The sequence below is a fragment of the Cynocephalus volans genome, chromosome 2 (genome assembly GCF_027409185.1).
Source record: "Cynocephalus volans isolate mCynVol1 chromosome 2, mCynVol1.pri, whole genome shotgun sequence".
NCBI lineage: Eukaryota > Metazoa > Chordata > Mammalia > Dermoptera > Cynocephalidae > Cynocephalus > Cynocephalus volans.
Genome location: NC_084461.1, coordinates 154,134,617 through 154,278,795, shown reverse-complemented (window position 1 = coordinate 154,278,795; position 144,179 = coordinate 154,134,617). Strand labels below are relative to the sequence as shown.

General features: G+C 44.5%; 2 protein-coding genes and 1 pseudogene across 4 annotated transcripts; 2 read left to right on the top strand and 1 right to left on the bottom strand.

Moving 5' to 3' along the window:
• The first annotated feature begins 39,463 nt into the window (after nucleotides 1-39,463).
• BOD1 (biorientation of chromosomes in cell division 1) lies at nucleotides 39,464-82,108 on the top strand. Of its 3 annotated transcripts, XR_010022592.1 has the most exons (5): nucleotides 39,464-39,949; nucleotides 43,815-43,939; nucleotides 47,906-48,102; nucleotides 81,301-81,354; nucleotides 81,724-82,108. XR_010022592.1 is itself a non-coding variant. In XM_063085284.1 (4 exons), exons 1-3 carry the CDS (start codon nucleotides 39,707-39,709, stop codon nucleotides 48,099-48,101), a joined length of 564 nt encoding a protein of 187 aa, XP_062941354.1. In that variant the 5' UTR covers nucleotides 39,464-39,706; the 3' UTR covers nucleotide 48,102; nucleotides 49,125-50,052. The 3 variants fall into 3 exon arrangements, 1 of the variants encoding a protein (XP_062941354.1); XR_010022593.1 differs by lacking the exons at nucleotides 81,301-81,354; nucleotides 81,724-82,108 and adding an exon at nucleotides 49,125-50,052 and having other exon boundaries at nucleotides 47,906-48,174; XM_063085284.1 differs by lacking the exons at nucleotides 81,301-81,354; nucleotides 81,724-82,108 and adding an exon at nucleotides 49,125-50,052.
• Nucleotides 82,109-92,946: 10,838 nt separating this feature from the next.
• Nucleotides 92,947-93,556, bottom strand: LOC134370641 (large ribosomal subunit protein eL15-like; annotated as a pseudogene).
• A 47,923-nt stretch (nucleotides 93,557-141,479) lies between these two features.
• On the top strand, nucleotides 141,480-142,319 carry LOC134370878 (glycine cleavage system H protein, mitochondrial-like). Its single transcript, XM_063087804.1, has one exon. It carries the CDS (start codon nucleotides 141,515-141,517, stop codon nucleotides 142,034-142,036), a length of 522 nt encoding a protein of 173 aa, XP_062943874.1. The 5' UTR covers nucleotides 141,480-141,514; the 3' UTR covers nucleotides 142,037-142,319.
• Nucleotides 142,320-144,179: the final 1,860 nt, after the last annotated feature.

Sequence of the window (144,179 nt, the reverse complement as noted above, 5' to 3'; positions counted from 1 at the left end):
ATTCAGGCAACAAATATTTATTGAGTGTCTACTATGTACCAGGTGCTATTCTGAGCTTGGGGTAAAGCTCAGGATAAGTGAAGGGTCAATTGCTGTCACAGTAAATTTACAACCCAAACATTAATACTAGGAATAACCGCAAAAACTCATGAAATCCTTTCTCTGTGCCAAGCTTGGCACACCTTCTGCTTGATCCTCCTCAAAACCTGAGTAGCAGACACTGTTCTCATTCCCATTTGCATAGGTGAGGAAACTGAGGCTCAGGGCGGCTCTGGCACTTGCCAAGGTCACAGACTGAGTTTTTCTGAACTTGGGAGGCCATGAGGTGTTTTCACCCATCTGCCACATCTCTGCCCCCACACTTGATGGAGTGACTGAGCTCAGGGCGGAGAGAGCTCGGGCATCTTAACCCACCAGAGGTAGATCCCTGGGAGCTCAGAGAGAGGAGAAGTGGGAAAAGAGTACTGGAGCACAGGACCCCTCAGTAGCAGACCCCATTGCCACAGGAGATCACTCAGGTCATGAAAAGTATAGTGAGACACAGGTCCTGCTCTGTAGTCAGAAAGGTCTAGGTTCAAAGGCAAGTCACTTGACAGCTCTGAGCCTCAGTCTTCCTGTCTGTACAATGGGAACAATAAGGTGTGAGACTTAGAGAACTAATGCCTGTGAAGGTATCCGGTCCTGTGCTGACTCAGAGTAAATGCTCACTAAACAGAAGCTTGAGGACATTAGTGTGAAAGGGCACAAAGTTCTGGGAAGGGCCTGCTCCACATATTTTTCCTATTCTGGCTAGTTGGTGTGTCCTATAACACACCCTCTTCCTTCTCCTGAAAAAGCAGAGGAAGCTGACTACTGCCCAGGGATCAAACACAGCTCTTGCTTGGTTTCCACTGGCCGGGGCCAGGACTTAATGAAATGTAAGCAATGACCGTAGCACTTAGTCCCAAGCTGAGAGGATGCAAACACTGTGGGCTTTCCAGGTTGATTCACTGGGAGTAGTGATAGTGACCCCTCACTCCAGTACATGCCGTCATCATATGTGTTCATTCATTCTCTCAGAACCTGAGTTTTAGAGCTGAAAGATGCCCAAGAGGACAAAGAATCATCTAATCCAGTGGTTGCCAAGCCTGGGTGCTTGCCAGATTCACCTGGGAAGTTTTTAGACACTAACTTGAGGATGATTTGCTTTTGCATGCACACCGTAGAATTTTCCAACTGTCCCAAAGGGCATTCAATAAAGAGTCCCCCAGTGTCTCTTCCCCAGAAGCAACCACTGTTTCTTATGTACCTACCAGAGGGCAATCCATGTGTGTGCAGATGAATGCATTCTACACAAATATGGGCGCCCACTCTACATGCCATTCTGTTCTCTGTTCTCATTTCTCAGTGTATCTTGGATGTATACATCAATATATCAGGACAAGAAGATCCAACTTGTTCTTTTAAGCTGCATAGTATTCCATCTTTTGGTATCGCTCCCTTATCGATGAACATGTACAAACATTTCAACTATGTGCTAAGTTAAACAAGGCAGCAATAAATTTCCTAGTACCTACCTTCCTTTACAGATAAATCTTTGCATAACTTTGTGTGTGCTAAAGGATATCAGGGAGGCTTAAACTGACAAATTCCTGGGCCCTCTCCAAGATATTTTAATTCTATTGGCCTAGGGTGATGACCAGGAATCTGAATTTTGAAAAGCATGCACATATTTCAGATGGGTTTCCACGTTTGGAATCTTTTGGTTCATCTCATATAAGAGAAATATGCTGTACTGCGAAGCTGATCAGCCTGCACCAGGCCCCCGACTGCTGAGTCCAGTCGGTCCATTGCAGCACCCAGGAGAGAACCTCTCTGTGGCCACAACCTGCACCCCTGTACTCATGTCTGGCCCTCTCCAAGAGGCAGTGATCATCTGTCAAGTGTACAAGGAGCCTGGCCAATCCTGACGAGTCCCAAGTTCATGTGATTTTATTGTTTTTAATCCGAAGAACACACAAGAGGGTGGTCACAGTGGCTGACTCTGAGGGGAAGAACTGGGCATGTGGCAGTCAAAGTAAGGAGGAAAAAGGAGACTTTTTGGTGATTAACAGAGGCGTTTTTGCCTTTAAAAATCTGCTGAGTGAAAAATATAAATACAGATGGACTATCTGGGTCTAGTACATTCCCTAATCATGTGATTTTGAGCAGCCACTTACCCGCTCTGAGCCCCACTCAGGTACTGCTGCAACATCAGAGGGCCCAGGAAATGGTAAATGAGACACTTGAGGGATGTGAGACACTTGAAGGAGCTCTAAAAAGCCACACAAGCAGCAGCATGAGGCAGAGAGAAGCAAGCAAGGCCTTTATCATTCTGCAAAAGGGCAGAAGAGCCCAGAAAAATGAAGGCCAGGACCTTGAGGCTGGCCATAGAGCAAGGACAGGGATGAAGCCTCTCCCAGCACCTCTGCAGTTGCTATAGGCCTAGCCCAGTCCTCTTGGGAAAGTCTCCACCCTGGGCACTGGACCCAGTAAATGAAGTCATTCAATGGGTTATTTTCTGCTCTTTGGTCACTGCCTGCGATGGTGTCACGGGGCCCCTTGTGGGCAGAGAGCGTTGACTCCCTTCCAGACTGTGTCAGGGACCTGGTGCCTGCCTAGGGGGCCAAGCTCCAGGTGGGATTGCAACCCGGTGCATCTGTCTGTGCCAGCCAGGCCTGGGAAAAGAGGAGCTGCCTGCCTCTCAACACAGACTCTCCCTGACCCTCCTCGCCTGGGAAGCAGCAGCATTTCCCAGCATGATGAGAGCTTAGAAAAGCAAAAGCCAGTTGTGAGGCTGAATGTGGGCCTGGAATTCCCAGCGAATTTTATTAACTATGGGGAAAAAAAATAGAACATTTTGAAATCCTTTCTGGAGCTCATAGTGAAAAGCAAATTGCTTTTTTTTCTACCAGAACAAAGGCAGTGGGTATGTTTCCCATTTTATAGCCCTAAACTGGGATAGTTCTCTTGAAAGTCAAAAACTGGATTCCGTGGGCCAGAGCTTGTACACAGATATCTTCACCATGTCCCCTCCTCCCAACTCAAACCAGGGACTTTGAATACTTAGAGCTTTTGAAATATTGAAGGATCTGGTGACCTGGAGCCAACACGTAGCAATAGGCACACCCTTCATAGTGGCTGCCTCATCTAGATGGGACAAGCTCTCTCCTGTTTGCCACAGTCCCCACCACCCCCCACTGTATTACATGCAGCCTACATTTCTCACCCTCATGCTACTTACTGTTCCAGCTCCTGCCTTAGGTGCTCAATTCCAGCTATAGAGCCCTCAAGACTCAATACCAAATCCAGCACTGGCTTTGAAATGCATTTCTGTGATTTTGCCAAATGGTTTGCCTTCCTATTAACTACTGGCAAACTTAGTTTCCTTGAGCATATCCTGGCTATAAGTCTGAAGCTCTTTTGTTTAAGGACTGTGTGATTTGAGGAAAACTACCTAACACCTAACATCTCTGAGCCTCTGTTTCCATAGGACTGATACAAGACTGACATTTTGTTATAATTATTGTTATTATTGATTATTATGTTTCATGACTTTGTAGGCTGACTGGTTTGCATTACATGGTGCCAGCAGAGGCCCTGGGATGGCTGGAACATCCAAAATGGTTGTCTTGTCTGGCTGGCATTTGGCTCTGGCTTCCAGCTGGATACTAAGCTGGAGCTTTCCCAGGAACCTTAGTTCTCCTCTCCACGTGGCTGCTTGCACTTCCTCACAGCATGGCACTGACAGGCATTCCAAGAGGCAAAGACAAAAGCTGCATCTCTCCTAAGGCCTAGCCCTAGAAGTTGCCCAGCATCACCTCTGTCACACTCTATTGGTCATCATAGGTGTGAGTGTCAGCCCCAAGAATTAAGGAGGAGGAAAAACAGACTCTACCTCCCGATATGGACATAGCAAAGTTCCTCACAAAAAAACATATGAGGTAGGGGATATTTTTGCAACCACTATGGAAACACAGTTTTCCACAAATGGACTTCCACAGTGCCCAATACACAGAAGACCCTCAACCATGTCAGTTTCATTCATTCATTGCACACACCTTTATTAAACCCCTATTCTGTGCCAGGCCTTAAATTAGGTACAAGGAAGATGGAGTTGGTTGCAACCATCACGGAATTCACAGCTTTGGGTGGGAAACAGCCAAGTGAAGCAGGAATTACAGGACAATGTGGTAACTGCTTTGCAAGAGGAATGCATGGGATTGGCAATTAGACCCAGTCTAGGCCAGTGAGAATTAGCCTGGGAGATTTGCTGGCTCTACTGGGAAAGAAAAGTTCTTTTTCACAGAGGTGTTAGGCTGGCAGTAGGATTCCTGGAACTGCCGGAGGCAGGCTTGCCACCACACAGATCTGCCAGTGCTTGTCTTGCTGTATCTGGGAGGGCTCACCTGCAAATTAAGCTAGCCTGGAGAGCAGAGCCACGAGGTGGAGCTGAGACTCCTGATGTCACATTTGGGGACCCTAAGTCCAACTGTGCCTAGACTTTGGCTTTGGACTTATTAGTTCTATGTGCCAAGCAAGTTTTCCCTTTTTGGCTAGAGTAATTTGGGTTAGGGTTTCCCTTTCTTTTTACTAAAATGTATCCTGACAAACACTCTGTTCTTGAGGCACTCATAGACAAGCGGAGGGGACCCACATACAAGCAAGTAATTATGTTTCAATGCTGTAAGGGAGTGTAAGACAGAGATGTGCACGGGGTATGATGGAGGGAGGGGTTGGGTTAATTTTCTTGGAGGCAGGTAAAGAAATTCTGGAATGTTTCCCCATACATCTGCCACAGAGCCAGTCATATTAACAGGTGCTCTGTGTGCAGGAGTGAAAGAAGTGGCAGTGCCTTACACAGAATTGGTAGAGACCAGGCGGTCCCACTTTACATCTTATTGCTTCCTAACTTTCTAAACTCAAGAGTTTTAGAATTGGCCACTCTGGCATCTGAGTGACAGAAAGAGAATCTCCTCAGCAAAAGCAGTCTTTTAATGGAACTTCAGAGGTTAATGGGCCTGACATATCTTTGACATTTATTGGATTTTACGAGCTAGTGGATCTGACTCAGAAAGCTGATCAGATGGTCCAAATCGATGGCCCCTTTGGGGTGCTGTCTACCCACAAAGCCATAATGAGGTGACCTTGGATGCTTCAGTCTGGAAAGAACAGAGAGAGGATGTCAGAATGGTAGGAATTGCTAAACTGATCAAGGCCTACACAGTGCCCTCAGGGTCCCTCCTGGTCCTGAGATGCTTTACCCATAGATTCTATAATTGCATAGTCCTTATACCTCACCCTGCCTGACAGTTACAAGCATTAATATCTTTTTTAAAAATATCCCTTCACTCGTTCAACAAATGTGTGGAAAAGCTTGGTTATAATATCACTTAATAAATGAACATTTCCTGGGGCTCAGAGAAGATTGTGACATGTTCCTTATCCTCTAGCAGCTTAAAGTCTTGTAGAGGCAACTTCCACATACCCAAATCCCGTTACTGCCCTATGATGAGGCTGGCAGAGAGGACCACAGAGAGAGCAAGGGCAGTCGGGATGAAGGCAGACTGACTCCCGGGGGCATTAGGAAACATCCCCAAGCAGAGGGTATTTTAGTTGGGTTCTAAAAGCCAAGTAGGAGCTGACCAGACAAGGGAGAAGAAGGACATCAGGTGGGCACAGGGTATACAGCATGTACGAAAGTGCAGAAATACAGACACTGTTATTGGGGGATACAGATTAAGCACAGAAAATAGAAAAACGTAAGGGCTGGGAGAATGGGAAAAAGATAGTCTCATGCATTGCTGCTAGGAATGGGAATTACTATGAAGCCTTTTGGAAAGTAATTTGGCCATATGTATTCAAATTTAAAATACACATGACATTTGACCCAGAAATTTCACCTTTGTGACTCAGGCCTATGGGTATTAGGACAAAAACACTATAGTCAAAAGCTATATTTACACTGATATTTATTGCAGCATTTTTCATTGTGGGGGGATAAAAGTAACCACCTTATCTACTGAAAAGGAACCAATTAAATAAAATGCAGCATATCCATATCGTGGAATTCCATGGAGCTATTAAAAGGCAGAGAGAGGTCTCTCTAGCCACTGACCTATAAGAATAAGTTGGGTATACCACAGAAGCCCTTTCTCCAACATAATAGAGAGAAGATTTAGTCAATTAAAAGTCATTTAAAAAGATAGATTTCTTTAATATTTTTAAGCTTTAGACCTCTGAATGTACAGTCATTTGTCTATCTTTGGATATAAGGCCTAGGTCTTTTCACTGAGCATTATCTGCTAAGTGGAATTCTATGTTACTTTTCTTGCACAAACCATTTCTATAATACGTCATCTATAATTTACAGTTCTCTCTTTAAAGTAGTGTGAGGTTTTAAAGGCAATTGTAAAGCAATCTGAGTATAGAACACTTCTAGATTTTCATGATTTCCTCCTTTGCATTAAATTTCAAAATATTTCCACAACTTCCTCCCATCCTAGTATGCACATTCCTTTGTGATGTGACCTTGCTGCTCCTTTTGTCAAGAGGTGAAGTCCACTTCCCCACCCCTTGAAGGTGGGATGACCATGTGACATGCTTTGGCCAACAGAATACAACAGAAGTGAGGTTAGGCTAGGCTTTAAGAGGCCTTGCAGCTTTCTGGCTTTTGGCCCTCTTGGAACGCTGCCCTGAGGCCACCATGTGAGGAAGCTGATCCAGCCCAGGGAGGGTAAAAGGCAGTGGAGAGTGGAACTGAGACATTCCTGCTGAGAGCCAACACCCACCAGCAGACAGCTGAGCAAGGCCGTCTTGGACTTTCTAGCCCAGTCGACTCTCCAGCTGAACACAGCTCTGTGAGAGAGCCCAGGCAAAGCCAGCAACCCATGAAATCATGAGAAATAACAGATCATTATTGTTCCATGACACTATGTTTTGAGGTGGTTTGTTAAAAAGCAAAAGATAACTGATATACTCCACATCTTTACCATTGTCTTGATAGCAAATGATTTTAGAAAGCTACATTTACTAAATCTTTTTCTAAGCATTTAACTTAGTTTTCATAGAAACAAGATGCTATTCCTTTTATATTCTAATGGCATTGATTTATAAAGTATTTCATGAAATTACAGAATTACAGTTACAAGTACAATGGTATAAACGGGTTTAAGGACCAACACAACCTGGCTCTTGTAAGCCCAGAAGTCAACTGAAGGGAGCAGAAGGGTTCAAACATACTAGAAAGTCCTTACCAGCCAAGAGCACGTCAGTACACTGTGGGCATCCAGAGCACATTTACCAGAGCAAAGGAGAGCACTGGTGAATAGACACTCGTAAAGAGAGTTTTTACCCTATTGCTAAATATGAAAAATAGCAGTAGAGAAATTTATATGGTGTGACCTAATTGTAGAAAAACAAAACCAACATATTTGTACCTGTTAGTGTAAGCACAAAGAAAGATCTGGAAGAGTACACACCAGACTGTTATCACTTTTACCTCAGGGGATAAAAGTGGAATCAAAGGGGGAAAGAAAAAGTGGGAAAAAAAGCTCTAGCAAGATGGAAAATGTACATGGTATTAAGTAAAAATGAATATATACGGCTCATAAATATAAACCCATCTATAGCACTTCTATCAATATGCAAAACTTGAATATGAACATTGAAGAGAAAATGGACAAATGAAAGTTGATAAGACAATGAACAGTTCAGCTTGACTTTTCTGTATTTAGTAGAGTTTTTATAATAAAGAGAAAAACGAAGCTATAATCTCAGATACATGCCATAGTACCTTGTGATTGTTATACCAACAACATATTATCATAAGCCACTAGAAGTACTTCTTCTCTGTTCTATATTTTCAGATTCATTTGTGTGTGTATTTTCTATAATATGCACCACTTTTTAGCTGGCTTTATTTGCATACATCTTTCTGTTTTGTGACTTGAGTGCAAAGTGCTTGAGTTGTCTTACATGACCGGGTATCTCCAAAGTGTCTTGTTCATAATAGGTGATCAATAAATGCCTATTAGATGAAAGGGGAGAAAAGACTCCCTCAGATGGCAATTGACTGGAAGAGAGATTCAAGAGATAGGGGGATTCGATCTTCTGAATAGCCCGGAGTGAGTGCAGCAGATGACAGCAAGCCAGGCTCCGACCGGCTTTAACAATGAGGATATATATTCTCTCACATAACTGGATCTCCAGGCATCTCATCCAGACTCAGAATGCCCCAAAGAAAATGAGAAACGGTTTCTTTCTGTGTTGCTTTCTTAGAAATAAGAAAAGCTTTCCCAGAAGCCCCTGTCAGACTTGCCCTCATGTGTCATTGGCCAGATTTGGGTCACATATCCAAGCCTAAACCCATCATTGGTAAGTGGAAAAGAATTAGTGTGATTGACCTAGACCATCCATGGTCCTATTTACACGTGATTAGCTTGCACGGGTCTTACCAGGTAATTTTGGCAGCCTCTAAAGTGGTCTATACCCTGCTCACCAAAAGGATTCCACTACTCATGTGTTTGGATGCCAAGGCAAGGTCAAATTGCTGTAAAAGTTTCTAAACACTCTCCATTTCTGTCCTTTAATCTCATTACACATGAGTAGCAGATAGCACTGTTCAATGAACCACACTTTGAGTAATGTTGGCTTAGACTACTTAGAATCTCCTCCTAGATCTAGGATGGGGTCAGCTCCCCTGACGCATGTAAGTTGGGATGGAGAACTTAGAAAATCAGAGATATGTTAGCAAAGCACAAAGGCAGAAAGGAAGTTGGGAAGGGAAGCCACAGTGTGCACATGCCACACTTCAACAGTTGCTGCTGGGTGTGAGCAGCTGGGAGCAGGCCACATTCCACACACGACTTGGAGCACAACTCCACACACCGAGATGGCATCCTCACTGCAGGCAGCTGCCTTTTCCTTCTCTGGGGCAGAATGAGGTAACACCCCCATTCCCAAGGAGTATCCAACACTAGAAGCAAAGAGTCTGGCCGCAGGTGGCATGGGAGGAAGATTGTTTGGGTACCTGGGCTGCATCTGTTAAGTTAGGCTAGGTTATGCTGCCGTAACAAATAACTCAAAATTCTCAGCAGCTTACGACAACAATGATTAATTTCTCAGTCACGCTAATGTCCTCTGTGAGTCGGCTGTGGCTCTGCTCCACATCTGCCTCAGTCAGGGACCCAGGATGATGCAGTGGCCATTATGTGGAACAGCGCTAATTTTCTAGCAAAGGGAAAAAGCATACGGGGAACCACAAGTTGATTCTTAAAACTTCTCCCTGGTAGTAACACTCTTTGCTCCTCTCTTAATTCATTTGCCAGAACAAGTCACATGGCTAAGCCTAAAGTTACTGGGGCAGAGAAGTATAATCCTCCCCCAGGAGGACCAGGGAACATTTCTGAACAATAATGCAATCTCTCATGACCCCACCTTCCTGAACCTGAGTGCCATTTCCATGAAAAGTGTTTTTTTCCCCACATCATCCAGATTGGAAAGTCGTTTCTGACTTTGAACTCCATTGATGTTTTGATGTGACTCCTGTCAAAGAATAAATGTCCTGAGGTGACTCCTTCCAGCTAAATAAATACAGAGGTGGGAAATGGTGGGAGGGGGGAGGCAAGAGGTACTGACTACTTACTACATTCTAGATACCATGCTAGGTTCCTTCCACACATTTTTAAAACATTCTTATAATAACCCTCCAAGAGCAGGCATAACTTTACAGCAGAGGAAATTGGGGCTTAGAGGATAACTTGCCCTAACGCCTGAAGCTAGTAAAGGTAAAGATTCTTCGTACTATTGTCAGTGCAGTGGATTGAATTGTGTCCCCACAAAGTTCATATATTAGAAGCTTAATTCCAGGGCCGGCCCGTGGCTCACTTGGGAGAGTGTGGTGCTGATAACACCAAGCCCATGGGTTAGGATCCCTATTTAGGGCTGGTCAGTTGGCTCACTTGGGGAAGCGTCGTGCTGACAATACCAGGTCAAGGGTTAAGATCCCCTTACCAGTCATCTTTTTTAAAAAAAAAAAAAAAAGTTAATTCCCACTGTGACTTTGGAAAATGGGAAAACTTATTATAGTAATTGAAAGGTGGGGCCTTGAAGAGGTGATTAGATCATAGGACCATGCGGTAGTTACTGGATTAATATCGGTGATCAGGGGCATGGTTCTGAGGGCTTTAAAAGGAAAGCACGTGAGAGTCTCTCTCTCTCTCTGCTCCACCATTTTCTGCATGTGAGACCCCTGTATTGTTGTAAAGCCACCACCAAGGAAGACCCTTACCAGATGTGTTCCCTGGACTTTGTATTTCCCAGCATCTGAAACTGTAAGCAATAAATTTCATTTTCTTATAAATCACCCAGTTCCATGAATTTTGTTAAAAGCAACAGAAATAGGCTAAGACAATCAGTGTTATTAAAATGTCTGCCTTTTATTGACAGCTGCTCTGTGCTCTGTATTGTTATATACTTTACCTGAATAATCTCATTTAAATTTCACAAAAATCCTATGACAGAAATACTACCATTTTGTTTATTCAATAGGTCAAGAAACCAAGGCGTAGGTAAAGAAAGGTGCCCAACTTGCAAATAAGGGGCAGAGTCCAAAGCAGAACCCAGATCTGCCAAAGTTCAAAGCTCTTCCTCCTGAGCACATGATCTCTCAATGACTCAGAAACCTCATGAGGGCATCAAAGCCTTTCCCATACCATCTAGGAAGGAATGCGGAAAGGCCTCCCCTGCCAGCTAGAGAGTAGAGAAAAGGGAATGACTGCTGGAAGGAGTGCAAAGACTAGCTAAGGGCTGTTTGCATTCTAGTTCCTTCCACAGGAGTTCACTCTACGTCTTCTCTAATGTGTTCTTTTAGTTTCTTAATCTCTTGGCCACAGGATATCCCAGCAACATATTTGGTGACCATGTGTTGTTTTTCTTGCTTAGATGTCATTCTTTTGGGAACAGCACCCCATTGTCCTTTGGGGAACAGCTCTTCCCACTTGGGTCCGTGTGGATCACATGGTCACACTTGGAGGAGGTCTCTGTATTTTGCACATAGTCATTTGTGGTTCATCTTAGTTATAGGAATGCCAGGCAAGTAAATACTTTGGGAGGAAAAGAGAAATATGATTTATTTGGGGGCCAATGGCTGTCTCTCTTCAAATCCCATGGTAAATAGAGGTCAGAGGGCACGGGGGAGGCAAATTTGAAGCCCTGATGGTCATTGGTCATTTGTCTGGGCTGCCCATGTCGAGAGAATTCTCCACCTTGTAAGTCTGCATGGTGTACAGAGACCACCTTCCACTACAAAAGTTGAAATTCACTTCCCAGCCTCTCTGCAGCATGTGAGCTAGGCCTCTCCAATCAGACACGCTCCTCTCAGGACCTCAGCATGGGCACTAATAATGACACAGAGAAGCAGAAACTGTATGGAATCTATTCTGGCAAGGATGGTGGCCATGAGCTGAACCAGGCTTCCAGAGGTAGTGTCAGCCCCCAGATCCAGGGTCCAGCCTTGGTATTACTGGTGCAGGTTGCAGTGTCTTTGAAAAGCAGAGAGGCAGTGGTGTCTTCACAGGCCTGGTTCCAAGTGTGGTTTGGGAAGTTGTTCCTGCCTGGCTGACCTCTAAGCCTGGGTCTCTGGTCCCCACAAAGACTCTGGAAGCTACCCAATAAAAACCTTTAAGAAATTCTTTTCTGCTTCACCGGGCCAGGTTTGGCTCCTGTCACATGTGAGAGGATCTTGACCAAGGACAAAGAATGCAGAGGTGGCCATGAGCAAAACGGTCTGAGACTGATAAGGCTCTCCAGAGCTCACGTCACCTGTCTCTGGCCGCAGCCTGACTGCTGGGGACTGAGAAAGAACTTGTTTCTCGCACAATTCTAAAGGAGGCCGGGATGGGGCCAGGAGCAAAATGCAGAACATTCTGCTAAGTTAGGCAACTGGGGGCTTCGGTGCATGTGTACAAGAGACAAGTGACCTCTTCTGTGCACCACACTGGGGGGAAGTCACACCGGTTGCCCTTCAGTACTGTAACAAGTGCATCTTCAGAGGTGAAATTCAAGCACGTGTGGTTAGCTGGAGGAGAGGGAAGATGTGAGAATTCAAGACGGCGAAGCTCCCGTGGCACTAAGACAAAGATAAATTGATCTCTGACTCCACCCACCGGTCCTCGGGCTCAGTGACTTTCTCAAGGATGAACTGGCCATATGGGTAAACTGGCCATGGGCCCTTCGTGAAGGGGAGGGCAGAGAGGCCTTGGGATTCAAAGATCCCCCGCTGCCCCCTGGCTGCAGCCCCTTCTGTGCCAGCACATGCCACAAAGTCAAGCTTCCATAAAGCCTCGGGCTTTAAACACGCAGGGTCTGGTGAATTCCAGACATTCTGAGTGGCCACATGGTCAGCATGCCCCGTGTTCCAACTAGGAAAGCCCCCTGAAGGCTCTCCTGGAATTCAAATTATTTGTCTGTAGGTTGTTTTGAGATTTTCAGTGGAGAATTGGTGTCTTAATTCAGAGCAGCCAAGCGTATACATTTAAAATGCCAATAAGCAAAAAGCTCATTATTGATATGCCAAGAGAGAGGCAGGCCTCCCACACACAAGTCTTCAGCGCTGCATTTACAACTGCAGCCAACTTCTGAACTTCAGGTCCTCCTACAAAGCTGAGGTGGGGGCCCCAGCTACAGGAATAAGGTTGTTGGGTGGTTTTGTTTTGTGAAAAATGTGTCCTAAAATTGATTATTCTGTTTGCACGATTCTGAACAGACTAAAAGCCTTTCACACACATACACTCTGAAAGTGCGAGTTGTATGGTTTGTGAAGGATCTATCCATAAAGCTGTGACCACGTTACATACAAGGCGCATGGGGAACACAGAGTAGGCTTTAAATTTCAGCTTTTCCACTCACTAGCTGTGAGACTTGGTCAAGTTGCTTAGCCTGGCTGAGCCTTGGTTCCTCAATCTCAGAAGCAATCAAATGGGATCATATCATAGCTGTGTCATGGAATCCATATAAAGGGAAAATGAGAGCCCATGTGTGACACTGCCTGACCTATGGAACATACTTAGTAAATGCGTGTGCCTTAACAAGTCCCTGTTATGTGGCAGACATTGGGGACCAGGGACAAATCAGATTTTCCTCCTTCCTTCAGGGAGGAAGCAGTTTAGCGTTGGAGACAGGCAGTGATATTGTGGTGTAATCAGAGCTGTGACTCAGGGACCTGAATATGAAGGTGAGGAGGACCAGAGGGCCCGGGGAGGACAGATGCTACTCCCTGGACCCAGCTTCCCTGACCACCCAGTCCCCACCACCCCATTACTGTCCAGCTCATCACTCTCCTTTGTTCTCTGTGTGGCTCTGTCTGAATGTGTTCTCATTCACTTAGCTGGGAACTTCCTTAATGTCTGTGTCCCTCCAACCTAGACTGGCAGCTCCGTGAGAGCAGGGACCTTGTCTGTCTTGGTCACTGCTATGTTCCTGGTAGCCAGAACAGCATCCTGTGCTTAGTAGATAATCAATAAGTATTTGTTGAATGAAAGAAGGTGTCAAGAAGAGGATTGGAGCATAGGTAGGAATTAGCCAAGTGAAGAAGCCAGAAAAAGCAGTGCAGGCTGAGAGCATGGCAGACAAGCCACCAACAATTGAGCCAGCATGGCCTAAGGAGAGGAGACAGGAGAGGAAGTGGCAGGGGATGAAGACAGAGACTCAGGTAGGGCCAGCCCAAAACAAGACGTGGCTCTCATTCTGGGGCTTTCATCACTACAGAGTTTCCCTTCTCTATTGGCTCCAGTCTATGAAAAACCTCCACAGATCCCAGTAGGCATGCTCAGTGCAGCTGGTGTGTTTCTATAACAACCGTCACCATGACACCAGAGGCCTAGATCCAACTTCCAGCTCTGCTGAGGCCCTGAGCTACTGTCCCCCACCCCCAGCCCCAGCATCCTTCATCCCACAAGGTAGAAAATCTACATGGCTGGGCATCCACACAGAGGGCATGGCTGCAAGAAGGACTGTGGCCAGGGTGCAGGGCACAGGGTGACAGGATTAAACATCACATGTGTCACAACAGATGCACCTGCAAAAGGTGGACACAAACTGAACATTCACTAGTGATTTTGATTTGCATTGCTTTGATCAGCTAGGGGATGGGGGTGGGAGATTGGTTTGAATATGCTGCAAGCACTAGAGCAGACAGGCCTCCATGCAGGCTGGCAGGGAGTGGCACAGAATGCCAGACAGGAGGCCCGGAATAAAACCTAGGTCCTGTGGCTCCCAGACTTGTAGCCTGTCTGGGCCTCATTTTCCTATTCTGTAAAATGGAAAGGGTAAACAATGATGCTATCAACCCATTTCAGATATCAGAGAAACAAGCACACTGCCTTGCACCTGGTAGTTCCTTGATAAATATTTAGTAAATGAACTAACAAACAATATTAAAAAGTAATGTCACCTCTCAGTCAACAAAGCAACCAGTCCCAGCCCCCTTCTTTCCTCCTGTTCCACATTCTGTTCAAACCCAATTCTGTTGTGTCAGCTTCGGGTGCATCTCCTCTTGTCTACCAGGCCCTGGCCTCACCCCTTGGGGTCTACAGTTACAGACCTGAGTTTTATTCTAGCTGCTGTGATTTGCTGGCCTTGTGACCCTAGGCAACTTGAGTCACCTCTCTGAGCTCCAGTTGCACAACTGCCTGCTTCTATTGAGATCCTTTTGGTTATAAGGCTCAGAAACCCAACCAGGCTGGCTTAAGGCCAAAGGAGGAGTGAGGTGAGGGTTGTCAAATTTAGCAAACAAAAATACAGGATGCACCCAGTTAAGTTTGAATTTCAGATAAACAACTAATAATTTTTTAGTATAGGTATTTCCCAAATATTGTATGGGGCATACTTGTACTAAGAAGTATTCACTGTTTATCAAATTCAACTGGGCAACCTGTTTTCTCTGGCACCCCCAGCTGGGTGGATTCTTACTAACCCATGAAACAAGCTGGATGCAGCAGCTCAAGTAACATCACGAGGATTCTCTCTCTCCTCTACTCTCATCATGGCAGTCTTATGGGAGCTCACTCCTTGTGGGGGCAAAAATAGCCATCAGCTGCTCCATCCCTCCTTTCTGCCCTCCTCACCTCCCTCCCTCTCTCTCCCCCATCCTGTTGCTCCTCCGTGGCCTCCTTAGGACTTTGACGTCCATCAGGGCCTGGCACCTCTTCTGCTTTGTATCTCAGCACGACCCACCTCTGCCCATTCTCAGAGCTCTTCAAAGGCTGCCTCTGATCTGGGCATCCAGAGAATCTATCCACACGTGATCTACACTTTGGCTCTTGACTTTAGTTTCCCAATCTATGGGGTGATGGGACTGGAACAGCCAGGAGTTGCGAACTCAAAAGACACTAGGGTTTGGACTAGGACTTTAAATGAATGGGGTCCTGGAGGCAGCAGCCCCATGTAAAGGGAGCAGATTCAACTCAGCCCTTATCCTTTGCTGTCAAGTAGGAAAGCAGGCCCAGGATTGCTGATGCTTCATATTTTCCAAAAGAATTAGAAATCTGGACATTTATGGGAAAAGCTCTCAATTTTGAATGGTGGTCTCCCATTTGTGACCTACGGACTGATAGCTCAGAACTGCAATCTAGAGCAGGGCTTCTCAAAGATATTCCTGGGAACCACCTGCAGGGGAACATCTGAGGGGCTATTTAAAATACAGATTCTCTGACCCCACCCAGAATCTGCATTTTAGCAGGCACCCTCAGGTAATGCTTATGCTCACTAACGTGAAAACTACAAATCCTGTATTTTCCATTTTAATATGTCTCACCCTTCATTTGCATCCATTACAACAGGAACAGGAGCATTCTCCCACTTAGCATTTTCTCCCCAACCATCCCATCTCACATCCCACTGCAATCTCAGAGCTTAGCAGGTAAAGGAACCAAATCTTTGTGGAACAGGAGCACCTGCCACCTGCCCAACTCTTTGCCAGCTGTGTCTGCACAACCTGGAGGGCAGAGATTGTGGTCCCATTTCACAGATGAGAAACCTGAGGTTCCAAGAGGGGAGGTGACTTGTCCAAAGTCACAAAGCAATCAGTAGAGGAGCAGGGGTTCAAACCCCAATCCATGTGATATCAGAGTCCCCTAGGGAGATTTTCACAAAGCCAAACTATCTCTATCAAAATGGAAACAGAAGAAAGGTAATCATCATGTGGAGAGAAGACTCTTGGCTCAGAGCTCCTCTTTCCTCCTGAGATCAGTGACTAACACTACTAGCACAGAGCTGCTGATATCAGTGATGGAGGAAGGGAATGAAGCAGGGTCCTGAGAAGGGGAGGGGCAGGTGGGTGACTTTGATAAGAACAGATGGCTCCTGAGGATAGTGTCCCTTGATTCTATTCTTCACCACCCAGTCCCCATACCCACCTCCCATCAAGTTCAGTTTCAGTTGTGTGTTGTAACTGCAAAGTCTTAAATCACAGGAAGCCCATGCAATCGGCAGCTGGGGGTTCCATGGTACTTTGCTGCAGTTTCCATTGCTCTGGCTACAGTGAGCTCAAGCAGTGCACATGCCCATCATCTGGACCTGGTTTAGTGAGATGCAGATTCAGAGTGAACATTCACTGATTACCTACTGTATGCTCTGCCCTGTGCTGGGCACAAACAACTGGAATTCAGTGTGCATTGTTCTCATAGAACAGAAAAGGTATACTGTCCCCAAAGTACTATGTGAATAGAGCCGGGAGAGGTTACCGTCACCTAGGGTGGATTCAGGGCAAACTTTGTGAAGGAGATGACCCTGAGCTGGGATGGGAAGGGTGAGTTAGATTCGAGCCACACAGATATGGGAAGTCTAGGGCATTCTCCGTGGCATAAACTATGAGGCAAAGGAATGGAGCAGGTTCCAGTCCCATCAATTCTGCCTCTTTAACACTTCCTGTCTGTCCCTTAAACCCAGCACTTCCCATCCTCAGTCATTCACTTAACCTCTCCCCTGGCATTTGTCACATTCACATACAACTTGTGCCCTTGTTTATTTCACATTTTAAGTCAACTCACTGATTCTTATTTTGTAAAATTTATGTGAAGAGGAATCTTTCTTTCACAACAGTAGTTGGAAAATAGGTTGTGCTGGCTATAAATAGATGGTTACCATAAAAATGAGAAAGCAAAATAATGCTACTGAAATCCAGCCAGGTCCTGCTGTCCCAGGGAGATGCTGAGACTGCAGCCTGCTCTCTCTTCATCAAAAAGAATCACGAGTGTTAGAGAGGTGTTACAGATACCCCAGCACCAACTTGAGACATTCTCCTTGCTATAATCAGAAGGACTGAGAGAGGACTGAAACAAGAGGAATATTTCTTTAATGCTTTATCTGTGTCCCCACTAAAGAAACCCTAGATACTACTAGCATTCACCCCCACTTTGGGAAACTGAGTCCCAGCCAAAACCTGAGCCAAACCCTAACTACCTGTGTGCCTCTGTGGTTTCCTCCACTCTGTTGGTTTACAATTGTGCTCTTGGAGAATTTCAGCTCCATGGCAGTATCTAGGAACTGCCCTGGTGGATGAGCACTTTGCCCAATAGTAATAACAACACCCACTACAACAGCGGCAGCAACCACCTCAATAGCTAACATTTACAGCATTCTTACTATACGCCACGCACTGTTTCAAGCATTTACCCATATCAAATATTTAATGCTCACAAAAATATCTATCATGATGGTGCCATTATTATTCCCATTTTACAGAGGAGAAAACTGAGGCACAGATGGTTAAATATCTGCCCAAGAAGCAATTCTATCCTTTGTACATACATGACCTCATTTATTTATCCATTCCTTCATGCAAACGTTCATTCAGATGTGCATTAAGTGCCCTCCATTTCCTGTGATTTCATTCAAAATAATACTTATTTCATTTTAAAAAGAAACTTGAAGTCCCTGCTGTTTCCAGCTTCCTGTGTGATTTGACTGGTGCCCCTTCACTACCTGACTCTTCACATGGCTTCCAATTGCCCTCCGTGGTGCACTGTCCAGACGCCCGCTGAGAACCCAAGAAGCCATTCCTCCTGCTTCCAGAGTGTTGGCTGCCAATGGCTCTCACTGGGTCCTTCTCTGAGATTTGCAATAGGCTATAAAGAACTGTGCAGCCTTAGGTTTTAGCCCCTCTTCAGGGGGCAGCTGGCAACCAGGACTGATCATTGTGGGGGAACAAATTGAGACCCTTTGCTTCCATCCAAGACAACTGTACGAGGCCGCCCCAGCTCCTGAGCTCCCCAGGGGATCAGCGAAGGCCTCTGTCAAAGCCCAACTTCTCCCTCTGCCCAGCCCTCCCCACCTCACCCCCCTCACAAGTGTGTTTCCCAAGCCCACTCCCCAAAACACCATCTGTCTCAGAGTCTGCTTCTTGAGAAACTCACCCTCAGACACCTTACAAAGTCTTTTGTTAACCGCCAGAGCTATACCCAGCTGCATCTTCCCTGAAATCCTTTCCCTACTGAGACCCACGTGCAGGGAGTCTGGGTGCATCAGATATTCACGAAGCACCTTGGTGGTTCAAAAGCCCCACAAACCCTGAAAGCCTGGAAGGTTGTTTGGCTTCTTTATTTATGTGTTTTACTATATTAGCTAATTAGCTTTTTTTTTCCCCAGGCCCCATTACTGTTTCCTCAAGTATATCGTGGCCTTGGCTCTAATGACAGGCAGCCACTCAGCCCAGCCTGGGGGAAATGTTCTCTTTCAGGCCCTCAGGGATCGGTCTGGGAAGTTAGAGAGGAAGGAGAGAGGAGATTGGATTACGGGGTGTCAGGGAAGGGTCACTGCTCCCCAACCTCTTTCTGTCTCTGAGTAAAAAGAGCAAAATCAGCATTTCCCCTCTTGCAGGAGGCATCTTTCTAGAGCTAGGCAGAAGAAGGCAAGACTGGCAAGTTGTCCACCTTTGCTCTATTCTTAAATGCTCATCTTTAAATATAGCCTACATCTGCCCCAGACTTGACCCCTCAGATTTCTTAAATTTAATCGCATATTACTGTCTCAGCAATTCCGTAGCTTCCCAATCTGGCCTAAACCCAGCAATAAAGGCAGAAAGCAAATGGAATTAGAACCTGAAGTCTGCAGAAGCAATTTGGGATGTGAACATGAGGGCTCACTAGTAATCCTACCTGTGAGCTTGAAGGAGCTTCAAAGTCATCAAGCCCAACCCCTGCTTAGAGTCATAGGAGAAGACCAGGAAGTGTAGACACTGTCTTTTGAATAACAGAGAAACAAAGTGACATCGGGACTAGCAGCCTGGCCTGTCATTATCCCAAACACCTGAACGCCACACCTTTTTAGTGAGAACCTATTATGTGCCACACCACGAGCTAGACCAGTGGTTCTCAAGATCTTTGGTCTCAAGACCTTTTATCACTTAAAAAAATTGAGGACCCCAAACAGCTTTTGCTTCTGTTTATCATGTAAGAAATTACAACTGAAGAATTACACAAATATTTATTCATTCATTTAAAAATAACAATAATAGGGCCGAACCCGTGGCTCACTCGGGTGAGTGTGGTGCTGGGAGGCTGCAGGTTCAGATCCTATATAGGGATGGCTGGTGCGCTCACTGGCTGAGCACGGTGCAGGCGACACTGAGCCAAGGGTTCCGATCCCCTTACCGGTCACAAAAAAAATTTTTTTAATTAAAAAATAACAATAATAAATCCATTACATGTTAACATATTTTTATGAAAATATACTATCTTTTACAGAATAAAGACATTTAATGAGAAGCATGGCTTTTTTTCATATTTACAAATCTCTTTAATGCTAGGCTGAATTGAAGATAGCTGGATTCTCATATCTGTTTCTGCATTCAATCTGATGCGATATCTTGTTTTGGATAATATGAGTAAAGAAAATCTGGTCTTACGCAGATACGTAGTCGGAAATAGGGGAAATATTTTAATACTCTTCAGATAATTATAGACATTTTTCTTTGGTATTACACCAAAACTTGACAAGTGGTTAAGGGTTGTTGCAACGTGAAACCTGAAACCGTGTTAATGAGGTTTTCTACTCCTTGACATTAAAATCCACTGGTCTGTCTTGCACTTTGAACGGGCTCCTGTACAATTTGATCACATCATGTGTTGTTCATTTGGAAACTATTGCTTCACTTGCTCATGCAGATCTTCCAAATATTGACACATTTCATTATACAGTATCAAAAAATCGTGTGTCAGTATCACAGCAGATCTCATCAGAGAAGTGTAATGGGAAGTTGTCAAGCTCAAGCAGATAAAGTTTTCCAAACTTCTAATTTTTACTTAGCTTGAATCTTATCATTGGCAACAAACAACTATCAGTTGCTTTCCTTGGTGTGACAAGCTCACTTCAACAATTTTTGAGAAAACATCTGCCAAGTACCCAAATCTGAATAACCGTGGTTTGTCAGTTGTTCTTTCTGGTAAAAATGGTGTTCCATGAAAAAGTCAGCTGGTTCCGCTCACATTCAATCACACACGTGCATTCCCTGGACGTTACCCGCAACCGCTGTGCTTTGTTATGCAGCAGACGTGCTCTACGTGTATTTCCCACTTTTCATACAATTTATTAAAAAGACATACTCAATGGTCAAGATTTTTAAAAATTAATAATTTTACTGCCTCATTAAGGACATTCTTAAGTGTAACTGGCATGTACTTTAATGCAAGAGTGATGGCTGAAGGATACAATGACTACGTGGTCATCTTGGTGCCACTCCCTTGATTTATACTGTGCTGCCAGCAGTTGTGCCCACTACCAGTGCAAATGACAACACAAGTAAATGGGCAAATAACATCCCAGGGTTATTATGAAAATAGTTGTGAACTCGAGGACCCCCTGAAAGGGTCTGGGAGTCTCCCAGGGTTCTGAAGGCCACACTTGGAGAACTGCTAACCTCGGGGCCTCTGTGCTTTCAGAAACTCCCAATCTAGCTGAGAAAATAGATCATAAACTGACACAATTACCATATGATGTAATGAGGGCTGGGATGGAGGCATGGCAAAGAGAGTGACTCACTTCATACTGGGAAAACTGGCAAAAATTTCAGTGTAGAAAACTTTTGAAATGGGTCTTAAAAGTTGAGTAGCAGTTCATCCAGAAAGAGATGGTATATCTTTATATTTCTAGTTTCAGAAGGATGAGTCCTAGGAAGGCAAGGCTTTTAGAAATAGATACAGAAAAATGAAAATAAACAAGAGAGTTTATATTATTAATAAATTATAATATTGGCCACTATCACAGAGCACCTACTATATACCTCATGCTTTACATACATTATCACATTTAATTATCTCCAAAAACCTATGAGTGCATGTAATTTTTCTCTTTGTTCAGAGAAGGTGGGTAACTTCTTCAAGGAAACAGAGCAAATCCATGAGGAAAATTAAGATAAAAATCAGAATTTCCTGACTCCAAAGCCTGCTTTTGTTGTTTCTACTTCCTTCCCTAAGTCAAGAGGAAGACCAACATTCTGGGCCACCACTGCTCCAAACTTCAATTGTTGTTTCCTACTGTTGACTAAATAAAATCCAGTCCCCATGACTCGGCATTCAAGGCTTCTCAACATTGCCCTGCCTCCCCTTTCTAGCCTGCCGGCTATGAATCCCCAGTCTAGCAACATCAGATTTGCTTCTATGCCTTTGCCTGAGCAGTGACCTCCACCCGGAGTCCCTTCCCCCTTTCTCCTTCCATCTTGACATACATTGGAATCCTACCGATATTTTCAGGCTCAGATACCCACTCCTTTCAATCCTCTCCCCACTGTCTCTCTCCCCTGCATCACTTATTCATGTTGACGTCATGCACCACGGTCTGCCTATAGCTGGTGATTAGCTCATTTATCCATTCCCCAACCTAATGACCCCATCACCTGACTGTGGGCTCTTTGATGGCTGGGACCACATGGATATGAGAATATCACCTCCTGGTTCTTGCTCGTGCCCTTTCAGCCTCAGTTTTCCCCTCTGTAAAATGGGGATACCAGCACCCTACCTCATAGGGTTGTGGTGATGATTAAATACCTTAAAGTACGTGCTTAGAAAAGGGCTTGGTACATAGTAAGCACTCAATGTGTAAGCTCACAGTATGAGCTGCTTTTGTTGTTATAATAATAATTATTATTATTGCTGTTAAATATCATCAGGGGTAGGGAGAGCATATTTCTCCCCCGAACTGGTTTCACAAAACGCACTTTCTCATAATAGGGAAGACTCTGTTAGCACCACCCATAAGCCTGTCAAGAAGCATGAACATATGTCCAGATATGTGTTCTTTTTGTTTTCCTGCAAGCAGTTCTGTCCCTGGGTCCTTATTCCACTTGGGTCCCTCTGATCTGTCCCTCGTGCCTGCAAAAGCTTCTTGGACATGAGAAATGTAGAAATACCCAAACCAGGTCTTACTGCCAAGTCTTGGGAGACTCAGAGCACTTACAGCCCTGATTAAAAATGTAGTGGTGTTGGGCCGGCACAAGGCTCACTCAGGAGAGCGTGGTGCTGACAACACCAAGTCAAGGGTTAAGATCCCCTTACCGGTCATATTTAAAAAAAAAAAAATGTAGTGGTGTTGCCACCACATCAGCTGAGTCATTTTCCTTTTTCAGCTTCACACAGCCACCCTCCGTGGGCTCCTTGGATGAGGTAGCCCATTCAATCCTGCTGGGCACCTGAAAACAGAAAGATAATCAGTGCATTTAATGTTTATCTCCACTGCTGTCACTCTAATATGCAGGCAAGGAGAGCTCCCCTGTCTTCTGGCTCTGACCTGCCTGAAGCAGACTGATGGGTTGTCAACATGCTGGCTTTTCTTTTAAGGTTAGTAAAAAAGTACCCCAGAATGCCAGCTGCCTGGGTTTGACTACTCTGTTCTTGATATGTAATGAGCTCTTGACATTGTGTGAATTCTAGGGAAGACAGGACATGATGTGTGGGCTCCATGGGGCAACTCAAGAAAATCAGTCGTGTTGGGGCTCTCATGTCCTGCTTCCAAACACACTTCCTGCCTGCAGATACCTTTGTTCATGCTGGCGAACTCCGTGCAAAGACTTGTTAGAGACGATTTATCATTTCCAACTTGTTTCATCATCGTTCTAAGGTTGGTCCAAAGGTCTTGCCAGATGCCACCAAGAGGTATGATATCTGTGGCCTTAACTCATCCTGGCTCACCACTGGGTTCAACACTTCATGTACACTGTCTAGTTTCACACTGAGCACAGCCTTGGCAGTGGGCAGAAGTGCAGGGGGGTGGTGGATTCTGGATATCTCTGTCTTACAGATGAGGAGACTGCAGCTCAGAAAGGACAAGTCTCTTGTCCTAAGACAACTCTTTTGAACTCAGGAACAAGGTGCCAAGCCCAGCGTGATCAGATTTCACCCCGTAAACATGTTCATATTCTGCCTCCCTGGATGGTTTTTTTGCCATCATGCTTGGGTGTGATGATCTGGGGAAAAGTTAGAATTAACATTTTCAGGGCATCTCCACCAGCGCCAGACCATTTACCCATTCATTATCTTATTTAATCCTGAAAGCAGCCCTGTGAGGTACTGTCATCACCCCCAATATACAAGAGAGGACTTGGACACTTAATTTGTGAAGTGACTTGCCAAAGTCTGCAAGTCTTGAGCCAGAGCCAGCGCCCAGACTCAGTTCAGCATGATGTCAGCATCTATGGCCTTTCTGTCGTGTGCATCATTTGCTGTTGTGCCTAGGACATTTGGTTCTCCTGGTAGTGCCAAGGGAGACTTCCTGTACGGCGAGCAAGGTTGACAGAGCTGGTCAGTTTCCATGAGAGAAAAGAGGAGAAGAAAGGTCTGATACTAAAAACTTTTGGGGGTAGAGGGCTGCAATGAAAGAGAAAGGGGCAGGAAACAAAAAGGCTGGAACAGGGCATTTGGGGAGGGACAGTTGGGTGCTATGTACACACCTATTCTCCATTTATCAGAATCAGGAGTGCCTAGCCCTCCATTCCAGATCTTTCTGAACATCTGGGCTTCATTCAAGCCCCACGTTGCCTACAGAGCCTTCCTCCAGCCCAAGATGAGCCTGATCTCTGCTGGCATTTCGAGCCCATGCTCTCAGTTATGCAGAGTTGCATGCTGTGGTCGATCTCAAGTGTCTTGACATAGAAAGTTCTCCTTAGATAGGAGGTTTCCACTGAGATAGGAGTTGCTAAGAGGAAGGATATTGTTCTATTTATTCTTTGTTGTTCCTCACAGAACCCAGAAGAGTGGTGAAAATAAATACATGCTGCGATAAATTCCTGTGGTATTGAGTTGTTCCCACTTTATAGAGAAAAGCAGAGGCAATGGGAATTCCTGTAAATTAGGGTCAACAGCTCCAGGGTTATCTGATTTTCCTTTAACATTAAACTCCCTGATCACTTCTGCATCCCCAATAAAAAGCCAAATAAATGTGGATTGATTTAAGAAGCAGGAGAAGAAGGAGAGGAAAGACATAGAGAAAGGGGTAGGGGAGAGGAGGGAGGAACTGAGGAGTGAGAGGAGAAGGGGAGGGAGGTTTTGCTCTGCAATGGGACACAGCTCAGAACCAAAATGGGTACAAAATCAGATTGGAGACAGAGATAGCACTCTTTTCTCAGACATGAATTCTACGTTTCCTGATCTAAAGGGAGATTGTTCTGCCATGCCAATCTCCTCTTCTGTGCCTGCTTCACTGAGATGTAGGCATAATCGACTTCATCAAGTGTGAACTTGCTGTACATTCGAAAGTCTGTCAGGTTAATCTGGACAGAAATCTGGTGACAAGGTCAAATCATGAAGCAAAACAAAATAGACAAGCCAGGAATTTGCAGCCCGGCCATCCCTCACCGGGCATGGTGCGGGCAGTGTCTGTGAGGGGCTGCCAGCATGCAGGTGGGAGCGCTTCACCTCTGGGTAACAGTTAACCTCAGGGGTGCTCATCCCTGGATCCCTGGGGCCTACCATAGCACTTGACACAGAAGATGCTCCACACACACGTCATCCATTCTCATCTTGCTGTTTACAAACGCAGTCGACACATCATTAAATTTAAACTTTCCCTAACATCAGGATTCTCCAGCTAATCTCTCCACTAGCTGGATTTCAGACTTTCTCTATGACACAGTTTTCATATTTATTTACTTTGGCATGTGTTATTTATAATGAAATTCATATGTGATACCATTGGGTTAGGTTTGACCACACCTGGACCTGTCACATATGCTGCATGCCATTGTTCTTGTCTTTTCTGTCACTTGTGGTTCAGAATTATGTATTTGTAGGTTTATTTGTTTAGTGTTTGTTCACCCCCTTAAACTTGATGTCCATGAGGACTGGGACCATTTCTATTTCATTCACCACATAATGCCCCATATTTAGTATATAACCTAGCACTAATATAATGCATGGCACATAGTAGGTGTTTAACAAACATTTATTAAGTGAATGAATGAATGAGGCTGGATTAAATGCCTCTTAGCTTCTTAGCTCCCTTTCAACAGGAAGTCTCAGGCTCCATGTCTCAGAGAGCCCTTGGCTGCCTGACCCCAAGGGGGCAGCACATTGCAAATTGGCTGGTCCTACCAACATAGTCTTGGAACCCCAGATACCACCCCCAGAGTGACTGCAGGGCCTTTGTTTGGCACAGCTTGGACCAGGGGAGGCTGGGTCGTGGGGGTGAGCTCAGCCTGGGGACTGGAGGATGAGCTCACCCTGGAGCTCACCTGAACACTGCCCCCATCTGGCCCAGCCTAGGAAGGGCATTTCTGACTCCAGCAGAGCCTGGCAGCAGCACCAGCATGTGCTCCACACTTTCAGGGAGGGCAGCAGGAGAGCCTGTCCCTCTGCACAGGTGTGGCCCTGACATGGGGGAGACATGCACTTTTGAGAAGGTTGGCCACATAATAATGCTGAATCTGGTAGAGCTACATCACTCTCCTGAAAGACCTGCCCTCTCATGCAGGGTAACAACAGCAGGTGCAGGGCAAAGGCGGGGCCAGAACCAGCCTCTGGAGAAGCATTGGCTCCAGACCCAGACCCATCCTCTGGGAAGGCTTCCTGCCTTTCCTAATCCAACACTGTGAAATGACTTTTCCGGTGGCTTCCCAGAGCCCTTAGAATACAGCCTCAACTCCTGCAAGGCCTCCCCTCTGACCTCATCTGCCGCCCCTGTCCCGCTGCTCCATTGACTGTGGCCACACTGGCTCCCTGTCTGCCCCTGGGTCAGACCAGGCTTGTTCCCACCTCCAAGTCTTTGTGCTATTGTGTCCTCTCTTGGGACCCTCCTTCCGCAGGCCGGAGTGTGGCCAGCTCTTTCTTATTACTAGCTCTCAGCTCAAATGCCAACTTTCAAGAGAGGCCTTCTCTGACCACATACTTATCTGCACCCAAAATGATTTTGATCTTGATTTTGTGTATTCACTTCTTTGTTTGTTGCTTGCTCACTTGTAAGCTCGAAGTATTGAGACTGTGCTACCTTTTACTTATTCTTATATATACAGGATCTAGCATAGGGTAGCACATAGAAGGCACCGGATAAATATTTGTATGAATGAATGAGTGAGTGAATGCACATGCTCAGTTAAACAGAAGGGCCAACACAGCTTCCCAGGCTCCATTCAATACCGGGCCTGTCTAGCGATGAGATGAAGTCCAAGATCATGGGGCACTGAGCACTATCTGACAAGGTCTTTCCATGCAACACTGTTTAATCTGCCAATCATCCTCTGAGTTGTCACCATGGTGATTCCCATTTTGCAGATAAGGAGGCAGGCTCAGGAAGGTGAAGCAACTTGTTCAAGGTCTCTTGGCTAGGAAGTCATGAAGCTGAGGCTCCAACCTCATTCTACCCGCCCCTGGTAACTGAGGGCTCAGACGCCCCACCTCCTGCTTCTCCTGCACATATCACCATATCAGTCTGTAAGTCTGTGCCCAGATGGGGCAAAGGCAGGTAAAAGAGCTCTCTGAATGCAGTTGTTCCTGTGCCTTTACCTGACCAGCTTCTGCCAGCCCCTTGCTCTGAGTGGTTAGCAAGGCTACGGCCTGTAACCCCAGGGCCAGGGCCCAGGACCCACACAGAGAGCAACAAGGCTGAGCTCCCCTTCCTGCAACTCAGGGACCTATGTCACAGTGAGCCCCACCACAATGGTCTTTTAGAAAGATTTTTCTTAATTAAGGGTAATTAAAATTCCTTGGGTTTTGAGGATTTCTTAAAATTCCTTGGGGGAGGGGATAATGTCTGCATTCAAGGGAAACACTGGAGGTTGGGGGGAAAGCTTGGCCAGACAGCAATCTGGCTAGGTGGGCTGGTCTCCCAGGGCTTGCCACAGTTTGGAGCCATTTCCTCCCCTAAATTGTGACTCTCCAGTCATACAGCTCCGAGCTCTGGACCCAGGCCAAGGGTCAGAGGGCACTGGTTTGGGGAAATGTGCCTGCTCAGCATTTTGTAGCAGATCTTGGAGTAAAGGCACCAGGGCATCTGCTGAGACACCAGAATTTTTCAGTTTGAAGCCCAAACTTTGCTCTTTCTTTCTTTTTTTCATTCCTGGCAAACCACACCTTCTGTCCTCCTCCTACTGCGAATCCCATTGTCATTCCGGTGACATTTCGGCCCACTGCAGGAGAAACGGAGGCTCCTCTTCCAGATTTCTCCACCGAATTGCTGGCAAGGACAAAGTCGTTAGGAGCAAGATTCAGTAACTAGCTTTTTAATTTCATGGCTGGAGGTTGTCAGGACAGTACAGAGAAAATTGCCAACGATTCGGAGAGCAGCGCATGAATCTGGGGCAGAGCAGGCGAGAACAAGGGAGCACTTCAGCTGGGGATGGGGTGTTGGCAGCCACTTGGATGAGAAAGTTCTCTTCTTCCAAATTTCTTTGGCTCAGATCCGTGTTAAATTAAAAAGATCGAATCAGCAATTTTTCACCCTTCCTTATTAAAGTACTTTAGATGGCTGAGAAAGAAAAGGAGAAGGGGCCCTCTAGGGATCTTTCTCTAGGAGGGAATGAGGATCAGTTGGCCACAGGTTGTTATGAAGTGGGGGTCATTAATCTTAGGGAGAGTCGTTCTATTTCCAGCTCATTTTTACAAACTTGGGTTACAGCACCACTCTACCTCCAGGTGACAGCCTGATATCACGATGAAAAGAGTTACATCCCAACCCACATCTCAGCCACAGACTTGCTGTGTGTGGCTGTAGGAATAAAATGGTCCCGCCTCTATGTTCCTTTGCTTTTACCAAGCCCACCCGGAGTCTTTTCATTATCTCAAGGCTGGGGTCTCTGGTCTCTTGAGCAGAAGTTCAGATAGGTCTGAATTGAGAGAAATAATCTGTGACCCTCAAGGAGGAGAGTTATAGAACAGTGTTAGGAAGGATCTCAGGATGTCTGCAGTTTCCACATTACCTTGTTAATACCAACCAAGATTCCCTAGCTGGATATACTTGTGCAAGCTAACACTTAAAATAATAATGTGGTAAACTTGTGCCTGGGGTTTTGTTTTATGATTCCTAGAACTCTCTCAAGTACATTCTCTGTCAAACAGATTACTCAAATCCACCCTATAAGTGAGATCCTATTAGTCACCCCATTTTACAAATAAGGAAAGTGAAGTTCACATGCCCAAAGGCAGACAAAGTCTGAACAGGAGAGCCCTGCCCAACACCCTTTGGCTTGAACTCAGCTGAGACAAACGAGGTTGCTCCTGGAGAAGCAAGCTCAAAAGGGAAGGGAAGTTAGCCATATTTTGTCAGTTCCTTTCCTCCTTTGCAGGCCCACATCAGCCTCTAATTGGCTGTATGGGTCCAAGGCTCTCAGTTGCAAGCATCGTAAATGGACTCTGGGTGATTTAAGCTGAAAGGGATGTATTGAAAGGGTACTGGGTAGCTCACAGAATAGGCAGGAAGGCTGGAGAACTAGGCTGAGGAAGTAAGCAAGAAAAAGGGGAGTTCCACACAGCCAGAATCACAGCCAAAGCTCTTGCAGCAGAGCCAGCCCAGCACTGTCACCACTGCAGCTGCTACAGACACAGAGCCCTGGCACTGCAGCTGTAGCACCATCTCTGCGGACCTCAGTGTGTACCCAGGCTGCAAAGGAGGATGGGAAAGTGGGTAGCTGGCATTTTCAGCTTCTATAGAGAAGCTCTGCCTCCCAACGAGTCTCAGAGGGTGATGAATTCCTCCAAAATAGGAAGGGTGTTGAGATGCCAGTCAACCAAATCAGTGGCAAATGTGCACATATCAATCAGGTTAGGCTAGGTCATGCTGCGGTAACAGAAAAAAAAAGAAATCTTAAATCTGAGTGGTGTCAAGGTACCCAAGAGTTACTTCCAGTTCAAGCTACGTGTTCATCAATGGTCAGCTGAGGGCTTTGTTCCATGTCATCGTTAACTCAGACCTCAGGCTGATGGAGCATCCCCCATCTCAAATATTGCCCACTATCACCATGGCAGAGGGAAGGAGAGAATTGCAGCAGCAGTGAAAGGCTCCAGGCCGGAAGTGACACATGTCACTTTCATGTGCGGCCCATTGACCAGAACGGCCCATTGACCAGAACTCGCCACATGGCCCTGCCTTGGGGCCAGCAAGTACAATCCAGCCTGGGGTCTAGAGGGCATAGAGCTAGAATATCTGCTGAGTAGTAGTAATGATGCCCACAGTCCCCAGCATGGAGCCTGCCAGTCAAAGCCCACCTAGAGAGGGAGTAGAAGAAAGATGCACTGAGATGGAGGCCAGAGAGCTGAGTTTCATTTCTGGTTGAGCCACTGAGAACTGTTCATTCCTCTAGCAGCCCCTAAAGGCTGAAGGAAACCCCTACTTTGGGGTGTGGCCGTGAAAGTCACCCTGCTGAAACTGCAAGTGGCAGTAGCAGATGTCAAAGCATCACCCACCAATGAAGCACTGGAGGCGCCAGGAGTAATCAGAGCCAGGAGCTGAGCCCAGTCTCCTGGAGCTGGGGCAGGCTGCCAAGTTCTTGCCCATGGGCTCCTTAGCCACCACACTGTCTCCCAGGAAAGATAAGCACTCCTCTGTAGCCCATGGCTCCCTGTCGAAGCAAACCCTCTGCTTGCAACCTCTTGACAGGCAGCAGGAGCTGGGATGTCAAAAGCATTCACAGGCCTCTTGGGCCCAGACTCCATTTCATCTGCAGAGAGGTGACAAGACAGAGTGAGTCTCAGCAAAGATGCAGAAAAGCCAGGCACTGTGAGCGAGGGTCTGTCTGCCCTCTGAGGGGCTTCACGTCCCCAGGGCCTGCCTGTCCCTACAGCCCTTCCTAAAGGTTTGATGTTGGCACTTTTAAAAGGAGTGAGTACAGTTATTGCTACGATCTTGCCCAGTGATCAACAGACTACATGCTTAAGCTTCCCTCAACACCCAATCCAGACAAGAGTTCACTTGTAACTTCCAAGATAAGAGGGTTTCATAGATAGAACACAGATCACAAGTTTCCTCCAAATCTACACTGGCCACTTCTTCCTTAATAGTATGAACAATTTTTAACTGGAGGCTGTACCAAAAAGCTCAGAGACTATATTTCCCAGCCTGCCTTGCAGCCCCCTTGGCCAGGACACTCAGGCAGCCATCTTGGATCATGAGGCAGCACATCAGGATGCAGAGGAACAGAGAGCAGGCCTGAGGGTCATGGAGCTGCCCTGTCAGCCCAGGACTGCCTTCCTCCAGACTTTTACATGAGAAACACTCACCTATATCTTGTGGAATAGATACTTTTTATTACTGTTACTTTGCAGTTTGCAGGTACTGGCTGTGAAATGCAACTGTTAACAGCTATGATAAAGGCAGAAAAATAATTGTTAACCCCTTCTGTCTTCGTAGGAGGGTGGGACTTGTTAAAGGATGATTCTTGTCCTTTGCGTTTGAATGGCTCCTTGATGGAGAATGCCTCTGGAGCTGCAAAAGTGGGCCTGGAGCTGAATTTGGAAGAAGGAACTCCAAAGAGCTGACTTGCTGTGCATTGCATTATGAGAATTTGACATCCCACTGGCAAACCACGAGGACATGGGGAAGGGGAGAGGAGAGAGGAGATAAGTTGTTGGATGGAGGCTGGGACACTCATGAGGAGAAATAGCTGACCATGAAATCCCTCAGGATGTGAAAGCACCTCTAAGAACAAGGAGGTTGAAAGTGCAATTTGAAGTTTGCTTGTTTGTTTTTTAATGTTGCTGAAATGCCAGTCCCTCCTCCGATACCTTCAGAACTTCAATCAGTACCAAAGAATCAGGGAGTTGAGTTTCACATGGAAATCCATAAATTAAAATGAATACAGCAGAGGCAGGAGTTCCAAAGCAGAAGTGACTGCAAAGAATTTGTAAAAATCATGGAAGGCATCAGGCTAGGCCTTATGCAGGGCCTCAGATGGCAGTAGGGAGGGGTAGGTTGAGGAGTGGGTAAGCAGTCTCAGCTATGTCTCAAGGAGCAGGGATGTCCTAGCCAGCACCTGCCCCATGAGATCATCCCTAAAGCCACCTCCCTGGTCTCCCTATCGCCCAGTTTAATCACAGTTCTGTGCTGTCCCAGGGAAATCTTTGTGACTTTTGCATCTGATGTTCCTCTGCCCTATTTAAAATTCATTGTCTCAAGGTCAAGTTCAACCTCTGAAATGGTAGTCTCTGAGGTCTTAGCTTACTTCATCAAGCTCATCTATTGCTGTTCCCCACCCTACCCCAAATACATGCTCTGCCACCCCACACAGCTCATGGCACTTGCCACCCTTTTCAGAATACATCCATGCTCTTCAAGCCTCTCAGCTTTTGCTCAAATTGTGTCTTCTGCCTGGGACCCTGAGCCATTCCCTTCTCTACCTACTTACTCAGGCAAGGTCTCAGTCCCAACAGGAATTAATTCTGGCTCCTTTAAGCAGTAAAGGTATGTAGGATGGGATATAGGGTGGCTCCCAGGATCTCTGGGAGGGCCAGAGATCCAGACTTGTAAACCTCAAGAGCCATGCCCCAGTGACACCACTGGACATCCCATGGAGATGTCACTGCCCCAGTGGTGAGACAGACACAGCATCAAGTGCTTCCGATGCTGCCCATGGAGATATTACACACCCAAGGGACTCCACCGAGGCCCCTCTGAAGGCTGGATCCTGCTGCACCCCTGGCATGAGGCTTGCCTCTGATGGCCAGAGTCAAGGCTACATGTCTAGGAAGCTGGGAAATCTAGTCTCTGGGCTCCAAGATAGAAGGGTCTCCACCCCCTGCCATGACTCATAAGGCTGGAGACTGCCCAAATGCAGGAAGCTGTCCAAAGGCACTTCCTACAAAAAAAAAGAAAGGACACCTGCCCATGGCATTTATTATTATCCTCCTCAATTGTCACCTTCTTTGCAAAGTCCCCAAGGCTTCCTCAAGCTGCACCCCTGTGCCCTTTATAGCCACCTCCATCCTCAGATAGTTCTATCGTGGATGACCTCCCCCTAGGATTTGAACTCCTCCAGGTTAAGGGCCAAGGCAAAGTCAATATAGGTATCTCACCTCTCCTCCCTGCATCCCTCTATACATAGGACAGAATACACATACCATTCTTTTCAGGTGAACAAGCAAGTAGTTTAGGTTCATTATCGAGGATATAGACTGGAATAAGGTGATGTTTGTGAATGGGGGAGGGAGGTTGTTACCAATGGGAAACAGAAAATGATTTGTTGAGCACTTACTATGTACTGATTTCTGTGCTAGGTATTTTATGAACAATATTTTATTAATTCACAGAAAGTCCAGGAAATATGTACTATTTTGATCCTCTCTATTTTTCAGGTAAGGAAAGTGAGGCCTGTTAGAGATGTTAAATAACTTGCCCAAGGCATTCAGCTAGCATTGCTGGCATTGAAACCCAGGCAGTCCGTCTCCTGGGCCTGGGATCTAAACTGAAAGGCTACATAATAGGTTTGGCCAGAATAGGCAATGGAAGGAAGTCAGGGGGCAGACCCAGTACTCACTTCCTGTGTAAGTCCATGAACATGTTCCAGAGCCTTCCTGCCTCAGTTGCCTCAGGGTGGGGAGCTCCCAGTTGCTCCCTATATTCCCTTGTCCTTGACCCAGAGGATATAAATGTCCCATATGGAATGCCCAGCAGAGCAGCCACCAGGGCAGGGGGAGGGGCAAGCGCAGCAGGTTGTCACGGAACTAGACAGAGCAGCTGGACCACTTAGCGACCACATTAAACTACAGCCACCTGTGCCCTGAGAAGTTTCCTGATCTCAGGAGCAATAAAACCAACGTGCACATAACTCTTCACTCCTGCATAGCCCCTTCCCTGTTCAGCAAATCACCACAACTGAGCTCATCTTCTCTAGAATAATCATAGCACAGATCTAGGGTTTAGCACATGCCAGGCATTATCTCACATAATCCTCACAGCCTCCCCATGATGTGGGTTCTGTTATGATATGCATGTCACACATGAGGAAACTGAGGCTGCAAGGAGAGAGAGATGGCCCACTAACTCACAGCTAGATAGTGGTGGGGGCAGAGGGGACCACGATTCCACCCAGGGCCTGTCTCCAAAGGCCACAGTCCTCCCAATACATTACAGAAGAGGAGCCCAAGCTTTAGGCATCAGTCAGGCCTGGTTTGGACTCTGGCTCTGACACCAAGCTAGTGACTTTCCCTCCCAGTACTTCAGTCTGCTCCTCTGTAAAATGGGAATAACATCTGTCCACTTTGCAGAGCCGTTGTCCCAACTAGAGGTAATGACCTGGGTCAGGTATGCAGTAGGTGCTTGATCAGTATTACTCCCCTTCCCCTGGCCGACACCACCTGCTGTCTGCCTCTCCTCCTCCCCCAGTCTCTAAGATTTCAGCTGCATTTAAGGGACTCTCCTCAGCTCAGATACCTCTGCTTGCCCCTGATAGGGCCTGGCTACACAAAGATGGTACCTGCCACACCCAATCACACCTGAGCTTCATGGTCCAGAGTCCTCAAATCTAAATATTCTCTCCAAATAAGGCCAAACATACAGTTGCAGAGAAACATTGGTAGAAACAAAGAAGGCATCCATCCGCTGCTTTAAACTTTGTCCCGTCATTACACCACAGGGCATGCAGCACACTTGTAAATTCATATACATACTATGTATTAATTCTTGTATTATCTTAGAAATAGGCATTACACTGTGTTTTGTGTAAAAGTTGTTAGACTGTTAAATGTTGATGCCTCTCACAGTCTGCTCTTGTGGTCACCCTGTTTCAACTCTCTTCTTTTTACAGACAAGAGATGCAAAGGCCAGAGAAGAGACATCGCTAGCAAAGGCCCTACCTCTGGCCCTTTGTGTTCAAGAGAATCTTTGCTAAAGGTAGTCACTTTTAGGTAAAAGTGGCCAGCTGAGAACAAGCATGGAGGGTAGAGTAGGAGTTGAGGAGAAAATGAGAAAAGCTGAAAAACCCACATGCTTAAAATAATCACCCTTTCCAGACTGTTGATGCATTCTAAAATTTCTACGCAGAAAAGCAACTGTTCCCAACCTTGGCCCATTGTGTAAACCACCTAGAAAATTTGTTTTAAAATGCAGATGGCCAGGATCCACCTCGAGAGATCGATTCTGTAGGTCTGGGGGATGAAAGAACGTCTGTTTTTAATGAGGTCCTTAGGAAATTTTGATGAACACCAAAGTTGGAGAAGGACTGATCTGAGCTGTCTAAAAGAGACATATAGTAAACTAGGTTGACTTATTGTCATTTCTAGAAATGATCTGAAGGGATGGGGCCCAAGAGAAAGAGTTTGATTAATTCATGCATTCAATACATTCACTCATTAACTTTTGCATTGTTGTTTCACAAATGATGGATTTACTGGAGGTATGCATTCAGGGTTATATCAGTCAGGATAGGCTAGGTTATGCTGCAGTAACAAACAACTCCAAAATCTCAGTAGCTTAAAACAAAAGGTTCATTTCTCACACTACATGTCCATGATGGCTCAGCTGGGGCTTCCGCTCCATGTCTTCTCATTTTTATGCCCAGGATGATAGGTCAGCTACTCTCTGAAATTTTCCTGGTTACCATGGTAGATGGAAAGAGAACTCTGGAGAGGCTCATGTTGGTATGTAAATGTCCTGGCCCAGAAGTGACACAAGACACTTCTACTCACACTCTGTAGCCAGAACTAGTTACATGGTCTCAACTAGCCCTTAGGGTATTGATCATGACTGGTGTACCTCCATGCAAGAGAAGAAGAGAGGCTATAGCAGGAAGGGGTGGTGCTTCTATCAGCAAGGCAAACCTTTCCCAGAAACCCTCAGCTACATCTCCTTAACTAGAAATGGGACCTGCAGTCACCCCTACCAGCAAGGGAATCTACAAAAGCATGTACTTCAGCAGGGCACACTGCAGCTCCAAACAAAACTGGGTACTGTTTATAAAGAAGGGGAAATGGATATTGAGTAGGCAACTAGAAATAACTAAGAGCAGAGGGAGTGCCACTGGAAAATGAGAGACAGTGTTGAAAGCATAAAGACAAAGGTAGAGGACAGACCCAGACCCTAGCAGAAATAGCATGCAGGACTTGGCTATGAACTTGGCTTAGCTGAGTCCGCCAATTGAGAGACTAGCTGAGAGGTTCCCTATGTCATCACAAGATTAAAACTATCAAAGTAATATATTGATTAGTGTTAACTCCAGATACATGTTAGCCAAGATGTCTGCCCAATAGCAGACTATGACTGAATACAGACTAGATGTACTACAACTAAATACAATGTTATAGCAAGGGCATATTGTTAGCTATTAGCTATTGAGGGCCTACTGTGTGCCAGGTTCTGCATATATATAATCTCTAATTTTCATTACAACCCTGCAAGGTAGGTATTACTATCCTCATTTTACAGATGAGCAGGCCAACACAGATTGGTTAATGGACTGCCATAGGTAACACAGTCAATAAGAAGAGATGCTGAATCCAAACCCAAACCACATTCCAAACTTCTCACTCTGCTCTCTATTTTATATTAGGGTGCCTTTTTCACTACACATCTTTTAGTAATAATAATTTTAAATGAAATGTGCTAAAGACAGTGCAACCTGAAATCTTGTCCAAGATGAATGTTTGGTAGGTGAGGAGGTAACAGTGGTGATTGACACTGAACACTTCTGTTTATATAAAGTCTTGTTTTCTTAGTGTCCAATCTGTCAATAGAGATGCTGGAAAACATCATAAAGAAACAAGCAAGAAACAAGGAAATGCAGAAGCAGCAGAGATCAGATGGCGCAGATGTAGCCAGTACACTACAGATAGGCAATCTCAAGACACTCTGGATGCTGTTAAGAGACGGACAGCTGTGCAGCCTAAGAATTGGCAATATATTGGATGAATATATGGAGGCAAGAAGAAAAAGATCCACCCCATGAACATGAATATGGACCAGCAATTAGTCTTCCCCAAGTGGATGTGGGATCTAAATGTAGCTGGGTTCAGTCTTAGAGCTCTGGAATTCTCTTGCTTAAGGACTAGATTAGATTAGTTGGTTGGGAGATTACCAAGGCAACCCACAGACCAACTTCTAACTTTTGGGCCTGCTCCCAGTCCCAGCTATGTAGTCCAGTTGAGTCACATATTATGGACAGATCACTAAATTGTACCTGATGCCTTTGAATATTGAATGTATTCCGACATTTAGTCCAGGACAGTATCAAAAGTCTTAAATATCTTTATCCTATACTAAGAAGAGAAAATTTCCCATTCACTCCCTCATTTTTGTTTTTATCTTTCATCCATCACATACTTACAGAGACTTTTATGTACCAGGCACTGCTCTACAATGCAACAGACAGTCCATGCCTTTGTGAAATTTAGAGGTTAGTAGGGGAGATGGAAGTTAATCAAATAACCTCCTATCCCAAATGTAAATTTGTGATGACATATGTTATTAAACCTTTGCTAAGCACCAGGAATGGTGCTAAAATGGATTGCCAAGATGGTGCTTAACCCTCTCCACTGTCCTGGGGAAACTAAGGCTCAGAGAAGTGAGGCAAATTTCCCAATCATGCCACCTGCAAAGAGACAGCGCTGGGATTCCAATCCAGCACCATCTGATGTGAAAAGCCCATGCACTTGGCTACTTGTTTATATCTCCCTTAAACTATTGATCTCATTTTCCAGTTTCTGCAAAGTCTGGAGTTGGGCTTGTAAAGGTTTGAACTTCTCATGTAGTCTTTGACACAAAATATTCCAGCACCAAATTCGTGTAATTCATCGGGCTTGGGCAACTTGTTACAGATAAGTTTTAACACAGAGAATCAACAATAATTGGTTACCTACAAGATACCTGAAAAAGATATTACTTCCTAGGCCAAAGTTAAAACAATATTCACAGATATTGCCAAATGTTCCAGATGATTAATATAGCAATGGCGCTCCCTGATGACCATTGTTGTGTATTACAACAATCTCAGTCTCTTGACTGAGAAGGGGGGGGGGGTTGGGTGTAGTGGAGGCTTCCTATTCCAAGGTTTGGATGAATAATTAGCCTCCCTTAGTCTTGATCAACTTCGCTCCTCATTCCCCCCATGCCACCCCATTTACATCAACCCCAGAGGCAAAGTCATGGATTCAGAATGCAGCATCTTTTCATGGTTCAGAGTTCCAGTCACCAGGACACAAGGTACCCATGACAGACAGTGAGATTTCCACAGTGTGAACCATCTGCTGCCAATCTCCAGGATCACTTAACCCATTAGGTAATGATAAATGAATCCATCATCTCCTACTACAATACTTCTTTCTTTTCTGAAGATTGTGGCTACAAATGACCCTACCCACACACTCTCTGACCCTATGCCACAGCTATACAAAAAAGCAACTTTGCATTCACTTTGAGCTAGGTATTGTGCTAAGGGCTGGAGACACAGTGATGAACAAGTCGTGATCCCTGCTCAAAAGCTTACATTCTAGAAGGGGAAACAGGTGGCCAATCAGCCTATAAATTACTCACTTTCAATTACAATGATTATTGCAAGAATGAGGCTCTGAGAATCTGTATCAGGGAGACTAGAATAGATCAGGCCTGGATGTCAGAAAAGTTTTCCCTGAGGAAAGAGAGCAAGGTGTGCTGTGCCATAAATGAAGAGACGCTGGTCAGAGTGATCAAGGAGCTTGGATGAGAATGAACAAGGGGCCAAGGCAGCCTGAATGGGGCTCCTCCTGAGACTAAAGGTGAGTGATCAGTGTGGGGTCAACTAGTAGGAACAGACATTAAGTAATCTCAAGGATGGTGAGAATGTTTGTCATCAATTTAACCATCAAAAATGACGGAGCTGATGTTAAAGGATGAGTATAACCTAACACCTGAATATTTATTTTCAGCGTTAAACTCTCTTGAGTAGTTAATGTTGGAGTGGAGAGTATCTTAGATCTCTGCCTATTCTGCATTTTCCCAGGAGCTAAGGATATTACAAAATTTATTGTTTACATCCCCTTCATTACTTATGTAAGATGAGGAAATAACAAGAGCAGACATTTTGCAGGAGTTGAGATAATAATGGACAAAAGGATGAAACAAAGAGAAGATAGTGGTAGCAGCTATGGAATTTCAGTGGTGAATTGTGGCTATAAAACAATCAGAATACAAAGCTTTACCTATTGTATGATACCAGATAGCTCTCAGGATGTAGTACAGGTTAAAAATGTAAGATTTGGATTCAAGAAACCTAGGTTCAAATCCTACTCCTCCACCTTTAGTTATGTGATCAGGGTAACTAAGTCTCTTACGCCCCCATCTCTGCATCATTTCTACTTTTAGCACCAGCTTTTTAGATTGTTACAAAGCAGTGTACGTAAAGTGCATAGCATCACGTCTGGCATATTCCAATTACTCAATATTAGTTTATCATTATTGTTATTAACAATATTTAATATTTGGAAGGAAATTTACATTCATGTAAGACAGACTTGAGGGAGACGTTTCTTTTCACACGTTTCTGTTATTTTTTTCAACTTTCTAAAATGAGTATGAATTACTATTAAAATCAGAAGGGGGTAAAACACCACAAATCTTTGAACAATGGAAATTTAATGAGACCCGTTTCCCAAATTTCCCGGATCATATTGTTTAAGGAGGACGTGGTAGTACATGTGAAAAGCACAGATTCCCAGGCCCCTACCCAGAAATACTGAATCACAATCCTTAAAGGATAAACCTGATAATCTATACCGTATCTCTAATCAGCTCCGTAGGTGATTCTTAAAATCAAGCACTGCTGTGAAGTGCTTATTTAGTGGAACATCTGCAGTGAGTGGGTGGGGAAGGCCAGCCAGGCAATCACCGGGGCCTGAGCCTACAATTCCCATACTGCCCCGCGAACCCGCAACGAAAGATCCCGATGACTGCCGGGAGTTGTAGTTTCAGTCGGCCAGATCTCTGCCTATAAGAAAGCCGGAGATGGCTGCAGAAAACCTCCTGCCCCACAATGCAAAGGGAAACGGCGACGCCATGTAGAACGCGCCAGAAATTGAGCGTGCGGTTTGGGCCGCCTCTGCCACCTCCTCCGCTGCCTCAGGGACTGCCTCTCTCCCCGCCACCGCCACCGCCACCGCCACCGCCACCGCCTCCGCCACCGCCTCCGCCTCCGCCTCCGCCTCTTTGGGGCCCTCCTCCTTCCCCTCCTCCTCCCCCACCTCTACACGACCCAGGCCTTCTGTCCCGGAGAAGAAGCCGTATTCGGTCTTTCTCGGGGGTCGGTGGCGCAGCCATGGCGGATGGCGGCGGCGGCGGCGGCGGGGGAACGGGCGCGGTGGGCGGCGGCGGAGCAGGCCAGGCCTCGGCTGGTTCAGCTACGGGTGCGACCGGGGCGGGCGGGAGCGGTGGCCCCATCAACCCAGCCTCGTTGCCTCCCGGCGACCCGCAGCTCATCGCTGTCATCGTGGAGCAGCTCAAGAGCCGGGGCCTGTTTGACAGCTTCCGCCGGGACTGCCTGGCCGACGTGGACACCAAGGTAGCTGAGGCCGCCTGGGTCGAGGGGATCCGGGCTGGGCGTGAGGCCGCCACGGTTGTAGCTTTGATTTCCCAAAGCCAAGAGCGAACCAAAGATCGTTCAGAAATCTCAGCAAATGAGGTTTTATACCGCTTGGGGCAGTACAGAGAGCTTTCTGAGTGATGCACACGTGGGTTCCACTCCCAGCCCAGTCGCTTCTCTGAACGTGGGGATTCGATACGGATTTTAGAGCCTAGACCCTATCTTTGCCAAGATGGAACCCCTTTAAGCCCCTCAGTAACAAACAAGCCTCAACATGTTAAGGGCAATGGAGAAAGCCAGGTAGATAGCAAGAATGCTTTAGAATTTCCACCCCTTTTCTGTTCACCACTAAGGAGCCGACATTAAACACAGAATGGTTTGAATTACACAGTCATTAGCATAATATAGCTTTTTACTCCTTTCTTTTCTCTAGCTCGGTGATTTACAGACTTTAGTACGCAGTTGAATTAAGATAACTTGTAGAAACCGCACCCTTATTTTGTACTTCACTGTTGATTAAAGGGAATTTGGTGCCTATTTTAGATCCTAATGCCATAGGCCTATTCCCCTAGTAAAATGCTGTTTCACTTCACCTACTTGCCAAGGTGATCTGGATTCAATTATGTTATGTGTGTGTCAGAGTCAGACATACAGTAGTGGCTGGGATGTTCATTTTCTCCCTTTCCAAAACTTCTCTAAGGAGACTGTGGTTTTAGGGTCAGGAAGCTCTGTTACTGGCAGCTCCTCCGGGGTAGTGATTTCTCCTCTCAGAACCTATCATGGAAATCTGTTGCCTATCTCACAGCAAGATTATGAGCTTGAAGGTAGACCTTAAAGATAAGAAAAGACCTATTCATTGAACATTTATTGGCTTATAATGTGCTGGGCTATGTGGATACAGGAACAAGTGAGTCACTACCCTATCCTCAAAGCTTTTACATTAGGATAGAAAACTCATATTTAAACCAGACATTTAAACAATTACTATATACATAGTAATTGTTTTATACCATTGTACTCCTCCAAGATGAAAAACCCAAGTAGAAGTGCTGTGTCTGAAACAAACTATCTAATTTTCTTTATTTAAGGCTCACAGATAGCATTTGACAGAGTTTTCAGTTTTCTCAGGACTTGGTGTTCTCAATTCTATCACGAGTTCCCCACTCATATTTCTTATGTTCCATCAGGTTTTGTGTGGCTGAATCAATCTGTGCATGTGATTAAAAACAACCACAGAGAGTATCGAGAAGCTGTTGGGGAAGAGCAGGCTGGAGTTTTTCACACTAAGACTTCTTAGCTATTCCTTCTGGTAGTTACCAGGTTGTTTTTAATTCTTGAAGATAGTGTTTTCAGACAGATGAGATTTTTGTTGCTTTAGCCTACTGGTTCTCAAAGTGTCCTTGGACTAGTAGCATCAGCATTACCTGGGAACTTGTTAAAAATGCACATTCTTGGGCCCAGCCCCAGACTGCTAAAGTATTTAGGGGAATGCATACTGATAATGTCAGTAATTTACTTTGCAGTGCATCCAAAATATAGACAAATAGAATAAACGGATAGGTGAATAGAGGGAGAGAGAGATAATACAGTCAGCCTCTGTATCCGAAGGTTCTGCATTCATGGATTCAACTAACTGAATATGGAAAATATTTTTAAAAAATAAAAAATACAGGTAAAAATGATACAATATAACAACTTGTACGTAACATTTAATTGTATTAGGTATAAGTAGTCTAGAGATGATTTAAAGTATACAGGAGGATGTGCGTGGGTTATATGCAAATACTTTGCTGTTTTATATTAGAGACTTGAGCATCCACAGATTTTGATATCCATGGGGGTCCTGGAACCAATCTTCCAAGGATACAAAGGGATGATTGTACAGTAAAATGTTAATGGCAGGCACATTAAGTCCTTTCACTTCATGAACTAAAGGGATTGTTCTGTATTGTCCAGGTCAGTTAAGATTTGGTGGTGACATTCACTGTCCTTCCTTTTTCAGTAAACAGTTTCTATCATCTCAGACCAGGTGAGTTCTTTTGAGTAGAAGGTATATTATCAAGATTCATGGTTTCAAGTGATAAATCTAATTTTAACTTCTTTAAGCAAAGGGGACAATCTGTCATCTCATGAAATCCAAGAAAGGATTGAATGAACAAACTGTGCCAGAAGGGTAGGGATGCATTTGGAACCAGGGATTCTCCACTGGTGCTGTGTCTTTCATCTGTCACTGCAGAGTGGAGTCATCTATTTGGTTACTAGTTTCTCTTGATTCCATGTTACAGCTTCTTCCTCTAGAAAGAGACTCTTAGCTCCAGTTCAGAAAATCCCAGGGAATGTCAGCATTGTCTTGGAGTGGATCAGGCACTCACCCCTGTGGCAGGAGAACATGGCACCTACTGCCCTACCCTTATGAGGAGGGGAGGACAGTTACCAAGAAGGAGGAGTTGCTAGGCCGATAGTGCGTATCTGTGAATTTTACTCCTCACTCATCTCCCCTCCTTCCTCTTTCCAGGTTTAGTGGAGAGTGTCTGAAAGTCTGCTCTCTTGGCCTTTTGGAAGAGTCCACTCAGGGAATTAAGGCCTACTAGTTCCTTTGTCAATTTTATTGCTCTGAGTATTAGGAAACTTTGGCACAATAATGCTGCATAACAAAACCAAATCTCAGTGGCTTATGCCAAGCATTTGTTCTCATGCTGATAGCACTGCAAGTCAACCAATGTTCAGCTGATCTAGATGGGCTTCAGCTGGCAGGCTTGGCTGTGGGCTGCAGGTTGTCCTTGGGTCCAGGCTGGGGGTTGGGGTTAGGCCTGCTGCACATGTGCCCATCTTATGCCCCAGGCCGTAGGGGTAGGGGCTACTCATGACATGCCCTCAGATGGTCACTGGAGCACGAGAGTCAAGCTAGGTAGCACAACCACATTTAAGCCTCTTGTCACTAACACTCCAGCAGCCAGAGCAAATCACATTGCTGCATTCAGTGTCACCTGGGTGAAGAAGTGTTCTCTGTCATGGGGGGGGGGGGGGGGAGTGAAGTGCTGCGGCAGTCCACACTACCACACCTGGTTTGGAGAAGAGCACCTGGCAGCGCCAGAAGGCCTTGGAGGCTCAAGACATCCATTCCTGTGTTCGCTGAATTACTTTCTAACTTTGTTCTCCTGTTTACATTTGAGACCAAAGTTGTTCTCAAGCTCTTTTTTGAACTTATGTGTTTCTTCCCCATACCTTTCATAGTGTTCATAGGCTTTGACTTCGGTGTACATTCCTGAGTCATGCCGAGGTGTGCATGGCCCTTTGTTTTTATGCAGGGGTTTTTCTGAGCCCTTGTTTGTTGCTGAGAACACCTCCGTGAGGCAAGTGGGACAGTAATGTTTCAGTTTTATAGATGGAAATAGCTGAGACTCAGGGGCCAGGAGACTTGTTGAAAGTCAGATTACCAGTAAGCAGTGGAGCTAGGGCTAGAACCAATATTCTTTGATTGGCAAATAGCTTTGCCACATTTTAACCATGTGGGCACGTTGTTTATTTTTTCCGAGCCTAAAATTCTTATCTCTAAAATGGGGGGCAAGGAGAATGCTAATAGGTACTCCCACATAGAGTTACTTGAACAGTAAATGGGATAATAAAAGTAAAGCACCTGGCAGTGTGTCCACCCACCACAAAGTGGGCGCTCATGTTAGCCATTAATTCATGACTGCTGTGCTGCGTTGAAATCTACATAGTCATGATGGAAGTGTATTTAGACTTGAAAATACATGTTTCTGAGAAAAGCAATGTTCTGAATGACTGAGTTCCAAATGGTGCATATAACTCCTGACTTTGCCTCCTCTTTTTAATATTTTAGCCAGCTTACCAAAACCTGAGGCAGAAAGTGGATAATTTTGTGTCAACACATCTGGACAAGCAGGAATGGAATCCTACAATGAACAAAAACCAATTGCGAAATGGTCTGAGGCAGAGTGTGGTACAGTAAGTAAGCAGAATTTAGAGCTTTTGAAAAGGCAGTAATCACAAGTATGATGCACAAGAAGGATGATCCAAGTCACTGTTTAGTCAGGGTTGATAGTCCTTTATATCAAATATCTTATAGGATTTGTACCTGTCCGCTACTTTATTAAAATTAATGTTAAAGTAAGTAGAACAGTCAAATGAAATTCTTGCTGTTTATTCAGCCTGTGTAAGCCTCCTGCGTGTGCTTCTCTACTGGGTGCATCAAAAGATATGCCAAATTGTGAGACACACTTTCTGCTCTTCGAAGTTTTCAGTGTAGTGTGACCATACATGTGAGTTCTACACTAAGATACCAGTGTTTGGAACTTGGGCAAGAGGAGCTGGGTCTTTATTCTCACAAGTGAATGTGAGTTATATAAATTCTTTAAGTCCACCATGGCCACATGTAAAGTATAGTGGCAGCTTTCAGGAAGACATAAAGTCTTATTCAAGTATTGTCCTTCATGATGACAAACTCAACCTTAGCTAATAAAGGCACTATGATAGCTCATCCAAGTGACTTTTCAGTGTCACTGGGCACAAAAGTGGAGGTGTGTCATGGAATCTGGTTAAGCTTTTTCTAATCTATTCAGTCTTTTTTTGCTACTAATACCAATGCTTATGTTCAGGCCTCCTTGATCTACTAAACTCACCTGGAATATCTAAAAGCTTGTAAAGCCTGCCTCTTCAAAAATAGAAATATCAGGGAATTATGCTGACTGAAAAAAGCCAATATTGAGAGGATACATGGTACGTGATTCCATTTATAACACCCGTCAGCTAACTTATAGAGATGCAGAACAGATTAGTGATTGCCAGGGGTTAGGTATGGAAGGAGCATGACTTGAAAGTGGTAGCACAAGGGGAGAGGATCTTGTCATGGTGCAGACAAGCATCTTAATGGTGGTGCTTACATGAAACAGCTCACGTGAGAAAAGTTGCATGTAGCCACACACACACGCACACAAATGAGTGCCGCTATATGTTCTGAATTGCAACACTGTCGTTTTGCTGGTTTTGGTAATGTGCTGTAGTTAAAAGGTGCTAACATGAGGAATAGCTAGGTGAAGGGTGTGGACCTCCCTGTACATTTCTTTGCAACTTCCTGTGAGTTTAGTTTATTTCAAAATTAGACGTTTAAAAAAATTTCTAGACCAATTTTTACTAACCAATTAGCACTTTCAGTATGGCTTATGGCTGCTGAAATCTGAATCTTTTTAAACAAAGAAAGCTAAAATTTGTACAAGCTCTCTGAGTGTTAGGGAAGAAGTATGATATCAAAAGATACCCAATGCCTTTCCTTTCTAGAGAACAGACTGGTGGTACAGGGATCTTTCAGAAAGAATGGGACAGTAGCTGCCTCTTATTGGGCAACTATTTATTATATATCTTGCACAGGTCCTTACACATGTTACTGCTAATCCTCAGAAAAAGCCTATTTTACAGCTGAAGTAACCAGTTAGATAAACTTGTGTTTACCCTACCTTCTAAAGAATCAGCCTAGCATATTAAAAGAGTAAATCAAAACACTGAATATTTTGAAATATTTGGAAAGCCACCATAATGGTACAAAGACTGTCAACACTGCTTTTGATTTCCATAGTGCATATTGATGCCATTCTCCAGGTGTGCACATGGCACTTCTTTTTACATTCCTTTAAGAGGGAATGTAACACAGAAAAGTACAGAATAATAAAAAATTAGACCATCCCTGAAATCGCCACACAGGCTGAGAAACAACATTATCAGTACCCTCCAAAACGCCTTGGCCCCAGGCATTACCTTCCTCTTCTTAGAAGTTTACTATATTCCTACCTTTATGGTAATCATTTCCTTGCTTTTCTTTATAGTTTTACCATCTGTGTACATTTTTTCCTATTTTTTGATTTGTTTTAGAATGTATTTAACCTGAAAACATGAATTTGGCTCTAATACTGCTGGGATATTTCTCTGTGATTCTTAACATTTTGAATTTGAGGCAAACTCTAATGGAGTTTTGAAGTGAACACTTGGTACTTGCCCCTAGAGCGCCCTTGCCAGATGAGACCCTGAAGAGCATTTCACTGCCCTGGCTGTTCAGACCCAGATGCTGTAACCCATTTCTACAGGAAAGGGGGCTTAACAGGAAGCTAGGCTCTACTGGTGAACAGAATTATGACTAACAAGGCTATTTAATTTTTGATTACATGGTATTTGTTCATTTCATCTTCTATTTTAGGCTCCTGGCAAGATTCCATGTTTTCCCCAAATGTTTTTAAAAGTGAACTACACTCTGGCTGCTTTGTTTTCTTGGTGTCTTGCTCAGCTGGGGCTTCTTTAACCAAGTGCCATAGGCTAGGTGGCTTTATAAACAACAGACATTTACTTCTCATGGTTCTGGAGGCTAGAAGTCTGAGGCCATGGTGCCAGCATGGCCACTTGATGAAGTGAGGTGAGGGCCCTCTTCCAGGCTGCAAACTGCCAACTTCTAGTTCTCACATGGTGGAAAGAGAGCTAGCTAGTTTTTTGGAGTCCACTAATCCCATAAATGAGTGCCCTACCTTCATGACCTAATCACCCAAAGGCCTCCAACTCCAAATAACATCACATTGGGGATTAGATTTCAACATGAATTTTGGGGGGACAAACAGTCCATACCATTAGGCTCATATATCCATTAAAGACCTCTGAATCTGACTCAGGAAGCAGTTTGAAGTTGGATAGATATTGGCTTGTGACTAAGGAAAACTGGCTTTGCTTCATAGCTGACCTCACCATGTTTCTCAGTGCTCGTCTTTAAGGGCAGAGATGCTGTCTAATGCATGGTCTACCTGAAAGTGTACTTTTCAGTGTTGTAATGGCAGTGTGTTTACACTGAGGCTTCCTGTCCATAAGCTCTTAGTTACTGTTGAACCCGGGAAGCACTTACCACGTTAATCAGCTTCCCCAGTTCAGGGCCTGTTTCTTGTCTCTCTTGTCACTCTACATTCACTCATTGGTTTCCTTTGCTGTCTCTAACAGGCCATTTGCCCAGTTACTGCAGGACCTATTTTCACCCAAGTAAGGGCTTGAATGGCCAGAAAACTCCCAAGTCTGAAGGAAAATAAGTAAAACTTGCCCACATGCTTGTGATCGTATTTGAACAGTTTAATCCTTTGAGAGGAACATTTCAGTTTGACTATGTATGGTTTCTTCTCCAGACTGTTCGGAAGTGATTTGTTTCCTGTCACCATAATTTTGCTCAGTACCCTACCCCAAGTGTTTGAATACAGACAATGGTAAATTTTGACCAATTTTTGCCCTACTTAAAAGAGGATTTGGGGGCTGTATTTTAGCCCTGTAGGAGCTTAGAATCAATTTGTTTCTTTTCTGTTTGCTTGTTTGCTTCCAAGTTGTCTGAGATGTGTTATCAGTACCATTCACAGCTGAAGGCCACGTTGAATTGCTGGTGATGTAAACACTCCCAGCCCTGACTGATTAGTGTAAGGTTTGAGGTTTAGTAACCAGGTTGCTGCTAGAAGCTACTTCTGCTTTGACTATTAAGAGAATAAACGTTGAAGGAAATGGAGTCAAATCTGAGGCTTGCTGGCTTTGACAGTACAATTAAGATTTTCATCTCTACACATGTAATCGAGTGCTTTCCTGCCATGTTGTCACTTGTTTTTAGTCTTTAAGGCAGTCTGCTTAGTTTTATTTGGTTCTTTTGTACAAGGTTGAGGTGGTAGTGGATGAGATTGTGAATTAGGAATACTAGGTAGCTGCAAGTTGTGAATTGCCCTTCAAAAGTGAATATGTAATGGCTTGAACTCTATGTGGTAAGTGGATTGTCCTTTGAAAGAACTCCGTAGAAGGGCTGTAGCTCTAACCAGGTGAATATTTACTGGGCTCTCTCACATGATACTTGTTGGGGCTAAAGATGAATCTCAAAGGAACAAAATAACAAAATGATCTGTTTGTCTCCACAAGGTCAGGGATGTTGGAAGCTGGAGTAGACAGGATTATTTCCCAGGTGGTGGATCCAAAACTAAACCACATCTTCAGGCCACAGATAGAACGAGCAATTCACGAGTTCCTGGCAGCCCAGAAAAAAGAAGCTGTGCCAGCGCCCCCTCCAGAGCCTGAGAGTCAAGATCCTCCAGCTCCATCCCAGGATGCTTCCTAAGGTCCAGTATCCCATCTTTTGTCCAGGAGCATTCATCTCTGGCTTATAGATATATAAAATGGATAGAAAAGGGGTAAGCCATAATATCGGGTATCATATTTCATATCTATTCAGAAAAGTGTTTACTGCAGATGGACTTCACCTACTGTTACGAGTCATTTTTTACTCAGAACTAATTAGAAGCATTTTCCTGTGTCAGTGAGTGTATGATTTTCTGTGCCATCAGAGCTAAACATTTAAAGTGTGAATAGATGCTTCATTGGAAACCAACTGGGATAATTGGTGTGCACAAGGGAAATTCAAATGAAAATCTTGTTTTCTAAAGTTGTTTAAATGAGTCTCTCCCCTAGACATGAGTTAACTTTGGTTTGCAATTTTAATATAAAATCAAGCAGTGCATTCTAAAGTGTTGTCCTAAATGGGATTCAGTCTGCTTTGCGCTCTGCTGGATTTCCATGTATTTAGTAGGAATTTGTTTACCACTGTCAATTATCATGGGAGTCTTCTGTTATGAGCACTCCCTTTTTTATTAAATTTGGGATTAAATTTAATTTTAAAAATCAGCTGTAGATGCACAGAAGAATGCTTTCTGCAGGTTTTGGGAGACGTTAGTAAATATGAGCAGTGATCAAGTAAACAGTGGACTCATACTTAGCCATCGTTAGAGACTGTTGGAGTGTGCCTTATCCCCTCATTCTGCTATTGGCATTCTCTTTTTAAGATTCTTTAAGATGTCTGTTATTCTTAATAAATCAGGTCAATGAGGTGAATAGACTGGGGCATTTTGAGACTCACTGAGAGAACACTGCAAGAGCATCAGGTTTACGTGGGGCCTTCTCTTAGGAGACGGATTCTTTTTGTGCCTCTGTTGGGAGAAGACGTTGGGTTCATTATGGAGTGTAAAACGTTCTTTTTCAGTTTTTTTTCTAGTTTAATTTTAAATTCCTTTAGGAGCATAAAATTAAATGAATATAGTCTCTTATGAAAAAGTAGCATTTTAATATGATTATCTTTTCTTTTTAGAACTTACCTGACATCTTTTGAAAGCTCCATTTAATTAATGGTGATGAAATGGATTCAGTTACATATGAGTACAGCTGCAGAATGAAGATTAGGTCAAGGCCGTCACTGATTTCAAGATTTTAACTTTGACTGTGGGGCAGTGTCCAGATTGAACAGGGAGCAAGTTTAGCAATGGGAAAGTTGACGGTGTGTGTCCCCTGCATTGTACTGCCATTTTACCACTACAGTCCAAGGATGTGACTCCCAGTAGACACTACAGAGATCTAAAGAAACACTACAGCAACCTTGGGTTGTCCTGAAACAAACTTTTATACTTGAACATGGAGACTGCACATGGATGTTAGGGTGGTACTCTGGAATAAACAGTAGCTACAATGAAAGAACATAACCAGTCCCAAAGATAATCCAAAGAATAATGACAGTAAAGGTTAACTCACAGTAGCTATTTGATATTGTTTCTCAGAGTTGAAACTAGAATGTACAGCCATTAGCATCAGATAACTTTAATGTCATTGTGACCTTCTTTTTTTTTTTTGTCTTCTTTGTGACCGGCCGCACCGCGCTCAGCCAGTGAGCGCACCAGCCATCCCTATATAGGATCCGAACCCGTGGCGGGAGCGCTACTGCACTCCCAGCGCCGCACTCTCCCGAGTGTGCCACGGGCTCAGCCCCATTGTGACCTTCTTGTACATGAATCTTCTAACCTATTTCCTTTCCTCGTAATAGGTGACAAAACATGAAACCCTAGAATGTGTGTGGAAGCTCAGACATTAGGTATAAGGAAAAACATTTGCAGGCTCTCTGTCCAGAGCTTCTTTCTATCCTGCAAGGGCTAGTGAATCTCAGGTGTGTTTATTTTATTCATGTTTGTGTTTTTTAGAAAAGTGAATGGCTTAAGTTTTATATTAAAATCATTTGATACTCTTTACTCTGAAGCTCCAACTGAATTTTAGACCCAGGGTCTATAAAGGGTGATCTTTTTCCTCTGCCTGTATGCCATTTCTGTGCACAACACATGATTTAACAGCAGTGAAGGATTGGTAGATAAATTGGAATTCTTCTTTCCTTGAAGCTAGTTGGAACTCTTCTTTCTTTGACGCTAATAGATATAGCTAGAAGGGGCCAGGTACTTTCTTTCTTTCCCTGAACCATTGCTGACACTGGTCTTCAGTTGAGGGCAGTATATTATGTCAGTGTTTCCCAGGCTTGGATGTGCAGAAATATCACTTGGGGATCTTGGAAAAATGTATATTTTGATTCAGAAATTCTGGGGTGGACCTGAGAATTTGTTTCTGACAAGCTCCCAAGAAATGCTAATGCCGCTTGGTCTCAGAACTCACTTTGTATAGTGAGCTTTGGATAATGTAAAGGTTACTTTAAGAGTCTTTGGTTCTTGGTTGAGCCTGTTACTGGATATTGCTAATCTGAAATTTTAACCGATTCAGTTGGTTCACTACTAAAATGAACCACTTTGACCTTTACTATAAATACCCCTAAATTAGGACTGTACTGTCATATTCAGCAAGATGTTTTGGCAGCATGTGCCCTCATTTTAAAGCAAGCTGGCCATACATTTAGGGCAGGTAGCAGTCATAATCTGTTTCCCATCTGTGGGCACAATTCCATTTCCACATGAAACAGGTTGCTGACCTTTTCAGACACACGACTCAACAACCAAAGCCTTGAAAAAAGGCCCAAAGAAGGGGCCCTCCAGTCATCTCTGCTCTACTGATGGGTAAGCATGGAGTGGCCAGTCTTACCAGTCCTTGTTTGCAGAGAAGCTTCTCAGACTAACTGGGGTATCTTCTTTTTAAAGACCACAAACCTTTAATGGGAAACTCCTTCCGTGTGAGGCATCTGTCCAGGAAGATCTCTATGCACAGCTACTTTCTGTTGAGCCTCCCAACATCTGCCTATCCAACTCTGACCTCAACTCAGCAACAAAGAGGGCAAGATCAAACAGCCAGAGAAAGCTTCATCCTTTCTACCCCCAAATGCTCGGTTGACTACATTTTGTATGTTTTTGATAGGCAGTTTTTGGTCCATCTCAGTTATCTTACTTTGCTTTTTCCTTTACTAGAGAAGGCTGGACTTGTTGATGAGAAACACCCTAATTTTCAAAATGTTAAATATGCTAAGATACCAAAAAGTTTCTATTCTTATTAATCATTTTGTTATATCCACTGAGAGGCACTTAGACGAGAGGTGATTTCTTTTGAAAAAATGGAGCCGAACATTATCAGATTACGAAAGTAACTGTAGACACATCACTACTATTGGGACAGAAAGGTGACTTTTTGTCTCTTAGGTAAGTCACATGGACAGAAGGGCCCGTATTTCCTCAGATACAGTCAAATTGGCAGGCTCGGGAGGGTGAGTTAAGACAAACAGCATTAGAAGGGTTGGGTAGAAGAAAGCCAGCCTCTTTACTTTCTCCTAAGGAAATGGTCACCAGCTAATCCTGTTTGCATCCTCAGCTGAGTTCTCATGCTTTGAGTATTGGGTTAGTCATGCAGAACCTAGTAAAAAAGTTCTGTGTGTCCCGAGACAAAAGTTCCTACCTGAGGAAGACTAGGCCACCAAAAATACTTGGCCGCTCAAGCACTCTTGCTGTAATCATTCCTAAACAAGAAGTTGGTTGTCACTGACCTCATACCAGTTAGGCTTCTCTCCCTGTTGTATTTGGAAAAACCACCACTTGGCAAAAGCCCAGTGAAGCACAGAGCTAACCTCTCTTAGACATGAAGAGATATTACCAACGTTTAAAAACCCTCAAAGCATTAGCATTACAGTCATGAGGATCTTGATTTAAGAACCTGAGTGACTGGGAGAAACATACAGTCTTTCCTCTGCTTTCACAACACAGAAGACCAACTTCTGTGACCAAATTTCTCTCCAATGGCAAGCAAGCCAACAATTCAGCAGACACCAGCACGGTGTCTTCCAATTCAATTCCAGCCCTACCTGGAGATAGCATCAGATTGCACAAGGTGAGGGCTCAGTTCCCAAGGCTGCCCCCTACTTAAGATTCCAGTCACAAGTCCAGGTCTCTGGAATTTCTGATCAACCAGCTATAAATCAGTTCCCACAACCTCTTCCTTGGGTTTGGTTAGTTTGCTGGAGCAGCTCACAGGACTCAGAAAAACATGTACTTAGTTTACTGGTTTATTATAAAGGATATTACAAAGGATACAGATGAAGAGATACATAGGGTAAGGTGGAAGGCTCTCCCCAAGAGTGCCACCCTCCAGGAACCTCCATGTGTGTAGTTATCCGGAAGTTTTTCCCAGGTCTCTTGGGTTTTATGGAAGCTTCATTACATAGGCATGATTGACTAAATTGTTGGCCATTCACAATCAAATTAACTCCAGTCCCTCTCCCATCCCTGGAGGTTGGTGGGGGGACTGCCTTGGTCTTTCCTGTGACCAGCCCCCATCCTGAAGTTACCTAGGAGCTGCCAGCCATTAGCTCATTAGCATACAGAAAGACTCACCACTTTGGAGATTCTAAGGATTTTAGGCATTGTATGCCAGGAGATTGGCCACACTTGCCCTGTAATCTCACAGGGGAACAATCAACTAAAGCTAAGTAGCAGCTAGTTTACCTTAGACAATATGTGGGACATGCAAATGCCACTGGCTGGCATCACTTATTTCCATCACCCTGCTGGCCCATGTGGTCATTTGAATTACTTGCCCTAGAGTATCATTGTCCTGTGATTATTTACAATTATTCAAAAATGTCTCTTTAGCTATAGGACCAGATCTTGTAGACTTTGATTTCCATAAACATAGAGACTAGGTTTTCAGCTACATGAGTTGGGTTCTAAAATGTTCAAGATAGGAATGAAGTTGAAGTTCTCCCTCTAACATTTCCACCTGGGTGTCCAGATTGAATTCTTCCCACAATAACTGAAAGTAGCAGGATGTAGACAGTATGTAGAGGTGAGTCAGACTGATAAAACCAACACACGGTGTTCTCAGAAGTTCAGATTCACCCCAAGTGGCAGTCTCTTCCAGGGCCAAAGCCAGAATAGGGCTTGGCAGTGTAGGCTGATCAATGTATGTAGCTTAAAATTTTTTAAATGACAGCAATAGGTTGGGGATGGTAGAAGTTAGACAGTGGTCAGAGAGGCTGAATGTGGCATTTTATCCAGTATTCTTAAGGAAGCAGCATTTAGGTATCTATAGAGATAATTGTAGGGGAGCAGGAGGAGTTTGTCAGGTTCAGCATGACCAGGGATCTTAACCTGATGGCCGTCCTCACAACAATCCTGCTAACTCCTGGAATATGCTGGCTAAAGAGTCTTGACTCTGCCACTGCTCTGGGCTGTGTGAGTCACGATAGATTTATGCTGCAGTAAGTGATCAAAGAAACACCAAAATCTCAGTGGCCTAACAGAACAAGAGTTCCTCATGGATATAAGGTGGCCATGATCAGGCAACACTCGAGGGCAACTGTTCTTCATGCAGCTACTTCGTATACTGTCTGCTTCAATCTTTTAGCTCCATCCTCTTAATCCAAGACCTCTTCCACAAGAGCTCAGCAGGGGAAGAGAACATTGAAAGGTCTCAGAGGAATCAAATGATATGGCCTGTGAGTGATACATGGCACTTTCATTCACAGTCCGTTGGCCAGAACTAGTCCATATGGCCTCACCCAACTGCAAGACAACAGACAGGTATAATCCACTTGTGCCCAGAAGGAGAGGAGAACTAAATATGGGTGAGCCCTAGCAGTCTACCTCAGTATGTCTTTCTGACCACTAAATAAATGGCATATCTTTCCCACAAAGATAATAAGCCTGCTTCACAGAAGATGATCCAAAAGTGCCGTCTAGTCACTGCATCAAACTCGAAGTTTGGGATGTCTCTAGGAATTAATTAGGCAGCTCTTCTTTTATTAGACCTAAGAGCTAAAAAGGCAAATTGGCTGCCTAATATCCCACCTAACATGCAACAGAGGAATAATTGGAGAGGGGTAGAATGGAAAATATTGCAGTTCCTGGGATTCCAAAATCCCACAGGGCAGCTGTTTTGAGGCAACTTAACCTAGGCATGGCAGATGTTCCTTGTTTAGGACTGGGTGGAGCCTTTTTGTTCCATTGTTCTTGCGGCCTCTGGCTTCACCCTCTGCCAAATTCCTTCATTTCCATTATCCTTCTATTCCATCCTCCTCTTTGCCACACCTGAATGTGTGGAGAATCTGTTCTCCTTAGAAGTCATGCAGCTTTCTTAATCCACATTCAGCCTCTAGGAGACTAGAGACCCAAAGTTTAAGTTTTGAACAGACTTGAAACCTGGGCTTATGGGTTTGTTGTTGTTGTTTGTGCTTTGGTTTTGTTTTGTTTGGTCAGAGTGAATCCCAAAAATGTAGTAGGAGTTCTACCTAATCGATTCCAATCAGCAGCACTGGCAGAATCCATACTCACACTTCTTTTTTGTGACTTGGTTCTCAAGTCTGTTGTATTTCTTTGGTTCTGTACACTTATACCCTCTCTAGATTTAAACCTTGAGTCTGTGTGGCTTCTGTGAAAAAAAAAAAAAGTACACTTTTTTCCCTGAGCCATTCTGTCTAGCTAAAAAGTTTGCAGGGTTACCACATCCTTATCACTGCACTCAGGCCTTTGTCACATAGGCATTCTCTACATTTGTTTCTTGCTGTTTAGGTCCCAAAGTCAGTTAACTTATCCAACATAAGTCCTCAAATATTTGGATTATCACTCTTCTCTTTAATTTCTGCTTACAAACTGGAAAACTTCTTTGAGAGCCTGTGTAAACATTGATGTTTACCTGGTTTCCCCAACTGTAACATTTTGCAAAACAGTAGTATAATATCACAACCAGGACAGCTTAATTTAAAAACTGATGACCTCTGCCTTTATTTCTGGTTATTTGCACATCAAGATGTCTTTTGCGAGTTTGTCAGTGCTATTATTGAGCTTACTTTTAAGGGTGGTCAATAAGTTTCGTTTTGATTTCGTTTTTTTTGTTGTTTAATGGTTTGTTCATTACGTGTGTGTGTGTAGGTGTGTAGCACTAACAAGCATGCCAGGCAATGAGCTTTGCTGTGGGACTATAGCAGTGTCCAAGATAGATGTGGCCCTTCCCTTCCCCTAATCATGGTTACATTTCACTGGTTTCCCTGAAGCTGAGAGTAATGGTGTTTCAAATATCAAAATGCTACAGAGAAGACAGGGAGATATAGAGGGAGACTTTTGCTAAATTTATCGACAAGGACAGAGCAGTTTGAATGGAGAGGTGAGGACTAATGCAAGATGTCAGCAGACAGAAGAATGTGAAACAGGAGAAAATAGAGGCTCCCTCTTTGGTAATTTGATCTGTCTGTCTACCTATCTATCTGTGTATTTAAATGGATAATGCTTCTATGTGGGAACACATTTAAAGGATGCAGATGGGTTTAACAGTAAGAAGTTTCCCACCAGTATCCCTCCAGTCTCTCAGAATTGCTCCCCAGAAGCAATTACTATTACTAGTTCCATACTTTTCTCTGTAGAGACAATCGGTGCATGTATGAGCATGTAAGTTTTTCTATCTGCTTTTAGCTGGGACATGTTCCACCTCTCTACCTGTCCCCAGAGGAAGTACACAGAGAGGAGAAGATAGCAAGCTCTGGAGCTTTGAGTGGCCAACAGGTCTTGGGGCGGGAAGAGGGGAGCTGGGGAAAATGATAGCACCCTGGCAGAGTTGTGGGGTCAGTGATGAGGAAGGATAAGAAGAGGAGTTAACCCGTTTTCAGTGTTTACCACGTGCTGACCGTTACAGCCATTTGTCCTCACCAACAAAGAAAGAAGCAAGCACTTGCCTGAGATTATTCAGTGACAAGTATCAGAACTGAGAGTCCAAGCCAAGATTCACTCCAGAGCCTAGCTTTTTTTCCCCCAATTTTTACAAAAATTGAGGTAAAATGCACATAACATAAAAGTTAGCATCTTAACCATTTTTAATTGTAGTTTGTACAACCAACACTATCATCCATCTCCAGAACTTTTCATTTTCCCAAATTGCGACTATGTACGCGTTAAACTGTAACGGCCTGTTCCTCCTCTCCCCCGGCTCCTGGCAACCACCGTTTTATTTTCTGTTTCTGAATTTGACTGATCTAGGTACCTCATGTAAGTGGAATTATACAGTATATGTCCTTTATGATTGCCTTATTTCACTTAAAACATTCTCTAGGTTGTAGCATATGTCAGAATTTCCTTCCTTTTTAAGGCTGAATAAAATTCCATTGTATGTACAAGAGTACTTCAAAAAGTTTGTGGAAAAATAGAATTAAAAGATAATACAAATCTTCCTATGAGCCTTTTGAAGTACCCCCATATCCTTGTATATACCACAGTTTGAAAAGCCTGGCTTTTAATCATACCCTGAACTAAGATGCCCAAATCTTAATAGATAATTTTTTATTTTTTGGCAGCTGGCAAGTACAGAGATCCGAACCTGTGACCTTGGTGTTAAAAGGCTGTGTTCTAACCAAATGAGCTAACTGGCCAGCACAACCTTTTAAAAACTTTTTTTCTTTTTCCTTTGAAATAATTTCAAACTTACAGAAAAGTTGTAAAGTTAGTACAAATACCCTTTCCTGAGGTTCCCTGAGGCATCCTGAGCTGGTGTCCAGTGTCCCGTTTGCTTGGTCTCCTCAGCAGCCATGAGGCAGAGAGAGACCAGGATAAGGAGGCCTGTGGCATGTGGCTGGACATGGCAGTGCTGAAGAAGCGGAAAGTGCAGGTGGCTACAACCTGCTGAACAAAATCAATTGAGGACTGTTAAAATAAAAAACATGTTACGACAACTAAAGTCATTTTTTTTTTTTTCTTTTTTGTGACTGGTAAGGGGAACGCAACCCTGGGCTTGGTGTCATCCGCACCACGCTCAGCCAGTGAGTGCACCGGCCATCCCTATATACGATCCGAACCCACAGCGGGAGCGCCGCTGCACTCCCAGCGCCGCACTGTCCCGAGTGAGCCATGGGGTCAGCCCCTAAAGTTATTTTTTGAGACATGAAAATGACTTCCAGCTAAGATGGCCAACTAGATGGTCCCCAGTGTCACTCCCACAAATCAACTAATTTACAACTATTAAAAAGCACAACAGCCAAGCTGGGGCTACTAGTGCTCAGGGGAAGAGGAGGAGAGACCTACAGAGCATGAAGGCAGGAGAAGCCATGATGAGAGAAAGAAAAAAACCACTCTAACCATTCCGAACCCTGGCCATTTCCAGGCTGGAGCTGCTGAGTGTGCAGAGCAGGAGCCAACAAAAGCCACTGCTGTGCCCTTTGGATGAAGTTGCTTCAAGGTGGCAGGGGAGAAGAGGGACTTGGTGGCCCACAGGCCAGCAATACCACTAATAGACCCACATAGGACTGAGGAGTCACAACAAATGAAAAAAAAGGAACCACTCAGAGGCTGGTGAATCATTGCAAGGGACCAGAGCACAGCCTGTTCCATGGGAAGTGTTTCTGGCACAGGCAGGGGCAGGAGACAGGCCCACTGTTGGAACACTGGGACACAGCAAGGACAGCTGATCTGTCTCCCAGTCAGCATAGGACCACTCAGAGGAGACTGGTTAGGAATATAGAATTGCATAGGGTGCAGTTTAATGAAAAGATTCAGACCCAGACCAATGTTTCTACACAACCCAGGTGCACTGGATTTCACTAGAACCAGAAGTACCCATAACGTCAACCATTAAAACCTGAGCTGCACAAAAAGCCTTCCCCAGGGAATCAGCAGCAAAGCAGCAATTTACTTAAAGCACAGAGCTCAAGTCCTAGTCCCCACAGGAAGTTCTCCCATTTTAGAAGTAAGCAAAGGACAACAAATTAGTTCCAGCACAGAATTTAAGTGGTGGGAACAACAAATAATCCAACACAGAACTGAAAGAAAAAACAGAGTACCCATTGGGGTCTGCCTGGGGTCCTGAGGTATGGGGCTTGGGACAGGACCTTCCTCCCACAAGCAGGCACACCACCAGTGCCAAGGGGCCCACCCAGGGTCCTAAGGTTTGGAGTCAGGACCAGACCCTCCCACAACCAGGCACACTGCCAGTGCCACAGGGCCTCCCTGGGGTCCTGAAGCATGGATCTGGGGACCAGACCCTCCTCCCACAACCAGGCACACTGCCAAAACCATGGGGCCCACCCGGGTTCCTGAGGTCTGGTGCCAGGAGCCACCAACAACTAGGTAGGGAGCATGCCAAAAACATCACCTCCATGTGGGTGGCCTACTACAGCCACCACAATAACCACAGGTGCCATGAAACTGGCTAGATGCCACAATCATCATGCAGATGGTCCACCAGCCACTGGAATGCATTGACATAAGGAGAGTCACCAGCAGAGACCAAAGATAAGAGGAGGATGTCTCTCTCCACAAAGCCCATTCCAGAGAGACAGAAGCAGCATCTGCTCTATGTTAATACTGGGGGACCTGAACATACCTCTCAGCATTGGACAGATCATTTAGGCAACGAATCAACAGAATAACCATTAATCTTTCAGAAGGAGAGAAAAAATCTAGGATTATCAGAGGTGGGGGGGGGTGGAGAGGGGAATGGGGAGAAATTGGACAAGGGACAGAATAACTGATTTGTAATAATATGTATGCTAGTAATATTGATTTGATCAACATGTCAATGTTGAACCCCCAAAATATGTATAATCAATTATGATTCAATAACAATTTTTTAAAAAAGAAAATGATCACCTTTAAAAAAAATAAAATAACTTTCCTGAACCATTTGAGAGCAGTTGCTGACCCAATGCCCCATCACCCACAAGTACTTAAGCATATAATTTATCTAATCCTCAGACCCTATTGAAGTTTTGCTAGTTGTCCCAATTACATCCTTTGTAGTAAAAGGAATCAGTTCAGAATCACATGTTGCATTTAGCTGTCACTCTCTTTTGTCTCCTATCTGGAATAGTTCATGGGGAACTTTTTAAGATGCCAGGCCAGATCTTTTGTAGAATATCCCTCAAGTTGGGCCTGTCTGAGGATTCCTCATGATTCGATTCAGATTCTTCACCTTGGTAGGAATATCACAGAGGTGACACTGTGCTCTTCTCATTGCATCCTGTCAGGTGCATAACGTTTCTTGGCTGGATGCAGTATCACCGTGACGGTGGCTAAATGGTAATTTTGTAATTCCATTGTTCCTTCTGCATTTACTAGTTGGCACCCTACTGTAAGAAAAAGCTTTCTCTTGTCCCCATTTATAATATTCACTTGTTTATTTCTGTCTGTATGGACTCACAGATTACTATTTTATCCAATGGTTTCTAACATCTTGTGTTATCATTTTTCTTTTGATGCCCAAATTGTCCCAGATTTGGCCAGGGGGTGGCCCTGCCTTCTGGCTGGCTTTTGTGTTGTTTCACATTTCTCCATCTCTCTTTGAGAGCTTCCTTTCTTTCTGGCACAAGGTGCTCCAGGCTCATCTCATTCTTTTCTTGCCCCAGTCCTGGAGTCTGTCATTTCTCCAAGGAGACTTGATTCCTCCGACTGGTATTTAAAATGCAAATTTGGGTGCTGGATGTGCTGCTGTTCCCAGGCCCTCTCAGGGTTCATTCTAGTGGCTTTTCTTCCTTTGACTGTCTTTTTCTAACAGTCTCGCATTATCGTCAATACATTGACATTGGATCAGTCACCTCTGTACAGAACCAATCTCCCATCACTGCCACCATCCCAAAGCCACAGAGATGTCCTCTCACCCTGTTCTGGCTCTGACCCCCCACCCTGGTTCACTGCTGCCCACCCCCACATCTCTGTGGACACCTACCTTGCTCAACCCCACCTAGTGGCTCAATAGCTATCAGTAAACCTTTGATCCAACCCCTACTTTAAGGCCATGAGACTTGTCAGCCTTAAACTGACAAGTCCTTCCTGAGAAGGAGCTGGCCCAGGGATGGTGACAGTAAACAGATGAAACAGCTGCAGCTGTGAAGCAACACCATGTGACAGCCCTCTGCCAGCTGGAGCAGGTAGCTCAGCCAATTTGAAGCTTGGCTACAAGAGGGAACAGTAGCGCCACCTCCTGGACAGTGTGGTAGAAAGAGCAGGTGTTGAAGGCAGACTAGCCTTCTGTTTGTTCTTTTTTCATTCTATCTTATAGTCTCCACCCCGCCCCTGTCTGCTTGTTGTGCCCTCTGTTGTGGCTTAGTGTCAGATCTGGTGGAAACCTGCACATCTCTCCAATGCCTGCCCAGGGCCTATTCCTCATGCTTCAACTTAGACCATCTCGACCATACCGTCCAAATTTGATGAAAGTTCATGCAGCCATTTTCATGAGCTGTGGAAATCAACAGAAACTTAGTTATATTCCAGAAGTTATTAATAAGCTAAGATTTTACTGGTTTCTGTTCCAAGCACAAATTTCTCCATAAATGTGCAGGGGGCTGGTGGGGGGGCGGGGGGATGAAAACACAGAGAACCTTATTGGATGAAGTCCCCATAAAAGGAGTATTATAGTATGTCATTCCACTTTTCCTCATTAAGTCTCTGCTGGGAACGTCTTGTGGTTTGCAGTTGTTAAATGGGTCCCATCTGACCTGGAGACCCAGGACCACTTCTGTCCTGCCTTGGCCCAGCCGCCTGCCTCCCTTCAAGTACCCAGGGAAGATGTTTGCACAGTTGATGCTGGTAAAGTGGTCCTTTATTATCAGTGTAGGATTTGGCCCCAAACCCTGACCGAGGATTCCAGGGAGACAAGCTGGATCACACAGGGTGCTGTGTTTGCCCAAGCCAGTTCTGGGATGACATGGCCTGAACCAAAGCCTGCTTTAAGAAGGCCAGCACTGTCTGTTTCCCCTGTGCTTAAACCCAAGTCTTGGAACTCAACACTCTGGCAAGATGCAAGGCCTCTCCCACCTGGAGCAGAGGCAGACTCAGTCCTGGAGCATATCAGGCTAGAGGAAGCCCTAAGCTAGACAGCCGTGAGAGAGGAGGGAAAAAACAAGACATGGGGAAGGTTTTTCCAGGGCTAGAAGGGCCAGGCCTGCTTCTCTTCACTTGCCTCTTACATAGGAAGGAGAGAGGAAGAAGGTGCCGGGGCCTTTCCTGTGGGAATGGAGCCAGCTCTTGTGCCCACTCTAATCTCATGAGATGGTCAGACAAAGGGGCTAACCAAGGACGCTGGACCTGTGAACGGAAGCCGCTAGCCCTGTGGCCCAACCAGGGCCCTGAGACTTGATGAGTCCCACCAGGGCTCATTCCTCCCTGCAAGTGGGGATCTCCTAGTGGGGAGCCAAGGGTAGTTGGAGGGGCCAAGGGAGGTAGGAGTGGTCCTTCCACAAACCTGTCAGGGGTTGTTAAGAGAACTGGAAGGAGGAGGTGCACGGTTCCCAGCGGTTGCCTTCTTGGTTTTAGGTGCCCTCATGGGACTCACCAGGAGTAGTGTGGCTCATCCACTTGGGAGGGGTGACACAGCCACATGTTGGAGGGGAGGGGTCACCTCCCTCGAACTCTCCTTCTCTATCCTGCAGCTTTTCTTGTTCCAGGCTTGACGCTCCTTTCATGACCAGGCTCCTGGGAATAGAAGAGGAATAGAATAAGAGAATAGGAGAATAATGAATAGAAAAGAACAGAATAGTAGAGGGAACAGCTGATAAAAAGAGCCTCAGAAACTCCAGCATCACCTGGCTCACCTCTTTCCACCATTTATCAAATTAAAAGTTATATGCCAAGCACTGGCAAGCACAGGGCACATATTGAGTGCTCGCGCATTAAATATTATTGCTCAGTAGCAGCAGGAGTAATAGGAGTTGCTGTTGTCAATGATTCATTTGGCCATCACAGCACCCCAGAATGCAGAATAGCCATTACCACCCCATTTTACAGATGGCAAAACTGAAGCCCAGAACTGTGAAGTTACCTGGTAAAAGATGCCCAGACAGCCTGAAGGAAGCAGAACCAGAGCAAGGGCTTGTCCCCTGCAGGAGGTCACAAGAGCCCAGCTCAGGGGATGGAGTTTCTCCTCCAGGGAACTAGACAAGACCCAAAAGATGCGGGAAAAGAGAAATGGAAAATGCAGGGCATACGAGGAAGAAGAGGCAGAAGAGCTGAGGGAAAAGGAGGTCAAAGCCAGGCCCACTGCTGGAGAGAGTGAACCTGACATAGCAGATGGCATGGAGAGGCCCCTCAGCAATTGGGAAGGTCTGCAGGAGGCAGGGGGGCAGCAGCTACCTGTCTGAGCTCTGGGGTGAAACCCACCTGGCTTATATCCCAGGTGGGCCTCAGTGGGCAGGTCCTTTTGACTCTCTGAGTCTCTGTTTCCTAATCTGTAAAAGGGGGGAATGATCGTGCCTGCATCACAGGGCTGCTGTGGGAATGAGTGAGACAATGTCAGTCAAATGCACAGCTCAGGGTCATCAATCAACCCACAGTGGCAGTTGTCATGGAGCCAAAGAGAGACAGCTGAGCCCACAGCAGGGCTGGAGCTGGGCCTTTTGTCCTTCTCACATGCACCAAAGGAGAGAACACTCCATGTAGTCACGCCAGATGGGGGATCCAGCAACTCTCTACTTGTACAACAGGTCAGGAGTGAGATTTTCTGAGAATTTTCCATCAGAACAGAGTTTCTTAGTCTGACAGCCAGGCCCCTTACGTCACAAGCTAGGGGATTTGTGTGATGTATCTGAGCTCTGTCACTTCCTACCATGGACAAGTCACTGGTCCTCTCTGAACCTCAGTCTCCTCCGCTGTTAAAATGCTTTGAGGACTTACAGAGAATCTTTAAACAGAAAATGTTGGTATTAATTTTAAAGAGATGGTAAAATAACAAAAGTGGACACAGTACAGACTTCAACCTTAGAAAGATCAAGGCTCAAGAATCCCAACTCCCCACAAAAGTAGCTGAGCAGCCTTGGGCAAGTATCTATAAACAGGATTGAGGCAGTGTAAGTAAACACCCTTTCTCTGCTGGCCTGGAGGCCACTGGCCTTACAGAAAGTCAGTTGGAGGGTGGCAGCCTAGTATGACAGAAACAAAAACAGAGCCCAGGGAAAGGGTGGGCCATGAAAGACCCTGGTCTAGCAGAGCAGCAGGCAGGTGCTGGAGCCAGGGGGCATGCAGGCTGTGACCCCAGGTTCTGTATCCCCGTCCCCAGCAGGGCCTGCCCATCTGCCCATCTTGGGTTCTTATCTCTTCTTCCAGCTCAGCTATGATCTCCCCAGCATGGTTAGCACCTGCCTCTTGGGGCTGCTGGCTTTCCTCCTCCAGGTGAGATTGCAGCTACAGTGTTGACAGCAGGACACCAGTCATGCTTACCTGCACCATCATGTGTAATACACCATCTCAATGTGATCAGGCCATCATAGATGAAGAAACTGAGTCTCCAAAAGGTAAAATGACTGACCCCAAATCATAGAGCTAGTAAGAGGCTGGAATTGGAATGCAAGTCTGGCTGCAAACCTCACTTTTTGCCTCTGCTGCACACTTGAAAATCATATCTGCCTGCCTCAGAGTCAATGCTTGGAGCTTCCCAGGCTCCACCTTGGCCTTCTTTTGCCAGAACCAAGCACACTCAGCACCCCCAGTGAAATAAAGCATGTTTATTGAATGTCTCTACACATGAATAAAGAAACAAGAATTTGAGTGGGAAAGTTTTCCCTAGAGGATAAGGGGATTATCGAGCATGTGTCAGTACTCTGCTCACCGTGTTGCAAGCTCTGACTTGTTTTGTCTTCAAAAACCACCTGATAGGGTCAGTAGTGTTTCAGTTCCTGTTTTACCACTGAAGAAATAGGCTAGAGGCTAAGTAACGTTCCCAAGGGTCACACTGCTCTTAGGAGGCAGGGCCGACATGGGGCTGGGATTCTGACACACTCTCTGTCCCTGTGCCAGGGTGAGGACCACAGGATGTGTCAATGAATGGAAACACAGATAAACAGATGGATTACTTCTTAGGTGTTAGGCTTCTTGAACTTCTAGAAGCATAGTGGCGGTGTTAAAAGCATGGACTCTGGAGCTACACTGCCTGGTTTCGTAATTCTCAGCCAGGATCCACTGGGGAAGAACATCTTGTTTCTTTGAAAGAAATATTTTGTCAGAGTGACTGAGGTGAAGGATGAATCCTAAGAACACATGCAAATAAAAAAGAAATGACTAAATGGTATGGAGACTAGGAAACAAGGATACAAGGAAAGGAAGGTATCTTGTCCCCAGGGAAAGGGAAAGAGAGTGAGAACTAGATAGAAAGCAGGAGCCAGGGAGACATGGGACCATGAGGGCCAAAGGCCAAAGAGAGAGCCCAGTGGCAGGAAGATTAAAGAGAATACGGGGGCAGAACTTCTGAAAGGAGATCTTTAGGTGGTTGTTCACTGTGGGAGTGCAGTGAAACCCCAGGCCTCTGGCCCACTTCCTAAACCTCAAGCAAAGTCTGCATTGATCACTGCTGCTTATGTGTAAGTGAACAATTTTGAGAGCACTCAAGAGGAATTGAGTTTTATAAAAATAATAGCTACCATGTGCCAGGCATTATTCTATGTGCTTTACATAGTTTGACATTTAATCTTCACAACAATCCTGCAAGGTGATTATCTCCATTTTCCAGGTGAGAAAAGTGCACAGAGTGTAAATAACCTGCCCAAGACTCATGGTCTGTGGGTAGCAGGTCCACAATTTGAATCTGAGCAGCCTGACCTTAGACCTGGGGAAAAAGGACCCCTGCCCCAGGCCACACACTTCAGTGGGCCCTGCCCTGATTGTCTTCTGGATATGCCCCTCCCCGTACATCAAGGGCCAGGGTATGTGCCCATGTGGATCTCATACCCACCCCCAGCTACATACTCAATACCCTAGAATTCCCTACCCAAATGGCTCTGTCAGGTAGGACCACAATGACTCTGATCAAAGTAAGTTGGAAGGAACGGACACAAAGAGCTCCACAGAAAAACTCACTGCATTAGTCAGCTTGGGTTGCCATAACAAAATATCCCAGACTAGGCGGCTTAAACAGAAATTTATTTTCTCACAGTTCTGAGAAAAGATGACAAGTCTGAGATCAGGCTGCCAGAATGGTCAGATTCTGGTGAGAGCTCTCTTCCTGGCTTTGGGACAGCCAGCTTCTTGCTGTGTCCACACGTGGCAGAGAGAGAGCGCATGCATGTGAGCTCTCTGGTGTCTCTTCTTATAAGGACACTAATCCTATAGGATCAGGGCCTTGCCATAATGACCTCATTTAACCTTAACTACTTCCTTAGAGGCCCTATCTCCAAATACAGTCACATTGGGGGTTAGGGCTTCAACATATGAATTTTGAGGGGATACAAACATTCAGTTCATAACACTTGCTAAGAAAAACATGGGAGTCTAGGTGGTGAATAATTCAGGTTCCACACCTAAGAGCTGATGGAGCCATCATAGCTGAAGCTGGAAGCTGATCAGGGTCTCATTTGGGGGAATAATGTCTGAACACGAATCAAAGGAGCCAACTCTGGCCTGCAGTGTGGGACACCACTGCAGAAACAGCAGATATACAAAAGAGTGAAGAGTGTAAACCTCACCAAAGAAGTTTACATGTCCACAGAGCTGTGCAGGACTGGTGTTCAACAGTGCCACTTTGTGGTGCAGAGAAGCAAGAGAAATAGAAAGCTGAGGACTCCAGTTCTCTCTGCATCTGGTATTTTGGAAGTAGGACTAAGTAAGGCCCCAGGGTTTGGGGAAAATTCAAAAGCAAGATATTAAGCTTTATAGTAATAGAGTTTGAGGGGGAGAGAGGACTCGTGATTAATTAGAAAAAAAGAGATATGACTAGATTTGTACCCCAAGCTTTTGGTATAAGTCATACCAGTCCCACAGGAAATGAATTTATCTGCAGAGCTGTTAACCTCCTTGGTAATGAAAGTTTTTCAGCTTTGCAGACTGGCTAACCTTTTAATATATCCGTGGTACATAAGCGTATAGACACACCTAAATATCCACAGAATATGGGAAAAAACTTGGGCAACTTTCACAAAATCTAATGCTTCAAATGCTTTTTTAAAAGACAGACCTATTGAATAAAGTTTAACTGTGGTAAATTTCCATGTTTGGATTTGTGGGAAAATTGGGACCCTTTCAAATGCATGCTTTTTAAAAAGCAGTGGAAATGTGGAGCCATTTATGTTTTTAGGAATCAAGAGCTGGAGCCCTGTGTCAGAAGAGGAAATGTGTTCTTTACAATTCACTATCTCTGTTTTTTGCTATCTGATATTTTTTCAGATATTTTGCATACAACATTTTATATCCTCTCTGCCTGCAATTAGAGAAATTGACAGGCAGAGAGGTTACAATAAACTGTCCAAGGCCAAATAGCAAATAAGTGATAGATCTAGGATTTCAATGCAGTTTTGTCTGACTGCAAAGCTCATAGCTGCCTTTGCAGCACTCTTCCTGTCTCTCTGTAAGAGGCCAGAAGCCTGCTGCAAGCATCAGGGAAGGTCACCACCTGCAAGCTAATTTCACATCCCTGCTAAGAGAACGGCGGCCATCAAATCCATTTATCTGGATAGCTCTTCTCAATTCAGGAAAGTAGGGATCCCACTTAGCCCTAAACCTGTCCCCACATAACCACTGGAGAATATTGTCTCTCCAGTTCGAATAGATTTGTGCACAGGGCACATGACCTTAGCAAGAAACTTGGCTCTCAGGCCTGTGCATCTGCAGACAGTTGAAGGACAGAATGACCCAGAATACGTCTCCTGCAGCCTGCGTGCTGGAATGTGGGCAGAAGCCCATGGGCTGGGATGACACAGAGGAAGGATGGTGATGTGACTCTAAAAGGAGGAAACCTCAGTCTCCCCTTCTGGAAACAAAACTCAGCCCTTAGGGGACGCCACCTCTGTTGGCAGGGACTGCACGACCTTGGCCATGCTCTCACTGAACTCGTGAAAGCAGTCACAGCAAGTGATCTCCATAAACAAAAGGACAGACACTCAAGGGCCCATAAAGTTTCCTAAGGGCCAGACAAACTTTGGCAATAACAGCATTTTATTAGATGGCCAGCCCTCTGCAGTAAAAATAACTTTTGTGTTTCAGAGCCAGATCTTGTTTTTTCTGCATTGTTTATGCTTTTCATTAAATAGCCCAACCTAGAAGAGTTTCTGCTTCCATCACAGGACAGAAAAATCCTTGGTGGCTTTGCCCCTGAGTTGGACTCATGAGTCCCAAGGGCCCTATTTCCTCTGAGCAGGTGATGCTGGGGCCTTTGCTGGAAAACGTGTCTCTGAGGAATTCTCTTCAGGAGGTCTGGCTCAGTGCTGGCCACTCATTCAAAGAGGAAGAAGGAGGAGAAATTCTCTTGGGACAGATGATTTTGCTGTGGTTTTGACTTTTTTTTTTTTAACAGTCTATTCAGAGCAAAAGAATGAAAACTTTTCCACTATTGTTTGGGAGACTGACGAGTGTATTATTTCAAGATTCTGGGGCATGCCAATGGGGGTTCATGGTCAGTGAAGTCAGAGCGTGCTACCATCTCTCACTCTGCTCATGAGGAAGGGAGAAGGTGAGGCACGGTGCATGCCTGGCATGGGCCCTGGCTCATGTGAGCTCTTTTCTCTTTCCTTTCTCCTAGGTCGACACCATCTTCTTTTTTTCCCTAAACAGTAGAAAAGCAATCCCAAGCCTGGAGACATTTCTTCCCCATCTCACCCCGCAACTTCACGTTTGTTTTGGTTGTTAACAGATTTTAAATGAATGGTTCAAATTTCCCATGCAGAAGAATTCCAAATAATTTATGTAGCTACTCCGCCTTCAATGAGGTAGAACATACTCTCCACTCCTTAAGTATGGGCTGGGCATAGTGACTTTCTTCTAAAGAGTACATATGAGAAGGTGGGGAGAGTAACTTTATAGTGGAGAAACCTGATAAGCACTTCATGATCCAGGTGGTCAAGGTCAACATGAGCAGTGATAGGTCATACTTACAGTGTGAGCCCTTAGCATGATGTGATGTAAACCGTGCTTTGCCTCTGTGGTCTTCCTCCCCAAACCCCATAACTCCAGTGTAATCATGAGAAAAATAGACAGATTCCAATTGAGGGGATATTCTACAAAATACCTAACCAGGACTCCAAAACTGACAAGGTCATCAAAACGGAATGTCTGAGAAACTGCCGCAACCAAGAGGAGCCCAAAGAAACATTAACAAAATGTAATGTGGAATCCTGGATGAGATCCTGGAACAGAAAAAGGATGTTAGGTTAAAAACTAAGGAAATCTGAATTAACATTAGTTAATAGCAATATATCAATATTGGTTCATTAATTGTGACAACCATACCATAATAATATAAGATGTTAATAATAGTGGAAATTAGGTGTGGGATATATGGGAACTCTTCTGCATTGTCTATGCAATTGGGCTGTAATCTAAACTGTTTGAAAACTGAAAGTTTATTTTTAAAAAATGAATGGTATAGTTTCATCTTTTTGTCTTGCTTGTTTGCTTTCTTGCATGTCCTTCTCACCAGCCTTGACAATTTAGCTGGTCTTAGAGTGCTTTTAACAGGTTTGTTTTATTTTGCTCTCCCCCTTTGGGGATATTTATAAAAGTTTAATCTATCAAGCCAGTGATTGATCCAAAGATGGACACACCACTATGCCCCAGCCATCCATGGCCATTTTTAAGGGAGCTCCCAGAGATTTGAGACAACAACCTATTCAAATACTTATTGAAGTTACTTGGCTAAATCAAATATTTCACGGGGAGTTGAGATTCTCCATTGGTTCCTATTGAAAGCCATGAGTGGTATTTGAAAGGGATGGCCCAGAGTCACAAAGAATTACACCGAGAGACAGATACTCAGCCAGAATGTATATTGGAGGGCTTCAGGGGCGAGTGGGTGGGCTGCCCTCTCAAAGTGGGAGCAGCCACATGCAGAACTAGAGAGTGCCTTATATATCCTAACAGGTTGAGCTGTCTCATTGTCATTGGATGAGAGGACCAAGTGAGAGTTTAAGCTGAGCTGCGACTTTCCTATAGGTGGGGAAAATCACACGGTGTGGGAAGGTGATGTGGTGGTGAGGGAGAAGGGGGGGGTCTTTTGTGGTTCTCGGAAAATGTGAAACTTTCCGCAGCCATTTTGGGTCTTCTTCCTGTCCACCTGCTGCCATTTTAGACTGACATTGGTCATAACATAATTGGCTAACAGTATTCAAATGAACAAGAATAATAATAGCAAAAGAATGGTTATGACTTGTGCACTGCTAATATACTGTGAACTGCTTTGAAAGGCAGGTGATACAGGAGTCCCCCATGCCCTCGATAGAACTAGATTGCACTCAATCCCATGCCCCTTGCAGATTTATACAACTGCCCAGGGAGCAAGGGATTTAATTTCCCCAGCTCAGTTGTACCTCTGCATTCCTGCCTCTAAGTATGCATTCTCCAGGAAACTCATCCCTTCCTTGATTTGAACAAAATCCTACTTACAGTAAGCACTTATTAGAATAAAGAGACATCCGATTAGACACTAGACGTTCCTATCCTTACATGGTCAACTGCTACTCAGCCTCAAGAAACTTTCCACTAGTCCTTTTGCTCCACCAGAGCCCCAACTTCACCCCCACTCTGAGCTTTTCTCTGTCTTGGGAGGGAGGGGAACGATGAACTCTCATCCTCTCATGCTTAACTGTATTTTATGGTTTGGGTTCTTGTCCACACTTTATACCCTAAGCAGCTGACCAAAGTATTTTCCCAAACAAAGACAGTCCCCTTCCTGAGAGGGATCCTGCTGCCAGTGGTGACGAAAATCGTTAATGCTTAATTATGCCCAGCATCATGTGTCCACTCATCCTCTACCCTGGCTCTACCCCTTCCACATGCCTCTTCCCTCTTCCATCCAAGAACAAACCATAGATTTTTATTTTAATGTTTGAAGGTGGGTTCCTATAAAATACTTGTCTATGTCATCATTTTGCTAAAGTCCTATTCATAAACTGCTCTTCGGTCAAACACACAGTTGAGACATACGCACTTTGCTGCCTTGGATTGTGTACACATTTCTACTCAACACTAAAGGGAAACTAACCAAGAGCAGACCCACAGTTCCTACTGCCCAGGTCAGCCTAGTCCTCTGGATAAAACTTTACTCCTGGAAAGTTTAATGTTAATAATAATTTTAAAGAATCAAAACTGTATGGGGCCCTATGGAATTACTTTTTCTTAATTGTTCTTTGGTATTTTGCCCTGAGCACTGAGAGTTGTCATAAGGGAATGTCATAAGAAACCCACAGTTTCATTTATCCATTGCTGAAGACAACACTGTTTGGATACTGTCTTTTCTTCTTTGCTTGGACTGCTGGGAAGCTCAGAGCTGAAGTTATAGCCAACCCCAATTAATTAATTGGAATCTTATGTTAAACACGGTACAAGAACCTCACATACCATTCAATTTATCTAATTAAAGTGTATAATTCAAAGTCTTTCAGTATATTCACATAGTTGTGTATCTATCACCATAATCAATTTTAGAACTTTTTCATTACTTTAAAAAGAAATCCTGCATCTCTTAGCCATCACCTTCAATTCCCCCATCCCTCCCAGCTCTAGGCAATCACCAATCCACTTTGTATCTCCATAGATCTGTGTATTCTGCCTATTACAAATTTGCTTAACTTGCCTATTACATATACATGGAATCATAAAGTATGTGGTTCTTTGTGACTAGCATAATGTTTTCAAGGTTCATTCATGTTATAATATCAGTACTTTATTTCTTTTTATTGCTGAATGATATTTTATTGTATAGATACACCACATTTTATTTATCCACTTATTAGTTGATGGACACTTGCGTTGTGTCCACTTTTTGTCTATTATGAATAATACTGCTATGAACATTTGTCAAGTTTTTGTGGGAATATATGCTCTCATTTCTCTTGGGTATATACCTAGGAGTGGAATTGGTGAGTGATATAACTCTGCATTTAACTATTTGCATACCTGCCACACTGCTCTACGAAGTGCTGCACTAGTTTACATTCCCAGTGGCAGTGTATGAGCATCCTAGTTTCTCCATACTCTTCCAGCCTGTTATTCTCTGTCTTTGATTATAGCCCTCCTAGTGGGTGTGGAACAGTATCTTATTGTGGTTTTGATTCACATTTTCCTGATGACTAATGATGTTGAGGATATTTCACATGCTTGTTAGCCATTTGTATATCTTCCTTGGAGAGCTGTCTATTCAGATCGTTTGCCCATTTTTAAATTGGGTTTTTGTCTTTTTATTATTGAGTTGTAATAGTTTAGATGTTCTAGATGCAAGTCCCTTATAAGACATGATTTGCAAAATTTTTCTTCCATTCTGTTTGTTGTCTTTTCACTTTCTTGTTGGTGTCCTTTGAAGCACAAAGGTTTTTTTATTTTAATGATGTCCAGTTTATCTATTTTTTATTTTATTTCTTGTACTTTTGGTGTCATATCAAAGTAATCATTGTCTAATCCAAGGTCACAAAGATTTATACCTAGGTCTTTTTTGTAGCTTTAGCTCTTTCATTTAGAATTAATTTTTGATCTATTTTGAATTAATTTTTATATATTGTGTGAGGTGAGTGTCCAAATTCATTTTTTTAACATGTGGGTATCCAGTTGTCCCAACACCTTTTGTTGAAAAAGATTACCATTTCCTTATTTAATTGTCTTGGCACCTTTGTCAAAAATCAATTGACCAGAAATGTGAGGGTTTATTTCTAGAGTCTCATTCTGTTCCGTTGATCTGTATGTCTGTCCTCATGGCAGTATTGCACTGTCTTGATTACTATAGATTTGTATAAAGTTTTGAAATCAGGAAATGCGAGTCCTCCAACATCGTTCTTTTTTTTCAAGATTGTTTTGGCTATTTGGGATCCCTTGAATTTCCACATGAATTTTAGTATAAGCTTTCAATTTCTGCAAAGAAGCTACCTGGGATTTTGTAGGGATTTCATGAATCTATAATATTGCCATCTGTGTTAGTTTGCAAGGGCAGCCATTAAAAAATACCACAAACTGGGTGCTTTTAACAACAGAAATTTACTTTCTCACAGTTCTGGAGAGTCTCAGCTCAAGACTGGTTTCTTCTGAAGGCCATGCAGGAGAATCTGTTCCATGCCCTTCTCCTTTCTCTTCTGGTGGTTTGCTGACAATATTTGCTGCTCCTTGGCTTGTAGACAGATTAACTCGGTCTTTGCCTTCATATTTACATGGTGTTCTTCCTGTGGGCATATCTGTCTCTGTGTCCAAATTTCCCTTCGACAGTCCTATTGGATTAGCATCCACTCTAATGACTTGATCATCTGCAAAGACCCTATTTCCAATAAGGTCACTTTTACAGGTACTGGGGGTTAGGATTTCAACATCTTTTGGGGAAATACAATTCAACCCATAATACCATCTTAACAATACTGTGTCTTCCAATCCATGAACATGAGATGTCTTTCCATTCATTTAGGTCTTCTTTAATTTCATTCAACAATGTTTTGTAGTTTTCAGAGTATAGATTTTGCACCTCTTTTGCTAAAATTTTTCTTAGTATTTTATTGTTTTTGATGCTATTATTATAAGTGCAATTGTTTTCTTAATTTCACTTTTGGTTTGTTTATGCATTACTGCTATAACAAAATACCATTGATATGTATATTGATCTTATATCCTACAACCTTGTTGAGCTTATTTATTAATTCTAATAGTTTTCTGGTGGATTCCTCAGGCTTTTCTATCTGCAAATATAGTTTTACTTCTTCTGTTCCTATCTGGGTGCCTTTTATTTCATTTTCTTCCCTATAAATTCTTTTTGTCCTAATTTCTGTATCAATTTTCTTTTCTTCATGTGGTACATATTTATGTAAGCCATCCCAAATCATTTTGGAACAAGGTGAGATCTAAAATAACACATGAAAAATAAAAGTCATGCTCTATTAATAATCTTTTTTCTTTCAATTAACTCAGAGGTCTTAAATTTTGAAAATTAATTCTTCCTATGTAAAAATTCTAGGAAAAAATAATAATTTCTGATGATCTAGCAATTTAATTATCTACAAAAATATTGACAGTAATTATTTCCTCCAAATTCTGCTTTGGAAGAAGGGTAGCACATAAATATATTTTGTCCTGAAAAAAACTCATTAAAAATTTTAAAACACATGTTATAATAGCATCCAGTTGTGGTATTGTCATTAAGAAAGCTACAGGAACTCCAAGTCCAGGAAGTGGTCTGTGGCACACAGTGAGTGTAAGTTTATTGTTTTACTTCAGTCTTTGCCTTCCCCCAGAAGCAGGACTGTGTCTTACTTCTTTCTTCTCTATCCCTGGTGCTGGTACATATAATGGGTATTTAGTAAACGTTCGTCGGTTTTAATTCAGTTGAGCCAATTTTGCTATCTCCTGCCTTAAGAATTATATTTTAATATATTTCTAATCTCAAATGATCTTAACCCTGACAACATATTAATATTTCTACAATTGTAATGGTGGCTGAGTTACCGGAACCACAAGGTACACTGCCCTTCTAGGCTGTGGGTCTAATAAATAAGAAGATAAATCAGCTCCATGGTATCTGCTCTGGTGCTCTGAAAGGACAGACTGGGCTCTGTGCCATGGGACTGGCATTACATGGATAGATCCAAGGATTTTCTTTTTTGCCCTGAAGAGTGGCAGGAGGGCTCAGTTCATGGGGGACCCTGGAGCAGATGGTGTAGTGTCCTGTGCATCCCTGTGCAAGCCTCACCATTGCTCAATGTGAGGCCTCCCACTTATTGCCTTCTATCCCTGCTCTGATTCTCTAATGCTAGACAGCAATGTACCCCAAAACTTAGAAACTTTATCACATGGCAGTTTTGTGGATCAGGAATTTATCATGACTCAGCTGGTTGATTCTTCTGCTCAGTGTGGTGTCAGCTGAGGTCACTCAGTGGTAATGAGCTTATAGGTGAGTTGGGCTGGTCTAAAGAACCCAAGATAGCTTTACTTACACATCTAGCCACTTTGGGTGGGCGGTGTCAGCCAGAAGGCTGAGCTCAACTGGCACCATCACCCAGAGTGCCTAAACATGGTCTCTCCAACACAGTGGTATCAGCAGAGTTGATTTACTATACAGTGGCTCAGAAGTCCTAGATAGTGTTCCAAGAGGGGGAGGGGGACTGCCAATCTCTTAAGACACAGGCCCAGAAACTGACACCGCATCACTTCTGCCTATTGTATTGGTGAAGGTAGTCGCAAGCCCACCTGGAGGCACCCCACCCGACCTTTTGATAGGAGGAGTGTCAAAGAATTCGTAACCACCTTTAATCCACTACAATCCCCATTCCGCACTTATAATGCCTTCTTTCATAGACAGCCTTCTGTGCATTTGACGTGCATCCTTCAATTTGAAAGTCGCCTGTCACATAAATTACTTAAGTCTGTGTGTGCATCTAGCCCCTTGCTTCTTCAAGGTGTGCATCTACAGCATTTACTTATACATTCCCCAGGGAGGGACACCTAAGTGGCCTCCAATGCCCCTGCCAGAAACAGTGCTGAATGAGCTTCTCCTCACATGCTCCTTTTGGACACAGAGTGTCTCTGGGCTGTCTGTACCAAAGAATGGCATTGCTGGGTCTTTAGCAGAAGATTTACATAGTTAACTTAAACCAGCACTGTCAGGCTGCTCTCCAGAATGGCAGAATCTGCCTATACTCCTTTGCCAAGAACCAGCTTCCTCTTTTCCCCATGCTATACCCAATACTTGGCATTACCCCACTTTCTAATTTTTACTGATCTGATGGGTGTGCAGAGTAAAGTTTCATGTTGAACTTTTAAAACAAAGCCTCCTGCCCTTTTGGGAAAATATGGAGGAAGAAGGGAAGGAAGGAAGGAAGGAAAAAAAGAAGGAAGGAAGGAAGGAAGGAAGGAAGGAAGGAAGGAAGGAAGGAAGGAAGGAAGGAAGGAAGGAAGGAAGGAAGGAAGGAAGGAAGGAAGGAAAGAGCTGGTTGGGTAGGAAGAGTTGGGAAGTCAAGTTTTCTGGAATGTGTGGTACATACAGAATCCTAGAGGCAGACAGAGAAGTTGCAGGTCACCTTGTGGAAAACAGCAAAATGCAGCTGGGCATTTGAAATTTGGCTTCCCAGGTAGCTTGGCTGGAAGGTACCCATTCTATAGAGCCAAGGCTTGCTGTGTCTGCATCTCTGCAGATCCTGATGTTGTGAGGCTGCTGCACAGAAAAGGAACCAGAACGCCCAACTGAGAATTTAAAAGGGGGCTTTTATTGGCCAGCCAGCGACTGTCTCTCCAAGAAAGTCTCAGAAGAGGACAGCCCTGAGTTTAAGTTTAAGGGGTCTTTTAAAGGCACGTAGTCACACAGGCAAAAAATCATATAGTCACACAGGCAAAAAATCATATAATCACACAGGCAAAGTTATCATATAGTCACATACTTAAAGTTATCATATAGTCACATACATTCCTTCCTAGTGTGAGAAGGAGGGGGTTCAGGGAAGCCTAGCGCAAGCTGATAACAAGCTGAAACAAGCCAGTTAATCACTTAGGGATGACAAAAACTTCCACAGGGCGGTTTCCTCCATAGGTTGTCCAGATACATCCGGATACAGCTCTTGGTTTTATCAGTCAGGGACAGCATAGGTAGGAAACAGCAAAGGCAGGCAGAATTTAAAATTTTTCTAAGTACAGGACAATTTTTAACCTTCAATTTTTACCACAGGTGTTGGGGGGCTTTCAAACAAGAACGCTTTTCAAACAGTAAAAATGAATAAGTTAAATCAATCTACCTTGTCACACTGGGAGCTGAGGAAGGGTGGGCCCAGGTCCCTAGGCTCGTGAAGACTACTCCTCCTCCTGTTTCTTTTTCAGTCTTTTCCTGGGGACCAGATCATTAAGGAGACCGGTATAGTTTTGTTTTAGTCTTTACTCTCTTTTGCTCCCTCTTCTATTCCTTTCCTCCCTCCCTCTTCTTTTTCTCCACCCCTTGGAGCAGATGTGGTCAGAACCCAGGTCTTTGGGAACATCTGCTGAGACACCAGCTGCCTTCCTCCCAGATTGGAGACCCCCTGACCCCACTAACTATTGGATTTCATCCAAGGACCTCAGTTCTCTGGCCAGAATATTTGCACCGAAGTCAGAAAGGTCCTCTAGCTATTAAGATAATTTGCTATAATCCCTAAAGATGTGCACACACGGAAGGAAGGGGAAGATGCTATTTTTTAAACACTGGCTGCAGTCTCAGCTGGCTTGCCTAGGAGAAGTGCAAAGTCACTCAGTTCTTCACAGGGACAGCAAATCTCTTTCAGGGATACATGGGAGATGTAGGGGAAAAAAGCTGAATTGTTCCGATTAAGAAAGGAACAGCGGTGTGGACCTTGATCAGCAGCTGCATGTTGACTGCTAGAAGAAGAACAGTTTGTTTCTGTCTTGTTTCTTTCTTTGTTTATTTTTTGGAGGGGGTGAGATGAGAGGGAGTGAAAAGGCCCAGAAGCAAAAAGGAAGCCGAGAGAATCAAAGAAGGAAATGGGCCAGTGATAAATTCTTCCTAGGAGGAGTTCTGAGCCTGCCCTGGGGACCTCAGGGTAGAATAATTTACTTTGAGGATGACACCCCTTCTTAACTGCAGACCTTCAGGAAACATCTGTTCACTGGACAGCTGTGTGCTGGTGGTCATTGAAAGACCAGCATGAAGTTGACATGGACAGAAAGAAAAAGACAGTCCCAGCAGGAAGAAAGGAATGAAATGGAGTGCTCACTATGAACAGGAAATGCTAGTCACCGGAGGTGACCAATCAAGTATAAGCTCTGGGGGAATCTGGAAACATTTTTGGAATGGGCCCTTGGGCTTTTCTGTAATATGTGGGCTGGGGGTCTCTCAGAAAGGAGGACCCCAGACTAATGAACTTAGGCATCTGAGTCACACACACAAGTGCACACACACACACACACCCCTCTGCAGACCCAGATCTCTTAGAGCAGTGGCTCTCAACTCTGGCTGCACATTTAGATTGCCTGGGGGCTTTTTAAAATGCCTGAGCCAACCCTCACCCCCACCCCACCAAACCAATGACATCAGAATCTCTCCAGAGGAGACTCAGACATCAGGTTTTCAAAGCACTCCAGGGTGGAGCGACTCTATCCTAGGGCAGGAAACCCTGACAGCTGCAGCTGCAGGGCAAGCAGATGCCATGCACAGTCTCCCACTGAGCCATCGTCCCTTCCATCACGTGCTTTTCCCCAGGCCGCCTTCTCCCTTTCTTTCTCACTACCTGCTCCCACCCCACCATGCCAACAGGATTGCTTCCTACAGTCAGGAGATAAAAACCCAGTACGTCCAGTTGAATTTGAACTTCAGAGAAACCACAAATAATTTTTGTTTGTATAAATATGTCCCATGCAATATATTCCATGCAACATACTTATACTAAAAATTATTTGTGATTTATCTAAAATGCAAATTTAAACTGGTGTCCTGTGTTTTTAGTTGCTAGATCTGGCAACTCTAGACAGGGACAACTTAAAAACAGTAAGGAGAAAGGTTTCTTCCCAAACATGGGACAGATATCTGTTGCCACCACCAGCAATAGACCCAGAGTCAAACCTAGAGTCAAATTCCAGGCTAAATCCTTGTGAGGAAGCTTTTTGCTCCCTACCCCCACCCCCCCAACCCCCACCCTCACCGTGTGCTACTGGCTCACAGCACTGTGAGTTACCACCACCGGAGGGCACTCTGAGTGGGCAGGAAGAACCAGCTTGGGAGAGCCTGCAAGGAGACCCCTAACCCAGGGATGCTTAGGGACAAAGTGAAGGAGCAATCCCCAAATGAGTGCTCAACTGATGGGCTCAAGGACAATTTCTTCATCTTTTAAACTATGTGATCTTGGGGACATCCAAGATTAAATGAAAGAAAAAGGTGCGCCCATTGTAGATTGGAAAGACTCACAACCTGACAGATGTTTCTTTAACAGTGGTTTATTGTTTTTATTTCTTAAATTGCACTAATGAAATAGTCAAGCCATTCAGAATTAAATGTGAACATCCCCCTCTAATGTCCCCATTCCACCTGCCTCCTCTGTAGTTACAAGGCTTACATATTTTCTGTGGATCTTCCCGAAACTACTTTCTATACTATATATAATATTAATTTCATCTTCACAATGACCCTATGTGGTAGGGATTATTATTGTCCTTCATTTTACAGATGTCACAGAGAAGTTAATTTACTTGCCCATAATCACACAGCCAGTGCCAAAGCTGGAATTTAAACCTAGACTACCTGGCTTTGGAGCACAAACTCTTAATCACTCTTCTGTAATGCTTTGTTTCAACCACTGCATCGCAGGCTGTGCTAGAGAGGTGCCATAGTGTTTTTATAACCACTCCGTTTTTGATGCATGCTTAAGCTGTGTCCAGGTTTCCATTAGTACAAATGATGCTGCAATGAGGATCTTTGTGCTGAGGTGGGAGGAGTTCTGCTGGGTAGTGACCCAGAGGTAGAGCATGCACAGGTTACATTTCCACAAATATTGCTACATTTTGTTCCCAAGAGGTGGAAGAATTTCCATTCTCAGCAATTCTGTGTTAGTGTGCCCATCCCCCTTGCTGCCATCAAGTGTGTGCAGGAAGAAGTAACAGTCTGTGATGAGGTGAACCAATGTGGTTTTGGAAGTAGCAAGAAATCCGATGAGGCTGAAGGCTGAGGTTTGCATGCAGATTGGGAATGTAATCTATTTGTTTTATGCTCTGCAAATTTGATGGGCAATACCACAATATTTCATTGTGGTCTTAGCTGCACTTCCCCAACTACCAGAGAACACAAGCGTTGTTCTGAATGTTAATGATTCATTTGTATTCTTTCTTCAGCGGACTTTATGTTCATATCTTCACTCCACTTTTCACAGTGGGATGTTTATCTTCTTGAATTGCAGATGCTCTAATATTATAGGACATTAGTCCCTTGTCAGTTACATTTGCTACAAATATTATCTCACAGTCTGTTGCTCATACAAACACAAGTTTTAATGATAGCAACCAGGGTTGTCAAAGGAGACAAGAAGACTCCTCATTCACAGCTGGTGAACATGTAAAAAGGGACAATCTCTCTGAAGGACAGTTGATAATAGATACCAAATGCACTTTAAAATGTGCATACATGTGGATGCTGCTATTCTATTTCAACCCTAAGGAATCATCATGGATATAGACAATGATTTAGCTATGAAGATATTCATTCCAGTTTTGTAAATAAAGTAAAAATCTGAGAACACTTAAATATCCAAAAATAGGGCATCAGTTAAATAAATTATATCTTAATCACTTGCAGGAATAAAATGTTACCATTACCAAAGATGTGATAGAAGTGTACTTTGTGACTATACTATTAAGTGAAAAATAGAAGAAATAAAAGGTTTTGTCCATTGTTATCCAATTCTTGTAAAAATTGTAAAAGTTAAGGTTGATAAGATATATCCCAAAATGATGGTGATGGTTTTTCTCTGGGTGGAGCTATTATGGGATAGTTTTTACTGTCTTCTTTTGCTAATCTGAATTTTTCCTAAATTTTTACAAATAACACGAATTACTTTTAAAATAAGAAATAAATGTTATAATAAATATATAAATTTATTAATACAATATTATATATATATTTCTTATTTCAAATATAATTCTTTTCCTTTAACTAATTTTAACACATTTTTTCCTCTTTAACTATCAGTGGTAACCAGCTCTCAGATGGCCCACAAGACCTCAATGAACCTCATATTCTATATTCATATTCTTGTGTAGTCTCCTCTCATGCTGAGTCAGAGCTGGTCAGTGTGACCACTAGAATACTGCAGAAGTGATGGTGTGTGACATCCAAGGCTAAGACATAAGGGTATTATGACCTCCACTTTTTCTCTAGGGTCACTTGCTCTAAGAGAAGCCAGCCGCCATGTTGTGAGGTTGCTCAAGCAGCCCCATGGAGAGGTCCATGTGGAGAGGAAACGAGGCCTTTGCCACAGCTAGCACCTTGCAAGTGGCTCCTCCAGCCTCAATCCAGCCTTCAGATGACCACTGCCCCAGCTCATACCTTGACTGCAACTTTATGAGAGACCCAGAGTCAGGGCACCCAATTAAGCTGTTTCTGAATTCCTGATTTACAGTAATTGGGAAAGATAAATATTTGTGGCTGTTTTAAGCCACTAAATTCTGGAGTAATTTGTTATGTGGCACTAGATAACAAAAATTAAGTGTGATACCAGAAGTGGGGTGCTGCTGGAACATAAACCTTAAAATATGGGAGTGGGGCCGACCCCGTGGCGCACTCGGGAGAGTGAGGCGCTGGGAGCGCAGCAGTGCTCCCACTGCGGGTTCGAATCCTATGTAAGGATGGCCGGTGCACTCACTGGCTGAGCATGGTACGGCTGGTCACAAAAAGACAAAAAAAAAAAAAATATGGGAGTGGCTTTTGAACTGGGTGGGTGGCAGAACCTGGAAGGACTCTGAAGAAAGTCTAAAGGGCATCAGAGTGCAGTAGCAGAAGTAGGAGGCTAGTGAGGGTTTAAAGGAAGGTGAGGACAAGATAGGAAGACTGGAAGAAAGGGGGTTCTTGTTATGGAAAGGCAGGAATTTAACAACACTGCAGCAACAGGGAAAGCAGAAACTGTGCCTAAATAAGTTGGATGATGTAACTAAGGAAATTTCCAGGCAAGTCTGGGTATTGAGATCCTTTAGTAAAGATAACTGTCTCACTTGTTACAAACACAAAAGAATCAGGAGAGGAAGCTCTGCCCTTGGCCTCTGGGGCATGCCCACTTCTGGCCTCCTTGGAATTGACTGATTCCAAAGGTAGAGAGCTGTCTTTCTTGTGGATTCCCAGGATGAGTCTCAGTGAACTTGGTAGTGAAATAGGATCGTGTTCATGCTCTTGCCAGAGTCTAGAGCAGAGCAGGCCCTCAACACATTTCTAAGGGAGAGAAGGCAAGTGAACAGTACCCAGTGAAGAACTGAATCTATGCTCCCATCACTGCACCCTGCCCAGTGGCCCACACAGCCATGGGAAGCTGAGTCAGACAGAGTCTTAACCTGCACACACAGTCACAGTGCTCCATGGGCCAGGTCCAGGCTGTTTGTGCCCTTCACAGGGAGGAGCCTGATGAGGGTTTGAGTACTGAAGGCCCTTCCCATATTCTTCTTCCTAACGACAGAAGCCGCTAACATTCATGTCATCTCTTCTTTCAGATGATGGCGTGATGGCCTGAACTTTAAAGTGATTTACCTTTATTTACTCTTATGGTAAGTGAAAGGTGGGGCCTTGAAGAGGTGATTAGATTGTAGGACCACGCTGTAGTGAATGGATTAAAAATGATGGTCATGGGGCATGGTTCTCAGGGCTTTAAAAGAGGAACACAAAGAGTTTGTCCCTCTCTCTGCTCTACTATTTTTGCTATGTGATACTTTGCCTTCACTGTTGTCACAACCAAAGCTCTCACCAGCTGTGTCCCCCGGACTTTGGACTTCCCAGCCTCAGAAACTGTAAGCAGTAAATTTTGTTTTCTTCATAAATTACTCAGTTCCAGGTATTTTGTTATAAGAAACAGAAACAGACTAATACATTTACCTAAATTGTCTAGTGAATATTTGCCCTTCTTTCTGCTTGTGCAGCACTTTGGAACATATTCTGCTCTTTGGGGAATTCCCTCCTACTGAGTCCCTGACTCTCCAGAGGAGCCAGAAACTCTGCTTCTCAGAAATGAGGGTGCAGAAATGTAAGCAGCCTCCCCAGGTACATGCACCAACACCAGACTTTGATTGAGCCAGCACTCTAAGATGAAGCAGGTTCTCATGTGATCTGTCCTGGTGGCAGCAAGGTCCAGTGGCCGAGGTTCCAGGGTGGCATCCAAAGCTGATTTGTAGTGGCTCTGCTCGGCGATGGCAACAGCGTCTCTCCCTGGAGGTGCTTTGCAGTGGCACGTTTGGGCCATGTTCCCACTGTAGAGCTTCTGAGCCTGGTTCTCAGCTGCTCATGAGATGCTGGGAGCCCCCAATAGTCTGTAATAAATTGTGTTTCTGCTTAAACTTGCTATGTGTGGTTTCTGTCATTTGCAACCAGTCCTGCCTGGATCTCCCCACAGGTTCAGTGTCTTTGAAAGAAGGCATTGAGTATGAGATATGATGTCAGCATTGGGATAGATTTTGCCGTATCAGACACAGCTAATTCCAAAATGATCCCAGACACTCCTTAGGATAACCAGACCTCTAATTAGGGCAATTCCTTTTTTAAAGGTGCTTTTTTGATCATTTGGAATGTTCTGGCCTCCCACCTGTGATATTGTGAAAATATATATTTGGCCTTCATCCCCGTCTCCTGACATACAACTTCTTTATTATTATTATTTGTTTGTTTGTTTGTTTGTTTGTTTGTTTGTTTGTTTGTTTGTTACATTCTATAATGTTGTGGAGCAGTTGGGAGGAAGGGGGAAGGAGAAAGGGGAAGGAAATGGGATGGAAAAAGGAAGGAGGAAGGGGTGGGATTGAGGCCTGTGGCACCCCCCTCATTCCCACAAGGGAGACCAGGGTGCTTCCATTGGTGGCTTGGTCATTGCTGAGCACTGGGTGCAGATGTCAGGAGGTATGGCAAAAGTCCTCGCCCCCCACCACCCCTGCTCAGAAACCCGGGGACCTTCTTGCTATGGCTTGTGGTCATCGCTGGGCTGGTTGCACATGTCGGGGAGGCACAGCCGAGGCCCTTGGTCTCCCACCTCCCTGGCTCAGGAGAGCCTGGGGCGCTTCCTGTGGTGGTTCGGTGGCCATCACTGGGCTGGTTGTGGGTGTTGGGGGGCATGGCTGAGGCCCCCAGCCCTCCCCCCTCTCTGGCTTGGTAGCCCAGGGGACTTCTGGTCCTTCTAGGTGTTATAGGTGTTGTTTGGTGAGATGACACATTTACTAGTTAATATCAAACTTTGTCTCTGGTTGTGGGTACTTTGTTTTCTCTCCCAGTTCTGTGTTGGATTATTTGCTGTTCCCGGCACTTAAACTCTGTGCTGGAACTAATTTGTTGTGCTTTGCTTACTTCTAAAATGATGGGACTTCCTGTGAGGACCAGGACTTGAGCCCTGTGGTTGAGCTAAATTGCTGCTTTGCTACTGATTCCCTGGGGAAGGCTTTCTGTGCAGCTCAGGTTTTAATGGCTGATTTTATAGGTACTTCTGGGTCTAGTGAAATCTGGTGCACCTGAGTTGTGTAGTAACTTTGGTCTGGGCCTGAGTCTTTTCAGCAAACTGCACCCCATGCAATTCTATATTCCTGACCAGTCTCCTCTGAGTGGTCCTATACTGATTGGGGAGCAGATCAGCTGTCCTTGCTGTGCCCCAGTGTTCTCCTGGTGGGCCCGTCTCCCCCACCACCTGTGCTGCAAACACTTCCCATTGGGTGGGCTGTGCTCCGGTCCCTTGTGATGACTCACTGGCCTCTGAGTGCCTCCTTTTTTCAGTTGTTGTGGCTTCTTGCTCCTGTATGTGTCCACAGGAACCCTAGTAGTGGTCTTGTTGGCCTGGAGGCCACCACAGCCCTCTTCTCCCCTGCAGCCTCCAAGCAACATCATATGAGGGCACAGCTGTGGCTTTTGCCAGCTCCTGCTCCGTGCACTCAGCAGCTCCAGCCTGGAAGCAGCTGGGATTCGAAACCATCAGAGCGGTTTTTTCTTTCTCTCATCATGGCTTCTCCCACCTTCATGAACTCCATAGGTTTCTCCTCCTCTTCCCCTGAGCTCTAGTGTCCCCAGCTTGGCTGTTGTTGCTTTTTTATAGTTGTAAATTGGTTGATTTGTGGGAGAGAATGATGCTGGGGGCCTGTTTATTCCTCCATCTTGACTGGAAGTCCCCTGACGTACAACTTCTAAAATCCTTAGAATCTCCAAAGTGGTAAGAGTCTTTTTGTATGCTAATGATGGCTGGAAGCCTCTAGGTAGCTTCAGGATGGAGGCTGGTCACAGAAAAGACCAAAGACCTCTCCCCAACCTCCAGGGAGAGGAGAGGAGCTGAAGGTTAATTTGATCACCAGTGGCCAATGATTTAATCAATCATGTCTATGTAATGAAGCTTCCATAAAAACCCAAGCGGCCTGGGTTTGGAGAGCTTCTGGATGGCTGAACATGTGGAGAATGCCAGAGGATAGTGCACCGGGGAGGGCATGGAAGCTCTGTACTGTCCCACACACCTCTCCCTGTGTGTCTCTTCGTCTGTATCCTTTGTAATGCCCTTTATAATAAACCCATAAACGTGAGTATGTGCTTCCCTGAGTTCTGTGAGCTGCTCAAGCAAACTAGTTGAACCCAAGCAAGGGGTTTGGGGAATCCTAATTTATAGCTGGTTGGTCAGAAGTTCCAGAGGCCTGCACTTGCGATTGGCATCTGAAGCAGGGGCTGTCTTGGGGACTGAGCCCTCACCCTGTGCAATCTGGCGCTAACTCCAGGTAGATCGTGTCAGAATTGAATTGAATTAGAGGACACCTGGCCGGTGACTGCTGGAGAATTTCTGGCTTGTTTGCCAGTGGGGAGAAATCCCCACACATTTGGCCACAGGAGTCAGAAGTCGGTCTTCCATGTTGTTGATTGCTCTAAAGTACGAGCAAAGGAAAAACACTTCATGTTTGTCCTGTATGCTCACACACCACCCCCGCCCCCTCTCCCACTCAGATCCACCCTCCACATTGAGGCCAGAGGGAGCTTTCTCAGAAACAGTCTGGCGGTGCTGCTGCCGGCATGACACCTGCATCATGTCTGGTCATCTCTGTCCCCCCCCTGCCTTCTCCTCCCTTCTCTCCCCACCAGGCTTCCCTGCATGGACAGTCGGCCTTGCTCTCTGTCTTCAAGGAGTTTGTGCCAGTGGGGAACATCAGCAGCCATTAGAGACAGTAGGAGAGTAGAGTTGGGGCATTTTTCACCCTAGCTCCTTCCCTGCCAGGTCCCCATGGGTTGGCTGTGGCCCTTTACTGCAGACTCATGTCAGGCAGTCTTGTCCACTCAATCGACCTTTCTGCATTCTGATAACCACTCCCTGACCTCCTCTTTTCAGGCCTAGGGGTGGCCACAGCTTCCCAAAGAGGCAGTGACACTTCACGGCTGTGTTAGTCCCAAGTATGCCCCATCCCTGGTGGTTTTCCTTAACTCCGTCTACCCCTTTGCAAATAGCCCCTTTATTAACAAACTTCATTTGCCATCTGAATGTGTCATCTGTGTCCTGCTGGGGCCCTAGCTGAGATGTCATCCTTCACTCAATGTTTACGTTTTAGGGGAGACCTGTCTCCTTCAGAGCTAAGCCAAGCTTCAAGGCCCTTCAAGATCTGGCCCCCGCCAGCCTCTCCTGCTCTTCTGCTTGTCACCAGCCATGCCAGGCTGTTCCATGCCTCTTGCCTGCCACCGCAGAGCCATCTGCTCTAGGAAGCTGTGGTAGGCTGAAAATGCCCACTCCCTAAGAAGCCCACTCCCTAAGATGTCCATGTCCTAATCCCTGGAACCCAGGAAAGCCACCTTCTGTGACGAAAGGGATTTTGCAGATATGGCTAAGGATCTTGAGATGGGGAGATTATCCGGGATTACCTGGGTGGGCCTAAATGTAATCACAGGTGTCCTTGAAGAGGGAGGCAGAGAGACATTTGACTACTCAGGAGAAGGTCTGGTGATGATGATTTGGAGTGATGGTTTTGAAGGCAGAGGAAGGGGCCATAAGCCAAGGAATGCAGGCAGCCTCCAGAACCTGAAAACAGCAAGGAAGTGGATTCTCCCCTGGAACCTCCAGAAAGAACCAGCCCAACTGACACCTTGACTTTGGCCAGTGAAACTGATTTTGGACTTCTGGCCTCCAGAATTGTAAGAGAATAAATTCATACTGTTTTAAGCTGCTAGGTTACTGGTAATTTGTTACAGGAGCCATAAGAAATGAATCTGAGGCCATCCCTAATCCCAGGCTGGGTAGATGGCCCCCATCTGAATCCCCTCTGCCAGCCCAGTCCTGACTCACATGCCACTTGTCACTGTGTATTGGACCTGCCTATTTACCTGCTGGTCTTCCCCACTAGGCCCCAAAGCAGGGTCTGTAACTGATCATTTCTATTTCCCTAGCACCTGCAGAGTCCAGTGTGCAGTGTGGCATGAATGAAAGTTCGAAGGACAAATAGCCTGCCCAGCATTGTCGTTCATCAGCTGAAATTCCACACAGTGGGGACGCTCACTTACAGTCTTTAGGAATCTAATAAGCTCCTCCCAGTGACCCACAGGACACCAAAGCAGGCTCCTAGGACATCACCTGTCAGTTTCTACCACAGGGCTGAGACTTCTGTCCTCAAGTGACTGAACTCCTCAGACTCGGCCCCCTTGGAGAGAGAACAACTTCACAGCTCCCATTCTTAGGGTTCCAGGGAGCTTGGAATCTGGGAAGTGTCCCACATCACATGGAAAACAAAACAAAGGGACTGGGGGATGTGCATGCCACCCTTTCTTTTCTGTCTCCTGTTTTCTCCTTTCTGTCTCCCACTCCCCTCTGAGATTCAGGGACAGAGGGTATAGCTCAGCTGCTGGCCAGGGCTCCCTGAGCCCACACCAGCCTGAGGGTGCGGTGAGTGCCGGCTTCTGCATGTGCTCTGCTCTCTCAGTCCCAGCACTGGGGCCTGGGGCAGGAGGCCCCCAGCTGCTGCAAAGGTTTTGGGTAAACTTGCATAGCTGTTCTTTAGTCCTCTCCACCTTCCTGTTCTGAATACCTCTGCCCATCCCCATTCCCCTGGCAATCAAGCCCCCAGTTCTGCCTCAACTCCAATGACCCCAGTGAACACTCCCTCCAGGAGGGTGTTGGCACCTGCTTAGGCACCACCTTACTCCATGAAGACTGCTGGTCCAGCCACCACAATCACAGGCCACTGGAGGACTTGGTGGCTTGAACCACATCACTCCACAGGGGCTCTCTATTTGGCTTCCTGCATTGTCACCCCTCTCCCAGCCCTTGCACTAGCCTGGGGAGTCTTTGAGGGCAGCCATCAGCAATTTCCCCTTTGTATCCCCAGGGCCTAGAAATGGCCTGGCACATATGTTTTCTGAGTGAGGAAAAGAGGGTAGCGGGTGGGGGCACTGTTTAATTCTTAGCGATGCAGCTTGGGGGACCTGAGGTCACAGGGTGGCATTCATCCTCACGTTGGGACTCTATTTCCTTCTGTGTAGATCAGGGCTAGCAAGTCCTATCTCATAGTATAGATGAAGAGATTGAAGAAGAGCTTTCAAGACATATTGATAAGCGGGAAATCTGCTTCCATGAGGGAAATGAGTGACAGACCCGTAAGGGAGGCACACTCTATGACTGGGAGAGGTACTTCTCTGCAAGAAGGCATTTGTACTTTCATATTTTGTAGTAGGGATCAACAAAAAAAGATTTTAAAAAAAATTGTTGAGACAATGGCAAAATTTGAATAAGATTTGCAGATGAGCTAATAGGATCGCATCTGTGTTAATTTTCCAGTTTTTGGATAACTGTACTGGATTATGAGACAGAATGGCCTGTTCTTAGGAAATACCCATAGAACTATTTACAGGTAAAGGGCATCACCTCTCAAAGGGCTCAGCTTTTTTAAATAATAGTATGTATTTAGAGAGAGTGCATGAATGATAAAGCAAACGTAGCAAAATAGTAACAACTGATGAATCCTGATGAAAAATATGTATAGGTCTTTGCATTGTTCCTGCAACTTTTCACTAGGTTTCAAAATATTTCAAAATAAAAGTTTTCTAAAGACTTTAAACATGTTTGCAGAATGTTCTTTTATACTGTTTAAATCTTGTTCAGTGAGAATACATTCATGTGATACTAGAGTGTTAACATGTTTTTAACAGTTAAATAGACACAATGTAAAGGTTAACTTACGTGTCAACCGTACTGGGCTAAGGCATGCCCACATAGCTAGTAGAACAGTATTTTGGGGTGTGTCTATGAGGGTGTTTCCGGAAGAGATTGGTAGTTGAATCCGTAGACTGAGTACAGAAGATTGCTCTCACAAATGCGGGTGGGCATCACCCAATCCATTGAGGCCCGATAGAACAAAAAGGTAGAAGGCAAATTCCGCTCCCTCTGCTTGAGCTGGGACATCACCTGGTTCTCCAGACTTCAGAGTTGGACTGAATAACACGACTGGCTTTCCTGGTTCTTTACCTTGCAGATGGCACATCATGGGTCTTCTTGGCCTCCATAATCATGTGAGCCAATCAATACCTCATAACAAATCTCTTTCTATATATCTATAGATACCTGAATGGTTCTGTTTCTCTGGAGAACCCTGACTAATACACACAGTAAATGAAACCTCTTGTGAACTGTAAATCATAAACTGTAAAATATTATTATATTTATTTGTCATTCTCTTATTAATATGATTATATGTATTATTATTATTGACACTGTTAATATTTTAGTAGTTCTCGAATTGCAAGGTGTGCGTGGGCCACCTTCGTGGTTCCCCCGCAGTCCATTTCCCCATCTCCCATCCTGCATCCCACCCCCAGGGCTGTTCTCGCAGCAGCCACAGCCCAGAGAGCCTCGACGGTTCCCAGTCGGCAGTGCCCCTATCTCTCCATTAGAGGGCACTCGCAACTACCGCTCGTTCGCGCCTGGTTCCGCCCTGAACCTCCGGACCTCAGCCCGCTGTGGGCTGCAGGGAACCGGAGAACCCCCGTGAAGAGGGTCTGGGTTTTTGGAACACAAATCAGTTCTCTGGTCCCTTCTTTTTTCCCCTGCGTAGTTGACTGTTGGCTCGAGGACACTGAAAATACATAAAATTCAATAATTAATTCCATTGACTGGGTCTGGGAAAGTACAATTAAGTTAACCAATGCAGACCACTGACTCCCACGCTACACAGAGGTGGCAACCGGACAGCGCATGGGCCGGATTCGGCCCCCAGATGTCCACTGTTTGGCCCTCATGATGTCTGGAAAACTGAATTGGGAGAGTTTAAAATGGAGAGAGTTCTTTAAAATTGAGGGAGTTCATACAAAACCCAGATTTCTGTCTTTTCTTGTAAGACAGGATGAAAGGCACCCAACTCCTCACATGGCAACACCACTCCAGAGCCTTAGAGCCAGCCATCTGACTGGCCTCTGACTGGCTCTGGACTGGGCATACGCACTCAGCTCACTGGAGTCCCCACCAGCCCCCTATTGCCTCACTCTGGGACCACCTCCCTGGGTCGTGCCACCTGCCTGGCCCTGTAGGCATCTGGCTGTGCCACCCAGACCTACAGGAAAGCCTGCATTAGCCAGATGCCCTGAGAATGGGCCAGTTCCCATCAATCACGTTTTCTGGTCAACTGTCACTTTTAAGAAAACCCCTTGAGGTTGCAAGCTTTTCTGGGGATAGATTTTTTTCTAATTATATTTGTTGCCATGCCTCCCTGTCATTACAACCACTGTGGAAAAAGAGGCAGGTGCTTGAGTTCAAGCCTGTCTGTGTGACCTTGAACAGCCACTTAATCTTCCTGTGCCTTAGTTCCCCTTGCCTGTAAAATGGGTATGTTAGTAGCCTCATAGAATGTTTTGAGAATGAGGGGGATATTTCATGTGAAAGCACTTAGCAGAGCACCTGGCACGTAGTAAGAGCCAAATAAGTGTTACCTATTATTAGCAGTAATTATTACACAGGGTAGTTAAATACATAGGAAAAACGAGGTGAGTGGTTCTCAAACTTAAGTGCACATCAGAGTCACCTGAGGGTCATGTGGCACACAGATTGCTGGGTGCCACCCCCAGAGTTTCTGACTCAGTGGGTCTGGGCTGGAGCCTGAGAATGTGCATTTTTAGCATGTTCACAGGCGATTACTGATCTGCTGCTTCCAGGACCACACTCTGAAAACTGCTGCTCTGCATCTAGAGGCACACTTACCAACTGAGAAAACTGTCCCACACATTTGCTTATTTCTCTTTGGAAGAGTCATGGTGTATTAGTCCATTTCTGTTGCTTATAACAAAATACTTGAACTGGGTGATTTATAAGAAAACAAAATGTATAGCTTACAGTTTCAGAGGCTGGGAATTCCAAAGTCCAAGGGACACATCTGGTGAGGGTCTTGGTGGTGGCAACAGTGACTCAGGACGTCACATTGTGAAATGGAGCAGAGAGAGCAAGAGACCAACCTCCTCATTCACTCTCCTTTAAAGCCCTCAGAACCACATCCATGACTGCCACTATTAATCCATTCACTACAACATGGTCCTACAATCTAATCACCTCTTCAAGGCCCCACCTTTCAATTACCGTAATAGGATTTCCCACCCTCAACAGTTATAATGGGGATTAAGCTTCGATGTGATTGGTGCAGGGGGCGTTAAAAATACAGCACATGGTAAGTATTAAAAGAGTTAACGTGTATAAAGTGCTTAGAATGATGTGTAGCAAATAATGTTCAATTAAGTGTTGTAATTATTATTAATAAAATGGAGAATAATCAGGAAAATGTAAAACTAAAATCAAAGAGGACATAAGGAGAAGGGGGGCTTTGTGCCTTTAGGCCAGAGGTTTGCAGGGGTCACCCCATTTTATCCCCTCTATAAACCTATGAAGAAAGAACATGTAAGGAAAACAGTTATTGGAAATGAAGGGCCCTATGCCAGGTTGTACAAGGTAAGAACCAACCCCCAAACCCAGGTCTGTCTGCCTCCACGGGGTCTGGGGTCTTCCCACTCCCCCATGTCCCTCTGAGTTGGTGCTAAGTCTAGTACTAACACTTGATCTAGAAGTAGCTGTGTCCTGAGTTTTCTACAAAAGCCCTGCACCCCCTGTGGTCCAAGAGCAGAATCCACAGCCCATGCCACAGAATCACAGACAGACAGGCACAAGGGTGCTCTTGGGAGGAAAGGAAAGGAGATGGGCAGGGGAGTCGAGCAATTGCACCTGACCCTGGTTTGTGGCAGGCTAGCCAGGACATGTCTGCCCATGTCCTACCTCAGGATTAGTGGAGACCAGACAGCCCTAAATCATCCCCAAATCTAAACTAACCCAGGGTTTTGGAGGGGGCTGATCCTAGACTCCCAAACGGCTCAAGCCCGTTTCCAGAAACTACAGGGTGGGATGTGCCCCAGGTTGGTGCAGCCCTTAGGCCAAGGCAAGGCCAAGGATGGCTGCTCACAGGAGGCGAGGAAAGAGCTTTGGTGTCATGGATTATGCATGGAGCCCCTCACAGTGTGTGATGGCACGGGGATGGGAAGAGAAGGGAGCTGTCCTCAGCAGGAGCTGACCCTCTCCATGGGGCCACATTCCAACCAGATCTTCGAGACATCTGAACACTCTGAATTTGAACCTGGCCTTCCAGATGGTTAGGAAGGCACATTTGTCAAGGGAAGTCCTTAGAACATATTTTATTTAGCTTGTTAGCTCGATTGTTGAGACCTATGATATAGGGTCCTCTCTTTCTACTCCTGCCGGGCCAGCATTTGCAGGGACAGAGCTGACCGCCAGCACCAAAAGTGCCGCTGTTGTGCGCAGTAGGTGCTCAGAAGATATTAGTTGAAGTAATGCACTTGTGGGGCTGGGTTTGGGGCAGGGAGGGGTTAGGGACTTGACAGCTACCAAGCGCAGGGTTTTGAATGTAGTGAAAATGTTCTAAAACTAATTGTGGTGGTGGATGCACAACTCTGTGAATACACTAAAGGCCATTGAATTGTACACTTTAAATGGGTGAGTTGTATGGTACATAAATGAGATTTCAATGAAACTGTTTAAAAATCATTAGGAACCTGTGGGCCTCAGAGGCACACTGCCCCACCACTGACAGCACCATTGAATGTCAAGTGCTGTGAAGGATTTCTCATGTCATTTATGTCTCTGATCCTTGCAACAGCTCTGTGATGTGGGTATTATCCTCCCCATCTTTTAAAAAAAGAACCTGAGGCATTGGTTGACTTGTCCAGGCTCGTCCGGTGATCTCAGTAGTAGGGCTGGATTCCAACCCAAATGCCTGTGGCATTGTGCTGCCTCATGTGGACATCTGAGTGGGACCAGCACCCCATGCTCAGCCATCGGAAGAAGCCAGATGATGAGCTTCCAAGAGGCTCCAGAATGTCTCTGCCCCATGGGAGGAAGGCTGCCAGCTTCACGTCCCCACCACTGAATATATGTGATTTTGCATTGGTTAAACTTAGAGATACAGTTCTGTGAGGAGGCTACTGCCCTGCGTTAGAGTCACGAGTGTCCCGGGAGAGGGCCCATGGTCTGACTGCCAGCACTCCAGGAACCTGGGGACCTGGTGTCTGAGTGGGACACTTGGACACCGGTGCATGTGTCCCATGGCGATGAACTGCCATTCCCACCGGACCCTCGTTACCAAGGAGCAGGAAGCCCCCCGGGCAGATGCATCTGAGGATGCTCTCCGTTCTGATCTGGCTGGATCCAGTCTCTCTCTTCCAGCATCAGATTCAACGGAACCTAACCTTCTTCCCTCTGCTATCTCCCCTGGCTGCTTTGTGAGCCCAGAGCTTTTGTTGCTAATTGCAGAGGATTCTGGGCATCAGCAGTGTATCCTAGTGCTCATTTTAAATCACGGAGTACTCAACTATTAATTTCTTTTCTTTCCTCTCTTTAAATAATTTAATTTACACCTGTTATACCACATAGTGTATTTTAAACACTGATATGTAACTCCCCAATAAGATAAAGCAAAGATGAAAGTTGATCTTATTAGAAACAAGACACACCAACACTTACAGTCTTCAAACATTACTGCAATTAACTTTCATACTTTGTCAGGGCATTCAGGAGACAACCTGAAGACTACTTTCAACAGACAAATAACACCTTTAAGCAGACATGACTGTCCTAAATTGTTTATTAGGTATGAATTTCACAAGCATCACTTATGTTAGTGGTAACAGTGGAGCCAGAGAGTGTTACGCCCTATCCATGCTGCACAGTGAGAACCCCCAACAGTGGGGTGGGACTTGTGGCCCTTTCCAAGGCCATGACTCTTGCAGCCTGCAGAGGTCAGCCCACGCCTCTCTGTGCTTGTGGACTGGTTTGGTGATCCACTGGGTGTCAGGATTTCTTCTCATAGCTTATGGAACAGATCAATGAGAATACCTCAAAGAATTTGTACGTGGAGTCTTCACCAACCTACTAAGAATTCAGGCCTCTCAGAGCCCCACAGTGGCATCCAGCTCACTCCTCCACAACAGCCTGAAAGGTCCAAGCAAACTTTAGCTGGTTAACACCATGATGGGCAGGCTCACCGTAGGTTGCACCCTTAGGAAGTGGGCATTTGTGGCCACCACGGCACACATGAATCCTGTATATGACATAAACTTACTTGGCCTTGTATCCCAGTCTGTGCACTTTATCCAGCCCGGTGGGGTGGGGAGCCCCATGGAGCACAGAGCGCTGGTGGCACTGCCAGCAGCAGACCCTCAGGAGAAAGCACATCCCATTGGATGCTTCCTCCTCCGTAACTCCTGGATGTACTTGTATGTACCCATCTTGGCTTACCTGGCAGCTGCCACCAGATGGAAAGCTTAACTGTTAATTTTTGAAGAGGATCCATTTCCCTCCAAAATTCCGTGCAAAATGTCTGCTCTGGGTCTGATTACCTGGAAGACTGTTTCTCTGTATCTGTGAGGCATTATTGCTCTCACACCCTCCCTGTGATCTCCTGGAAATTACTTCAGGTCCTCATTAAGCAAGGTCAAGGATGCTCCTTAAAAGGGGAACAGCTAGATGGAGAATTCCTTTGCCCTTTCCTCCTTCCTCCATTCTATAGCCAGGAATGCATAAGGGATGGCTGGAGCTCCAACAGCCATCTTGGGTCATGAGGCAAACTAGAGGATAGAAGCAAAGGCTAAGGACGGTGAAGCAGAAGTAGTGAAGGAACCTGGTGCCCCAGTGACTGTGAAGCTACCACACCAGCCCTGAATTAACTACTTGTGGAACTGTTTTAAATGAGAGAAAAATCAGCACCACTGTGTATGAGCTGCTGCTCTTTTAGGTGCTATGCTTTCATAGCAGCTGAACTTAATCTTAACTGACAGACCATCCCTCCCTGGGCTGACTTCTGAAAGCTACCTCTTTCCCTCTCTCTCCATAGTTCTTGTTCAATTTCAGGTGCTTTGCATAATTGTTTAAAAGAAAGAAGTGTATGCTGCCTGGGTGTCTCTTGGATAAAAATGTTTCAGATGCCCCCTTCCCCCCACCCCACTTCTCTTCTGAATACAGTGTTCAGGCTGGGCTGATGACCTTCAGCTAGTATATAAAGGGACAGTTGTGCTGGATGATACATTTAAAATGCTACCATGAGGGTTGGAAGCAGTTGCTGCTTCAGGCCCCACTCTGTCCCTGGCTGTTCCCTGTAACCCCCAGACTCAGTCCAGCAATGAAAAGATTACCACCTGGGAAGGTAAGTGTCTAAGACTCTTCTGTAACTCACCTGGCTAGTATCTGCTCTGACTGGTGATGCCTACGAGACACCAGTGGTCACGGACTTTGAATGTCACTTCCACATCCAGGTGTATCCAGGAGGGGCCCACACACCATAATGGCATGGGTGCTGCTTGTGACGTGTTGGCATCCAGAGCCATGTCCCTTCTTGCCTGGTTGCTGGTGCTCTGCTGACTTGGATGCCACCACCTGTGGCCAGTAGATCATTGCTTGTTCTTTGGGCTCAGAAATGCCCCCAGGGAGCTCTGCCATCTGTCTCCCACTCACTGACTTGGCTCCCCTGGACACTCACCAGATGCAGACTGCTGAGCCTCTCACCTCATCCTCCATTCAGCCCACTGGCCTGGTGGGCCACCCCCAACTCCTGGCTCTCATCACCCATACCATGTGGACATGGAGCATGGGCCCACACAGCACCCCCAGCTGGAACCCCTTCTGCTCCAGAATGCACAGTCCAGTCTATGGGGCACACACAGGTTGTTTTAGAGCAACCCCTTCCAAGACCCAACCTTCCTCATTTCGGGGATTCTTCTCATCTGTCTCCTCCTGGGAGCTAGCCAGTAGACCCCTTGACTCTTTCTTCTTGACTGTGTAGAGAAATCTCCCCATTTCTTTCTCATAACACCTGCTGTTTGGGCAAGTGGATCTCACAGAGGGACACTTGGGGATGTTTTGGAAATCAGTGAGCAGATTCAGTCACCTCAGTGATTGGTAGAGAATGAGTGGCACTTAGGGGTTGAGATTTTTTTTCAATATTTACTGTAAACTTACTGGACTATTAAAAAGTGTATATATATATATATATATATATATATATATATATATATATATCATAAGTGCACACTTTTCACAAAGTGAATATATCCATGTAACCAGCACCCAAATCAAAAATAAGATTTTTCAGTACCCAGGAAACCCTTTTGTGCACTCTTGCAGCCACTACCATTAGCAAGGATCAAGACCACCCTGATTTCATTTTGCCTGTTTTGAACCTCTCATAAGTGGAATTGTGCCATGTGTACTCTTGTGTCTGGTTTCTTCCACTCACTCTCGTGTTTGGGAGATTCCTCATGTGGATGCATACAGTTCTTGATGGAAATGTGGCTTGTTTCCAGTTGGAGCTATCATGAATAGTGGTGCCTTGAACATTTTCACTCTTGTTTCTTAATTCACAGGTGTACACATTTCTTCTGGGCATATACCTAAGAATGAACAGCTGGATCATGGACAGGCATGTGTGCAGCCTTAATTGCTGCTGCGAATAATTTTCTGAATTGTTTCATTTGACATTCCACCTGCACAGTATGAGAGTTCTCCTTGCTCTGCTTTCTCGTCAACACTTAATACTGTCTGTTTCATTTTAGCCATTCTGGAGAGTATGCTGTGGTATCACATTATGGTCATTGGCCATTTGGACATCCTCCTTTGTGAGGTGCCTGTCAAGTCTTCTGGCCAGTTTTCTAATGAGTTGTTTGCCTTTTCTCTTACTGACTTCTAACTCTTTATATATTCTGGATATGCCTTCTTTCATGAATATATGGATTACAAATATCTTCTCTCATTCTGCGACTTGTCTTTTCACGTTCATAAAAGTGTTATTTGATTTTTATATACAATTTTAATGTAGTAAAATTATCAACTTTTCCTTTATGGTTAATAAAGTTTTGGTCCTAAGTAATCTTTCCTTTCTATGTGTCCTTCTAGAAGAGTTATAATTTTACCTTTCATATTTGGATTTGCAGTCCATCTCCCACACACCTTTCAAATCATCTATCAGACACCCACGTAGGTGAGAGACCTGTTTATAATGATCCCCTCTAGAGCCTAACTCAGTTTTACACATAAACTTGAAGTCGTTTTCACACAGTTTAATATACAACAAGTTTCCCAGAATGTAACTCCTGTGTAAATTTAGAGCAGATTGTATTTTTTTAAATTTAGAACTTTACCAAGATTTGAATCACCATTTCAGAAAACAGTCCCTGACAACAAAGCTGCTTGTGGTACATGAGTAACCATCTAACACGCCTGTCGGTCTACATCCTAGCTGATTCTGTGTTTCATATGGACATGCATGCTTTGTTGACTCTTATTTCAAACTATTACCTATAAAGGAAGAGTTTCAACAATCTTCAGTTGATTAGTGTCTTCTCGTAAATCCAAACTCATTTATTATAACAGGGAGCACATATCTGATCACCACAAATATGTCCTCTAATGTGGTCATGCCCAGCATCTAGGTGTTCGCATACATATTATTTTATGATAAATTACTTTATGTCTCTTTTCTATTACAACTAGGGCATTATATTAATTTAGGGGAGGGAATTATGTGTGTAAATAGAGATCATTTAATTGCAGGATGGTAAAGGGAATTTTACAAAATATTTGCTACCAGAAGGAGCCTTTGGGTCTGATAGCATGAGACAGATATAATCAGTTCTGCCCTGAGGGCCTTGCATTCCAAGTTATATGGGCACATTAAGGTGTTTTCCTAACCACAGGGGTAGTTCTCTCCAAAAGTGGAATTCCTTTTAGACCAACCAATTTTACCCTAGCAATCAATGTTTTTCTTCTCATTATGTTTGTCCCACACTAACCTCAGGACTTCCTCATCTCCCTGCCTGATATCACACATAGGCCTGCTCTGGTTCTTTGTTGGTTTAGTTTCACAGTTAGAAAAGTCTGAGTTCAAGCCCCAGCTCTGCCCCAAACTAGTGTGTGGCTTAAGGCACGATATCAACCCTCTGCTCTGCATAAGTCCATAGCATACGTTCTTTAAATGAGTCAAAGAAAACTGACTTGGCATATTTGTGAAAGTCAAAAGGAAACAATAACGGCTAATGCTACAGAGTGCTTACTGCTGGCCAACTCCTGTGCCGAATGCCTCCTAAGGAGAATCTTTCACCTTCACAACCCTGTTATGAGCATGGGGACCACTATTATCCCCATTTTACAGCTGAGGGAACCAAACGCACAGAGAGGGTAAGTAAACTGCCCTAGGCCACACAGTTGGTAAATGGCAAAGCCAAAAGTCAAACCCAGGCAGTCTGCCTCCCATTAAATGATAGCTCATAGGGAAAAAGTGCCCAGCACAGAGATGCTCAGAAAGTGGTAGCTCTCAGCCACTCTCACGTGCCCATTGGTTGTGTGGTTCTGAACACCTCCATTAATTGTTCCTCTCCCTACCCCCAAGAATTAGTTACGTGCCCTTGGTTTAACTCCATTTAATATGCCACAGTGGCCTTTTTTTTTTCTTTTTTTTTTTTCCTTTATTATTTTGTCATAGTGGCTTTTAAACAAGTTGATTTCTAATATCCCACCTGCCTAAATTTGGCAGAGTTTGTCAATAGGACACTAGTAAAAATGCTGTTAATTTTAATTCACCTGCGTATGCTATAGGAAACCCTGTGTTTGCACTGGGATTCATGCTAATATTTACCTAAAAATATCCAACCCAATAAACAACAAAAAGCTCACTATGTCGAGAATATTTCCTAGCCCCAGGCTACTTATGCCTGGAAATACTTGACCCTTGAAGCACAACTGCTCCCTGAGCACTGGCTGTAACAGGATTTGACCTGCAGGCCTCTAGATCTTTAAGAATGTTGTCTGATGTGGACCAAGGTCAGGTACAGTAAATATAGTGGCTTCCAGCGCAAAATAGACTCCACTTCCCAGCAGGTGTGGCTTCTGAAATGTTCCATTTTTGAAAATGGTTGTGGGCTGGGAGAATTGTAGGGAGCTTTGTGTAAGGTGATGGCAAGTCAGCCGTCCAGCCATCTGAAGCTGTGTGGTTGTTAGAAAACAGTGGGACCCTGGAGTTTAGAGCTGAGTTCCAGGTTGGGCAAGATGCCTCTGGGCCTTGGGCTTTTGCTTCCTTGTTTGTCAAAGGAGGATGCTGTACTAAGAGCATCCCTAAAGCTTCCACAGGTCTGGACTTCCAGGATGTAACAGGAGCTCAGGAATCTAACATTCCCCACGATTTTGGATCGGTTGGTGCTGGATCCCATTATGAACAAGTCAGAACTTGCTTCCTTGCTAGCAGTGTGACTTAGGCTCGTCACTGCACCTCTCTTAGCCTCAGTTTCCTCCTTAATGCAAATAGGAATAATAATGCCAATCACACAGATTTGTTGTATAGTTGACATTTAAAAGGCCTAAACATAAAATAGATGCTCAGTAAATGTCAGTTTCTTGCTATCACACATTTGCCTACCTTCTCTTTTTCTCACATTCCCCCCTCTGCGGTTGGACCATCATGACCCTGCCCCACCCCAGCCCATCCTTTCTCTTACGGGCAGTACCAAGAGTCAAGATGCTCAATTCTTCTGCCACAAACTTGCATCCACTCCTAGCCCAACCACCACAATGGGAGCCACCCGATAAATTGATGCATTTCCTCTGTCACTTCCTGGGACCATTTGCATTAAGAATTCTAATGCTAGTATTTCAGTGCCCAGAACAGAGAGGAATCATAATTTAAATATGGCAGCAACTTACAAAAAATTTCATTCCTTGATGATGCTAGAAAAAGAAGTACAGTATTTGGAATGGCTTCTCTTTTCGATGTATATTGTACATATAAGCAGCTGTTTCCTTATTGGTTCTATAGTCTGTTTCTTTATCCTCATGGCAACATAACCTACTCTATTATGTCCATCTCAGGAGTTTTACCAGTGGGTAAAGTCTTAGAGCTGGGATTCTTGTTTGCTTTTTCCTGTCAGCCACCCCAAATTCTTTTTGGAACTAGGTGGAACGTAAATGAAAAATTGGTAAACAAAATTCTTTCTTTGGTCTCATATGGACAGGCTTTGGTCTCTTTGGGCTACTTCATGGCTCCCAAACTGTAATTATTGGTTGCTTTTTTCAGTGTCCCTGTGAACTGAGAGTCTTTAGTTCTAAATTCATTTGGGATCCTTTTGGACCCAGGAATTAAAGGTGACTCTTCATTCCTGTAAGTCAGAGACTGGCTCGTCTAAGGAAACATTCGAAACATTCCAGGGCTGTTTGCATGCTGTGTGGCAAGGTAAGCTAGTTAAAGCCTCCTCCAAGCATCCGCCAAGTGGGAGTTCAAGATGGCCTTGGGAGGCAGGAGGCTTCTTTATGAGTCCAGTTTTCAGCCTGCAGGACCATTCTTTCCTGTAGCTCTGATCCCTGAGGTCCTGAAGTCATGGAAATTAAGACCAAGACTATTGGGCTAGAAGAATCATAAGTGGATTTATTGAGCATCAAGTATCTCTAACATAATGGGATTTGGATAATGCCCCGAACCGCTTCTGGCTTCTGAAAGACAGAGGCTTTTCCCAAAGATTCTATAAGCCTTACTATACTATAGTAGATTCCCAAGCTCCCTTTCACAATTCCCACCTCCCTCTAACACAAATTGTTGTAGGGGATTGAGGGTGGAGCCCGAATCTGATCAGCAGACACTGCAGCATTTGGTCTTTAACAACAATCACAATGAATATCATTTATTGAGTGCTTCACAGATGTCACTTCATTTCATCCTCACCCATGAAGTAGGTACCATTATTATCCCCATTTCACAGAAGACTGAGGCTGAGAGGGGCAGATGTAAGTTCTCCGGGTTAGTAAGTGACAGAGATTCAAACCCTGATTTGATGGTCCCCAGAAGCCTCACTTTTAACAATTGCATGAATCTTTTGCCTACTTTGCTTTGAGCTTGAGTGGTTGATAATTCACTATTCAGGTTCCTTGTGCTCCCACCAAACTCAGAAGATCCTAAGTCCATACACCAAATGAGGGGGACACAGACAGCACAGTGGGTAGGAAGGCAGGCTATGGGGTCAGATGGCCCAGGTTTGAATCCAGCTCCAATGATGATTAACTGTGTGGCCATGGGCAAGTTACTTAACCTTTCATGCCTTCGTGTTCCCATCCACACACAGGAATAATAACGCCTCATCAGGTTGCAGTGATGAGAGGAGATGGGATGAGTTGATACAGGTAAAGCACACAGATGGTGTTTGGCACATTGGAAGAGTACAAAAATACACTGGGTATTTTTGTCACCTCTGCCACCTCTATCCAACTGCCCTCTCAGCATCTCCACATGGCTGTCTAATAGGAAACTCATATTTTCATCACAAAGGAACTCCTGATCTTCTCTGCAAAACCTCTTCTTCTCCCAGTCTTGCCCATCTCAACACTGGGCAACTTTGTCCTTCCAGCAGCTGGAGTTATCCTTGATATCTCTCTTTCCCTCACACCTTGCATCTAACTTATCTGCAAATCTTTTCAGCTTTACCTTTAAAATATATCCAGAAGCCAACCCTATCTCACCACTTCTACTGCTACCACCTGGTCCAAGCTGATACCATCTCTCCCCTGGATGTCTCCAGGGCCTGCCAGATTGTTTGCTTCAGCCATTTCCCATGCTGCCTTCTCCTACAGTAGCCAGGGCAACTGTATGCACCTGGATGCACCATGTGACTCTACTGAAGACCCTGTGTGGCTCCCCATCTCACCCAGAGAAAATGTCCATGTTCTAATCATGGGCCCGGCCATGCCTGGCCTGCTACCAACACTCCCTCTCGCTCACTCCTCTCCAGCCCCATGGGTCTCTGCTTTCTCTCCTAGAGCCTTTGTCCTTGTCCTTCCTTGTCCTGGAAACTCTTCCCCCAGATACCTGCACACATTATTCTTTTATGGTCTCTGCTTGCACACCACCTCACCAAAGCGGGTTTCCCTGACTGTCCTAAATAAAACAAACCCCCAAGTTGTTTTTTGGCTGCATGTATTACAAACCAATAAATAATGAAACCTTCCCCCCACCTCAAATCTGCTTTCTTTACTTTCTCTCATGGCACCTGTGGAATCGGCTGTTATCAGCTCAAATGCAGAAGTAGAAAGGGGTGGCAAAATTCTTGAGAAAAGCATATGATAAAAATATGATTCCTGGGCTGACCCCGTGGCGCACTCGGGAGAGTGTGGCGCTGGGAGCGCAGCGACGCTCCCGCCGCAGGTTCAGATCCTATATAGGAATGGCCGGTGCACTCACTGGCTGAGTGCTGGTCACGAAAAAGACAAAAAAAATATATATGATTCCTGTAGTCATATGGGAAGATAATATTATGTAAACATATATATTGTATGGTTTTTTTTCCGGATAGCACACGATTGGCCCAAAATGTTGTTTGGGATGAAGTAATGCTGAGAAAGGCATTTTGAAATGGATTTGATGTACTCAACCTCCTTCCAAAATAACACCCAAGATAAGGTTGGAACGGCAAACTAGGGCTTTCTGAATAAAGAGATCAGATTAAACACAAGTATCTGGTTGCAGTCCCTCATGAAGCCTCATTAAAATCATTGTGATAGGTTTTTTTTTGTTTTGGGGTTTTTTTAAGTCTCAAAACATAAACCTACAAGGGAAAATAAAAGAGGTTAAAACAGCAACAAACCTTTGGGAGCTGGAAAGCTTCTGGATGAGAAGCAACTGACTGAGCAGCCCTGACAGAGCTGAATTCCAAGCCAATAGCAGGAAAAATCTATGATCCAATTGGATTTATACAAGAGAATGCTGGAATACTTCTGGGACTGGGAGCAAAGCTGTGGGGAGAGAATGTAAAATAACGAAGGTCGGTTGAAACCTGTTAGAATTACATAGATGTTTGGATCATCTTCCTAACTCGACTCTGGTAGGTGTCTGCCCCACCCCACCCTGGCAGAAGACTGATCATTTGCTTTTCAGGAAGAGTAAAACATAGGGACTCTGGACTGTATGGCATCAGACCCAGCTGAGAACAGTGACATCATATTGGAAACAGAAGTATTCAGTGACTGTGGACATACTGGATATTGAGACTCCCCCTCCTCTTACTATCCCTCCTCTGCTGGGCTTCCAGAATACTTGCAGCGAGGCCTTTGCCCTCTAGACAGGAGGTTGGAAGGATCTTTTCTGGTAAGTTTGATGAGCCCAGGTGGAAAGACCTAAAGATAACTGCTGGGGCTCACCCCAAAACTGGTAAAGCATAGCACCCCAAAATAAAGCTCACAGCCAAGAAACGACACCATTTCAGACAACACAAATGAACAGACATCTGAGGAAAGTCAGAGGACAAAGCAAGCAAATAAGAGCAACTTGGAGGAAACAGAAATTACACAAGGAGAAGAAAACTTCCAAAAATCTTCACTGATGACTTCTGAGAAATAAGAAAAGACATTCATCCATGAAACAAGAACAGAATGCTATAAAACAAGAACACTTACAGAACAAAAACTATTTTTTGAAAATTAAAAATGTGAAAAGAGAAAAAAACTTTATAGAAAGATTGGAAGACAAAATTGAGGAAAATTTTCAGAAAGCAAGTCAGAAAAACAAAGGGATGGAAGGAAAAGAGAAAATAATTAGACCACCAGTCCAAGAACTTCAAAATGCAAATAAGAAGGGTAAAAAGCAACCAAAAGTGAAAACAGGAAGAAGAAGAGATTCATCAACAAAAAAATGAAAGAACATTTCCCAAATGTGAAGAACACGGATCTCCAGATTGAAAGGAAACTTCAAGATCACAGCATAATAGATGTAAATATACCCACACCAAGGTATGTTGTTATAAAATATCCAGAACAGTGGGGATAAAGAAAAGACCCTACCAAGTTTCTGAAGGAAAGGAAAAAAAAAAAAGAAAACAGGTCATGTGGAACAAGTCAGGAATTAGAATGAATTCAGGATTCTCAACAGCATGTAGGTGAAAAACCAGCAAACAAACAAACGGAAAGGGACAATGACTCCAAAATTCTAAAGGAAAATTATTTCCAACTTAGAATTCTATATCCAGCCCAATTATCACTCACACATAAAAATAGAATAAAAATAATTCAGACAGTCAAACTCTCAAAAAAATTTTTAACTTCTATATGTATTTTCCAAGGAAGCCATTGGATGATAGGCTGTACCAAATGAGGGAATAAACTAAGGAGAAAAAAAGACATGCCATATGTATTAGTTTCCTAGGGTTGCCATAACAAAGGATCACAAACTGCATGGTTTAAAACAACAGAAATTTATTGTCTCACAGTTCTGGAGGCCAGAAATTTGAAATCATGTTGGCAACAGGGTCATGCTCCCTCTGAATCCTCTAGGGGAGGCTCCCTGCCTTGCCTCTTCCAGCTTCTCCTGGGCCCAGGCATTCCATCTCTTGTGTATGAAGAACTCCAATCTCTGCCTCTGCCCTCACATGGCTGTCTTCTCTTTGTGTCTTCACATTGTGTTCCTCTGTGCATGTCTGGCTCTGTGTCTCTCTCTTCTCTTCTTATAAGAACACCAGCCACATCGTGTTAAGGGCCCACCCCATAATTGTATGACCTCATCTTAACTAATCACATCTACAATGATCTTATTTCCAAATAATTCACATTCTAAGGTTCTAGGAAGGACAAGAATTCTTGGGAGACAATATTTAACCTAGTACAACACACCGAAACAGGAGGTGAGAGGAATTCTTAGGATAATAGTGAAGGATTAGCCCAGGCTGACAGCTGTATGGGGGTAGAGGGCAACCAGCCAAGACTGAGCAGGTTAGATGCCCTGAGATCTCTTCAGGAAGGTGAAATTGAAAGCATTTATGAGAATGGATGTACTGAAAGGAGATGTAGTGGCCAAATTTATAAGTGTAAAAAAATGAGCAAACGAAAAACAGTAACAATAAAAAAACTATTGTTTTTTAAAGTTAAGGAATTATTGTGATTTTATCTTTCTTTCTTTTTTTACTTTTTATTTTATTTTATTTTTTTTTTTTAGCTCCCACTTATGAATGAGGACATGTGGTATTTCTCTTTCTGTGCCTGTCCTATTTTCACTTAACATAATTTTCTCCAAGCTCATCCATGTTGTTGTAAATGGCAGAATTTCATTCTTTTTAATGGCAGAGTAGTATTTCATTGTGTAAATATACCATGTTTTCCTTATCCAGTCATCCATCGGTGGGCATTTAGGTTGGTTCCAACTCTTAGCTGTTGTATATAGAGCTGTGATAAACATGGGAGTGCAGGTGTCCCTTCCACACGATGATTTCCATTCCTTTGGGTAAACAACCAGCAGTGGGATTGCTGGATTGTATGGCAGTTCTATCTGTTGTTGTTTGAGGAACCTCCATGCTGTTTTCCATACGGCTGTGCTAATTTACAATCCAACCAACAGTATAGGAGAGTTCCTCTTTCCCCACATCCACACAAGCATTTGTTATTCTCTGTCTTTTTGATAACAGTCAGTCTAACTGGGGTGAGATGATAGCTCAATGTGGTTTTGATTTTCAAAAGGAGAGAATGGAACTGAGGCCACCAGAGGAGGCAAAGGAGGAGGGGGTGTGGTTAGCAAAAAATTGGTAAAGGGCCACGAAAAATGAATACATTGTGTATTGATAAGTACAGTAATTATCCTTAAAAAGTTTGTAAACTGAGATGTATAAAATTTAATAACCTGAAAAAAAGAGAGGGAGCATAAAATAATGTATGTTAATGCTGCTTGGAATATATAAAGTAATATACAAATGTAAGGTATTATTGATTCCTGGTTAGATGCAAGAAGTAATAAATCTATATGTTCCAAAAAAATAAAATTGTTAATTCCAGGAAAAACAAAAGATCGGTTCACGACATAGCTCTGCCAGGCATACATAAACATATACAAGAAACGCCAAATACATATCAAGTCAAAATTACAATATAAATATATGGGGGTGGGGTGGGGAGTGCTATCATAGAAGTGCAGAAAAGCAGGAGTGGTAAGACCTTATCTTACACTGTGACAAGCTAAAGAATAATACCCAAACCTGAGAAATCTGGAAGCAGCAATTCAAGCGTATATAGAGATAGGGAGTAAACATTCCAAGGGTTGATAACATTGTCCCAAGAGAAGGGGAAGTGTGGGGGAAGGAAACTGAAGAGTGCTGTTGCCTTAACAAACCTTGTAGAACTTGTTGAACTATGAATATGCATAACCTCAATTAGGAAAAAAAAAATGAGAGCAAAAGGCACAAAGTGGGCCAAATCATTAACAGTTTTGTGTGTTGCTCGCAACACCATAAGTATTTTTTATATTTTAAATATTTTAAGATGAAACTCTACAGTCAGCTTAACGCAGTGGTTCTCAATCAAGGGCAATTCTGCCACCTACTTCAGGGGACATTTCCAATGTCTGGAGGAATTTTTCACAGTCACAACTGGGGGTGGCTGGGGGTGCTACTGGTGACTAGTGGGTAGAAGTGAGGGATGCTGCTAAACATCCTGCAATGCACAGGACAGCCCCCACAATGAAGAATTATCTGCCCAAAATGTCAACAGTGCCAAGGTTGAGAAACCCTTGCTTAACAGATGTTTGTACTGCAGACTGTTGGGAAAATAAACCTTAAAACCCTGAAGCTGAAGAAATGTTGGGAAGGCCGACCAACCTAGATGTTCTGGTGGTTTTAAAATGCCCACAGATTCTTTGACACTCCCCTCTTCAAGAGGTGGATTCTAATTTCCCTCCCGTTGAGCGAGGGCTGGACATAGTAACTCACAAACAGAATAAAGTAGAGGTGACAGTGTGTGGCTGTTACGACCAGGTCCTAGGACCGAGGCCTCCTGCCCACAGCCAGGGGAGTGCACCAACCTGAAAGCAGACTCTGCAGCCCTAGGTGTGCCTTCAGTTGCCTGACACCTGGGCTGACATTTGGCTGTGACCTCATAAGACCCACTGAATTGGAACCACCTGGCTAAGATGTCCTGAAGTTCCTGACCTGCAGAAACTGTGACATAATACGTGTTTCTTTGTTGAAGCCACAAAGTTTTGATATAATTTGTTACACAGCAATACATAACTAATACAAACAGGCAGTGAGAAAGACATAAAAACAGTGATAGCAAACCAAAACCACATACCAGGAAATAAGATGTTGGCAAGTAAAGCAAGGCCAGGGTGAAAAATTCCAACAATGGTGGCATAGGTCCTGGAAGACCTTCAAGTCCGAATTCCTCTGTTACCAAGTGGACCATGTTACATATCTCAGAAAATATTTGGCCTGAGGATGAAAGCTGACCTCTGAGTTGTATTACAGAAGATACATGTAAGAACCTAGGACAGTGTCCAGAACATGGTAAGAGGGAAAAGGTAACAACAACAGAACAAAATCCAGTAGCCCTGTCACCACCACAGGGCCCGTACTCCAGCATTGCACTATTTTCCAGGGTGGCTCTATTGTGCTAATTAATGCTGACTTATCGTGTCTGCTGCTCTACCCACACACAGTTAAGTATTATTATCCCATCTTTGAGGCTTCCAGAGTTGACGTGGCTTCCCACAGAGACAAGACATGAACCCAGATGAGGCTGACTTCAAAATCCATGCTAATCTCCCTGTGCCACACCAGGTCTCTCTGTAGAACATACTTAAATTCCTCAGGATCGTGTGAATTATTTTCCCTCTGTATTAAGAACTCTGCCAGTGACCCCATCACCACCACCACCCCCCTTAAAAACTATCCTTTCTTTCTTGTTTATTCCTGAAATTAAGTGGCTACATATTTTACTAGGGAGACTAGGGAGAAAGTCCTTAGAAGGGGTGAATGCAGGAACTATGAATTCCAACCTTCTTCAAGACTCTCCCTCATTCTCCTTTCCCCCTGGGACTGGCAGTGCAGCTATTCAGCCTGGCGACCTTCCTTCTCTCTCTGCATTCCCCGCCCCTCCAGAGCTCAAAGTCTCCTCTGGCAGGAGCACAGCATTCTCTCAGCCCCATTTCCCCTGGAAAATGTTGAGTCTGCGTTGACATTGACACTCATTATGGAGCTGTGCAGCTGTTCCCACACAGCCAGCCCAGAGGCCTTCCAGAAATGGCTTGCATTTATGCACCCTCCGCATGGCCTGGCAGTGTCACAGGGCTTGGCACCCCGGGACTGTGGCTGGGGGTGGGATACAGACTGGCTTCTACTCTTTGTCTCCACCCCCATTTCTGACTCCCTGAATGCCTGGTAAATTGAGAGTCAATCGCTAAGAAACACAGGTCCTTCCTGCTATGTAGAATAAGCTGGAGGGGAGGGGCTGTGCAGAGAGAGGTTACATTTTTTTCTTTATGGTTGTAGATAAATATTCTCATCATGTTGTTTAGGTCTCATTTGATTAAAGTGGCATAAACCCAATTCCAACTGGATTTGGCAAAAAGGGGAGTTTACTAACAGGGTATTGGAGTATCTATCTCCAAGTAAACTGAAGAAAGGGCAGGGATGCTGCCAAATGGGGTCATCATGTACAGTTGGGCAGGCTGCCCACTGCACAAGCCCAGTGGTGACTATCACATGGCATCCATATGAATGGCACTTCCTGAAACTATGCAGGGTGCAACTGTCTAGCTTTTCTCAGTGTCTCTACTCCAGGTTTCAGGAATAACTGGAAACAGGGTCTCAAATGCCACTAGGACTCTCTCCATCTCTGAAATCGGCTTCTCTCTGAGTACTGACTAAATCCCTCCCACTGGGGACTGGTTTCATCCACATGGCAGAGGAACAATTGTCTGAATGGCTCCTCACTTCCAACACCAAGGAGGGACTGACTCATGCTTTATTAGTCCTGGTGTCTAAACTCTAGGGAAGGACTCTGATTGGCCTATTTAAGCTTGGGGCACCTCCCTCCGCCAATCAAGAAGCTAGATGACTCGGGGCAGATACCACATTTGGCTCAGCCTGAGTCAGATTCCCTCCCTGGACCCATCATCTCCACCCAGTAGGGGGCAGGAAATGTAAGAACCCTTCCTCTGGGAATTTAAAGCTTTCAACCCTGCTTATTTGTCTTTATTTTTGTAACTTCCAGAGCCTTTCAGGAGCTAAATATCCAGCAGTAAGTGGGATGATATAGAAGGAAAATTGCTCCAACTAAAGAGTGGCTGTGTCTCAAGCTAGCTTCCTCCAGCATTTTCATTTGAGGGATCCTAAAAGTTTTGGCAAAGCGGGAGCTATATTCAAATTTTGAATATCTGGGGGGACATTGTGATCCTTCTGCAGTCACACACAGGTGGCTCCCAAGCTCTCTATCTTGAAAGCAAAAGATATCAATCCTCTTCCCAAATGAACTGCCCTCTGATGCTTAGGAACCGCCTCCTGCAAGGGGCCTGAGAGGAGAAATGACACTCTCCTCACGTGAAAGTGACCCCCTTTCCCTTCCTCCTTGTCGCCTCCCACTCTAACACCCATTAGGAGGTTACCCCCTCTTGCCCTTTAATCCTCCTAGCCCAGACAGAACTCTCTTCAGGTGTTTTTTGATCTCCCAACTTTTCACCCCAACTCTGATCAGTCACCATGGCTTAGTAGTTTGAACATTAAAGCCTGAGAGGGATTCTCTGGGAGTCATGAAATCAAGGGGTTACCCTGAAAGGCATGGGGGCGGGGAGGTGCATGGAAGGAGGGAAAACAAACACAGCTGCCACGTGCCCTAAATATTCTGGGACCATTTAATCCACAAGTAACAAAAGAGTGCATGGCTAGTAATGACCAAAATAAATGCTAATCAATTATGATGATGGGAATTATGCTTTTGAAATTAGCCTGGGAAAGGATGACCGAGGCCTTCCCCCCCCCACCCCCACCCCCACCCCCGCCCCAGTGCAGGAAGATGGGACGCCAGCTGGGGCTAATAAGACCTTTCATTAAAGCGCTGAGTTTCATCCAACGCTGTGAAGAAAGCCCTCTCTGTCCCGCGGCCCAGCCCGGCCCTGACATGGCTTCTGCTTTTTAACAAGAACTGAAAGGTGGCAAGACGACAGTTCTTGCCTTGGCACCAGGGGAGGTCGGCCTCTGAAAAGGCAGTGATTATTTTCGATGGCGCAGCATGGGGAGTTTCGTTCCCTTTTGCTCCCGGTCTCCATGAGCCTCTGTTCCCTCACCAGTGATGACCTCCTGGAGTTGATGAAGCCACTTGGCGGCGGTGAGTGACCCGGGGCAGAAGGTCTGGGCAGGGGAGCATGTGCCAGGGCAGTTTGCAGCAACTGGCTGGGAAGGGAGACAGAGGAAGGAAAAACTGTGGTTTCTGTACAAAGGGCTGTGTGTCCTGCCCCGTGCTTCATTTGCCCCAGCAGCTGCTGGGGAGATGGTCACTAATATTTACCTGCCAGCCCTTCCATCCCAGACGGCTAATTTACCCAAGCACAGGGCGGCCCTCACAGCCCCGCCCCACAAGCTCACTCTGCTCTTGCACACCCAGTGCCCTCTGGAATTTCACAGAAGTCCCCTTCTGCTGGCTCATGCCTCAGTTTCCCTGTCTGCCTCGCTCCTTTTCTCTCCCTGTCTCTTTGTGTCTGTCTTTCTCTCTTGCTATGAAGAATCTAAAAAGCAAACATACACACTTAGCCACCCAGTAGCACAGCCAAAGAGTTTAAGGATTGGTCGGAATAAAATTCCCTTCTCCCTCTTTTGACTTCTAGCAGAGACAATGAACAGGAGGCTCAATACCTAAACATGAATCCAAGTCTCAGCTTAATTCAGTGGCTCTCAGCCAGGGGTGATTTTCTCACCCCCACTTTCTCCCCCCAGGGGACGTTTGGCAATGTCTAGAGACATTTTTGGTTGTCACAGCTGGGGTGGGGGAATGCTACTGGCATCTAGTGGATAGAAGAGAGGGATGCTGCTAAACACCCTACAGAGGACACAAAGAAGAATTAACCCACACAATATGTCAGCAGTGCAGATGTTGAGAACACCCAGCTTAATTAATGGTTAAGCGAGCATCTAATCACTCCCCAAAGGCTGGCCTCCTGGAAGAATGTGTGTTAGGGGGCATGGATGTCTAAGGGCACCTTCTGTGATGAAGATCTCAGGCAGAAACAAAGCCAGCCAGAGGCCAAGTGGTGTGCTGCACAGTAAGTCAAGACGGTGCTCCCACCCCCTGGTGCCAGCGCTGGCCAATCAGATTAGCAGCTCCAGGGAAACTAAGGCAAGATACTAAAGCAAGTTTTCAGGGACACCAAGCCAGGGAGAGGAGATGGCAGAAGCTCCCTTCTTTGTGCTTTTGCCAGGGAGAAGGAAGTTTCTCTTGTCTGAGTAGACAAGAAATTTGGGGAGAGGAGAAAAAAGGGTCCCTCTGAGATAGGAGATGCTCAGTTTCCCTGGGTTCGGGTTTCAGGACACACCTCTGGGTTTCAAGTCATTCCGCAAGGTCTCAGATCCCTCCCATAGGCCCTCCCCTAGAGGAAAGTTACTGTTAGTAGTTAGATCTGTTTCCATCACCCACAGAGAGAAATTGAGACCCCGGGATGGCTTATGCAAATCCCAAAGCCAGCATGCTCAGTAGAGAAGGGTTATATAACCCTGGTAGCCGAGCATGCTCAGTGGAAGGGAGTTTATCCTTTGAATGACCTTCCACTAGGGATGCTAAAGAGCACAGAATATTCTTGAATATGTCTGGTATATGTGATAGGATTTGGCCAATGAACATGCTCCAAAAAGTGACCAACTGATCATATGCAAGACTGTTACATAACTTGGAACCACCCCCTTAATTGAATATTCATTAGATAGCAAAGGCATAAAAGCCAAACCCCAGCAGAAGGCAGGGTTGTTGCTCACTGTCCTGAAGCCAACCCACACTTCACTTTGCTGGCTGAGGTGTGTATGCTGTTTTGTGTAAAAGTTATTTTCAGCAAGTGGCTGCTCGCTCTCTTGAGCCAGCCTGAACTCCGTACTAAACTTTGTGTGTATTTCTTACTTTTGTGTTAAACATGGTGTGGGCCCCGCTCAGTCTCTGGAACTAGGCTGCACTCTGTGAAATCTGTATGTCTTATTTGTTACATTAAACCTGTTTTCACTTTCTACTGTGACTCTGCTTTTGAATTCTTTGTGGCAGAGTCAAGAACCCGGTAAGAGGATGGGTTGGGTTGAGGCCAACTATCAGGCCTCCCAAACACTTCCTCCAGCATCACCTCTATAAATCAGTTCAGGTTGTCTAATAAATCCCCAGAGTCTGATGGACCCATAAAGTTCATACTTCCACATAGCTCAGGTATGGTCTCGAGTTGGAAACAATCCCTAAAACATTACCCTATTCTCAACATTTATTTGGCAACTGCATACAAGGTCTCATGCCGGGTGCTTTGCATACTCTGCCTAATTCCATCCATAAGTCAAGGTTGCAAGATTTTCATTCCCACCTTACAGGTGAGGAAACTGAGGCTCAGTAAGATTAAGTGACTTGTCTGAGGCCATCAAGCAAGTCAATGGAGGAGCGGAGGTTGGAACCCAGCCTGTCTAAGATAATTTGGCACCTGCCTAGAATCTGTAGCTAGGGAGGACCTAGACCAGTCCAGACAACATGGGCTGGATGTGATGGACTGAAGCGAGAGGCAGCAAGGGTGAGTTCTAACAGAACCTGGACACTCTGGTCTGGAAAGATGTGGACTGAGAGAAGAGAGGCTCAAGATTTGTGCCCTACGGTGGCTGTGGAGAAAGTGAACATGCATGCAATCACTAAATCCCCATACCACAAATGTAAGTGGCACCCCTTGAATCTTTGACTAGGTCCAACAGAGTAATCTTGTAGAACTCATCAACTCAAAATCAAGTAATTTTACTATCAAAAAATAGAGTTTATTTAGACCTCATAAATTCTGGAGATTCAGGCAGTGAAGACAGGGCACTATCATTTATCGAGTGACAAGCACATGCCAGGCATTCTGCTGGACCTACACGTAGATGATTTCATTGCCTCCTCCCCAGAATCCCATGAGGTACCCCTTGCCCCAATTTTACAGACCAGGAAACTGAGCCTCACAGAAGTTATATAATTTGCCCAACATTCCGCAGCTAGGGGAAGAGCCAGCATCACAGAGCTCTGGCTCTTACCTATGCATAAGGCCCTGGTGCTTGGTGGGATCTCTCATTATTAAGGCAGGATCGCTACAATGGAGGCACAGCCCCAGCAAAGCTTCTGTCAGAGAATATCCTCAAGGGATCCCACAACACTCCCCTCCAACCCTGAGTGCTTCTGTCAGAGACAAAATCCTTAAAATACACACCTTGTGAGCTTGATTAGTAGGGCAGACGTTGGCTTCTAAAACACACACCAAGATGACACTGGTCTCCATTTGGTGTCCTCAAAGAAAGGCCTGCTCTTTTTTTCATATTTTTTCTGCATTGACCCATTCCGGGGTCAGGAAATTCATCCATATAGACACCCTCAGGCTGCTGCCTAAGCCAATTTCCTCCTCTCGGGTCCAGAGTGGAGATGAAGAACAGCTGGTAGCCACTGGCTCTAAAGATCTTTTATAAACCTGAAGACTCATTATATAATCAGCCTCCTCCAAGTGAAATCATCCCAGTTCTTTTAAACTTTTCTCAGAGATTATTTATTCTCCAAGTTTCCTCTGAATATTAGTTGACCACTTTGGAAGTTCTCTCTGTTCCTCTTAAGGTGCAAAGACCACAGTTGGACATGATGTGAGGTCCATTACTCTTCGGAACAAATGTTTTCTCACAAATGTCAGAGGGTGATTTCCTAGTAACGCCAACAGAGAGGAAACAGTGATGGGGTGAAATCCTCAAAGAGGCCTGAGTTCAAATCCCGGCTACTGACACAAGTCCTAGCTGTGTGAATTCAGCCAAACCAGCAGGACTCGCAAGACCTTCCTTTCTTTCTCTCCAAAACAGGAGGAATGACCTTCCCATAAGGCTCTAATGAGATAATATAAGTTAAATGCTTGACACCCGTAGAACACTCTACCTGGTAACTCTTGCGACTCTACTGTTATGCCCTCCCTACCCCTCCCCACCATGATATGGTTGCTTCGTTATTTACAATTTTTCTGAATCAAATAAGCAAACCAAATACTGGAAGTTCCTCATGGGCCTGCCTGCACCCTGGAGAAGTCAGCCCACTGTCTTAGATGTATTTGAACAAGACAGCCCACACCTCCTAGGGGTGTCTGGGCAGGGGCTCCTAGTTTGGATGGGGATGGGCTTAGTGGCCTCTTAAAATCCCTTTCAACTCCAAGATTCTATTTAGAACCTAGGTCAACTTATAATCCATTTTCCACAAAGAAATCCAAGCAGATTTTCTGTGGGGCAAATGCAGGAGAGATGTTACCGTGTCCCTCGAGCGCAGCTCCTCTATTCCTCAAGGAATATGTAAGAGCAGGTGCGTAAATGAGTGAGGGAATAGCTGAATAAATTAGTTCCTGTCCCCCAAGTCCCCTCTCTCTCGTGCTTCCCTAGTGATCTTCCTCTTCCAAATCTCCCCCAAATGCTCTATCTCCTTTCTGTAGGGTCAAGCAATGCAGTTTTTCCCCAAATATCTTCCCTGTCCACGTCAACTGCAGCCAACTAACAGTAGGAAGTTTAGAAACCATCTACTCTTCCTGGAGCATCATGGCCTCTGGGGTCTGACTCTACGACCAAAGGGACTTATCGGTGAATTCATTTACTCCACACACACAATTTTTTTTCTGAGAGAAATTTCTGTAAGGCAATTTTCTCCATCTTCTTGCACGCAATTTAAAGATTTCTGTCTCCAGTTCCAAGAACTTGTATTCCCTCCCTGTAAAACAAACTGTGTTAACAAATATTTATATTTGTATAATATTTTTTAAATTCTCTTGCACTTTTTATCTGCTGACTCTATGATGTTTCGTCTGGACATTTGCAAGCTCTACAGCATCACAACTGGCCCATTGGTGGCACCAGCTCACACACTTTGATAAGTCAGCATGGATCATATTTTACCGTTGGGGTTTCAGATGATATGCAATGAATTACCTGCATTGGGAAACTTCCCTGCTTCGGGAAACTCACAATTTACTGAATAATCTTCTAGCAAAAAAGAGTAGCTGAACTAGACTAACTCTCTCCATGGCCCTAGTTGACAAGGCGCTTTCACTGTTGATTTACAGTGGATTTCTCAGAGAGATTCCTTCCGCACGCACAATTTGGGCTTATTCAGCTATTCCTGCCAGGTCGTATGTAGTCAGCAAGTCTTCCCAACTCCTCTCAGGTCATGTGTCAGGGAAACCTGCTAGGGCAGCAAGTCCCCAGGAGGCAGTGATTTTTGTTATTAAGACATAGGTGTGGCCCTTTGTTGGAAGGCATTGGCTTCCTTCCTCCAGAATGCAATGTGATTCCTTCTCAGCCAGGAGACAACTGCCTAAGCTGGACATTGCCCACCAATGTCGTCCAGGTAAGCAAACTCCTGACTCCTTATAAATCCTCTTTCACAGTTAGAAGTTTTTACAGTAATTGCAACACAGCTTTGGATCAAATCAAAGGAAACTGGCATTGGACAACACTTGAAAAACTATCTTGGCCAACATACTGCCTCCACCCAGGACTGAGACTTAGATGGAGGTGGCCTTCACTAGGAGCAGTTTCTTCCCAGCCTCTGCAGCTGGGTAGAGAAGTGGGGCTGTAGTGAGTTAGAGGGGAATGTTCGCTGATAGCCTTTTTAGTGCACTTTGGTTAGTGGCCTGCCACTTAAAGCTTCTGTGCAGGATTTTGTTTTGGTAGAAAATGGCATGCTATGACATAGCTTGATGAATGGTAAAATCCCTCCCCTACATATTTCCTTTCTGCACACTCCTCCCTTTTCCCACTTGCATTGGCATGCAATCTTCTTATTCCTACCAAATTTGCCAATCCAACCAGAGAAGGTAGTTTTTCAAAGAGGAAATAACATCAGTCTCTTTGAAAAAGAGATGCTGTTTCATGGTTTGGGAACATCCAGTAACCTCAAATGCTTTGGTATTCTCTATTCATGTGGACACATAGCAATTTGATGGAAGGGGCCCCTGAAGGATCCTAAGCCTACATATGAGCAGAGCTTTAAAGGTGCATGCTAATTTATTCAATTATTCCTTCACTCATTTACACACCTGCTCTTACACAGTTCCTGCTTGGTTTCAGCCTGCTGCTGTGGGCTGAGAATTCAGAGGCGGGGAGCACCCAGTTACTGTGTTGCAGTCACCAATTGCTGCGTGACAAACTATCACTTAGCAGCTTCAGACAATGACTTTATTATGTTCCTGTGTTCTCTGGGTCAGGAATTCAGACAAGGTTCTGCAGGGTTGACTCCTTTACTGGGGAGTACTTCACTGGGCAGACTCGAAGCCTCGAGGTGATGTCACAGCTGGGAAATGGAATTGTCAAAAGGTGCACTGGGAGGACTTGAAGACTAAGCCTGCAGGCCAGTGCACCTGCACGTGGCTGCTCCGTGTGGCTTGGCTTTCCCACAGCACTGCGGCTTCAGAGCAGCCGTAGTCTTTACATGGTAGCCCAATGCTCAAAGTGCGAGAGTCCAGAAAACAAGGAGGCCACATTGCCCTTTAGGATCTAGCCTTGGATGCTACATAGGATTAATTACTTTGCCACATTCTATTGGTCAAAGTCATCACAAGCCCACATATATGTAAAGAGAAGGGATGTGGACACCACCTCTCCATGGAAGGAGAGACAAGGTCACAGTGTAAAAGAGTTCAGCCATCTTTGGAAAACAAGGTTTGCCACGTACTATTCATGGACACAGAAGTGCCCCTGGATGTCATGCTGCCATGTGCGTTGGTCATCATCCATTCATTCATTCACTCACTCCTGTGTAACTCAGAAGGCAGCTACAGCCTCACCAATCAGAGAACTACTCCTAGCCACAATTTCATGGCCCTGGAGAGCCCAGGCGCTCCCAGGATTTCTCCTTCTCCCTTTCTGAGTCCAAGCTGAGCTGTGCAAATGCAGATGTGAAACAACCATTTGGTGGGGAGGATTTATATTGCATACCTCATGCTTAAAAACTCATATTAGATATGTCGGTTCTCCGTCGTCCATTCCAACACTCCCCCCCCCATACACACACGCGCACACACATTCCACGTGGGATTTCTCCCCTTTCCACCCGGTCAGCAGCCCCAGACTCTATGGCTTCTCTTCCCACTCCCCAACCCCCACACTGGGGGTTTCTCAATCTCCTCATCCTCTGTTTGCAGAGCTAATTAACACTCTGCCTGTTCTGCCAAATGTGCTCACAGAAGCTTTTCAACATGCTGAGCAGAGCAAACATCTTTCCAAGACTGCGGCCCACTCACCTACGAAAGCATAAACATTTTACCAAGTCCTACTAACTTTTATCACTCATTCAACAAATACTGGTTGGTCACCTACTGTGCGCCAGGCACTGGGTAGAGTAGAGGACATAGAATCATGCTATATGCCTCTCAATTATATTGTGTGACAGATGCTGTTTTTTTGTTAGAAGAATGCTTGGAAATATTATTACTGACATTGTGTTGTTGGTATTACACCTGTGCCTTGATAGAACTCTTTCACTTCTGCAAGAGATTTTGCCATGTACTGTGACCTCTACTCCCCTGACTTTAATCATTTGCAGACTGTCTTTATGATTTTTGCCGTAAGTATGTACCACCTGTGTTTTATTGGCTTTATAGAAGTCTTTAAAATGACTCACTTTCTTTACTTACATATTTTAAAAACTTTATATCACTACCATAAATGGAAAACTGTAATTCCTTGCCAAAAATAGCAGGCAACCATAAAATTAAATTCAATTTTAAAACTACCCTATGAAATTTTAGCTAAATACAGAAACTTGAGACTGTGCCTGCTGTCTCTTTGTTGCTAAAGGAGCATAGGATGCACTGGACAGGTGTTAAAGACAACCTAGCACCCCACTGAGACTAGACTTACTCCTTGGTGTACTCAAGGTAATTATAAAGGGAAAAGTGTTCTCTGTGAGTAATACGGTATAAATCAATGCCATCTCTGTTCACCATCTGTGATGATCTCACGTACCACCAGTAATTTCCATCTAAATCAGTCAGAATAGCCAATAACAAACGACCCTCAAATCTCAGTAGCTTCAAACACAGAGATGATTTCCTGCTGTAGCCACTGTGGGCTGGTCCCAGCTCATTCTCGTTGCTCAGGGTCCCAGGCTCACAAAGGAGCCATGGTCTTGAATACTGAAGGTCACTGTGTCAGAAGGAAAGGAGAGAGTGTCATGAAGCATGCCCTGGCTGTTGACACTTCCACTCAGCCGTGAGTACTGACCCCTTCTGCTTACAGTCTGTGGCTATTGTGACTGCACTCCTACATGTCCCAGAAGGAGAGAAAGCTGGCGTATTTGTAAACAGCCACACTGACTTCCATCCCACCCCTTGCACTGAGAACACTGCCCCAAATAGCAGGGCCAGCCTCTCCAGGGATGCTTTCTCTACACTGCCATCCCCACATCCAGGCACACTGGACCCCTCACCATTCCATGCCCAGGACCACTGTCTGCACATGTCTTCCCTGTGCCTCTGTCACAGCTGCCACTGACTGGGACGACTTCTCCCTGCCTCTCATTCTACTTACATGTCAGGATTTCACCTATTCCTGAGGCTTTGTCAGCCCCTCAAACTGAAAGTGATGTGTGTGTGCGCGTGCGTGTGTGTTCTCCTAGGGTAACGCTATAGACTGTCAGAGCTAGAAGGGATGGCCCCTCATTTTATAGCAGGGTTTCTCAACCTTAACATTGCTGGCATTTGGAGCAGGATCATTCTTTTGTGTGGGGCCATCCTGTGCATTGTAGTAGGTTTAGCAGCATCCCTAGCCTTTGCCCACTCACTGCCAATGGCAACTCTTCCGTCCAGCTTTCCATTTGTGACAACCCAAAATGTGTCAAGACATTGGATGTTATGGGGGCGGGGTGGGGGCAAATTTCCCTCAGTTGAGGACCACTGTTTTACAGGCAGCCAAGAGAAACTAAATACTGTGCCTAAGGTGACGTGGTGAGTTAGTGGCCAAAGGGGCCGGTGGAATCCAGGCCATCCCCATACTCCAGTGCTTCTGGTGCTGGTGCAGGGGGGTCGGGCTGGGCCTGTAAATGAGGGCAACAGGCTGGGCTCATATTCTTTAGGCACATTTGATGTGCCCATTGAACACTTCCATAAAGACATATGCTTGCTCTTATTGAAAGAAAAACAGAGAACATGGTCTTCTTGGTCTGTCTTATATTTTTCAACTTTTGATACAGATAAGAAGACAAGGTGTATTTCATTTTCCTGGAGTTCTACTGTAAGAAAAAGTAGTATTAATCCACTGACAACAGTGGATTAGCAATGGACAATGTTAACAGAGAGACACTAGGAAACAATGGGGACTGTGTAAAAATAGAGAATACGCACTCCATCTCACAGACTAAGTGCTGTCGCTAGTTGTCAGGATTTTTTTAATGACAGGAAATCTGCATTTGAATGAGAGATGGCTGGCTTGATTTTCAGAATCCAGAAACTGATTTAATTTTTTCAAATGTGCAAACCCAAACTATGGGGCACATACAATACCAGGTTCAGGCCTTGGACCATACAGGCTTGCCATCTCTACATCACACAAATGACCCTGTTGTGTGCTGGTGTAGACATGTGTTACAGTTACAGCTCATGGCCTGCCCTAAGGGGCTTTTAATACCCCAGACTCCCTGATCCTATTATAGACCTGTTGAACTGAAAGCCCCCATGGTGGGCCCCAGGGATCTGTGTTTTTGAAAACCTCCTAGATGATTCTGATGGGACAGGTCCCTGGAACCTCGCTGTCACCTCCCCCATTGTGCTCCTCCCTTCCCCAGACTGTGAGCTCCATGCAAGTGTCACCCATTCCTGTTTTCCCAGCACCAGCAAAGGTCTCAGCGCAGAGTAGTTGCTTTTAAACGTTCACTCACCTGAACTAAATCACCAGGAAGGTTGAAGTTGAAGTTGCTTCCAGGCTTTTCTCTTGGATCTCGTCTGGAAAAAAAAAAAAAAAAGAACTCTCTGGTATTTGGTTGCAACATTCTTATATCAACGCTAAGGTTCCTCAGAAGAGAGATGGTCATGGTGGGCAAGGGAGGTAACAGTGGGCAAGTCGCGTTATTGCCAATTCAAATAAAATGAGAAAAGTCGCTGATGAGGCTTCAGCTCCAGGAAGGCCAGATTTACTTAGCTCCTGCCAAGCCCTCACTCCTGGACAAGGCTTCCTCGGGCTTGTTAGAAGGCACACATGCAGTGGCTGCTTCTCGCTTGGGCCTCTCTGGAGAGAGACACCCCTCTAGCATCGTTTACTGCATCTAGCATATTTTAAATCCACCCACATCTCATTCTAACAGCTCCCCATCTGGAGTTCCCTTTCCATGTATGTTAGGACAAAGGCACAAACATGTAGGTACAAGGATGTCTGTCACAGCTTTGTCTGAGGTAGGGAAGTTTTGGGCAAGACCTAAGTGCCCATCAATGGGACATGGGTGAAATTGACTATAGTGCACCTGTATGACCAGCCAGCCTCAGCAAGGACTGGGTAGGACTCACCACTTTGTTTAAATGGGTCACCCCCGTGAGTTTCTGTCATGCCCTCTGCTGCTTTTGCCAATACATTCATCTCTTTACCTGGCCACTGTTTCTTTTCAGTCTCAAACTCTAAATTTGAATTTCCCCAGAGACATGCACCAGGCACACTTTGTGAGGAGATCTGTAGATTTTCAATATTGAAAGATGCTCACGGTATAGTGTTAAGGGGCAGAGAAGTCCCCGAATGGCACGTGTGTCATAGGGTTCCAACAGCAGGTGGAGGGCACCCTCCAAAGTGTAGAAAGGAGTGAAAATGGTGTCATAAAGGGGTCAGGTACAGCACCAGGGCAGGGGCAAAGGAACAACAGGGGTCGTGCAGCACCCAGGGAACAGTGACGGAAGGAAGCCACTGACACACCTCGGCCTCAGGGGCTGGGGAAGGGGCAAGGTCACTGGAGTCCAGTGAGATCTGGAGCTGTGGAAGAAGGACCCAATAGGGCCCGTGGCCTCGTGGGAGTCCGGCTCCTTCAAGAACCACGGCAAAGTAGGGCAGAGCAGGAGGGGAGAGGAGAGAAAGCATCTCAGCCTCTTGCCCTTCCAGCTCCTGCCAGAGCCCCCACTGGCCGGTCCCCCTCTCCTAGAAGCCAGTGGCCATGGGAGCCAGGCTGCTGCTCTCCATAGGAGTTGGCCTCCTGGACACAGAGCAGGGTGGGGAAAGACAGAGGCCAGAGGATGTAAGGCACACCAAGAAAGGCCACCATAATGCGCTTGGATCCTGCCTGTGTGAAAAATACACAAATATCTTCCCATGTTCATGAAGGCATCTAAAGACACACAGCAGCACCCTCTGGGGAGTGGAATGTGGTGGGGGGGATGTGAGAAGGAAAGGAGGGTTCACTTTATACCATTTTGTGCTCTGGGGACCATTAACAATAAGCAGGTATCCTTAGGATAAAAAGTGTCATCATCAGCTCTGTAATGCTGGCCCCTAGAGATGCCAAGAAGAGGACATCTTCACTGACCCCACTGACCAGGCAACATCCCTGTGAGATGTCCCCAGAGCTGGGCAGGGAGCACTTCAGGATAAATCAGTACATGACCCTGAAAGGCCTGAGTGCCAGGAGCAGGGGATTCTTTCCTGCTTAGAGGGTCCATGCTTCTGCAGTCAGACAGGACAGGGCTTAATTTCCAGCTCTCCACTTGGCTGTGGCCCTTGGGCAATTTATATACCTTCTCTGAACCTCAGCTTCCTCATCAGTAAAAACAGTTGAATAAGCCCTGCCTTGCAGAGTTGCTGCAAGGATTAAATGAGACATTTCTACAGTACCTGGTACCTGATAGAGCCTCAATCAATCACTGATATTACTTTGTGTTGTTGCTGCTACTGTCAGCCAGGCTCACAGTGGATGCTAACCTGAGGTCCATCTGCTCAACTGGGATCCCAGGGCGAGCGAGGTAAAGGCCCTAGGGTCCCTCCCGTTGGAGGCAGTCGACGTTGTATATTCTACGGTCACACAGTGTCCCCCTCACCCCAGCCAGCTGTCTGACAGCCTGTAAACAGATGGCGGGCGGGGTGGCCAGTGAGATTGTGCAGATGGTACTGAGCAAATCCAGCCGCACTTTCGGGAAAACAAGTCAAAGGCGGGCCATGCTGCTGGGAGCCCCATGGATGTCTTTGTCTGTGACAGACAGCACATCCAGGGAGGCCTCCAAGGGAAACTGTGATATGTACCAGACCATGGCGTGCCTTGCCAAGAACTATCTCCACCCTTGATTTCCATGGCCCGTTGCCATGGAGATGTTGCAGACAGATGGAGGTCACCCTGGCAGGGCTCATAGCATAGACTATGGAGGTCCTCCAGGGTCTGGTGTTCCAAAAAGCATTGTCTTCTCAACCCTCTCCCTGAGTCCTTGCCTAGACTCTGGGTTCCTTCCCTGCTACTTTCACCTATGTGTCCCCAACTTCCAAGGTCCTAGGGGCAAACACACAGCCAGGAATACACAGATGTTTCAACTGAGAGCGCTGCCCATGTAATTCGGCTGGAGAGTAGAGGATGGGGCCAACCATGGCAGGGTGTCTGGGGGGCTTTGGGGTGGGGAGCCAGACTCTGGCTTGGGCCACCTTTACAGCCACCTCTCCTGCCACTTCCTCCAAGCTGCCTGCCTCCAGCTCCCTCTGAACGTGTTCCTTGAACAAGCCAACCTTTCTGCCAAGACTCTGCGCTGTGTACATCTCTCTCTTCCCTCCTGTAAATAGCTTCTCATTGGTAAATAGCTGATGCAGATGTCACGTCCTCTGAAAGCTTCCTCTCCTCCTCCGCAAAGTTAATGATTCCCTCCCTTGTGCCTGCACTGTACTTGGTGCACACCTCCTCTATATCACTCACAGTATTCTTCAGTCATGTTTGAAATTACCCACAACTCTACCACACACACACACATGCACACACACACACACACGCACGCACACTAGTTCTCTTCGCCTCGAAGGTGAGCACTCTTGATTTTCACCATGAATTGGCAAAGCCATTCGAAGAAAACCTAGGTTTATACTAATCCTAATGCTGATATTGATGCTCACACTAATTCCACTTATTACTTCTACTGATGACAATGAGAGCAGACAATTGTATCTTTGGGGGAAGCACTGTGCTTATTATGTTGAGTGCACTGTCTCCAATCCCAGGAACAATCTCACTGGGTAGCAACAATTACTACCCTTAATTGGTAGGTAAGATATTTGCAGGCTGGAGAGGAAAGGTAACTTTCTCAGTTACCCAGCTAGGAATAGCTGCCCTGGCTCTCAAGTCCAGGCATGGCTCCAAGGGAAGACACCACTCACAAGTGCCCTGCTGTCATACCCTTTCTGCTCCCTGTCACACCCACACCTTAGCTGCCGAGCTTGCGTAAAGCCAGTGCTCCCCAACTGTGTGGTGGAGCTCCTGGAGAGGATTTTTCCTGTGGATAGAAACCTTCTCAGTCTTCCTACTTCTGCTGCCCACTTCCACTGCTCTCAATGCTTATTGTGACTTGTTTCCACAAGAAAACTTTTGGTCTCCACACCTCCTGTGGTCATCCAGGCCTTCAGTGCGAATATGTCCAGCAATGTCCCAATATCTTCTTGGAGCCTTCCCCAGCAGCCATTCAGGCCACATTGACCCTGCTCCCTTCTTCCTGCATGCAGTAAGTGTGAGTGCTGAAGGAAATGAGCCAATTGGGTCTGGATTCTGAAGAGTGGCCCTGAGTCTGGCTGCTTGAGTCAAAACCCAGCTCTGCCACTTGCAGCACTTGTAACCTTGGGCAAGTATGTTCTCTTTCTGAGTCTTGCTTCTCTCCTCTCCATGTTAGGGCTAATAATAAGACCTATTTCCTAGGGTGATTGTCATGAAAAAAGGAGAAGGTCAATACAGGGCACAGGCCCTCTCACTTAGTAAGTGCTCATTAGATGCTAACATAGGATTAGAAAAGCATTTACGTGCCAGGTAGTCTTCACAGTAGGCTGGAGGAGGGAAGTCCAGACCCACAAATAGGTCATTTTGATGTGATGTGTCTGTGCCAAGATGGAAAGCATTGGACAGGATGTCATTTACCCATCATGGGTTTCAGATGATGCGATCCAGGAGAGACAGCATCAACTGACTCTAAAGGATGGCACTCATCACCTCACACCCGTCACACACTGCTTGGGAGTATCTGAAACTGCTTCTCATATGGCTTTACTTTGTCTCTTCCAACTTGGGGTCTTCAAGCCTTTCAAGTGTCCCATCCCTTTGCTTTCTCACAGCATCCCACCCTCGGAGCTAACCTGCATCGCTGATAGCTGTGCTCCATTGGGCTATATTTCTTCCTTCGTACTTAGAGCTGGGAGAAGGAGGAAGGGAACAAGCTTTTCTGGAGCACCTTCAAATGCCGGGCATCTCAACTGCATTAGTTTCAGTCCACAAACCAGCTCTTTGCGGCCACCGTGCTAACACTCCCATGTTACAGATAAGAAAAGTGAGAGTCAGAGAGGAAATTCACCCAAGTTGACAAAACCAGAAATGACAGAGCTGGGACCTGTTCCCAGGTTCATCTTATCCCCAACCCTCCCCCAAATACCAAAAACACCATTTTCACATTCTTAGGAGATTTAGAAAGAAAAATATCATGGTCTATCACAGGAGGAAACTAGGTTGGGTCTGCAGTGGTTTCTACGGTCATTTTTATCAAACTCGGTCCTCTGTCATCTCTCTGATCATCTCTGATGTCAGTCATCAGTCAACACATTAATAGGGCCCTTTCCATAAATGGAATGGCCATGATATTTGCTCCTCCATGCTCCATTTGAGAAGCTGAAATCCACTGGCTTCTCTTAATTTCTCCCTACTGTCTGTAGCACCTAAGTGCTGGAAATCATACTGCATTTCTTGGCAGCATCTCCACCTTGGCCTTCCCAAGGCCCTTCTCACCCACCACCTGCCAAACCAGAGATGTGCACCCGAAGGGGCAGAACTGACCAGTCAGCCCCACTAGACCAGAGTCAATAGTACTCACAGCCCAGGACTTAATTTAGAATCCCCCTCCCTGCCACCATGTACCTTGGCACTTATGTTTGTGGCTATCTTTCTGGCGTGGGGATCTCTGCCAAGGTTATTTTAATGCTGACTGACACCTCTGTCTATTCTGGGAGAATATCTCTGCAGAGAAGCAACTCATGCCCAGGTCCCAAGACCTCTGGAATGTAATGTTAGACAGTCCACAGCACGCTGGTTTTCTGGGTGGGGGCTTTTCTATTGTGTACTCAGCAGAGACCTGGAGAGATTTTTCCTCCTGTCTCATGTTAGAGGGACCTGGATGCTCCCAGCTTCTAAAGACCCACATTTCTAATCAGTCAATCCATTAAAAAAATTATAAAAAGAAATGAAGTACTGACACACGCTACCACATGGATAAGCCTGGAAGCATTATGCTAAGTGAAAGAAGCTGGATGCAAAAGGTCACATTTTTATATTCCATTTAGACAAAATATCAAGAATAGGCAAATTTATAGAAACAGAAAGCAGACTGGTGGTTGCCAGGGGCTTGGGGGAGGGGAATGGTGGAGTGACTGCTTAAAAGATACAGGATTTTCTTTTGAAGAAATGAAAATATTTTGAAACTAGATAGAGGTGGTGGTTTCACAGCATTGTGAATGCACTAAATGCCACTGACTTGCCTACTTTAAAATGATTCATTTTATGTTAAGTGAATTTCATATCACTTTAAAATATATGCCTGAATCACTGCAGAAAGGGTTTGATGTGGCCAGCACTGTCACATACATGCATCGGGATATGGAGCAAGTACAGTAAGAAATCAGAATAAAAGGAAAACAGGAGTAGAAAAGGAAAATGAAGCCTGGGTGTGGTTAACACCCAAGCTGGAAGCCTTTAACTCTCATTTGGTTGTTAGAGGTAGCTACAAATCCAACTTGAGATTCTGAGCAGCTGACACAAAACGGAAGATATGAGTTCTTCCAAAATTTGCAGAGTCCAAAGAATGGAATGTGTTGGGTATTCAGAAAATGCTCTATTGAGGGATGTAATAATTTTCTCCCAGCGTTCCCTAAAAGGTCCCCTGTGGATCAGAGATTCCCGCTCTGACAGATGATGGGATCTCCTGCAGGGCTGAAGCACCAACCCTCTCCAGAAAGAAGCAGACTTGGCCAACCTCCCGGCCATCCCTTCCTGGCCCACAAAGGAAACAATCTCATTCAGAAAGTGTGGGACCCATGGACCCCCAAAATAAACCAAAAATGTTGTCTAGACAGTACATTCTGCAACAGTTAGTTCACCTAATGGCATCTACTGCTGTGCCTAGCCCTGTTGAGGCCCCCGGGACACCATGGTCAGCAGAGCACACCTCATGAGGCTTTCCTTCTAGAATGCGAGGTGGGCGTTGTTTTTCTTTAAATCACAGAGGTGCATCATTGCAACCGTGTCTAGTATGAAGAACGAGCAGCAGTGATGGGAGTGGCTCACAACAGAGTGACTAGTCACGGTGGTGTTGAGAGGATGGCTTCTCTTAGGGTCATGACATTTGAGATGAGATCTGAGGGACAAGAGAGACCAGCAAAGAGAAGGGAGGACATCCAGGCAGGAGGGAGGAACCTAGAGGGTGTCAGTAAGTGGAGGAGGACCAGTGTCACCAAGGCAGAGTGTGACAGAGAGAGTGGAGGGAGAAGAGGGAAAGAGGCAAAGAGGGTCCAGGTCACAGCAGATCCAGGAGGAAGAGAGGAACGTAGGGGCCAGCTACACTGTGCCGATGTTGGGGTGCACAGGATGGCAGGCAGATGCCACCGGGAAGGGAAAGGGAGCCGGCTTGGAAGACTGAGGGATGTTGGGATGCTAGTTCATATATCACTCCCCAGGAGCAGGAAGGAAGGTTCCAGAATGAAACAGGCCTTTGTCCTACTGGTAATATTAGTCCCAAGAGCTCTTGCTGTCACTGGGGAGCCTTTCTCGGCTATAGCTCTATGCATCTTGGGTGTGTGTACCCAAAGTGATGTTTAACTTTTCTTCAGTGTTTACCTCCAATATCTGCAGGATCCTTCCTCACATCCCAAGAAGCCTAGAAAATGCTGTTGGCTTCCATACCAACCATTTATTGAGCCTTTGATGCATATTAGACCCTTCAGACATCACAAGCACCATGTGAGACAGGCATTATTAGCTACATTTTAAAGATGAGAAACCTGAGGCTTAGAAAGAGTTTGGAGTGTTTGCTTATGGTGACTCAGGTAAGTGGAAAATCCAGATTTGAGCCCAGGTCTTCCTGACCCCTCAAACTGCTGCCTTTTCAACCACAGTTCACTGACCATCTGTCTGGTGACCCCTGAGATCACCCACAGTATGCCTTCGAGGACTCTTAATCTTAAGTTTCATCTACTCCTTTAACCAGCTTCAGACCTTAAGAAAAGCACTGGATTATCCTTTCTTTTTAAAATAAAGTAGTTGTCTGACTTAGGGTTTCCAAAATGCATTCTTCAACACTTTAGTCCCTTAACGTTCTCCATAAGAAAGATATCCCATGATTGGATCCACTGGGGAAAGCCTGCCTACACAATCTCTCTCTCACTTATTTACAATGTGGTTAAGACTTTGAGAAACCTAGCAATAGAAACCTGTTTAACCTCATTCAGTCTGGCATTCCCCACACCTAACTGACCATGAATCCTTTTGGTGTGCACTTCCTAAGATCATCCTAGCAAACTGGTGTTCCGAGGCACATACTTTGAGAAGCACTAGACTTGAACATTTAAGCCCTGATTGCTATCTTCCATGTACCATACTGGGCTCTGGAAAAATGTAAATGGTCAAGATAAATGGATCTTGTCCTCAAAGAAATCCTACTCTGGCGGATGAGATAAACATGTCTACAATGAATTGTAGCATCGTGTGCTAAGTGCCTAGCCTGGTGTGTATGAGTAGGCAGGCACTTGATGGATGAGGGAAGGCTGAGAGACATATCTGAGTAGATTCTGAGATGATCTAGGAGAAGGAGCAATGCATCCTGTGTGGGTGGGAAGGCATGGGAGTGGTCAGGAGGACCTGACAGAAGAGGTCACCAAATGGGGGCCTTCAAGGATGAGCCAAAAAGGGGAGTGGAAGAGGGATAATGAAAGCTTTGGAGCCAAGGAGATGGCTTAGCCAAGGCACAGAATGTTCAGGAAATGGTAAGTAATTTGACAAAGCTGAATGGTAATGCAGGGAGGGGGAGAGAGATGAGGATCTGAGTGCTCTCTGAGAGGACATCCTCCCCTAAAAAGCTATGAGTTTATTACACAGGACTCTCACTGCCCTTCCTCTTTTTGTCTGTGACATATCTAGACTTACTGATCTAGATTTTCTGACCACACCCTGCTGCTCTCCAAGGGGTCACTCAGCCAAGCTATAACCAGAAAGAAAGGAAAAACATTGATCAGAAAGAAAAACCCAGCCCTGAATTTACTCCCCAGGTTTTCTTACCTGGGTTTCCAAAAGTAACCTGAAGCTCTGCTTATCCATTAGGAATACTTTAGGCTGCATGTAATGAAAAAATTCAACTAAAGTGACTTAAACAAAATTTTGTTTTTTCTGTGGAACAGGAAAGGCCCAGGGTGAGGTGGGGATGTTCATATCTGAGGGTTTCCTCTTGCCCCACAGTAGCCTTGTTTCCCATATCTGCCCCAGAGCAGTTCAGTCATCTGGTCAACCCTGCTGCCACCAAAGCTCTCTCCCTTACTGCAAGGGAGCTTGTTTTTGTCACATTACCATACAGCTGGAGGTAGGAAATGTTAGCTATAGTTCAGCAGCTCAATGATGTCAGGATTGTTTCTCTTTGATTCTCTTAATCTCTCCATCTTGTTTTCCAGATGGCAGCTATGGTTCCATTGCAACGTTCCTAAGAACTCCCAAAGCTCTCCCATGTGTACATGTCTCATTGTCAGGAATGTGTTACATGATCACCCCTAGTTGCAAGGGTGTCTGGGAAAGTGAGTACATCACTGGGAACTGAGCTCATTGCTGCTCTGAACAAAACCAGAGAGAGTGTTGTCAGCAAGGAAAGGTGACATGGATACTGCACCAGTCATGCAGTGTCTACCACCCACCATGTACCTCTGCTGCTCTCCTGGATGAAATTCTTGGTGGTGTGGGTCCAAAGACAGAGTTCAGCCCCCATTAAATGATTACTTCTTGGACATTTCTGCAAACCACTCAGTTCCCTTAAGGTTAATGCAAAAAGAATTTACTGTTCAGATTATTTAAATGGACTCTGTGGGTATTTAAGGATTTTTTAAAGGCACAGAAAAAAAGGGCACAACTAATTCTGTGCCTTAAACATAACATGCAGCAAATTCTGACCAGAGTACTTAGAGTATGGGACAGCCCGTGCTCTCAGGGATGTTTCCCCAACTTTCTCAGCAGAAGCTGGACATCAGCAGCCTCTATAGAATCCTTCATATTTCCCATGGTGTGGGGAGAAAAAATCAGAGATATTTAAAAAGAAGGTTCAGAATAGATAAACAGAGAATGATGAATACACAGGCCAGGGAGGGCCCGTTGTGTGTAAAATTACAGTTACGTCTGTCTTTGATTTTTGCCTTTCTGTTTCCTAAAACATTTTTGTAATGAAGGCTCAGTTCCCTGCTCTGACTCTGCCCTGTATCTGGAGTCTTTAGGGTAGGATAATAATGGCTACCTTTCCTGAGTGCTTATTATATGCCAAATATGATGCTAAGTGCTTTATATGTCCCGTCTTTTTGAGCCTCACGACCATCCTGAAGAATAAGAACTGTCATTACCCATTCTGCAGATGAGGAAACTGAGGCTCAGAGAGGCAAATTAACTTGCCCAGGACTATCCCACATCAGGCGCCCAACTCTTCACCATCATACCACTCAGGTCCTGCAGGCTTCTGTTCAAACCTAAGAAAACTAAAGCTGCTCAGAGCAGTGATGAAGGCCTGGGCAGTGGCCTACATCTTGGGCCAGCCCCTGAACCTGGCAGAGGTTGTTTGCTGGGATCTGGGCCCCACTGAGCTCCCGCACAGCTCTGACTCTCAGTGCCCAGGGCCATGGTCTGCTTATCTGTCTTCTTTACGGAAGAGATGGGCAGGTGGCAAGGGAACTAGTGAGAATGGAGCTGTGGCTCAAGCCAGGCCTTTTGCTAGGCCCCTTTAAGCAGTAACATCTGATACTCATGACAGTTCAACAGAAAATCTAGGAGACTATCAAGTATGATGGTCAACCCTGCAGTCCAGTGGATTTGAATCCTGCCAGCTGTGTGACACTAGGCAAGTTTTCTAACCTCTCTGAGCCTCATAACCTCTATAAAATGGTGCTTATATCATGGGAATCTTGTGAATGCTAAGTTAAATAGCCCACAGGAATAGTGTAGTACAATGCCTGGTACACAAGCTCTCAATCAGTAACAGCTACTCTCTGATTGCTACCCTGAAGGGTAGGTTGTAGTAGCCCTATTTTAAGGGTTAAGAAGCAAAAGTGGTTTGCCCAGGTTACATAGCTCAAAAGTAGCAGGGCCAGAATCGGAACCCAGGCCTGAGCTGTCTCTCTGTTCATGAGCCGTGATGCATCCTTCGGTTGGAAGTGACCCTGGAGCATGTCTTTCGGGGCTGCCACAACATCAGAAGTGAGCAGTTTGTGCTGCCAGGGAAGGATTTACTCTTTCCTTTGAAGGCCAAAACCTCGAGGAATGGGGTCTGGGCATGGCCACATCCTGGGCAAAGGTGACTCTTAACAGATTCCCTTTTTGCTCCCGGGGAGCCTGCATGTCCTCTGGAGATGGCACGAGGTGCCCCTGTAACACCTCCTGGAGGTGTCAGCATGTCATAAAGCATTTCTGCTTGGCCCAGAGCAGCTGCTCCTAATTTTGTCAAAGATTCAGAAACAACAAGACACGTGGGCCTGCCACTGACTATTCCTGTTCAACTCTATGGAATTTCAGCCTCCATCGGAAAACATTCAGAAGCATTTTCCCAGGCCAGCACAAACATGCTTCCAGGAGACTTCTTCCAAGCTCTCCTGCCTTCTTCAAATAGGCCAAGAGTTCCCCTCACAACATTCCCTTTGGGCACCAGAAAAGTACAGCATGTATCGCACATAAATGCAAACAGTAGGCCAAGGTGGCCAGAATGGTTTGGTTGTGAATTTTTCACTTGAACATTGAAACGCATGAGCAGGGCACTGACTTCGGGGGTAGCTGCCAGTGTCCCCTGGACAGGAGGCATGGGAGCCGGACGTGGCCAGTGTAGCTCTTTGGTGCTCCGGACGCTGAGGCTCCAGCAGAAGGACAGCATTTGTTTAGCCAGGCTTTGTGGTGAGTTTTATAAATCCCCATTTGTGTGCACAAAGCAGGGCATTCTCTATCATGGAGCCTGCCAGCCTGAGATGCACACCATCTGAGTGAGGTGTCCCCTTCCTGGAAATCAGATGCTAGAAATGCCAGTCAGGGGCCCAAGGGGGCAATCCTAGTCCCACTCAAGACGTGGGAAAAAAGCAATGGGCTGTGACAGAAAAAAAAAAAAAAACAGAGTTTGGAAAAGAAGAGCTAAGTCCAAATCCTGGTTTTCTCACTCTTGAACTTTGTAGCCTCAACCAAGTTGCCTGTCCCCATTGAGACAGAGGTCCTCGTCTAGAAAATGGGGTTCCAGGTGCCCTTTCTGGTCCAACGAGATGTGTGTACACTCTCTTCACATCAGTAAAGGACCATTTCCCCAGTGCCTAGCACACAGGAGGTGCCCACATAGTGTCTTTGAATGAATGAGTGAATTAATGACTTGATACAGTTATAACGGAAACTGAGGTTCTGAGAGGGGCACTTGAGATATTTGTGGTTAAAGGCCGGGCTCATTTAAAGCACAGGTAGATGTCGTCTATGATTTTCCAAGCGCATGGAGGAAGCTCAGATGCATCATCTAAAGACCATCATCGGACCCCTGACGCTGTCCTGTTTAAAACCTTCCAAGTCCCTGCTGCACTGAGAATAAGCACCCAACTCCTGATCATAGATTTTAAAATATGGCTGCAAATTGACACTCCTCCCACTGAATCTGGGTGGGCTTGCGATTACTTTGACCAGTACAGAGGGGCAGAAATGACACTGTGTGACTTCAGAGGCTGAGTCATGATGGCCAGGCAGCTTCTGTCTGGTTGGCAGAGACACCAGTGTTTGGAGCCCTGAGCTGCCATATAAGAAGACTGTCCACCCTGAGTCCAGCATGCTGGAGAGGCCACATGGAGGGGCTCCAGACGACAGTCTCCTCTGAGCCTGCCTTGACCCAGCCCAGCCCCCTCCCCAGGCCCCCTAAGCTCCAGCCATGGGGATGAAGAACACTGGGGGTAGATCCACCAAGCCCCCAGCAACACAAGTCATCCCAGCTGAGGCCCCAGATATAGGGGAGAGGGAAGAGGGGTGCCCTTTCCAGATTCTTAACCCACAGGATCTTCGAGCTTACTAAAATAGACTTTTACACTTGTTTCCTTGTCTTCTTTTGGCATTATGCATCACTCACTCTGCCCATCATCCAGGCTTCTGTCAGCTCAAGCGTCACCTACTCAAAGAGGCCTTATGTCCTGCATAAGGCAGCTCCCCTTGTGTTTCTTTCATAGATCTTATTACATCTGAGTTTTTTTTACTGAACTGTTATTTGTTCTTAGTCTATTCACTAGTCGCTAAGTTCCATGAGAGCAGGAACAATACCCACCTGTGCTCACTATTAAATTCCCTGCACTGTTCAGTTCCTGGAATGTAGTAGGTGCTCCACAAGTATTTCTCTTTTTTTTCCTCTCCTCTGCCCTAGCCCTCACTCCTCCTGTGGGATGACACTGAATATAAGTGCAGTCCCTGCCGAACACTAAGGAGCCCCAAGCTGGTGTGGGGCAGGGTGAAGGGGAAGAAAGTTGGGCTGGGTTGACTCTAATACACAAGTTTTCTCTAGGCCATTGGTTCTCAGAGAGTAGTCCCTGAACCAGCAGCATCAGCATCACTTGCAACCTTGTTAGGGATGCAAATTATTGGGCTGTCTCCCAGATCTACTGAACCAGAACCTCTGACAATGAGGCCCAACAATCTGTTAACTGGCCCTCTAAGGGATTCTGATAAAAATTACTTCTTTAGTAACTGAGAAGTGGCAGTGCCTTATGGCCAATGTGGCAAATATCTATGTGGACTTTTAAAGCCTTTTAGAAGCCCTCATTGTAACTTCGTTAGTTGTAGCCTCCCCCTGAGAAAAATCTCCATTCAGGCCAGACCTGCTGAGAAGTTGGGACTCAAATTGGTAGATTATCAGGAACTGCCACCAACTCTGGATAAGGGAAGTGGTGTGACTAAAGTCTTGTTGCCAAAAGAAAATTTTGCTACCATACATAAGATGGATGTTAAAGGGTTGGAGGCAGACTGATGGTTGTACTAGTCTGAATACTCTGGGTATCAGTTGGAATGCTTTCAGCTGCAAGTAAAGGGTTATCAAATGGAGGATGGCCAAAACAATACAGACCCTTAGTATGTCACTTTGCGAGAAGCCTAGAGGCAGCCAGCATTGGTACAGTGGTGCATTTATGATGCCAGGGTCTCAGGTCCTCCTCCCATCTGGTGAAAGGCCATTCTTTAGTGTCACGAGATGGCTGTTGTTATCTCAAACACCACATGCTCACTCAACAGCCTCCTAAGCATGAAGCAAACAAGCAAGACAAAAGGCCCTCCCCTTTAAGAGGCCATAACTCTATCTTTCTATTAGGCAGGAAAAATTTTCTCAGAAATCTCACAGACTTTCCCTCACATCTCATTGGTCAGACTCAGGGAACACGTGTGCCCCCAGACCAGTCACTGACAAAGGAGCATGGGATTGCCACGATTGCCTTTGACCCATCATGAACAAAGTTGGGGTTCTTAATGGAGGGGAAGGAGGTGGGAGAGAATGAGGGCAGTGAGTCTGCCTGTAACTATGAGGCTATTTCTTCAGAAAGGAATGAACTCAGAACCTGAAGAGCCAAGTTACAGATGCCAGTGGGAGATGCCCTTGTAGATAATGAAAGAATCTCACTAGGGAAACAATGGAGGGGGAGGTATCAGTTCGGGGTTAAACCAATGTTAAAAAATAAACTCTGTGGAGAAGCAAAGGTGGAGAGGGGAGAAGAAGGAGCAGGTTTGGACCTGAGAAGATTTCCATATTTTACAGGAGCCATGAGAGGAAAAGAAGAAGAAAGCAAGCATGGTGCTGTAGACATGGGTGGGGAGTCCCTTCCCCATCTGAAAGCTTTCAAGGAGCTGAAGTAGGGGTGGGACAATCACTAGAGGCAGCTCAGCTTTCAGGAGCTCTCAGATGCCCAGCTGGGCATGTGCTGACCCCACACTGGGGTCCTCTGGTCCTGATCTGACTCTTGATCTTTAGGAGCCAAGAGAAAACTCAGCAGGCAGGGAGTTGGCGTGGAGAGCATGGAGAGAAAACTAAGGCCCTAGGCTCTCCAACAGCTTCCTGTCTTAGTATATTTGAGCTGCTATAACAAAAATCTCATGGACTGGGTGGTTTATGCAATGGCAATTTATTTCTCACAGTTCTGGAGGCTGAAATGTCTAAGATCAAGGGGCCAGCTGATTCGGTTCCTGGTTTGCAGACAGCCGCCTTCCTGTTCTTTCCTCACATGGTGGAGAGATCATCTCTTTGGTGTGTCTTTTTATAAGGTCACTAATGCCACTCACGAGGGATCCACCCTCATGACCTAATCACCTCCCAAAGGCCCTACTTCCAAATGCCATTGTATTAGGGATCTGGCTTCAACATATGGGTTTTGGAAGGACACGTTCAGTCCACAGCACTTCCTTTCCAGAGTGTGAGTCTGTGGCTATGAATACTCTACTTCCCATCCAGCAGCAGGGTGCAGTTTTTAGCTCCACTTCCATGGGTGTGTACCCATCAAGGCTAGGGTGATCTATAGGGCACAGGGCAAGCACTCGGGGCCCAGGGAAGAGAGAGCCTGGACAGGAGGAAGCCTAGGAGGAACTCAGACTTGTAGATGCCCTCCACCCTCTACCCTGTCCACTTCACCCAGGCTCCACCCAAGAGAAAATGATTCCAGAGATGTTGGAGGAGGAGAAGAAAAGGCTTCAAGGGGCCATGAGGAGAAGAGAGAAGGTGAGGAGTGTCCACAAGGAAATGGGTTTCATTCTGCACTGACTGTGAGGGGGTGGTCCAGGGAAAGGCCCCAGGCCCTCACCTGTGATGCAGCCAGGTGCAAGGTAAACAGGGAAGTGATCAGCCTGAGGCGCTGGCCCTGGGACCTGAGTGGGCAGGTTTGGACCACAGAAAGAGGTTTGGGGTGAGAGGGCTAAGGGAGCACTGTTTCATAGGACAGGGCACCTTTCTCTTCACCATTCACAGCCCAGCATCTGCTGGGTGAAGAGAAGACAGGAGGATTTTTAGCAAGCTGAAAAGAAGATGAGTTCTGTACAACCTTCTATGAACTGGAGTTAAATTTCACTGGAAGTCTTTCTCCCCAACCTCGTGCCTGGAGGATTTACTGTTCCAGGGGGTCTGTGTCAGCACAGCCAGCTGCTCTCTCCCAAGGCCCTGGAATGGCCCTGTCAGCAGCTGTCATGGTACACCCCTGCCGCAGGGCAGCCCCGTGGATGGGCAGCTGGCCCAGCCTCTGAGCACCCCTGGCAGCCATATATGTGTGTATCTACTCATCAATGCCATCTTGTTCCACTGATCTATGTGTCCATCTTGATGTCAATACCACATTGTCTTCATTACACAGCTTTATAATAAGTCTCAAAGTCAGATAATGGAAATCCTCCAACTTCATTCTTCTTTCTCAAAGACATCCTGGCTATTCTAGGTCATTTGCATTTCCAGATGAATTTCAAAGTCAGCTTGTCAATTTGTGCAAGAAGGCCTGCTGGATTTTGATTTGGATTGTGTTGAATCAATGGATCAGTTTGGGGATAATAGACATCTTGACAATATTGAGTCTCTGATCCATAAACACAGCATCTCTCTCCATAATTTAGCAGTTCAGCAATATTTTGAAGTTTTCAGTGTATGGGCCTTGCACATCTTCTGTTGTATTTAACCCTAAGTAATGCATATTTGGGGACCTTTTGTAAATGGTACTGATAGTTCAATTTCAATTTCCTACTGCTTATTGCTAGTGTATAGAAATATAATTGATTTTCATATATTGATCTGGCATCATGAAACCATACTAAATTCACTTTTCTATATTTGTTTTGGTTTTGGTTTTGGCTCATTTTTAGTAGATTCCATAGGATATTCTACATAGACAAAAATGTTGTTTGCAAATAAAGACAGTTTTACTTCTTGTTCTAATCTGGATGCCTTTTATTTCTTTTTCTTGCCTTATGCTACAGTTTGAATGTACCCCAAAACTCCTGAAGCTTGATCCCATTGTAAGTTAAGAGGTTAGGAAATGACTAAGGTATTTGAAAGGTGCGACATTTGGGAGGGGATTTACTTGTGGGGATTCTGCCTTCATGAATGGATTAACTCATTCAAGGATTACTGGGTTATCGCGGGAGTGACACTTGTGGCTTTATAAGGAGAGAAAGAAGTATGTTAATGTACTCTTGCTCAGCCCTCACCATGTGAAGCTCTGCACTGGCTCTGCAGATTTCCTACCAAGAATAAGGCCCTCATCAGATGCACCTCTTTGATCTTGGACTTCCCAGCCTCCAAAACTGTAAGATATAAATTCTTGTTTTTTAATAAACTACCCAATTTCAGGTATTCAGTTATAAGCAACAGAAAGCAGACAAATATACCTCACTACTCTAGCTACAATCTTTGGTAAACTGAGAGTCCTTGCCTTGTTCCTGATTTTAGGGGTAAAGTATTCAGTCTATCATCATTAAGTGTAAAGTTAGCTGTGTGTTTTTCATAAATTCTCTTCATCAAGTTGAGGAAGTTCCCTTTTCTTCTTAGTTTTCTGAGAGTTTTAAGTGAGAACAAATGCTGTGAAATGCTTGTTCTACATTCTGCTTTTGTTAAGATGAACATATGGTTTTCCTTTTTTATTTTGTTAATATGGTGAATTACATTAATTTTCAAATGTTAAGCCAAACTTGCATTCCTGGGATGACCCCACTTGCTCATGATGTGCTATAAATATGTTTAATAGGATTAAAATTGCTAAAATTTTAATAATTTTTGCATCTGTGTTCTAAGTTGCTTTTTTTTCCCCCCTAATGTCATTTTCTGCTTTGGGCATCAGGGTAATGTAGTAATCATAGAATGAGATGGGAAGTATTTCCTTATCTTCAACATTCCCTATAATTTGTAGAGAACTGTTATAATTTCTTAAAATTTGGTAGAATTTACCAGAGAAGCCATCTAAGATAAAGTTTATGGGAAAATTTTTAACTACAGATTAAATTTCTTTAATACGTACAGAGTTATTCAGATTATCTATTTAACCTTGAGTGAGCATCTTGGTGTCATTCAAGGAATTTGTCCATTTCATCTAAGTTGTTGAATTTATTGGCATAAAGTTTTTCATAATACCTTTGTATTATCTTTTTAAAATCTATAGAATCAATAGTGTTATCACCTCTCTCATTCCTGATATTGGTAATTTAATCTTCTCTTTTTCTCTGATTTTTGGTTTTATTCATTTTCCCTATTTTTTTGTTTTTGTTGTTGTTGTTGTTGCCTAATTCTTTGCTTTCTATTCAGATAAATATTATTTCCTCCATTCTACATTTTTTTTTACAACTTTTCTTATCTTCTAAGAAAGTGCCATAAATTTAGTGCTATACATTTTCCTCGAAAGACTGCTTCGACTGCTTTCCACAAATTTTTATATGCTGTCTTTTCATTTTTACTCCTGTCATAATACTTTTTAATTTCCTATTTAGTTTCTTCTTTGACTTACGAGTTATTTAGAAGCATGCTATTTCTGATTTTAAACATTTGTGTTTTTTTCCAGATATCTCTCTGTCTGATTTCTAATTTAAACCCATTGTTATCAGAGGCTGATGGTGTTAGCAGCATTGAGGTGAAGTGTGAACTTGATGAAGCCATTTTGGTGATATGCTGAGGGACATACACCTGATTGGAGAGGCCCAAGCAAGAATGGGACAGAGAAAGTGGATATTGAGAGTCTGGAGTTTTGTTTTACAGAGGGTAAGAGAAATGGGACATAAACTATATAAGGAATGAGAGTTCAAGAGTAATTTGTTTAAGATGGGAGAAAAACAGTGTTCATATGCCAATGGGATTTATTTTTACTGTTCCCATTTACTTAGCTCATTGCCTCTATTACTCTGTAATACATGCTTAGTCCCTTTCCCTTACTTTATCAACTCTTATGATATCTTTTAACTCTAAAATAAAGGATGAATACATGGCTCAATTCTATGACCCCTTTGCTATCCTCTGCCTTCCAAAGTTTGATTGTGTGTTTGTGTGTGTGTGTGCATGCATGTGCATTTTATCCATTGATTACCTTTAAAAATTTAAATAATTTTCCTACACTTCTATCTCTTGCTTCATCATGTTTCATTTCTGTTTCCCCTACCCACTTTGTAAGTGGAAGTTATTAATAATCTCTCCTTTCCCCAAACTTTTCTTTCCCTCTTCCCGTTCCAACTTTGATCAGCTCTACTTGTTTATAGAGAGAATCAAACTGATTAAAAATACAACATTGACATCAACATGACTATATTAATATTATTCACATTGGGCCAAGTGGAAGGCTAAAATTAAATTGTCTTCTCTGAAAGTCATTTATCCAATTATTTACTTATTTATTTATATTCATTCAGTAATTATTTACTGAGTGCCTGCTACCTGCCAGGCACTGTTATAGCCACTAGAGATGTCACATGATGAAGAAGACAGATGAAATCTTTCCATATGGAGCTGACATTCTGGTAGGGAGGGAGGCAATAAACAAATGAAAAAGTAGAACTCTAGGTGGGGATAAGTGTTATAAAGGAAAATAAAGCAGGGCAGGGATTTAGATGGTAACAGGCGAGGGGTATTTCAGATTGAGTGGTCAGGGTTTCTGGGCAGAAACCTGTGTGGGGTGAAGGAACAAATCATCAAGTTGTTGACTTGACCACCTTAAACCACAACACTTGGGACACCAGAAGGAAATTGCCACAAACATCCAGTCAAATGGATTTTCTTTTCTTATATTCACCTTTTGTTTTACTGCACCTTTGAACCACAATATGGTATTTTACATGTTCCTGTGTTCCTCCAACTCAGAATTGTGGCAGCCCTGAACAAAACTTGTCATGAAGGTAAGTTGCCAATGGCAGAACACCAGACGACATAAATGTTAAGAGGTTTGGTTGCCACTCACTGAATCTGATAGATAGATATTTAAATGGTAATGATAACAAGATCTAATCTTTATCAAAAATTTTTTCTGCAATAATCAGCCACAATGTATATCGACAAAATAAAATTTTAAAAAAAAAATTTTTTCTGCAATGGCCAAAAAATAAAGGTGGGGGGGACCTCCCCATCCTTCTTAACATACTTGAGAAACAGGAAGATGTCTCACTTGAAAGAAAAGTTCAGGATGGTCCATCATGTAAAGGGCATTTCTTTGTTACTTGGACCAGTCTAATTCTGTTCTGGTTGTGTGATCACATCCCGGGTAAAGCAGCACATTCTGTGTGAGGCACGAGGCTGTGATGAACCGAGATCCCCAGCAGCCCTTGGAGATGGAATCAGCACGCAGCGGTGAGGCGGACCTGCTGGGTTCCCGATAGATCGACTGCGTCTACAGGTTACCGTGCTGAGAAAGACTCTAGGTCTTCTGGAACACTTTTCACTTCCAAAAAGGTTTTCAAGCTTTTTCTAGTTAGTTCTCAGCCTATCTACAAAGAAGATGAGGTAAACTGAGGCATGGAATGCCACTGAATCAATATAATATTCTATTGACAAAATCCCCTCCTTTGTATGGTGCGTAGGTTGAGTAAAGGACTTTCCAGAGGTCCCTTCTACCCTGGCTGAAGAACCTGGTGCCTGAATATTTTCTGTTTAGGAAGACAGAAGTTTCATGCAACAAAGTGGACAGCAGGGTAATGAAGAGGACAGAGGACAATTTCTCTCTTACACACCAAGTTCACTGAATAGCCAATGGCCTTAAGAAATAGGATGCACCTACAAATTCTCACGTCTACAATTCAGAGATGACAAAAAAGGGTTTCAAGCATGTTACCATAATGACTTCAGGGCATGAAGATGGGGTGGGAGGATCAGAAGGAGAAAGAGCTTTTAATTTTATTTATTTATTTTTTTTTACTTTTAATTTTATATACTTCTACTTGTTTAAAGGTTTTTACAATGATCTGTATTCGTTTAGTCACTTAAAAACTTCATAAACTAGTTTAGCTTTTATTATTAAGGCAAGTTCTAAGATCAGAAATCTGTCTCTTTCTCATGAAAAATTCCATTAGAACATTCACTGGCCTGGAACTATATCTCCCTCAGGGCCCCATACTATCAGTGTACTTTGGAAATGCTTTTAAACTGCTGAAATTATTCTAACAAGTAGCTGAAGTAAAAGGCAATGAACTGGTGTATCCTCTTTTCTCACTTTTGAAGTATTTGTGAACATTGCAAACTCTAATTCTGATCATCAGCCGTTTTCTGATCATCGTCAATTTAACACAACCCCAGCACTGGACAGTAACCCAAATAGTCCAAAGAATCAAAAATGCACAAGTATAGACTTCCACTTCTGGCCATGATGAAGCAACAACACCGGACTAATCCTCCTGCCTGAAACAACCACAAAATTGGACAAAATATAGGAAACAATGGTTTTCAAGACATTGGACACTGTCTCAGTTTGTTCCTGCTAGATGTATTTTAAAAATACCTTAGACTGGTATTAAATAATACAAATGTATTTCTCACAGTTCTGGAGGCTGAAAAGTCCAAGATCAATGTGCCAGCAGATTTGGTATGTGCTGAAGGCTCAATCTCTGCTTCACAGATGGCTCCTCTTTCTGCATCTTTATTTACATGGCAGAGGGACGAAAGGGGCCAAACATGCTCCTTCAAACTCTTTTATAAGTGCACTAATCTGTCCTTATGACATAGTCACCTCCTAAAAGCTTCACCTGTTAATCCTTTTGCACTGAGGATTCAGTTTCAACCTGAATTTGGGGGGGACACAAACATTCAAACCACAGCAGACACCATGCAATAGAGGATAGTGGCCCCTACAAGACTGAAAACAAATGGAGTGAGCTCTATGAGTTCCCCAGCTTACTGCCTTGAGAACATTTCCAGGATGTTGCACAGGGAGGGAAAAGCAGTCAGAGCCTAGAGAGCTCCCTGAGTTAAAGAGGCAAAGCTGAGCCCAGGGAGATGATGGCAGCTAGAGTTTGCAGGGCACAGTACAATACTGGAGAGGAGAATGATGCACAGAGAGAACACCAGAGCTCTTCAAAGGGTCTCTTTGAGTATTCAGCAGAATACTAATCAGTGTATGTGTGAAGAAACTACACAGGGGCTGGCCGGTTAGCTCAGTTGGTTAGAGCATGGGCATTGTGTTGATAACAACAAGGTTAAGGGTTCAGATCCCCATACTGTCCAGTTGCAAAAGAAAAAAAGAAAAGAAAGAAAAGAAAAAAGAAACTGTATAAGGCTGTGGAAAGAACCACCCAAAAGGATTTGAGGAAACAATGCCTGTTACAATCAGTCAGACTGGAAAACCTTATATTTCATGGGATGAGACATTGGTTAGAGTACTAAGAAAGGTTTTTATCTAAGTAGTAGAGAATAATTAGTCCTAGGCAAAATGCTGCTCTGGTCCAACCTAAAAGAAATTTAAAAGCAAGATCTTAAAAGGTCAAACTGTATTCAAATAACTTAACTTCATCCCAGAATAAAGCTCAAAATATTTATATAAATATAAAAATATCCAGCAACCAAGAAGGTAAAATTCATAATGTCTCACATCTAATCAAAAATTACCAGGCATGCAAAGGAGCAGGAAAATATGACCCATAAGGAGTTTTGCTAAACCAACTAAAACTGATCAGGAAGTGACACACATGCTAGAATAAGTAGATAAGAGCATGTCAACAGCTATTATAACCACATTCCATATATTCAAAAGGAAACATTAAACATGTTAAGTAGAGGCTCTGCCCCGCCCCTGCCGGCCCGGGTGGCCCAGGCGCGGCGCGCTGTGGCGACCCTCTGCTCCCCTGTGAACATGGCGCTGCCAGCGGCGAGGAGCGTGCGAGCCGCCATCCGCACCCTGCGCGTGGCCTCGGCGCCCGCCGCGCCCTGCCCTCCGCGGCCCTGGCGGCTGACGGTGGGCGCTCTCCGGACGCTGCACACGGGACCCGCTTTGCTCTCGGTGCGTAAATTCACAGACAAACATGAATGGATAACAACAGAAAATGGTATCGGAACAGTGGGAATCAGCAATTTTGCACAGGAAGCTTTGGGAGATGTTGTTTACTGTAGTCTGCCTGAAGTTGGGACAAAATTGAACAAAAATGATGAGTTTGGTGCTTTGGAAAGTGTGAAAGCTGCTAGTGAACTCTATTCTCCTCTGTCAGGAGAAGTAACTGAAATTAATGAAGCTCTTGCAGAAAATCCAGGACTTGTCAACAAATCTTGTTATGAAGACGGTTGGCTGATCAAGATGACACTGAGTAAACCTTCAGAACTAGATGAACTAATGAGTGAAGAAGCGTATGAGAAATATGTAAAATCCATTGAGGAGTGAAAATGGAACCACTAAACAAACTAGTATTAACTTAATCCAGCGTAGTTGTCTTAAATTAATGGTGGATAGAAGACTTGAAATAGTGACCTTTAGCAATACTGATGGAAAAAGAAACTAAACACTGCTACTGGAAGAAAATACTCCTTAACTTTCTAATGATTGCAGATAAACACAATATTATCTTTTTCTAATACCCTATAATTTTTAGGTATTTTACTAGGCTGTAGTATTCAGAATTCATGAAATTATCTGTGGTAAAAACTAGTTATAAAAATTATGTAGTTCAAGGATAACACTGTTATCTTAAGCTTTATATAATGTTGTAACACTTACATCTATCCCTGGATTTGGGTCAAAATACTTAATGATCTTTCCATTGGAAATAACTGGGAGTGGAGAATAGTGTTTTGTTAGTTGTACAGTGTGAGATGAAGAACAATACTATCTTAATTTTTCATTATACTGCATTTGCTGGAGCTGTTTTTATACAGTGAAGCAACAGCTTTGCAGCAAAATAAATAAAAATATTCAACTTCTTAAAAAAAAAACATGTTAAGTAGAGACATGGAAGATATAAAAAAGACACAAATCAAATATCTAGAGATAAAAACTACAATGTCTGAGATGAAAAATATACTGGATAGGATTAAGGGCAGTTTAGACATCGCAAAAAAAATAAAAAATAAAATAAAAGATTACAAAGCCTAAAGATACAGCCATAGAAACTATGCAAAGTGAAACAAAGAGAAAAGATACTTTTAAAAATCAAAAAGCATTTTTGAGTCGGACAATTTAAAGAAGGCTAAGATATGTGTAATTTGAATTCTGAAGGAAAGGGATAAAAACAGAAACGAAAAATTGTAGAAATAATGTGGTTGAAAATTTTCCAAATTTGATGAAAACTAAAAATCAACAAATCTAAAAAGCATAAGAAATATGAAGAAAACTACTTTAAAGTACATCATAACCAAATTGCTCAAAACCAATGATAAAAAGGAAATCTTAAAAGCAGCCAGAGGAGGAAAAGACAGATTATATGCAGAGGAGCAAAGATAAGAAAGATACCACATTTCTTATCAGAAATAATGCAAGCTAGAAGACAAGGGAGCAATATCTTTAAAGTACTGAGAGAAAAAAAACTGTCTACCTAAGATTCTATACCCAATGAAAATATCTTTCAAACGTCATGGAGAAATAAAGACATACAAAAGCTGAAAGAATTTATCATCAGAAGATCTGCACTAGAAGAAATGTTAAACTCTCAGGCAGTAGGGAGGAATAAAAAACTGAAAGTGATAAGTATATCTGTTAATATATGAGATTTTTTTCATAGTACATTTTAATTGATTGTTTAAACAGAAATAATAGTACTGTATTTGTGGGTTTATAATATATGCACAAGTAAAATGTATGACAACAACAGCATAAAGGCTGGAGAGAATAAATGAAAATATACTATAGTAAGATTCTTAAAGCACATATGAAGCAATATAATATTGCTTGAAGGTATAATACTGCTTGAGATAAGGTACAGATGAATACTATAAACCCTAATGCAACCACTAAAATAACCAAGAAAAAATAATCATAGATAATAAGCAAAAAAAGAAGATAAAATGAAAAATAAAATTTAATCCAAATGAAGTCAGAAAAAGAGAAAAAGGGAAGAGAAAGACATGGGAGACAAGAAAATAAATAGTAAGATGCTATACCTAAACTAACCATATCAATAATCATATTAAATGGTAAAGATCAAAATAACTCCACTAAAAGGCAGGAATTGTGAGATAGAATTTAAACAAATAAACAAAAAGTGTCAACATTATGCTGCCAACAAGAAACCTACTTTAAATATAAAGACACAAATAGGTTAAAAGTAAAGGGGTAAAAAAAGTTATATCATGCTAAAATTAATCAAAACAAAGCTAGAGTGGCTATATTAATATCAGACAAATATATTTCATAGCAAAGAATATTAGCAGAGATAATAAAGCTCATTTCATAATGACAATATGGCCAATTCATTAAAAGGACATAAAAATACTAAATATTTATGCATCTAATAATGGAGCTTCAAAATACATGAAGCAAAAACTGATAAATCTGAAAGAAGAAACAGACAGATCTACAATTTCAGTTTCAG

Excerpts from the sequence above, each read along its gene's own strand:
- BOD1 (XM_063085284.1), top strand. The coding sequence starts at position 39,707 with ATGGCGGATGGCGGCGGCGGCGGCGGCGGGGGAACGGGCGCGGTGGGC. Across the intron at positions 39,950-43,814 it reads TGGCCGACGTGGACACCAAG|CCAGCTTACCAAAACCTGAG; the intron begins GTAGCTGAGGCC and ends TTAATATTTTAG. Across the intron at positions 43,940-47,905 it reads CTGAGGCAGAGTGTGGTACA|GTCAGGGATGTTGGAAGCTG; the intron begins GTAAGTAAGCAG and ends TGTCTCCACAAG.
- LOC134370878 (XM_063087804.1), top strand. The coding sequence starts at position 141,515 with ATGGCGCTGCCAGCGGCGAGGAGCGTGCGAGCCGCCATCCGCACCCTG.